The 144179-nt window shown below is 38.0% G+C and overlaps 1 protein-coding gene across 1 annotated transcript; it reads left to right on the forward strand.

Moving 5' to 3' along the window:
* Window positions 1-24599: 24599 nt before the first annotated feature.
* Window positions 24600-101694, forward strand: PIDD1 (p53-induced death domain protein 1). Its single transcript, XM_053720212.1, has 16 exons — window positions 24600-24806; window positions 29435-29758; window positions 30819-31232; window positions 37682-37882; window positions 57159-57213; window positions 58135-58336; window positions 68782-68916; window positions 75135-75311; window positions 75896-76043; window positions 76145-76280; window positions 77899-78049; window positions 86642-86765; window positions 91296-91414; window positions 91785-91892; window positions 92000-92205; window positions 98666-101694. Exons 2-16 carry the CDS (start codon window positions 29500-29502, stop codon window positions 98907-98909), a joined length of 2679 nt encoding a protein of 892 aa, XP_053576187.1. The 5' UTR covers window positions 24600-24806; window positions 29435-29499; the 3' UTR covers window positions 98910-101694.
* The last annotated feature ends 42485 nt before the right edge of the window (window positions 101695-144179 follow it).

Consider the following 144179-nt stretch of genomic DNA (forward strand, 5'->3'; position numbering starts at 1 on the left):
TGGAGGTAACACCAATTAACCAATTAACCAAATAAGTTAAATAGTCATGGATAAGCATTGTCTTTTGCATTTCATACAGTTTTAAATTTTATTTATTTTTTCCTTTTTTTTCTCATTTCCATTAACTGTATTATTATATGGATGAAAAAGTGTCAGATTTCTCTCCAGTAAAATAATCTGGAGGTAACAAAGGAAGAAGAGAGAGGAGTATGTTGAACATAGGAAGAAAAAAGGAGGGGGAGAAAAAAGAAAAAAAGGGGGTGTTTATTGACCTCAGATTGGGTGAGCAGGGGTACAGCAATCCGTTTCCTAGATCTTTTTGTTCCAGATTGCTAACATCATCTTGTGATGTTCTAATTGATGGGTTTTTAGGTAGTGGTATCTTTTTAATATCAGAAAGTCGTCTACTTGAGTTTTCCATTCCTGTTCAGAGGGGATTGTTTGGGTTTTCCAGTATTTTGGTATTAGTTTTTTGGCTGCTTTCAGCATTATCAAGAGAAGGGCTTTTTTGCCCATTCCCATGAGTTTGGGCAATGAGCAAAACAGTAAGGCTTTTGGGTCTTTAGGGATCTGAGTACTAACAGTGTCAGACATTGTTCTGAAAACAGCTGTCCAGTATTCTCTCAGTCTCGGGCAAGACCACCAGATATGGAGAAGAGATCCCTCCTCCCCACATTCTCTCCAACAAGTGCCATTTAGGGTGGGGAACATCTTGTGTAATCGCGCTGGGGTTAAGTACCAGCGGCATAGTAACTTTAAGTGGATTTCCTGCACTCCTGCGGATACCGATGACCGTCTAGTTATTTTAAACGCTCTCATCCAGGTGTCTATGTCTTGGCTTAGCTCTTTGTGCCATGATAGTGTGTCAGAGGGGAGGTTTGTGGGGTCATTATTGACTGTGATTTTATATAGTTTGGATATTAAGTGTGTCGGGGGAGCGAGTTGAATACAAATTTTCTCAAAAGTTGTAGTTTCTCTGCCCAAGTCTTTTTTATATTTGTGATGTGATATATAGTGTTTTAATTGATTGTAGTAAAACCTTAGAGGAGAAGATCTCCCTGTGGGTCTCTGCAAGAGTTGCTTGCGTTTTTATTTTGCCATTGTTCGAGATAAACTGAAGGGATCCAGTTCTTAAGCTATATGGAAATGGAGCACTTGTCCCCATCTGGTGATATGGGAGTTCTACATTTTCAATGAGTGGCGTGAGTAGGGCATGCCTGGATGAAATGTGCGTACTAGTGGCCATGAGTTTGTCCCATTCATAAAGTATATCTGCCGTGATAAGGTAATTGCGTATGTTTTGGGGTCTCTGCTGTGGGGTCGTCTATGCTAGTGTGGCTACATTGTTACGTTTGAAAATGCTTCTGTCCATCTGCACCCATGTCTTACTGTCCGTGTTATGTGCCCATTCTACTATGTGTCTAAGCATAATCCCTTGTCTATACGCCTTAAGGTTCGGTACTCCGAGGCCACCTCTATCTCTGGGCAAGTATAATGTTTTTTTTGGTGTTCTTGGTTTTGTGCCTGACCATATATATTGCTCCAGGATTTTTTGCAAGTGGATGATATAACTATCATGTAGTGGGATTGGTAGTGTCTGCATCAAGTACAGGATTCGCGGAAGAACATTCATTTTTCTAACCCCAATTCTGCATAGCCAGGACAGGGGTTTATTCTTCCACGTGGATAGGTTACATGTTATGTCATTTTTTAGGGTGATGTAGTTATGTTTGTATAAGTCTTGTGTTGAGGTGGTTAGGTGTATCCCTAAGTATTTCAGATTTTGTTGGGCTAACAGGATATTGTGTTTGTTTTTCAGGTATTGTAAGATTTGCGTGGGTGTGTTAATATTTAGTATTTCAGATTTGTTAATATTTAGTTTAAAAATAGATATGCTACCATAGTCTTTTAGTTCAGAGAGTAATTCTGGGATAGAATTTTCTACTTCTGTCAGTGAAAAAAGGATGTCATCGGCATATAATGCCTGTTTATGTTCCGTCTCCCCCACTTTAAGTCTCTTAATCTTGTTTTTTTTTCTAATTTTTTGAGCTAGGATTTCTATAGAGATGGCAAAAAGCAGGGGGGATAAAGGGCACCCCTGTCTAGTACCATTGCTGATACTGAAGGGGTCAGAGAGTGTGCTTTTTACTCTGATTTTGGCATTTGGGTTAGAGTATAAGGCTAGGGACATGTTACGGAAAGACTCTGGGATCCCCATTTCCATCATTGCCCTATGCAGAAAAGACCATCGAACCCTATCAAAGGCCTTCTCCGCGTCGGTCGAGAAAAGAACCATGGGTGTCTCTGTAATTCTAGCGTGATTTGTTAATTGGATAATTTTGATAGTATTGTCTCGGGCTTCTCGTCCTGGGATGAACCCAACTTGATCACATGATATTTAACTTGGAAGGTATTTGTTTAGTCTATTAGCCAAAACTTTGACAAATATTTTCATCAGTGTTGATCAAGGAGATTGGCCTAAAATTCTCAGGGCGCGTAGCTGATTTGCCTGGTTTTGGAATTACGGTTATATGTGCCTCAAGTAGGTTTCTGGACAGGAGGGGATTATCTCTTAGGCTATTAAACAGAATGAGCAAGTGAGGGGATAATATGTCTCTGAGTTTCTTATAATATCCCGCTGTATAACCGTCTGGTCCGGGGCTCTTACCCGACGGGGAGTCTTTGATGGCCTGTTGAATTTCTTCTAACGTGATAGGTAATTCTAAGTGTTCCTTCACTTCCATGGTTAGAGTTGGTAAATCCAAGCCTCGGAAGTATTCATCAAGGATTTCCTTGGTGTCAGGAATGGGATCTGCTGTTGGGGGGGAATCAATGTAGCTAGCAATATTGTATAATAAGTTATAATAACTTCTAAAGGATGATTCTATGAGTTTATTGCTTTTTATTAGTTGCCCATCTGGAGTTTGTAGAGAGTAGACGTGTGATGCTAATTGTTTCCTACTCAGGCTCCTGGCCAAAAACTTCCCTGGTTTATTACCTCCCTCGTAGTAGAATTGTCTTAAGTATAGGGCCTTGCGCTGGTGGACTTCTGTTAGGTGTCTCCTAAGGTCGTATCTGGTTTTAATTAAATAATTTTTAATACTGTCATTAGTCAAGTCCTGTTTATGAGCCCGCTCTAGCGTCTGAATTTGATCTAGGAGTTGGGAGTGTTTCATTTTAGCCTGTCTGTTAATCTTAGCTTTATGTTTTATAAGAATGCTGCGCATCACGGTTTTGTGTGCTTCTCACTCGCATTGTATCGACGCTGTGGAGTTTTTATTAATTGTAAAATATTCTGTCAGATCCTTTGCTATCTTATCCAGAATCAAAGGGTTGTCCAGAAGGGAGTCTTCTAATTTCCAAGTCTTAGTCGTGATGGGGAGATCAGGCCAAATTAGCAGGTAATTGGGGCATGGTCTGACCAGGTTATTTGTCCTATTTCTCATTGATTTGCTAACATCAGCCCATTAGCGTCAGTAAAAATATGGTCTATTCTTGTATAACTATTTTGTGGGGACGACGAGTATATAATCCTTAACACCCGGATGCAGTGTTCTCCAAATGTTGTGAAGGGAGAGATTTGTTAATGAGGTTTTGACTGCCTTCAGTACAGTTTTAGGGACAAAAGGAGTCATGTATGGGATCGAAAGTGAGGTTAAAGTCGCCAGCTAAAAATATTGTACCCTTTGCTTGGTCTAGTATTAAATTCGCCAGTTTAAAAAAAAAAAAAAACATTTTAGGATAAGTTAGGTGCATATACGTTCAACAGCGTAATTTGCTGTCCGTAAAGATGGCCCGTTAGTAGGATATAACGACCCTCTGGGTCCTTGTCAATATGTGTTATCTGGAAAGGGAGGGTTTTGTGGATCAAGACACCCACATCTTCATTTTTTTTTGGTCCAGAAGCAAAACAGGCTATAGGGAAGTGCGGGGTGGACCAATTAGGTTCTCTGCCTTTTTGAAAGTGTGTCTCTTGTATCATATAAATTTGTCTCTTAAGTCTGGTTAGTTCTCTAAGGCCTAGATTTGGAGTTTGGTGGTAGCCGTGAAAACCAGCGTTAGAGGCTCCTAACGCTGGTTTTAGGCTACCGCCGGTATTTGGAGTCATTAAAAAAAGGGTCTAACGCTCACTTTTCAGCCGCGACTTTTCCATACCGCAGATCCCCTTACGTCATTTGCGTATCCTATCTTTTCAATGGGATCTTTCTAACTCCGGTATTTAGAGTCGTGGCTGAAGTGAGCGTTAGAACTCTAACGACAAAACTCCAGCCGCAGAAAAAAAGTCAGTAGTTAAGAGCTTTCTGGGCTAACGCCGGTTCATAAAGCTCTTAACTACTGTGCTCTAAAGTACACTAACACCCATAAACTACCTATGTACCCCTAAACCGAGGTCCCCCAACATCGCCGCCACTCGATTAAATTTTTTTAACCCCTAATCTGCCGACCGCCACCTACATTATAGCTATGTACCCCTAATCTGCTGCCCCTAACACCGCCGACCCCTATATTATATTTATTAACCCCTAACCTGCCCCCCACAACGTCGCCGCCAGCTACCTACAATAATTAACCCCTAATCTGCCGACCGCAAAGCGCCGCCACCTACATTATAGCTATGTACCCCTAATCTGCTGCCCCTAACACCGCCGACCCCTATATTATATTTATTAACCCCTAATCTGCCCCCCACAACGTCGCCTCCACCTGCCTACACTTATTAACCCCTAATCTGCCGACTGGACCGCACCGCTATTATTATAAAGTTATTAACCCCTAATCCGCCTCACTAACCCTATAATAAATAGTATTAACCCCTAATCGGCCCTCCCTAACATCGCCGACACCTAACTTCAAACATTAACCCCTAATCTGCCGACCGGAGCTCACCGCTATTCTAATAAATGTATTAACCCCTAAAGCTAAGTCTAACCCTAACACCCCCCTAAATTAAATATAATTTTAATCTAACGAAATTAATTAACTCTTATTAAATAAATTATTCCTATTTAAAGCTAAATACTTACCTGTAAAATAAACCCTAATATAGCTACAATATAAATTATAATTATATTATAGCTATTTTAGGATTTATATTTATTTTACAGGTAACTTTGTATTTATTTTAACCAGGTACAATAGCTATTAAATAGTTAAGAACTATTTAATAGCTACCTAGTTAAAATAATTACAAAATTACCTGTAAAATAAATCCTAACCTAAGTTACAATTAAACCTAACACTACACTATCAATAAATTAATTAAATAAAATACCTACAATTACCTACAATTACACCTAACACTAAACTATCAATAAATTAATTAAATACAATTCCTACAAATAACTACAATGAAATAAACTAACTAAAGTACAAAAAATAAAAAAGAACTAAGTTACAAAAAATAAAAAAATATTTACAAACATAAGAAAAATATTACAACAATTTTAAACTAATTACACCTACTCTAAGCCCCCTAATAAAATAACAAAGACCCCCAAAATAAAAAAATGCCCTACCCTATTCTAAATTACTAAAGTTCAAAGCTCTTTTACCTTACCAGCCCTGAACAGGGCCCTTTGCGGGGCATGCCCCAAGAAGTTCAGCTCTTTTGCCTGTAAAAAAAAAACATACAATACCCCCCCCCAACATTACAACCCACCACCCACATACCCCTAATTTAACCCAAACCCCCCTTAAATAAACCTAACACTAAGCCCCTGAAGATCTTCCTACCTTATCTTCACCATACCAGGTTCACCGATCGATCCAGAAGAGCTCCTCCGATGTCCTGATCCAAGCCCAAGCGGGGGGCTGAAGAGGTCCATGATCCGGCTGAAGTCATCATCCAAGCGGGAGCTGAAGAGGTCCATGATCCGGCTGAAGTCTTCATCCAAGCGGGAGCTGAAGAGGTCCATGATCCGGATGAAGTCTTCTATCAACGGCATCTTCAATCTTCTTTCTTCGGGAGCCATCATCTTCCATCCGACGCGGAACATCCTCTTCTCCCGACGCCTACTAGCCGAATGACGGTTCCTTTAAATGACGTCATCCAAGATGGCGTCCCTCGAATTCCGATTAGCTGATAGGATTCTATCAGCCAATCGGAATTAAGGTAGGAATATTCTGATTGGCTGATGGAATCAGCCAATCAGAATCAAGTTCAATCCGATTGGCTGATCTGATCAGCCAATCAGATTGAGCTCGCATTCTATTGGCTGATCGGAACATTTAATAGCTATTGTACCTGGTTAAAATAAATAAAAAGTTACCTGTAAAATAAATATTAATCCTAAAATAGCTATAATATAAATATAATTTATATTGTAGCTATATTAGGATTTATTTTACAGGTAAGTATTTAGCTTTAAATAGGAATAATTAATTTAATAAGAGTTAATTAATTTCGTTAGATTTAAATTATATTTAATTTAGGGGGGTGTTAGTGTTAGGGTTAGACTTAGCTTTAGGGGTTAATACATTTATTAGAATAGCGGTGAGCTCCGGTCGGCAGATTAGGGGTTAATAATTGAAGTTAGGTGTCGGCGATGTTAGGGAGGGCAGATTAGGGGTTAATACTATTTATTATAGGGTTAGTGAGGCGGATTAGGGGTTAATAACTTTATAATAATAGCGGTGCGGTCCGCTCGGCAGATTAGGGGTTAATAAGTGTAGGCAGGTGGAGGCGACGTTGTGGGGGGCAGATTAGGGGTTAATAAATATAATATAGGGGTCGGCGGTGTTAGGGGCAGCAGATTAGGGGTACATAGGGATAATGTAGGTAGCGGCGGTTTACGGAGCGGCAGATTAGGGGTTAAAAATAATATACAGGGGTCAGCGATAGCGGGGGCGGCAGAATAGGGGTTAATAAGTGTAAGGTTAGGGGTGTTTAGACTCGGGGTACATGTTAGGGTGTTAGGTGCAGACGTAGGAAGTGTTTCCCCATAGCAAACAATGGGGCTGCGTTAGGAGCTGAACGCAGCTTTTTTGCAGGTGTTAGGTTTTTTTTCAGCTCAAACAGCCCCATTGTTTCCTATGGGGGAATCGTGCACGAGCACGTTTTTGAGGCTGGCCGCGTCTGTAAGCAACTCTGGTATCGAGAGTTGAAGTTGCGTTAAATATGCTCTACGCTCCTTTTTTGGAGCCTAACGCAGCCATTCTGTGGACTCTCAATACCAGAGTTATTTTAAAGGTGCGGCCAGAAAAAAGCCAGCGTTAGCTACGCGGGTCGTTACCGACAAAACTCTAAATCTAGCCGTAAGTGTTATTGATCCTTTACCTAGGCTATTTAAACCATTTACATTTATTGATGTTGCAAAAGGGATTAAAGATTGGTCGAGTTACCTATTCTTTAATAAAGACTACATTTACAGCACTCAAAGGGTTAACTGTTCATGTTTATTACTATTTCACCACACGCTTACTGGTAAATTTATTGGTATCTGAAAGGAATTGACAGCGAGGTGCAGTGTTGAGGAATTGTGTTGATTAAAACATAACTTTTATTACACACAATATACAAAAGTCAAATAGGAAAAGATAAATAAAATCACACTTAGATTCGATCCGTAGATGCATGTGATATAATAAACGTGGAGAGTAGTATTAATACTTGTATTGTGCTCTTGGGATATAGCAATTGTATATAGTAGTTACTTAGTAACAGTATTGCATCGTGCAGTCACCATAGAACTACCAACTGTATATTGAGCCTGATAATACTTGCTAAGTGATTATAGAATGCAAGATTGTAGCTACACCTGCTTTGTGAGAAGCTGAAATCATGCAGACATAAAGCTGTTAGTAACTATCAGCACTACCTCTTTGATAGACTTGTACAAATATTACAGAGGGTAATGAACACAGAGGTTGGTTCTATATAAAGGTTGCTCAATGAATAAGCTGGCACCCTAGTAGTTCTCTTCTAAATCTATTGGTACACCAAAGAGTTTTAGATTATAAAGATGCTATGAGCAAGCCGCTATATTTGAAAGGTTATTAGCTCTTGTATAATAATTGAGTAAATGAGATCATATAAGTTAAAGTAAATAAAGAGTCTCAGATAAGTTAACAAGTTTTTTTTTATTTTTATTATTTTTATTTTATATCCAACACAATGTAGATTTACACAGGTCAATTACCTTTTGCTCCACGCAGGGCCCCGAGACATTTAATGTGCTTAGTCATAGACACTTCAATCTTCATTATCAATATGTTGTACAAAATGCTGGAATTTTTCCAATTAATAAGCACAACTTCACACAAAAGAAGAGAAACACAAAATCAAACAAGAGAAAAAAAAAAAAAAAAGATTAACAAAAGAAATAAGAAAAATGTCTCGGCCAGGGGGGCGTGTCCGTGCAGCGTTCAGAACAGGACGCATTTTCTGTAGGCTCCAAAAGATCTCCCAATAATCCGCCGATTGTTGGTATCTAACAGCAAGAATAAAAACATATCACTTGACAACTCCGTAGATCAGGTATCTAGGAGCCAAAATCATCTTGTTCTGCTGTTTATATGACATTGGGGACTCAGATCGGAGAAAGGCCTTAGGCGGCGGCCTGCTGACAGGTATCCACCTCCCCCCCAGGAAGAGCAGGGATATCGGTGCTGCTAGAGAAATCTAGCTTACTGAACCTCTTCAACATTTATATCTTTTGGGACTTTAATTCTGTTACAACACCGTGATAAATACTGGGAGGGATTGTGTGGAGGCTTCACTTACTTCCCCTCATTAATAATGATTTGTGTGACCGAACCGGAGAAACAACATCCCCTTCCATCATCCGTGGAAAGATTAGAGAAAATCTTCGAATCGTTACTGGAAAATGCGCCATATGACTATTTGATGAGGAAAATGAGCTCTGATAGTGCACCGGAGGATCAAGGAGAGAGAACCTATGATTCTGGCAGCCAAAATGGAGCCAGTCTTGTGGAATCTACTACACCTAATACAATCCACCACAAAACATGTGCAGAACACCTACGCACAGTGCCTGACCACGGAACATTGCAGCCAAAAATGGATCTTAGACACAACCTGGGATGCATGTCCATCAAAGTAAAGGGCCGAGATCTTACCCAACACCCGACATTAGCCTTTCCTCATATGCAGACACCCGCTAGACGGGTGTAATGGCCTCAACAAAAGCTCTCATATAAAGGATGTGTCGTGCCTCTTGAGAAGTCAGACGGAGGCTCACAGCCGGATGGGTTCCCGGAGATACAGCATAGCAAAGCGATAAATACTTCTATACCGATGAATACCTTTTTCAAGGGCTTAATTTGCAAACATAGTGATGAGATGGACACTCCTTACATAAATATGGGACATGCGGTTTCACAAAAGGCTCTGAGGGAGCCAAAAAGACTCTCTGAACTGCTCTTAAACCGCTGGCACAACATCCCAGCTGAGACCGGATGGCGGAGATACTTAATTGACTCATACGGGGACAATGGCCACTTCCATATGAGCGATTGTTACCCGAAAACAGGAAAAGGGTAGACTGCAGATGCCCCTTTCGGACTTTACAACATTGACTCAACTGGTCCCATAGCGGTATAATACATGTTATTGTTCAGATCTCTAAATAGTTTATTCTGCACGTTTTTTTAAGTGCTAGGTTGGTGTTTATTGTATTTTAATGGTGGTTGGGGGGAAAGTACATCAGAACAGACTACATAGCCCTATTTATACTTTATAACAAGCGACTGTGTCAGGAGGTTCTGGAGTCCACTATATACTTTTTAGCGATTATCTAAGTCATAATGTGATGCATGGGTTTTAACATATACATGTCCCCTTGTTGACTAGTTGGAGCCTTCTTACTCATACCAAAAGGACACCACTACTGAGGTTATTTATGCTGATCGCTGGTTTACAACAAATAAATTAGCCTTGACAGAGTGATCATTGCGTGCCCCCCCCCCCCTCTGCGTGGCCTATGGCCGGTGCCCGAGGTGGGTGGAATGGGCTAAACACCTTAACAGGACAACTTTTGAAGGCACTAAACCCTTTTATCCACATGTTTGAATTTCTGCACTTATTGGTAGTCTAGACGGCAAAACCTCAGATAAGTTCATATTTTTAGGAAGGATAAATATTTAAAAACCGTCTGAAGATTATACTATTGTATTGTAGCCCTAGAGTTTAAATTATAGCGTTAGGTATACCTATTCGCTCAGTTTTTGTCTCCCACAGATATCCCCAACCTGAATTCACAAGGTGTTACACATAAATTGCTAAATCCCAGTTAAAATTCTAATCTTTATCAGTCCCCCTTTAAAACCCAAATCTTTTCCCTATATGCTATAATTATATATCACAGGTGAGAGTGCCAGGAGGCCTATTTAGATATAAATTAAGCCATCTCATCTCATTCACATTGTTATAGTTGTTTGATTCCCTTCCCTTAAGTCCCTTTTGGTGTCTGTATTTTGTTTTGTTTTGTTTATTTGTTTTTTGAATTCCCATTCCTACTTTTTCCAGTTTTATCAATAAGACCCAAGAGTGGTCTGCAATGCTAAAAATGGGAATAATAGAGAGATACACTGATTTAAGGAATGTGATTTCATATTTCAAACTTATGGTCAATATGTACATGTAAATGTCATGTTTTTTTCAGAATATGTACAATGTGCTGTTTCAGTGATATTTTGCTTTGCATTTCTGCTGAAGTATATCTTGTACATGCATTTTATGAAGTGTATCTGCATATAATTTAAATAAAGCTCTTTTGAAAATTTAAAAAAAAAAAAAGTCTCGGCCAGGGAAATGACTAGCTCTCTCCCCTACACCCCCCAACACTTCCAGAATACAATAGATTGTCAGCCCCCCTCCATGTCAGGATCAACTTTTTCCCCTATCCTCATTATCCTCTATCCAAGTAATTGGTAGATGACCTGCCAAGACTTGCAATTGAACATAAGCAGAATTTTTCAATGGCCTGACAAGAGTGCTTTGAGTTTCTTCTGGAAAGGAGGTAATAAACAGTTTCCAATGTTTAAAAAAGATAGCTACTTGGGCATCTGTTGGATTTTGCAAGCTATGTTGTTCAAATATATAATGAGAGGTCAGCGCACTCTTCAGTTCTTTTAAACTTGGCGCTGATTTGGCCTTCCATGCTCTTAGAATTAAGTTACGTCCAAGCAGTATAATCAGGTTAATCATTTTATAGTTTCTAGCAGGGGATTGTGATTTAACTAGAAAAAATATTTCTATAGGTAATATGTCATATTCTATTTTAAGAGTTCCTTTCATCCAATATATTACCTTCGCCCAAAATTGGGCTATTTTGGGACATGCCCAAAAACAATGCAACATGTCCGCCTCAACTGAACTACATCTGGAACATCTGATCGTTGACTTATACCACTTGGATAGCTTTGCCGGGGATAAATATACCATTAAGGCCACTTTGATCTGTGTTTCTCTCCAAGTGGTCAGCACCCAACTTTTCTGAGTCCTCCTAAACGCATTCTTTATCACCTCATTATCTATTTGTGGAAATACTTTGTTCCATATAGTCACTATGTACTCTACTTGAGCTGTAGAAGGCCCTTGAATGAGAAGGGAATAAAACGGCGCAATAGAATACACCCCCCTTTGAAAATTATTCATTCTATTTTGAAGCTCGCCAAATGACCAATCTACCCCATATTTTTTTTTTTAATTCATATAAATTAAAAAAATTAAATAGGCGTAGAACTCTTTATTCGATAATCCAAATTGATTACTAACTTCCCTAAAAGTTAATAGTTCTAGGTCCGCATTTAAGAATTGTGCAACATGGACTAGCCCTTTATCTAACCAAGATCTAAAAACCTCATCTGTAATTCCTGGAGTAAAGGTAGGATTCCCTGTAATGGGTAAGTATTTAGACACATGGGGTGAAAAACCCAGACTCACGCAAAACTTTTGCCAAGCTGTAATTATATTTTTAAAGGTTTCTAAAATAAAAATTTGCGTCGGTAGGGCTTTGATTGGACAGTGCAAAATAGCATCTAAGCGGTAAGGAGCTATTAATATTGTTTCCCAGCCTACTGGGGATACTTGTTCTTGTCCTGTCAACCAATCCACTGCCACTTTAACCCGTGCCGCTAGGCTGTAAAGATGTATATTTGGCAGTGCTAAACCGGCAGCTTCTACATTATTCATCATGCGAGAAACAGAAATCCGTGCTTTGGTGCCTTGCCATAGAAATTTAGAGCATGCCTTATTATAATTCATTATGTCCTTTTTATGAATATGTAATGGAATATTCTGAATAAGATAGAATATTTTTGGGAATAGAATAGTTTTTAAAAGCGTGACCCTAGCCGATAAAGAAATAGGAAGTTTTATCCAATCTTCCATTTTTTTCTTGCAATCCGAAAAACATTTGTTATAATTCAAATTATACCATTCTTCTGGGCTTGGGTTTAGAATGATCCCTAGATAGGTTATCTGTTCTGTTTCTCTAAAAGGATGATTTATAGTATGGTCTTTTTTGTTTATCCATAAGAGTTTGGATTTGGACAAATTAATTTTAAAACCAGAAACCCTACCAAAGATGTTAACCGTATCCAAGAATATCGGAAGGTTCTTACTAATATCACTTAAGCATAGAAGTATATTGTCTGCGTACATCAACAGTACCAGTTTTTGTGCCCCAATCCGAATCCCGTCTAATTGTTGGCGAAGCAAAATTGCTAATGGTTCCAATGAGATGTTAAACAGCAATGGGGATAAGGGGCATCTTTGACGGGTGCCCCTATGTAATACTACTGGCTGTGAAAGTTCTCCATTAATTGAATAAATGTACCAGTGTTGGGGCAATTTGTAGCTGGAGAATCTTATAAAATTCCAAAGGGAAGGCAATCAGGACCTGCTGCCTTATTAATCTTGGCTGCTGTAATTGCCTCTATAGTCTCCTCTATTGTAATTGGAGCATTAATCTCTGTTAAACTCTCGGTGGGTATTTTGGGGACCTTAAGTTTATCCCAAAAAATGTCTGTTGTTATGTCTTGCTCTTCTGCTCTATATAATCCCGAAAAAACTCATAAAATACTCTGGAAATATCCGTTCTACGAGTAAATCTCTCGGAATCCCTTCTAATAGCAGTTATCTTATTTCTACTATTGGTCTTAATCAATCTCGCCACAAATTTAGCGGATCTACCCGCATAACCACAATAAAGGGCTTTTTGTCTTTGTATTTCTGCTCTGGTCTTCTGTTTAATAAAGACATCTCGAATAGATTTAGCATCTATATATTTCCTCCAGTGATCACTCGAGCGATCCCCTAAATATGTTTTATATGCATTCTTTACTTGACAAGACAACTGGATTTCCTGTTGCCTGGATTTCCTTTCCATTTTACACAAATATGCCTTTACCTTGCCTCGCAATACAGCTTTTGCTGCTTCCCAGAACACTTCGGGCCTGTTTTCATACTCTCGGTTACAACCCACATATTCTTGCCATTGGTTAATCAGCCAGTTATTAAATTGGACACTATTCATCAAGTATTTTGGAAAAAAAATGGATTGATTCACAGTCCTATCTAACCGAGGTGAATTACATGTTAGCGTTATTAAAGCATGATCTGAGATCACTATATCCCCTATCTCGGCTTCCCATTCTAGGCCAATCAGGGACTCCGCAATTAAGAAAAAATCTATCCTGGAGAGTGCCTGCTGCCCTTTTGACATGCTCGTATAGGCTCTCAGATCCGGATTCTGTAGCCGCCAGATATCTATCAATCCCAATTGTGAACATAATTTTTTAAAAGTGCGGGTCTTCCTATCACGCATGGACCTACCTACTTTCTTAACTTTATCTAAGGAAGGGTCTGCTATTAGATTGAAGTCACCAGCAATAATAAGGTTCTGTCCTGTAAATTTGTGCAGATATAAAACCAAATTATCCCAGAACACTCTATGTTATTAGTTCCGTATATATTACATAACACATATCGCACCTTATTACAAATTATTTCTAAAATTACAAACCGACCTTCCGGGTCTATGACAGAAGATTAAATCTTATAGTCTAGTCTTTTGTTAAATAAAATTGCGACTCCCCTCTTACGAGCATTAAAGGGGGCCGCAATCACATCTCCTACCCAATTAGTCTGAAGTTTCGGAATTTCAGAAACCTTTAAATGTAACTCCTGTAGGAAAGCGATATCTGTTTTGATTTTAGCCAGATGTTTAATTATTGCTTTCCTTTTAATTGGGGAGGTTATGCCTCCTACATTCCAGGAGGTCAGCTTAAAGGGGGCTGACATGGCATATCAATAATAAAAACGGGATACCCTATGCTTCTAAATATAACATAATGAATAAAAGTGAAGCGGAGGGGGGCGCCGGAGAGAGAGCGAAAAGATAGGGAGACGAAAGAGGGAGAAGAGAAAAAAAAAAAAAAAGGGAAAATGATAAAACGGTGTTACCCACCATACAGCATTAAAACATCTACCTTTTAAACAGTGTCATGTATCTTTGAAACTCTGCAAAAATAGGATTCTAACCAGAAATCCAGAGCAAATCCAAAATAATTCATCCATAGACCAAACAAATATTTTGCCCATACTTTGCCTTTTTCTCTCTATCTTATACTCACTGTATCCCCAATTCTTTACAAAGAGCAGTTGCTTCCTTGCTATTATTTGCTGTATAGGAGATACCTGCCTTAGTAATTAGAAGTTTAGCCGGGTAGACATTTCTAACGCTACATTCAGCTTCTAGAAATTTTGAAAAAAAGGACATTACTTTTCTTTTAGCCATGGTATCTGCAGAAAAGTCTTGAAAAATCAGGATTTTGTTGTTGTCAATGTGCACAGAACTCATTTTCCTATAGTATTTCAAAAATAAAACCTTGTCCTGATAATTCACAAATTTGAAAATAATAGATCTAGCTTTAGATAAAGTGTTACTATCTTTAGGCGGGCCTATTCTGTGCGCTCTCTCAATCAGAAAAGGAGAGGGTGGAGGGGGGATCATAAGGGCCTGAGGAAGGGTGACAGAGACAAAATGTAATAAATCTTGATATTCCACTGTTTCTGGGAGGCCAATGATCCGTAAATTATTGCGCCTCGACCTATCTTCGAGGTCTTCTAAACGCACTTGCAATTGTGAAATAATTTTTCCCTGATCAGCGATATCTGAACCATGAACATTTACTCTGTCCTCCACATCTGAGACCCTAGTCTCCACTTCCGTTAGCCTCACTGTAAACTGTCTAATTTCATCTTTTAAACTATAAATCTCTGTTTTAATTTCAGATTTAATTAGATCTAAATGTGGTGTCATTAATTTCGCTACTTCAGCAGCAAATTCTGTCATGTCATTAGCACAAAAGTTAGTAGCTCCTCGTTCTTGTGAGGTATCAAGTGAGTTTTCTGTGATTTTAGTGGTGCTTCTCTTATCTTTTTGTTTGGGCGGCATTTTAGGTGAAGAACTTTTTGGATAAGTGATAAATCTGTCCATTCACCGTGATAATATGTGTATATCTAGTGTAGAAAGTTTTCTGTGTCTTGGTGGCCTCAATGCCACTTAATACTAAGTAAAAGAGTATGTGGTATAGACTCTAAAAGTGTGGGGAAAAAAAAGAACAAAAAGAAAAACAAAAAACCAATTAGGATAGCTATTAAATAACTTGTGAGTACATGTGAAACAACAAAACCAATAGGAGAGGTCAATTATTAGACCTTCTGTGCTTGGTGAAGAAAAAAAAAAATTGCACCTAGTGAACACTAAAGTTCTTGCCTAAATCTTTGCTAAGTCTTGTTTTGACTTCTATCTAATAAGCCAGCCTTCAGAGTACGTCTGCCCTCTTTATAACGAGAATTCCCCTATTAAAGCTTATCCCCACAGGTTCTAAAATTCTATCTTAAAAGCTCACAGGTTTCTAAACAGAGATTTAATGTTACAGTTTAATGTTATACTATTACCATACTGTATTGACTAGAGCCCATCTACTCTAAACTTGCGGCTCATCCAACCTTCTCAAAAGCTCACCCTCCAGTTTAATTGCTCACGTTTCACAATGGTCTTCAGTTAAGCTGAGGTTTAGGGGGGCTTCTTACTGTGTAGATATTTCTGTCTCTAACTTATAGAGATGGTTAATATTTAGTCGTTTGACTTTTTAAAGACCTCTGCGTACACTCTTACATATATTTTTTCCTTAAGATTGGCGTTCTCAGGTGCCCTACACTTTCACAGGCACTGGAGACCCCAATCTTAAGATCCCACGTTTTGCGTTAACTCAGCCACGCTAGAAGGTATCTGTACAGCATAAAAAAACAAATTCAGACTTAAACTAATTAGAATGCTTACAATTTCCCAGTAGATTTAAGTTACACTTTAGTTAAGCATGTACATTGTAACAAATAGTGTCCGCCTGAACACTAACTTAAATGCTCATAGTCACTCCCTGAAATCAGGTTAAACCATTCTTCAGATTTCTCCTGCCAGGTTACCCATGGCTATTTATGAATATAAACAAACAGGTCTTGAAAAAAAAAGCGTAAATATAGCTGCAAGCAGCGATAGAGGTGGCCATGCGCATCGACATTGCAATGACATACAAGCAGCTAAGTGACAATATAAAGCTTTATAGAAGTTTTTACAATTCTAACATTAGCAGTTGGAAAGAAAACACATTTTCGAAATGTTTGCGTTTTTCAAGATGGCTGCCCCACCATATGACCAATACTTTCATCACGATCAGATGTAACTCTAGGTGACAATATATGGTTATACAGCAAATTTCACAGCTTTAACATAAGCGGTTGGAAAGAAAACACATTTTCGAAATTTTCGCGTAAACCAATATGGCTGCCACAGCTTGGAACCAATTCCTTCAACATGAACAACTTTGACTCTAGGTCACAATATAAGGTTATACAGCAAGTTTCACAGTTCTAACATAAGCAGTTGCAGAGAAAATAGATTTTCGAAATATTCGCATAAAACAAAATGGCTGCCAGATCATATGATATACAGCCTCCATATTATGCACAATAATTGTCACCATAGATCTCAATAAACATGGCAAAAATAAAGCATTTTTGTTAAACGTTTTTTGTTTTATTATTAATTTAAAAATATCGTTAAGCGTTTTTGAACAATTCAAAATGGCTGCCAAACCACATGACCTATCAACTTCTCTTGAACAAATCTGAATGTTAGTCATAAGATAACTCTGTAAACAAAATTTCAAGTCTGTGCCATAAGCGGTTTCGGAGAAGAAGATTTTTGTAGTTTTTTAAAAACGCGCATACGAAACAAAATGGCCGCCAAGCTATGCATTGTATGGCTTTCAAATTGCACATACTAATGCTCACTATAGACCTCTACAATTTGCAGAAGTTTTATGAAAATTTGCAAATGTTTTTTTTTACGAAGGCGACTGCGCAGTGCGAATTTTTACTGCAATATTGCCTTTAGGGGTCATGATTATGTGTACTCATGTGTCTGCTACACTGTAATATAGTTAAATAGTGTAAACATAATGCATAAAGTGCAAATTTACGCAATTAAACAGCGATAAAAAGGCGAATGGCTCATAACAGCCATGTTGATTATGGAAAATTCGCAGTTTGAACAAACTTGGTAGAGGACCTTGCAAGAAGCACATGTGCAAAATTGCGCTTCATTGCACTTAGCGGTTGCAGAGAAGAAGATGTTTAAAGATTTTCGCACAATTCAAAATGGCAGCTAGGTCATGTGACTAAATCACTTCTCTTGAACAAACTTTATTCTAGGTCAGTACAGCAGTACACACAGCAAGTTTTACAGCTGTAACATAAGCGGTTCTGGAGAAGAAGATTTTCAAGCGGTTGTCGAAATTTGTAGCAAAAAGCAATATGGCTGCTAGATCACATGACCTATGAGATTTATTTTGCATAGGATTATGCACAGCATAGATCTTTAGCATAGTGCCAAGTTTCATGAGTTTTAGAGTTATGCTGTTGTTTTTATAAGCATTTGAATAAGTGGCGGAATAATAATAATAATAATAATAATAATAATAAAAAAAATAATAATAATAATAATCTTGACAATAACAATAGGTTGTCCTGCAACTTCGTTGCATGGCCACCTAATAATTAAATCACAGCATAAATTCAGGCTTTTCATATCGGCTTTGTGTGAGACAGTCCCGCTTCTCTTATGCCCAGGCACACGGCCCAAGTCCCTTCTTGCAAGCTCCAAAGTCCTAGGGACCTATATCAGATAAGCGGAGGGCTTGTACTCCCAGAATAACCAACAACAGTAAGAAAGAAAACAGTACCTGATATATCTTCCACAGCTTCCCGCTGCACAGGTTGAACTTTTGTTAGTGTGTTGCCCTGAAAAGCCACTCTCTCTTACCCAGGTCTCAGGGCTGTTGCGAAGATACGTGACTCTGGCAAATTTCTAGGAGGAGTATATCCGAAGCCCTTAGCCAGTTGATATTCTGCAGTAGCGGGGGTATTACTCACTTTTCTTGCGGCACCACCACCTATTAGCAGCTAATCCAGACTCCATCTGCCGGTATTCATCACAGACTTTCTGAAAAGCAGGGACCTTGTATTCCACCGAGCTATGCTTAATCCGCCTCCAGGTGCGGGAGCTCTTTTAGAAGCAATGACTTTGCTAGCTCGGGAGGAGTTGCCGCTTATCTTATGGGTTTGCATGGCACTTACCAGCCCAGATCCGTGTTGAGCTGCTTTCCGAGGCCCCAGCCCACTTAGGTAGCGCCGTAGGCAACAGCTGGTCTGTCCAACCAATCGAAGCCTCTCAGCCACTTGCGGGTTCCAAACCCCAAGTCACTCGGTAGTTCCGTTGACAAAATCAGAGATAGACAAGCTCTACTTGAATATAACCGTCCCCGATACACCTCACAACAATCAATTGACCAGGTAAGGATTTAATCTTTCCAGGGTGAATTCAGAGGTCTGAGAGAGTTACCCCTCCCCCTGATAGCTTTGCCTCTCACCAAGTCTGCCAGCCTACGATGCTTATGTGCTCATCGGGGTAATTTGAGTCGAACTCCGATGCTGCTAGGTCCAAAGTAATTACCGTTAGTGAGCGATGGGAATATAGGCTTGCTTCTGACTGCGATGATTTCGCTAGGTGTCAGTCTTACCAGACATCCATCTTCACCTTAACGCATACTCTTAGCACAGCGTGTTTTTTAGCAGGAGCGAAACAGCTTGTAAAGGTGCTCTTAGCGACAGAGCTGTTGTGCCTTTTGCGGACTTCCTCTCCGTGATCCGAGGATCATCAGCCGGTCCTAGTTCGTTCTCCTGGGACAAGGCTTACTATGGACGGCTGGTGAATCGTATCAATCCTTTTTACATAGGAAAACAGAGCTGTTGGTAGCCACCTGCATGCTACCTGCTTGCTCCACCCCCAGCCGGAAGTCAGTCTGGAGGATAAATTAACAAGTTAATTATCACTGGTGGCTAGGTCAAAATGTAACCCTCTGTGTGTACAGGTAAAGTTAGCATATATCGAGTGGTAAATACCGTCTCTATGTATGCAGGTAAAGTGAGCATATATGAAATAGTATACTTATACGAATATTATATATTTGTAGTGCCATTGGCCTTTTTTTCCTTCCTTTCACAAAAATTTATTGATGTTAGTTGGAAAGAGTGCTCCTGGAATCTACTAGATCTAGCGGTCTTTTTCAACAGCATTGAGGTGGGAAAAAAAAAGTGGTTGGGAAGAGAAAAAATTGGTATATAGATTAAGAAAAAGCGAGATGAAGAGAGAGAAGGATAGTATGGTTAGAATTCAGAATCAGTATATGAAATCTCTGAGATTCTGGGAAATAGTAAATGAAAATGTATTGATCTTCTTTAAGTTACAAAAAGAGTATATATCTCTTACAATTCAAGTAGTAAGGAAAAGTAGTAAGGGGAAATATCTCCATTTCCGTCTTGGAGAGGGATAGTTCAAATTTCTATTAGGCTAGGAGACATGTAGTGTAGGGTAATGGGGAAGAAAAAGTGGATGGAGTTGTTGCTTGGAGAGGGAAGTTACATGAGTGTTTTTGCAATTAGTTGTTTGTAGTGGTGCAGAGAGGTGGGAGAGTATCAATTAAGGGGTCCCTCTCCGTGAGGATGCTAAACTGTCCTGCAATCATTGAGCTATAATATCAAAACACAGACAATACAGTTCTAAACTTTAACACTATAACATCCAACATAGTCATTTGAGTAAGTAAGTCCCAAGTAATAAATGAACAGTCCTTGTCTGTCTTCACCACAGGTGCAATTTATTATTGTAGAGTAATTGAATATACCTGCAAAGAAGAGTTATTAGTGATTATACTATGGAAATAACATTATAACTTATTTTAACCGTAGTATTCTATATAGTTTAACAGTGAAGATAACATTCATTATCCTTTGTTGGGGTCAGAGAGACGAAGAAAAAGGATACTGAGCAGTGCTGTGTTTCTCCCTTTGTGTAGGGAATGTGTCCATTATATCTGAAAAGCACATATGTATCATTTTTCTGAGAGGATCTGAGAGGTCTCTGTAGAAGGAGTTAAGGTCATTTCCAGGTCTATATATAGCCGTTATGTTATTGTGGGAAGTTATCAAAGACACTGGAAATCCCCACCTGTATTGGACCTTGTTTTTCTTGAGGATGGCAGTGATGTGCGCTATTTATTTCCTCTTTTGAAGTATTGCCGGGGAAAGATCCATGAATAGCAGTATTTCCTCTCCGGCGTGGAGTTCTTCTTTATCTTTGTATCTCAAGAATTTTACAATAATGTCCCTAGGTGGGAGTTTCGGGGGGGAGGCTTTGGTCTTATGGCTCTGTGGGCCCTTTCTATTGGAATGTCCTCTGCCAATGGGCTTTCTTTTATCACTTTAAATAAAGCTTGCAGGTATCCCTCTATTGCAGGTGGAAACACTGTCTCCGAGACCCCTCTTATTCTCAAATTGTTGCGCCTACATCTGTTTTCTAAATCCTCTAACTTTTCAGCGAGGATATTAATCTTGTATTCTTGTTCTTGAGTGTTAGACAAGTTTGATTGGAGATCTTTTTTGATAGTGTCCTGTCCTACTATTAGCAATTTCATTCTTTGATCTAATACTCCTATGTCCTTACGGAGATCTCCAAATGCATTTCTCATTTCTTGCATAACCTCCCTGATGTCATCCTTTGATGATAGGTGTAAAATGTCATTTTTAGTGACAAACTGTCAGGGTTTTTTCTCTGTTTTGTTTGCCATGTGCTGCTGGCAGCCATTTTACTCACCTCTCTTCCTGACTATGGTGCATTGTGGGGGATGCTTCTCATTTCCTGCACTTCCTTTTATGGCCAGACTGGTATGCATCATCCGTGTGAGCAGGGCTGGCTCAAGACATTGTGCTGCCTGGGTCCCAGATCAAAATGCCGCCCCCCCGACCACACGCCACCCCCCCACGCCACGCCCCCCCACACTTCTACCTATCTAACTTCATCCATAGCATTACAGGTGGCATTTCAGAGAGAGAGGTGGCATTACAGAGAGAGAGGTGGCATCACAGAGAGAGGTGGCATTTCACAAACAGTGTGTGCCAGTGAGACATTGAGACAATAAGAGACAGACTATTATGTGTGATAACCTGAATTTGAACAGAGAATACACATGTATTAGAGTGGTGGCATCACAGAAAGAGCTGCATAACAACGAGATAGGTGGCAACTGAAATCTGTACTTCCTCCTGCAAGAACCATACCATCTATTCTAAATCTTATGTTGTTTAAAATTTCGACTATAACTCATTATTTATTAACAACCAAACTGTGTTGCATATGTAAGCACATTTTATTGACAGTATCGTTAAAGTAATTTTCAATAAAGCATTTGAAAAAAATAGAATAAAATAAATAAATAAAAAAATAATGAATATGGGCTTAAAGTGCAGTCTCTCAGCTTTAATTTGAGGGTATTCACCTCCAAATTGGGGAAAGGATTTAGGAATTACAGCTCTTTAATATGTAGTACCCTCTTTATCAAGGGACCAAAAGTAATTGTACAATTGACTCAAAAACTGTTTTATGGACTGGTGTGGGCTATTCCTTTGTTATTTCATCATCAATTAAGCAGGTAAAAGGTCTAGAGTTGATTCCAGGTGTGGCATTCGAATTTGGAAGCTGTTGCTGTGAACCCACAACAAGCGTACAAAGGAGCTCTCAATGCAAGTGAAACTGGCTATCTTTATGCTGCTGCTGCTGCAAAAAAAAAAAAGAAATCCATCAGAGAGATAGCAGGAACATTAGGAATGGCCAAATCAACAGCTTGGTACATTCCGAGAAAAAAAAATAACGCATTGGTGAGCTCTGCAACACAAAAAGGCCTGGACGTCCACGGAAGAACAACAGTGGTGGATGATCGTAGGATCCTTTCCATGGTAAAGAAAAACCCATTTACAACATTCAGCCAAGTGAAGATCACTCTCCAGGAGGTAGACATTTAATTATCCATTTATTACCATAAGAAGAAGACTTCACGAGAGCAAATACAGAGGGTTTACCACAAGGTACACACCATTTATAAGCCTCAAGAATAAAAAGACCAGATTAAACTTTGCCAACCTGAACCAGAATGATGGGAAGAAAAAAGTATTGAGAAGGCTTGGAACCACTCATGATCCAAAGCATACCACATCATCTATAAAACACAGTGGAGGTAGTGTGATGGCATGGGCATGCATGGCTTCCAATGGTACTGGGTCACTAGTGTTTATTAATGATGCCACAGAAGACAGAAGCACCCTGATTAATTTTAAGGTGTAAAGGTATATATTGTCTGCTCAGATTCAGCCAAATTCATCAAATTTGATTGGACAGTGCTTCACTTTACAGATGGACAATGACACAAAACACTGCAAAAGCAACCCAGGAGTTTTTTAAGGCAAAGAAGTGTAATATTCTGCAATGGCCGAGTCAATCACCTGATCTCAACCTGATTGAGCATGCATTTCCCTCGCTAAAGACAAAACTTAAGGCAGAAATACCCACAAACAAACAACTACTAAAGACAGCTGCAGTAAAGGTCTGGCAAAACATCTAAAATGAGGTGATGTCCATTCATTCCATACTTCAAGCAGTCATTGGATTCTCGATAAAGTATCAAAAATTAACAATTTATTTATGATTGTGTTAATTTGTCCAATTACCATTGAGCCCCTGAAATAAGGGGACTGTGTAGGAAAATGGTTGCAATTCATAAACGTTTCATACAATATGTTTGTTCAACCCCTTGAATTAAAGATAAAAGTCTGCACATCAATTGCATCTCTGTTGTTTCATTTCAAATCCATGGTGGTGGCGTACAGAGCCAGAATTATGAAAATTGTGTCACTGTCCAATTATTTACAGACTTACTGTAACTGTACTTTCCTGATTCCCTTGTGGATGTAAAAATTTAGATGAGAGTGTATATGCCCTCAAAAGTTAATTTCGATCTATCTATCTGTCTGTTTATCTATCTATCTATCTATCTATCCACAAACACTATATGTATATATACACAGTATATATATATATATATATATATATATATATATATATATACAAATATATATGAATATACATATAAATGATACACATATGAATAAATACTTGGAAAAAGGCTGATTTATAGAATCATTACACTATTATTTAAATGGACAGTAAAGTGAAAATTAAATTTGATTTAAATGCAATTGAAACTGATTCAGATAGAGCATGCAATTTTAAGCAACTTTCCAATTTACTTCTGTTATCAATTTTGCTTAGTTCTCTTGGTATCATTTGTTAAAGAGTAATCCTAGGTGACTTCAGGAGCGTGCACATGTCTTTAGCCACCTGGCAGCAGTGTTTTCAACATTGTTTATTGCAATGTTATACATAGTCATACACACTGCTACCATATACTGCTATAGACACGTACACACTCCTAAGCTCCTATCAGATTTAGTCTTCAACAAAGAATAACAAGAAGAAAAAAAAAAGCAAATTTGATAATAGAAGTAGAAGTAGAAGTAAATTGGAAAGTTGTTTAAAATTACATTCTCTGTTGGAATCATGAAAGTTTGATTTTGACTTTACTGTCCCTTTAAAGGGACACTAAACCCAAAATTTTTCTTTCATGATTCAGATAGAGAATACAATTTCAACAACATTCCAATTTACTTCTATTATATATTGTGCTTCATTTTTTAGATATCCTTTGTTGAAGGAATAGCAATGCACATGGGTGAGCCAATCACACGAGGCATCTATGTGCAGCAACCAATCAGCAGCTACTGAGCCTATCTAGATATGCTTTTCAGCAAAGCATATCAAGAAAATAAAGCAAATTAGATAATAGAAGTAAATTAGAAAGTTCTTTAAAATTGCATGCTCTTTTTAAACAATGAAAGAAAAAAATTGGGTTTCATGTCCCTTTAAGTACTTATTTTTAAGCTATTTTTTTGCCTCATTAATTCTCTTTTTCCCGCTCTGTTTTTCATTTTTTGTGGACAAAAAGCCGTCTGGGACAGACAAAAGCTGAAGTAGAGAAGGGGGAGGAAAGCCCTTTAACTGCTAGACTGTCTCTTTAAAGCAAGTCCTGCCCTCTCCTCGTCACTGCAGGCACATGAACAAGCAGGAAGAAGTTTCAAAACTCAGTACAACCCTGAACCAAACAAAATATATTCTTTTCATTTATAAGGTTGCTTTAATCTCAATGATCATAATAAACAAGATGCATTTATAAGGTTGCTTTTATTGTATAGATGCTGAAATCGGCAGACATTTCAGGACAAAGGATTGACTGATCACTGACTGCAGACCTTCTCTGTGTCCTTATTAGTAAGTATTACTGGGCAGCCTGTGTTTTGTATCAAGCAAATGTTTTAAAATACTTACAGTTAAATAATGAAAGATTAGAGCACTGTATCAATGGTCAAAATGGAAATAACATTCCATGGCTGTTTTAAATATGCAGTCATCAAACATGAAACTGTCAACAGACTGATTTAGCTTTACTTTCACATTTTTTTTTTACTGTACTGTAAATAAGTATACAGACTAAACTGTAACCAAGTACATTGTTACATCCAAAACAGGGCATTCTACAATGTATTCATGTTTTATTTATTTATTTATTTATTTTCTAAAACAAAACAACAAGAAGAAAAAAGTTTAATTTTTTTATATACATTGTAGATATTTTTGGTGTTTAATGTTTAACTATATATCTGCTCACCTCATTTATTTTACACCAGAAAGCACATTATTTCTGTGTGTGTTGTATTAACTACGTGGCATAATTATCTGGCACTTTTATTGTATAAAGATCAGCGATTAAACATTTTTGCAGCCTGTGGATTTTTACATACTTTTTGGATTTAATATCATTAGTGTACTATTTAATTGATCTGTTTTGATGAGTGTTGTGGGTCTATTTATAATGAATTCTAGTGATGTTACTGGCTGTATTCTCAACCGCTTAACGACAGATTACGTACAGGGTAAAATATTTGCATCCCTGTTTTGTTATGGTAAAGTAGTCTTACTGTAGATTATGTTTTATGTTGCTATGGTTGTAAAATGCTTTTCCGGAAATGTAACCTCTTAACTGTGGATGACACATGGTTGTCACCATCCACTTAATGGGGCTGATTTATCATTGTGCGGGCGGACATCGATAAATGCCGACAGCATACGCTGTCGGCATTTATCATTGCACAAGCATTTCTCATGAAATGCTTGTGCAATGCCGCCCCCTGCACATTCGCGGCCAATCAACCTCTAGCAGGGGGTGTCAATCACCCTCAGAGGTGGCGGACGAATTAAGGAGCAGCGGTCTTAAGACTGCTGCTTTTTAACTTCAGTTTCAGGAGAAACTTAAACTACGGGGGGTAGATTGCAGCATCCGCTGCTTGATAAATCTACCCCAATGTATTAACGGAGGATCTGATCCCCCGCCCCCAGCAGTTACAGACCCATACATGTTGATTGAGGGTTGGATGTGATGATGTTACCATCCAGAAACCATGAAGTGGTACAGGGAGCTGGATGGGGGGGGGAAGTATTCAAACAGTTCTTTAATCCATAGAAACCCCCAAGACCCTCTGTTAGAAAGGCAATAAAAAAAAAATATTGAAAAAAAAAATACACACTTTTTAAAATTAAGGGGTCTCTAGGCACTTATAAAAGCCCATCAAAAATGCATAGGAACCCTCAAGATCTTATGATTAAAAGCCTAAAGGCCCCTTTTTAATATAAAGCCCCATATTTAGGTTTTAGTAGCTAGGTGATCACAGTGGTAATAGTGATCAGCTGGCATGAATAAATGTACATTTATTTGAGAATAGAGTTTAGAATAAAACATCACACACACACTGGGTTAGATTACAAGTGGTGTGCTTTTGTTAGCATGAGTCACTATAAGCAATATAGCAACAAGACTAACTTGTGCGCATATTGTTGAAAGCAAACGCAAACTAAATTAGCGAGCAGCGTGTTTTTGCGCGACTGAAGACCTAGTATAAAGATTTAAAAAAAACGTTACCAAATACAACATAAATACATTGAAATAAAATGTTACACTTATATATACACTATGTGATCACAATGAACCATAAATATTTAAAAAAAATGTTTTATAAGGATTAAAAGGTATATAGTATATGACAAGGTATTGGAATGGGAAGGACTATAATATCTATCTATTTATCTATCTGGTATAAATATGTATATGTGTGTATATATATATATATATATATATATATATATGTCTATATACAGTATCTCACAAAAGTGAGTACACCTCTCACATTTTTTTAAATATTTTATTATATCTTTTCATGTGACAACTCTGAAGAAATGACACTTTGCTACAATGTAAAGTAGTGAGTGTACAGCCTGTATAACATTGTAAATTTGCTGTTCCCTCAAAATAATTCAACTCACAGCCATTAATGTCTAAACTGTTGGCAACAAAAGTGAGTACACCCCTAGGTGGAAATGTCCAAATTGGGCCCAATTAGCAATTTTCCCTCCCCGGTGTCATGTGACTCATTAGTGTTACAAGGTCTCAGGTGTGAATGGGGAGTAGGCGTGTTAAAATTGATGTTATCGCTCTCGCACTCTCTTATACTGGTCACTGGAAGTTCAACATGGCACCTCATGGCAAATAACTCTCTGAGGATCTGAATAAAAGAATTGTTGCTCTACATAAAGATGGCCTAGGCTATAAGAAGATTGCCAAGACCCTGAAACTGAGCTGCAGCACGGTGGGCAAGACCATACAGGGGTTTCACAGGACAGGTTCCACTCAGAACAGGCCTCGCCATGGTCGACCAAAGAAGTTGAGTGCATGTGCTCAGCGTCATATCCAGAGGTTGTCTTTGGGAAATAGACATATGATTGCTGCTAGCATTGCTGCAGAGGTTAAAGGGGTGGGGGGTCAGCCTGTCAGTGCTCAGACCATACACCACACACTGCATAAAATTGGTATGCATGGCTGTCGTGGCCAAGAAGGAAGCCTCTTCTAAAGATGATGCACAAGAAAGCCCGCAAACAGTTTGCTGAAGACAAGCAGACTAAGGACATGGATTACTGGAACCATGTCTTGTGGTCCGATGAGACCAAGATAAACGTATTTGGTTCAGATGGTGTCAAACATGGGTGGCGGCAACCAGGTGAGGAGTACAAAGACAAGTGTGTCTTTCCTACAGTCAAGCATGGTGGTGGGAGTGTCATGGTCTGGGCCTGCATGAGTGCTGCGGGAGCTACAGTTCATTGAGGGAACCATGAATGCCAACATGTACTGTGACATACTGAAGCAGAGCATGATCCCCTCCAACATGGCAGTATTCCAACATGATAACGACCCCAAACACACCTCCAAGACGACCACTGCTTGCTAAAGAAGCTGAGGTTAAAGGTGATAGACTGGCCAAGCATGTCTCCATACCTAAACCCTATTGAGCACCTGTGGGGCATCCTCAAATGGAAGGTGGGGGAGTGCAAGGTCTCTAACATCCACCAGCTCTGTGATGTTGTCATGGAGGAGTGGAAGAGGACTCACGTGGCAACTTGTGAATCTCTGGTGAACTCAATGCCCAAGAGGGTTAAGGCAGTTCTGGAAAATAATGGTGGCCACACAAAATATTGACACTTTGGGCCCAATTTGGATATTTCCACTTAGAGGTGTACTCACTTTTGTTGCCAATGGTTTAGACATTAATGGCTGTGTGTTGAGTTATTTTGAGGGGGCAACAAATTTACACTGTTATACGGGCTGTATACTCACTACTTTACATTGTAGCAAAGTGTAATTTCTTCAGTGTTGTCACATGAAAATTTATAATAAAATATTTACAAAATTGTGAGAGGTGTACTCACTTTTGCGAGATACTGTATATATATATATACATGTGTATTTATATATTTATATATGTATTTATGTATATACATACATGTATACACATATAAACACATATAAACACATGCTCGTTGGACGGGGGAGGTTGGGGGACCACTACACTACAAAAAATGTTAAAAAAATAAAAATATATGTTTTATAAGTACTGTCAGACAGCTGCCAGTACTAAAGATGTCTGCAAGTTGTGGGAGGGTTAGAGAGCTACACTGCAGAAAAAAAATATATAAAAAAAAATAATAATAATTTATAACAACCTAAACTGCATTCTGGCAAACTGTCTGCCAGTATCTAAGATGGTGGTGAGGGAGGGGAGAAAGTTGTTTGGAATAGATCAGGTAGGGATCAGCGGTGAGAGATGTCAGGTGGAAGGGTAATCTAAACACGAAAGCTACTTGATTAACCCCTTCCCTGCCGGGAATAAAATAAATGTGGTGCACAGCTGCAATTAATGGCATTCTAATTACCAAAAAGCAATGGCAAAGCCATATATGTCTCCTATTGCTGACCAAAGGGGACACAGAGAAGCATTTACAATCAATTTACGGTATGTAAATAATTTCAATGAGAAACTCAAAGTTTGTGAAAAAGTGAACAATTTTTTTTTTTTATATGAATGCTTTTGGGGGTAAAATGGTAGAATGAAATATGCCAAAATGGGTCTAGATCAATACCTTGGGTTGTCTATTTTTGAAAAATATATATAGTTTTGACGGGTAAATAAAAAAACAAGGTTCTATTTCTGTTTAAATGGAGTAATAGAAAACATGCTAAAAATTATCCAGTATTTTGGGCAAGTTCTACGCTGAAATTCCCGGTAGCAAAGGGGTTAAGCAGAAATAATTATAAGCTACTTTGACTAAATTTGTATAACATACAGTTTTCAAGTTTAATGCAATACCACAGTTAAAATTACTGGATTTAGTGTCTTAAAATGTTTGTGATCCATCCATACAGGACAATCATTGTTTTTATGCATTTATTTTCCTCATGAATTTGTTCTCTTAGTGTGAGATTATCATGCTTTCTCTGTTATGCCCCAATATAGCTGGCATCTCTTCTGTGCTGGGCGAGCTGTGACATGTCTGTGTCTTCGTGCTCAGACAATGCAATATGGAGCCTCTTTTGGATCCCCCATGGGAGGGAACCAATACCAAGGAAACAGCATCCTCAGAACTATATCTTGCGGGTAAGAAGCTCAACCTGTATGTCTATCCGGATGGATGTAAACGGTTCCTCCAGCTGACAGATGAGCAAAGCCCCCAACTTCTGCAGGTGGAATTAATCCGATTATGTAGCAATGACATACTGATTACTCAGGCGGTGTCTACTCTACCCATCTTCCGTGGGCTTCAGTACCTGCTTCTGAGAGGTGAGAATAATCTAAACAGGCTCTTATAATGTTGTGTAAATTATACAGAAGACATTAAATTAAGGAAAGTGTGAAATGTATTATTAATTAGAGAGTTTGGGTTATCGACTCCAAATAAAAGTATGTTTTCTTTTTTTTCTAAAAAAACCTTATTTTTATTAAGTTTTAAGGAATAGAATTAATTTACACTAAACTATTTATTGGTTTCTGAAGTATTCTAGTTTGTTACACCGCATCATTCATAATGATTTTAGGATGCAAATATTAGTTTATTTTTTTCCCAAATCTGTAAAATACAACCCTATTTCAAAAGCGTGTGATTTTTTTTTTTTAAATCATGTGATTAGTAAGGTATTTAAGTGAGTACATAATAATTAAAAACAGAAATGTCTTTATTGAATCTTATATTTATAGTGGCATTATTTTTTATGATATTATTCTATCTTGGGGATTTGCTCAGTGGTTGAGATGTATGACAGGACTATGGATGGACGACTGAAGTTTTTTTTGTATCGTTTGTTACTGTTTTAAATATAAGGATTGGAAATGTATAATATATTTTTTAATTCAATTTGTAATTGATCGTTTTGAATGTTATAGGTAAATTATATCTATATAATTATATTAGAAAAATTATCTAGCCTTGTCTAAACTGTTCACCTTGTTATACTTACCTGTGGTTGTACATTTTATTTTTGGATTTCTATTTTTTATTTCTTTTTTTTTATTATTATTTTTGATATACTATTTATTTTCCAATATAATAGCACCATAAAGTGGAAATATAAATGGCTAACTTCTTTGTCAGTAGTGACATTTCTTACTTACCAAGGCTCCTAGTAACTTAGTTTTTTTTTAAACTTGCATATTCATATTTACATCTTCTATTAAAAATTGTTATCCTTTACTAAAAATTGCTTGCCGATTTTCATGTAATTTCGGACTTACTTCAGACTTTGGTATGATGTTAATGTAGGGATAAAAACTATTTAAACCTTCACATACTTATGTTGTTTCTCCAAAAAAGTCTTCTATAATATGACCTATATTTATCCCACAGGTGAACAGAGACAGAATGAGACAGGTGAAATCTGCCATGGTCTTCTAACCACTCTTCCATCTGAACTAGGGAATCTCTCAAACCTTTTACACTTGGATCTCAGTTATAACAATTTCACAGAGCTTCCACCTTGTGTGACTTCCCTTTCTCGTCTGTCAGAACTCATCATCAGCTTCAATCAACTAAATACACTCCCAGATGCCATCACTGAGCTTGAGAACTTGAAGGTGCTCTCTGTCATGTCCAATCAGTTGACCCAACTCCCCTTAGCAATTGGGCAATTGAAAAACCTGGAGAGGCTGTATTTGTCTGAGAACAAATTGGAGTCTTTGCCACAAGATATTGGGGAACTGCAAAGATGCATTGAACTAGACATATCTGGAAATAACCTTAGAAGATTGCCAGAAACAATATGTGAGTATAACTTACAGACACAATTTGTTTCTTACACCTCCTTATAAACCTTTTCAGTGCACAAGATGGCTTCTCCACCATACCACCTCTGCATAGAGCATATCTACAAAAAACTTCCTCAGGACACCTAGGCTTCCTCGTTATCTTTTAGCATACTGACAAGATACATAATCAACTGCATCACAAAGCACTAGACACCAGGAATAAGTTTATGCCAGGGGAACGGGTATATATGAGGGGCCTTACGTTCATCACCCTTTGTACTATCTTAAGGGAACATAATTTCACTCATGTGAAAGAGAGGAACCCTCACTTTTAAAAAAGGGTCATATGTCCGTCTAGGATGCAGGTGATCATTGTGGGGACTTTAATCACCTCTAACACTAGGTACAAGGAAAGGTACAGAACAGATCTGGATTCTGCTTTTTGTATCTTGTTATTGGAAGATTAGCTATTCCTTGTTATGCCTGCACTGGAAGATTAACATTGGCTAGTAAAGTCAAAATGTAACTTTAATGGAACATGAAATCCATAATTTTTCTTTTATGATTTAGAAAGAGCACGCAATTTTAAACAACTTTCTAATTTACTTCTATTATCTAATATGCTTCATTATCTATATATCCTTTGCTGAAAAGCATATATAGATAGGCTCAGTATCTGCTGATTGGTGGCTGCACATAGATGCCTCATGTGATTGGCTTACCCATTGCTATTTCTTCATCAAAGGATATCTAAAGAATGAAGCAAATTAGATAACATAAGTAAATTGGAAAGTTGTTTTAAATTGTATCGTCTATCTGAATCATGAAATAATTTTTTGGGGTTTAATGTCCCTTTAATGATATAGATGGAGCATGCACTTTTAAAAAAACTCCCAAATTTACTTCTGGTATCAATTTTGTTTAATTCTCTTGATATCCTTTAGGTGTGTGTCTTTTGCACACTATGGGCCCGGAGTGTCTGCAACAATGTTTGTAGTAATGTACAGTGTTGCAAACAACTGCCATTGAGTGCTAAAGACACATGCACACTCCTGAGCGCCTATGAGTCTATCTAGGTTTACTCTTCGACAAAGAGAACAAAGTAAAATTGATCATAGAAGAACTTTTGGAAGTTGTTTTAAACTAAATGTTCCATCTGTATAATGACAGTTAAATGTTGACTGTCACTTTAATAGATTCAATTTAATTAATTGAAGGGACAATTAAGGTTATCAAGGATGGTTAATAAGTGTGTTTTTCCTATGCTATATTTATATAAAACTGACAAAAATGCATAATCTTCAGTATAACACAAAGGGTTCGATTTAATATTGGTCAGGCGGACATGATTCACTGACCGCATTTAACATTGCAAAAGCATTGCACCAGCAATGCTTGTACAATGCTGTCCCTTGCTCCCTGTTAGCCAATTGGCCGCTAGCAGGGGCTGTCAATAATCCTGATCGTATTGGATTGCCACTTTTTAAGTGGTGGACAGATTGGTAAATGGAGCCCAAATTGGTTGAAGTTAAGCTTTAGTTTGTAAGTACTGTTAATGGAGTCACAATTTCCTTATGGACATACTGAGATCTAGTGTGTCAGTTGATCTGTGTTTACCTTAGCTGAGGCCATCACAGAAGTTGTGCCAGTTTGTGAAGCTGTTAAAAGAAGCAAAAATGGCACAAACCTTAACTTATGCTGTCTGGAAAGGAATGATCCTTGGGTTGATGACCAACCAGGCCAGGAGAGCTTGCTTGATTTTGCTTCTAAAGCTTTGTAATGGGACTAGGTGGACTGACTATCATTAAATGGCGGCTTATTCAAGCTTCTATGGAGATCGCTTTAAGTGTAGGTAAAACTGGAGTGGGAAATGTATTTACCATTCAAGTGTATCCTTTACATGGATATATGTTTAGTTACCTTCTTTAACTGGCACTGAAACAGATTTATGGCATTACCTATGATAAGAATTGTTGTGCAGTTTCCTCTTTCAAGCAACAGTACTCTTTGCATTGTATTTAAGTAATGGTATTATGTATTTATTACAAGCTATACACTTTGGAAAATTAACTTTCTGCATAATTTAATTACAACTGCATTGGATCCGTCTTATTTTTTTTAATGATGAACCTTCTGCTTATAATGACTTTTAATTGAGAAATGTGACGCATCTCCCTCTGCTCTATTTTATTTTTACTGTTGAATGGACATTATTTCTATTTCTATTAGATTTCAATGCTATGGGGCCTATTTATTAATGTGCGAGCAGACATGATCCGATATTGCGTATCATGTCCGCTGCACCGACAGCATATACTCTCGGCATTTATCATTGCACCAGCAGTTCTGGTGAACTGCTAGTGCAATGCCGTTCCCTGCAGATTCGTGGCCTAGCAGGGGTGTTAATCTCCCCGATCGAATCGTATTTGATCGGGTTGATTTCTGTCCACCGCCTCAGAGCAGGCGGACAAGTTATGGAGCAGCGATCTTTAGACACAGGGCATCAAGCTCGGAGCTTGATAAATATGCCCCTATATCTGCATGATAAGCTTTCACCTTTCCTTATTTTCTATATGTTTGAGAGTAAAAAAGTATAGTTTTATTTAATAAAAAACATTTAGGGCCAGATTATGATTTGGGGGGGAGGGGGCAAATATTTAGTGCACGAGCCATAAGGGGTTTATTGGGGGTGTTTGCGTATGTCCGGTTTACCGCTGGTATTATGATTTGAAAGTAAACAAGATCGCCAGAGTGCAATTGAGATTTACGCTAGAATGATTACTGTGTCATAAGTGCTCTGGTTAACTGTTTTGCAAAACAAAAAATGTCACAAAACATAAAAAAAACATAACAAAGTACACTTACATTCATAACACCATCTAATAAAAAATATATAAAAAAAATATTGCACACAAAAGTTATAAAGGCTCAACGATATGAAATCTCAGGTGTTAGAAAAAAAGCCAGCCAAGCCGATTGGCTATAACATAGAGATACATACATATACATCTCTAAAGTTGGATTTGTATGTATTTATATATTTAAGTATGTGTAAATATGTATTTATGTATTTATATGTGTATATATGTATTTACAGACAATAACACATATAAATACATATGTACACATATATAGAAGTGCATTGGAGCCCTTTGCTGTCAATTAGATGAAAACGTGTTAAAACATAATTTATGTAAGAACTTAACTGATAAATTCATTTCTTTCATATTAGCAAGAGTCCATGAGCTAGTGACGTATGGGATATACATTCCTACCAGGAAGGTCAAAGTTTCCCAAACCTCAAAATGCCTACAAATACACCCCTCACCACACCCACAAATCAGTTTAAAGAATAGCCAAGAAGTGGGGTGATAAGAAAAAAGTGCGAAAGCATAAAAAATAAGGAATTGGAATAATTGTGCTTTATACAAAAAAATCATAACCACCACAAAAAGGGTGGGCCTCATGGACTCTTGCTAATATGAAAGAATTGAATTTATCAGGTAAGTTCTTACATAAATTATGTTTTCTTTCATGTAATTAGCAAGAGTCCATGAGCTAGTGACGTATGGGATAATGACTACCCAAGATGTGGATCTTTCCACGCAAGAGTCACTAGAGAGGGAGGGATAAAATAAAGACAGCCAATTCCGCTGAAAAATAATCCACACCCAAAATAAAGTTTAAATTTTATAATGAAAAAAACTGAAAATATAAGCAGAAGATTCAAACTGAAACAGCTGCCTGAAGTACTTTTCTACCAAAAACAGCTTCAGAAGAAGAAAACACATCAAAATGGTAGAATTTAGTAAAAGTATGCAAAGAAGACCAAGTTGCTGCTTTGCAAATCTGATCAACCGAAGCTTCATTCCTAAACGCCCAGGAAGTAGAAACTGACCTAGTAGAATGAGCTGTAATCCTTTGAGGCGGAGTTTTACCCGACTCGACATAAGCATGATGAATTAAAGATTTCAACCAAGATGCCAAAGAAATGGCAGAGGCCTTCTGACCTTTCCTAGAACCGGAAAAGATAACAAATAGACTAGAAGTCTTTCAGAAATTCTTAGTAGCTTCAACATAATATTTCAAAGATCTAACTACATCCAAAGAATGCAATGATTTCTCCTTAGAATTCTTAGGATTAGGACATAATGAAGGAACCACAATTTCTCTACTAATGTTGTTGGAATTCACAACCTTAGGTAAAAATTCAAAAGAAGTTCGCAACACCGCCTTATCCTGATGAAAAATCAGAAAAGGAGACTCACAAGAAAGAGCAGATAATTCAGAAACTCTTCTGGCAGAAGAGATGGCCAAAAGGAACAAAACTTTCCAAGAAAGTAATTTAATGTCCAACGAATGCATAGGTTCAAACGGAGGAGCTTGAAGAGCCCCCAGAACCAAATTCAAACTCCAAGGAGGAGAAATTGACTTAATGACAGGTTTTATACGAACCAAAGCTTGTACAAAACAATGAATATCAGGAAGATTAGCAATCTTTCTGTGAAAAAGAACAGAAAGAGCAGAGATTTGTCCTTTCAAGGAACTTGCAGACAAACCTTTCTCCAAACCATCCTGAAGAAACTGTAAAATTCTCGGAATTCTAAAAGAATGCCAGGAAAAATGATGAGAAAGACACCAAGAAATATAAGTCTTCCAGACTCTATAATATATCTCCCTAGATACAGATTTACGAGCCTGTAACATAGTATTAATCACAGAGTCAGAGAAACCTCTTTGACTAAGAATCAAGCGTTCAATCTCCATACCTTTAAATTTAAGGATTTGAGATCCTGATGGAAAAAAGGACCTTGCGACAGAAGGTCTGGTCTTAACGGAAGAGTCCACGGTTGGCAAGAGGCCATCCGGACAAGATCCGCATACCAAAACCTGTGAGGCCATGCTGGAGCTACCAGCAGAACAAACGAGCATTCCTTCAGAATCTTGGAGATCACTCTTGGAAGAAGAACTAGAGGCGGAAAGATATAAGCAGGATGATACTTCCAAGGAAGTGACAATGCATCCACTGCTTCCGCTTGAGGATCCCTGGATCTGGACAGATACCTGGGAAGTTTCTTGTTTAGATGAGAAGCCATCAGATCTATTTCTGGAAGTCCCCATATTTGGACAATCTGAAGAAATACCTCTGGGTGAAGAGACCATTCGCCCGGATGCAGCGTTTTGGCGACTGAGATAATCCGCTTCCCAATTGTCTATACTTGGGATATGAACCGCAGAAACTAGTAAGGAGCTGGATTCCGCCCAAACCAGAATTCGAGATACTTCTTTCATAGCCAGAGGGCTGTGAGTCCCTCCTTGATGATTGATGTATGCCACAGTTGTGACATTGTCTGTCTGAAAACAAAGGAACGATTCTCTCTTTAGAAGAGGCCAAGACTGAAGAGCTCTGAAAATTGCACGGAGTTCCAAAATATTGATCAGTAATCTCACCTCCTGAGATTCCCAAACCCCTTGTGCCGTCAGAGACCCCCACACAGCTCCCCAACCTGTAAGACTTGCATCTGTTGAGATTACAGTCCAGGTCGGAAGAACAAAAGAAGCCCCCTGAACTAAACGATGGTGAAACTGATTTGTGGGTGTGGTGAGGGGTGTATTTGTAGGCATTTTGAGGTTTGGGAAACTTTGCCCCTCCTGGTAGGAATGTATATCCCATACGTCACTAGCTCATGGACTCTTGCTAATTACATGAAAGAAAGCATATTTATGCAATATTCATATTTAATAAAGTGTTATACTGTGTATTTACTGTAAATATTTCACATTCCAATGTTCTGTGCATATGGGAATATGTTCTATGTATTTATAAATAGAGATTCCTATAATATATCTGTATATATCTATACTTATATATAATCATGTACGTGTATAAATATAAATATATATTGTACCAAAATACCATCACATATATATTGAATGGTGCTCTGACAAAATGCCGACGGACATTTGGCCGACAGCTTTCTGGCCGACGAACATTTGGCCGACAGACAGAATGCCGAAGCATGTTCCGAGTACGGCCGAGAGCAGATACGCTCCAGAGTTCTCTGTTTTTAATCAGAGCCTTGGGCACCACAACCGCCTCTGGGAACCTAACCATGGCTCCCAGCCCGCACGTCTTGTAATTCTCTGTCTGGGAATTATCTATCTATCGAATGTATTTATCTATCTATCTATTGAAGCTATCTATCTATCAAATTTATCTATCTATCAAATCTATTTATCTAATCTATCTATCAAATCTGTCGGACTATTATCTGTCGGCCAAATGTCCATCCGGCCACAATATTGAATACATAATGAGTACCTTATTAGCTTAGTAGTATATGTTTAGCACCATTAAAAGCAGTACAAGTATAACCAGTAACCCACAAAAAAGGGGGGAGTATATTTTCTTGTGTGCAGATTTGCTCATTATCAAATGTTTTGTTTATTTTTCATACTCTTCAGGTCATTTGCTAGCCATAAAGAAGCTTTATCTATGTAGCAATTCACTTGTTGCTGTACCAGAGAGTCTGGGCCGACTACCTCATCTGTTGTTACTAGACCTAAGGAACAATCATTTGCGTTGTGTGACTGATGAAATCAGAAAGTTTGGACGCCTGGAAGGAAACCCTATAGGGTTACCAGAACCCTCTTCTTCAGATGAAGGTAAATTGTGTTTCTAAGTTTAGTGTTCTGAATAGATTGGGTAACAGTATTTTGGAAACAAAATGTTTTTACTTAAAGGGACAGTCTAGTCAAAATTAAACTTTCATGATTCAGATAGGGCTTGCAATTTTAAACAATTTTCCTATTTACTTTTATCATCATATTTGCTTTGTTCTCTTGGTATTCTTTGTTGAAAGCTAAACCTAGTTAGGCTCATATGCTAATTTCTAAGCTCTTGGATGCCGCCTCTTATCTCAGTGCATTTTTACAATTTTTTACAGCTAGACAGTGCTAGTTTATGTGTGCCATATAGATAACATTGTGCTCACTTCTGTAGGATTATTTATGAGTCAGCACTGATTGGCTAAAATTAAAATCTGTCTAAAGAACTGAAAAAGGGGGCAGTCTGCAGATGCTTAGATACAAGGTAATCACAGAGGTTAATTTTTTTTTAATATAACTGTGTTAGTTATGCAAAACTGGGGAATTGGTTACAAATGGATTATCTATCTTTTTAAACTATACAAAATTCTGGAGTAGACTGTTCCTTTAATAAAAATATACTTTTTTTAAAATAACCCATTGATTGAACATACTACATATGAAGCATTCAAAAATAGTGTTTGGAGTTGGTAATACAATGTAGGGTTATTCTAATAGGTGAGGTCAGAGGCTGGTGAGGCACTTGCTATGATATGCCCGACAAACCCATATATGAACCCAATAGATGTAGCTTAAATATACAATTAATTTAGCAGGTTGCACAAGGGCAATTAGCATTATTTACAACACACACATACAGGTAAGAAACTAATTAAATTCTGATTATATTATAGGCAAATGCAGTTATACTATTTATACTCATTGAAGACAAATGTAAAAATAGGATGCATGGTCTTACCTTCCCAGAAGCAGATCTTCTTTATTCATTTTATGTGATGATATTTAATTTTTTCTGCAGGCCCCTTTAAATTGAAATATAAAAATTAGACAGTTACACTAAAACATTTTCTCAACTGCGGTCCTCAAGTACCCCCAACAGGGCAGGTTTTCATTACAGGTGTTCCAGTGCACAGTTGAAATAATCAGTTTATGGGTGAAACCATGTTAGTAACCATGGTGTTACTGCTCAGCTGAATAATTCACCTTTGCACTGGTTCAGCTATAATAAAAACCTAGCCTGTTTGTGGTACTTGAGGACCACGGTTGAGAAACACTGCACTAAAGCACCAGCTCATCTGCAATATGTTGATTACCTGCAGAATAAAGCATTTTTTTTTAAAGTTGGCTAATATTGCATCAGCTGAAAATTGTACTTCAAAATAGATTCTGATAAAAAAACAGACTTTTTTATTTTTAAAGATAAATGTATTTATAACACTTTTTTAAATAAAGCTCTTTAATCAATAACATGAATTTAACAAATTCTAACAGGTGGGGTGTATTAAACTGGGAAAGGCAAACTTGATATTTTTGCACTGCACACAGATACAGGCCCATTTATCAAGCTCCGTATGGAGCTTGAAGGGCCGTGTTTCTGGCGAGTCTTCAGACTCGCCAGAAACACAAGTTATGAAGCAGCGGTCTAAAGACCGCTGCTCCATAACCCTGTCCGCCTGCTCTGAGCAGGCGGACAAAAATCGACGGAAATCAACCCGATCGAATACGATCGGGTTGATTGACACCTCCCTGCTGGCGGCCGATTGGCCGCGAGTCAGCAGGGGGCGGCGTTGCACCAGCAGCTCTTGTGAGCTGCTGGTGCAATGTTAAATGCGGAGAGCGTATTGCTCTCCGCATTTAGCGAGGTCTTGCGGACCTGATCCGCAGTGTCGGATCAGGTCCGCAAGCCCTTTGATAAATGGGCCCCATAGAGAGGCATGCTGTAGTTTTACTTGAGTTGGACCTACAGTCTCATTTATAAATTAAGTTCATTCTGCTGTCTTTCACAACAAAGTTGTCAATGACTTTGTTGTAAAACTGCTCTGGATTTGTTTCTCTAAAAGGGCCATAATACCCAAATGTTTAAACACTTGAAAGTGATGCAGTATAGCTGTAAAAAGCTGACAAGAAAATATCACCTGAACATCTCTATGTAAAAAAGAAAGATATATTACCTCAAAAGTATCTCAGTAGCCACATCCCATTGTAAAGTACTTCTAAGCAACAAGTTAGTATGTCTGTCCCAGGACAGCGGAAGCAGTGAGCTTACGTGCAGTCTCATCTTATTTCCCTATTCAGTGTAAGGAAGTTTACAATGAAATCTCATTAGAGTTAAATTAAATCTCATGAGATCACAGTAAAAGAGTTCATGACCTCAGCACTGCTGATGCTGATTAGCTGCTATTCATTTATTTTTATTTTTTATTTTTTTTACCTGCAGCTGAGCAGTAGTTGAGTAAAACTTTTTACACAGAACTTACTCTGCTGAGCTGAGGAGATTGTGAGGTAAAATATCTTCCTCAGATGCTCAGGTGATATTTTCCTGTCAGCTTTTCACAGTTATGCTGCATCAGTTTCAAGTGATTTAGCATATGAGTATTATGTCCCTTTAATTTTAAAAGTCTTGGCGTCTCTATGGACAAGAGTGCCAGTGATGACAGTCTGCCTTGGTCCGTACTGTTCCTGCTGTGTGTTTTAATCCGCTTTAATAAAGAATTTTGGATTTGTAAGAAGCGCCAAAGGCAGGTGCAGTGCTTGGAATAAACTCTAATTTATGTCTTCATGTGGTTGTCATGCATTCATGTGATTTAATATAGAGATAAGAGGTAAAATATACATATAGGAATAAAAAAGGTACAAATAAAACAATGCACAGGTGGATCCACCTAGCTAACAGTAAAATCTAACAGTAAAATCTAACAATAAAAATCTGCCTCTATTAATAAGAAACTGGTACACCTAGTGGCTGAAGTGGCTGATCCAACAGTCTAAGAGATGTAACCTTATCTCAAGTGGAAGCTGAAGCACCCGTAGTGCAGTGTAAAATATGCAAATGTGTAAAAGTGTATATTGAGCGAAAGATACAAGATCAGCAAAAATAATATATAAACATTGTGATAAATATAAAAATGTAAAAAATATGTAAAAAATACATATGTACGCATTCCTGCCTTTGGCGCTTCTTACAAATCCAAAATTCTTTTTTAATATCACGGCCGGCTAGGCGACCTTTGTTTGAAGCTAGTGGTGCTCAGTTCAGGCGCTTTAACCATCACTATATTAATCCGCTTTAATGCAGATAACGATCGTTCAACAGAGGCTGTTGTAGCTGTAATTGTGAGCACCAGCGTAAATAATTTTACAGCCCCTGGAAGACCCCTCATCAGATCATTTGTGGCCACAAAGTTGAGGAGTTCTAATGGGGATTTGCATTCATTCCTCACTCTTTCTGTGCTGTATAAACCCAACAGATCACACTTGAGTCTAAGAAAGTCAAATTGCTTTCCATATTTTGAAAGGGTTAGCAGTTTGGTGTCATCAAAATTTTCCGACATGTCTTTCATTTTTGTGCAGTCCACCAAACTAAGTAATGCAAGCTCATCAAAGTGATCAAACCGAGCTTTCATCTGAACACTGACATTGTCCAGAATATTAAAAAATAACCTCTTTTAATAGGATCTTTGCTTCTCTGGTTTTCTTTGAGGTCAAGTCTGACACGTTTTTCCTCAAATTATTCATAGAACGCATTAAAGTCTTCTCTCTTGCGCTGCAGAAATGACATTGTGTCACAAATTTGATCACAGCAGAATGCAATATCCATGACTCTATTCTGCAGTATACGAAAGAGTATATCAGTTTTTAAAAAAAATCCTCATATGCCTTTAGTAGGAAGCAGGTTGATGCTTTACTCAGCCTTGTATCAAATCCATCAGCCAACACTGTGGTGTCAGCATCCCATTCTCTTTCCTTTTCGCTTATAATATCGAACATAGCACGCAGATCTGTTTGGTACATGTTGACCGTCTGTACTAGTTTTGAATTTGTACTCCATCTGGTGGGTGCTGCTCTTGGCAAACATTTCTTTATAACGTCGTCCAGTAGGTGGGCGCGCTTGCTAGATTGATTGAAAAAAGAGGTACGTTTTTCAAGATTATGGAATTAAAGGAATATGAAACCCAACTTTTCTTTTATGATTCAGATAGGGCAGCAGTTTTTTTTTTTTTTTTTTTAAGCTTTATTGATGTGAAATATCAATATACAAACAGAGGGTGAAAAGACAATAAAACATATGTCATATTTTCCATCAAATTTTGCAAACAAGTCTTCCACCATCAAAATCAATTATGCAAATCACATTTTCATTAGGAATACCCATCCTTCGGTAAAAACCAAGGCTGGGAATCAAGTGTCCATTTTTCATTTTAAAATTTTTTCTACATTTTTCAAATTGTGAGCACAAGATTTTAAGTAAACAGACTGAGTGTAGTGTGAATATAGTAGTTATAAAGATGTGTCAAAAGAAGAGGGAGGGGGAGGGGAGAGAAGGATCAGTAATGTGAAGGAGGAAAAAAAAAAAAAAAAAGTGGAAGGAGGGTGACAAAATTAAATAGTGCCCATCCACAGGGCAGTAATCATTTCAAAGGTTGCCAGTTTGTGTGTTTTAAGATAGTGAAACCTCTCTAAGAGAAGAGTCTCATCTACCTGAGCGCGCCATTCCTCTATTGTAGGAATAGCTTGTGATTTCCATTTTCTGGGAATTAACTTCTTGGCTCCGGAAATCATTATCAACAATAGGGCCAAATGCGCGTCACTCTGTGTTTTAGGCAGGGATAGGAATAGGATAATCTCTGGGGTATTTGGAATTTGAATGTGAAGAATTGTGGACATTTGTCTTATAACTGCGGACCAGAAACTCTCCAATCTCGGGCAGTGCCACCAAATATGAAGAAGGGACCCCTCTTCTCCACAGCCCCTCCAGCACGTGGAGCTCAGAGCAGGAAATATTTTGTGCAACCTCAACGGAGTGAGGTACCATCTACTGAAAAGTTTTATGTGGGACTCTTGTGCTTGTGCAGATATAGAGGATTTCCTGATCAGGCTGAAGGCTTTCAACCATATTTTACAGTCGTATTGGGAGTTAAGTTCTCTGTGCCATTGAACAGTATATGAAGGAAGCGTCTCCGCCTCGGGGACGAGCAATATTTTATAAATCAAAGATATCAGGTGCCTTGGGGTGTGCGTTCTAATGCATAAATCCTCAAAAGGTGTTAGTTTCCTCCCTAAGTCTTGCTTGTTTTTATGGGTTGATATGAAGTGGATTAACTGGTTATAGTATATCCAAGATTTAAAAATGTCTGTATGCATTTCCTTCAACCTTTCGTGGGGCATAATGTTTCCGTTTTCAGTAATACCTCGTACCGATCCCTCCCTGAGGCTATATGGGTTAGATTTTCGATAACTTAATTGATAATAAGGGAGTTCTGGGTTCTCAATGATCGGGAGGAGAGGGGAACATTTTGTGGAAACATTTGTAGAGGTAGCTATAGTTCTATCCCAGACCCTGAGAGTCTCCTCTATCATGTGGTACTGCAAGATGCTTTTTGGCCTTCTCTGGGGGGCTATCCAGGCAAGGGTACCTATGTTGTTTAGTTTAAGAATTTTTCTATCTAGCTGTACCCAGGCCTTATGATCTGTATTGTGTGACCATTCGACAATTCTTTGTAGAATGACAGCAGTCCTGTATGATTTTAAATCAGGAAGGCCCAAGCCTCCCCTGTCTCGTGGTAGATACATGGTGCGTTTGGGTAGTCGCGGTCTGACTCTGCCCCACACATACTGTTCGATTAAGTTTTGAAGCTGGTCAATATAACCAGCAGGTAGTGCAATGGGGACTGTTTGAAAAATATATAAAATCCGTGGAAGGACATTCATTTTGATGACGCCTATCCTACCCAACCACGAAAGGGGCCTGTTACTCCATGAGGAAAGGTCTGCTGCTATGTTGTTTTTAAGGAGCCCATAGTTCTGTTTAAGAAGTTCCGAAGGGTCAGAGGTTAGATAGATCCCCAAGTATTTAAGTTTATAAGTAGCGATTTTGATATTATGATCTTTCTGCAAGGTTTGTATTATCTTAGGGCATGTATTTATATTTAAAAGCTCCGACTTATTTAAATTAAGAAGGAAATTGGATACTGATCCGAATGATTTCAGCTCGGATAGAAGTGCCGGGAATGAGGTGCTAGCATTTGTTATGGTATAGAGGACATCGTCCGCGTACAAAGCCTGCTTGTATTCAGTGCCGTCGATACATAAGCCTGTAATATTCTGATTTTTCCTAACTCTATGAGCTAAGGCCTCAATCGACAGCGCGAACAGGAGTGGGGACAGTGGGCACCCCTGCCTAGTGCCGTTACTTATGGAAAAAGATTTGGATAATGTACCGTTCACTCTAATTCTGGCGTTGGGGTTCGAATATAACGCAAACACTGTGTTTAGGAAAATGTTGTTAAAACCCATCGTCTCCATAACCTTACGCAGAAAAAGCCAATCGACTCTGTCGAAGGCCTTCTCCGCGTCGGTCGAGAACAGGACCAAAGGAGTTTTTAGTGCTCTTGCATGGGAAATTAGTTGGAGTACTTTATTAGTGTTGTCCTTGGCCTCCCTCCCCGGGACAAAACCCACCTGGTCATTTGATATTAACTCTGGGAGATATTTATTTAAACGGGCCGCTAAGATTTTTGCTAGTAGCTTCATATCCGTGTTAATTAGGGATATGGGCCTGAAATTTTGTGGGGAATCTGGGGTCTTGCCGGGTTTGGGGATTACAGTTATATGAGCCTCCAGGAGAACCCCAGATAGCTGAGAGTCCTCCCCTAGGTTGTTAAATAAGTGGAGAAGGGGGGCAGAAACCTCATCCACAAATTTTTTGTAATAGGGCATAGTAAAGCCGTCTGGGCCCGGGCTTTTTCCTGTGGGGGAGTCTTTGATAGCCTGAGCTAATTCTTCTTTAGTAATGGGAGAGTCTAAGTAGTCCGCGGCTTCTTTAGTTAAGGTTGGTAAGCCAATATTGTGGAGATAAGAGTCAATTTTGTTCAAGCTTAGACTATGAGTAGCATCTCTCCTTTCCTGGTCAGGCTCTTCTCTGATGTTATATAGTGAGTGATAGTAGCTGCGGAATGCGGTTGCAATCTGTGAGCTACTGTTCAGGCGCTGACCATCTTTAGTTTTGATCGTGTGAATGTAAGAATGAAGTTGTTTTTGTTTGAGGGATCTGGCCAAAATTTTCCCGGGTTTATTCCCTCCTTCGTAATAAAATTGTTTTAAATATAGAGCTTTTTTTTGCTGGGATTCCTCCAGATATTTATTCAGTTCTGATTTCGTGGAGGTTAATTTATTTTTAACTTCTGTATTTAAAGGGTCTAGTTTATGAGTTTCTTCAAGTGTGTTTAGTGTGGTCAGTAAGTAACTATATTTTTCTCGGTAACGCTTGTTGAGTATGGCTTTATGCTTGATAAAGGCCCCACGTACTACGCTCTTATGGGCTTCCCAGATTGTCTGGGTCGTTGAGGTTGGATAAGTGTTTAATTCAAAGTATTCTTTTAGTGTCTTGCGAATATCCTCCAAAATTAAGGGGTCATCTAACATTGTGGCGTCTAGTGTCCATGAGTGATGTGTGATAGGGATGTCTGGCCAAAGGACCGAGCTAGTGACTGGTGCGTGGTCCGACCAAGTGATGTGACCTATATCACACTTTTGCGTGATGGAAAGGCCGCAGGAGTCTGTGTAGATGTAATCTATTCTCGAGTAACTGTTATGGGGTATTGAATAGAAGGAGTAATCTCTTGAATCCGGGTGTAGAGTTCGCCATGTGTCGTGTAGTGCTATATCTTTAAGGGTGGAGTTGACCTGTCGGATTGTGGAGGAAGGGGTGCAGGTGATGCCTTTTGAGGAATCTACTGAAGGGTTAGCTACCAAGTTAAAGTCCCCGGCCAGAAATGTGGTCCCTTTTGAGTGCTCTAGTAAAATGTTTGCTACTTTTTTGACAAAGCTATCTTGAGAGACGCTAGGTGAGTATATTGAGGCCAATGTGATGTAATGTCCATATAGTGTACCTGTGACCATTATATACCTGCCCTCTGGGTCTTTTTCAGCATGAGTTAAGTGAAAGGGGATAGACTTGTGAAAAATTATTCCCACTCCCCCTTTTTTGCTCGCCCCCGATGCAAAGAACGCGTTAGAGTAAGCTGGGTGATGCCATTTTGGCTCTTTGCCTTTCTGGAAGTGCGTCTCTTGCACCAACACAATATGGCTTTGGAGTTTAGAGAGTTCTCTAAGAGCAATAGATCGCTTACCAGGGCTGTTAAGACCCTTTGCGTTTATGGAGGTGAGGTTAATGCAGTGGTCTTTAAACTTACTGGACTTATTCTGCATGATAATAAAAAAAAAAAAAAAAAAAAAAAAAAAAAGGGAGGGAATATAGAAGGGAGAGAAATGAGAGAGAGATAGGGGGAGATACTAATTCAACACTTCAGTCTGAATTTGTGCTAAACAATAAAGGTATAGTTCTATACACAATTAGTACCAACGATTACAAATGCTCAGTGAATACATATATCAAAAACAATCCTGTAACTCAACAACTTCAAAGTTTTGTAAACCAATTAACAGGGGAAAAGCCCTGTAACTGACGTTAATTATACCTGTCAATAACGCCCCAATTACTTCATTAAGGCGTGTTATACATTTGGCAAATAGAAAGTTTAAATTATTTGTGGGTCGTGCATGAGAGCCAACGGAGTAAAAAAAAAAAAAAAAAGAAAAAAACAAAAGACATAAACAAAATCAGATGTGAAGTATCAGATTAGCATAGCTGTATTGCTTGAGTCTCTGTCTTTAGTGACCCATCTTACCCATGGGCCAAAGTGAGATATGCTCTACAATATAAAGTAAATAATTGCGGTCTAACTAGAAATATGTGTAGTAAGGTTCTAAATCTATATGCTGCCGCGACCACTCTTTTCACAATAAGGACCAGGTCTTAAGGGCATATAAAAAAAAAAAGGGTAAGACAGTAGCGGTAATGCTGCTGCGGTATTTTACAAGAGGCGCTGTGAAAGCAGGAGGCAGATGGGTCAGTAAGAAAAAATCTGCTCTCAGCCCCCCTATTACAAAATTCTATCAGGACAGCAAGGAGGCAAGGTATTCCGAAGAGTTATTTAATACGGGCGCGGCTATTGCGCCGTATTGTAGTATATATATGTGTGGGGTAGTTTAAATGGCCCGTGCAGCTGAGCTGAATTATGTTGAAAATTGGTTATAGGTCCTCTAGTACTATATAAAACATATTAGGACTGATCCTGCGTAAACAAAAAGATTTAAAAAAAAAACCACAACATGCAAGGATACGCTTAATAGTTCTTTTAGTCCATATCAGGGCCTAATGCGCCAGTTCAGGCAGAAAAGTTCTATGTTTTAGCTATTAACAGTAATGCTGCACAGTACATTACCCAAGGGTCGAACTCTCGAAAGGATCAGCCATTGGAGGGCTGGGAAGAGGGTGTTTCTCTTTCAGCTCTTGTGCCCCTTGAAGAGGGTGCCTGTAGGGAAAGGTTGTCATAAAATGATTTTTCATCCATACCAGGTCTAAAGATAGCCGTCTTGTTGTTGTTGTTGGCTATAATGGAGACGGGGAAGCCCCAGCGGTATTGGATCTTTTGTGACCTCAGAAATGTTGTTATATGACTCAGGTCTCTTCTCTTCTGTAATGTCAGTGGTGACAGATCCGTGAAGATCTGTATTTCTTCTCCTGCGTGAGATATAGGATGTTTGCGTCTCGCCTCTTGCATGATCTCCTCTTTGTCCTTATAACTAAGGAATCTGACGATAATGTCTCTTGGAGGAGCTTTGCCAGGGGGTCTGGGTCTGAGGGCTCTGTGCGCCCTTTCCAATGGGACGTCTGCGGCTGAGGGGTTTCCTTTTATTATTCTGAACAGAGCTTGAAGATATCCCTCTATCCCCTGTTGGGATACCGTTTCCGAGACGCCACGGACCCGCAGATTATTCCTGCGGCCCCTGTTGTCCAAGTCCTCGATTTTATCGTTGAGAAATTGCAAATTGTCTGCGTGATGTTGCAACTCCGTAGTGTTTTGTTTTATTGAGGAAGCTGCAGAGTCAATGTTCGTTTCCACCTTTTGAATTCTTTTGTCTAAAGCCGCCATGTCATTTCTTAGATCTCCAAACAGACTTTTCATTTCTTGTAGGACTCCCTTGATATCCTCTTTAGAGGACAGGTGTGAAATATCATTTTTTGTGAGATAAGGGGACTGTAGGACATCCTCACTATGGGAGGAGGTCTGCATCGTGTCTAATTCTTCTCTGTGAGCTCCTTTACTTGTGTCTATAGGCTTTAAGTATTGAGACATGGGTTTTGTGTTTACCACCTTATCAGCTCTGCTTTGCCTCTTGTTAGGCATTACCCAATAGGTAGGTGGAATATTTGTTAATTTTTTATTTTTCTTTGTTTTTCCTTCTTATCCTTTTCTTTTGTTATCCTCTTTCCCCTCTTCCTTTATATTTTTCCCCTCTTTCTACCCTGTCTCCTTATTACTGTCTTATGCCTATACTTCTTCTTTAAAAAGTGAAGATCTATGGGACAGTGCTAGTGTGCGTTAAGCTGGTTTTAGAAAGAAAACCCCGGGAGGGACAGTAAGGGCTTTTGAAGTGACCCTGTGTCTTAAGATCTCCAGAGCCTGTATCGCCAGCTGTGAGGGATTATCTGAGCAGGCTCCCCTCTGCAGTAAGATTTAACAGGGTGCGCGGTGTAAAGGGGCTTCTGTATGCACACCGGACCTTTCTCCAGCGCTCTCCTCCAATGCGGCTCACCTAAAAGTCGGCTCCCGGTTCCGGTGATTGCCTTTGTCAGCCTCCGCTGCCTTCGTGTCACATGAGCGACCTCGCAGCCGATGACCGCTCCAAGAGTTAGTGCCGGGATCAAGAGGCAAGATGTGCAGCAGGGGTGAGTGTGCTCTTCTAGCTGCGACTAATGTCCCACTGAAGTTAGAGCTATCAGGCCGTTTTCTTAGGCTCCCCAGGACCAGCTAGGGCAGCAGTGTGTGTCAGTCGACAGCAAGCTCCATCCGGTCTGCAGCTTAAGATGAAGGCTTCCGTTTTGCTATAGGCCCATGACGATCTCACTTCTCAAACTGCTGGGATCTTCTAAATATGGCCCAGAGAAAAATGGCAAAAGTGTGATGATCGCCAACAGAGTTAGTTTAACTGCCCACTTACATGTAATAAAGGTGATTAATTGCCATACTAAGCTAATTTGTCAGTTTGGAAAGCTGGAGCCCTTCTAGTGTGTGGCCATCTTCCAGTGCGGCCAGACTCCGCCTCAGGGCAGCAGTTTTAATCAACTTTCTAATGTACTCCTATCATCATTTTTTTTTACATTAGAAAGTTGCTTAAAATTGCTGCTGTATCTGAATCATGAAATAAAAAAAATTGGGTTTCATATATCTATATATTTAAAGTTAATCTATATATTTAAAGTTTTCAAGACACACCTGCTGCTGAGCATATCTAGATATAATTTTTCATGTAAATTACTAATTTTCCACAAAGAATAACAAGTTATCAATACTACAAACAATGCTGCTGCTATGTGGTGTTCAAGACACGCACATGCACTATCCCACTAGGTATGCTGGTTAACAAAGGATACCAAAAGAATAAATTACATAATAATAAAAGTAAATTTGAAAGTTTATTTGTTGTTGTTTTTTATTGCAATTTCTATCTGACTCTTGGAAGCTTAATTATGACTTTCATGTACCTTAAACATATTAATTTGATTTGATGACAAAATAAATCAATATTTTAATTAAAGTGAAGGTAAAGTTAGCCTAATCTCTATAAACTATAGCATTATGTGTGCAAATTAAATATAAGTTTCATTCATCATTTTTTATATTTTTGATTAAAAATACAGTTATTACCTTTCTAAACTTCGTTACACGCATTCCCTAAATTCAGCCCAAAAAAAAAATAAAACATCACAGTAGGTCACGTTTTTTTTTTGGCCAATTGATATTCTGGCCGTTAGGCGGCCGTCAGCCGACGTCATCCGCACATTGAGAACAATGCACGCTCCTGTTTCACACTTGAAGCAGGCTCGCCAATTATCGCATGCGCAGTGGAAAGAACAAACACGCTCCCGTTTCACACTTGAAGCAGGCTCACCGATTATCGCATGCGCAGTGTAAAGAACAAACTCGAGGAGCGCATAACCCACTAGAGTAACGCATGCGCAACTAAATTTCTTAATCGTGAACGCACATATGAGAGACGTGGAGAGCAGTCCTACCCGCTCTCCACGTCTCTCATATGCGCGCTCACAACTTTAACACGGAAGAAGGGCTTGGGAGGAGTTAGGTACCAAAACGGTAGGGAATTTCTATCTATCTATTGGGTTCTTGTAAAGCGCGGCTATTCACCCGTAAGGGTCTCAAGGTGCTGAGGGTTGCAGTTCAGTCGAAGAGCCAGGTCTTGAGGTCCTTTCTGAACTTAGTTAGGGCGGTAGCTTGTCTAAGGTGAATTTAAAATTAAAAAAATTGATAAAATATGGGATTAATTGATAAAATAACCTAGCGACTAGATTAAGGTTAATAGGATATACACTCGGTTGCCTTCTATAGGAAATAACTTTACCTTCACTTTAAACAAAAAAACAGACACTTAAAGGGACATAAAACCCACATTTTTTCTTTTGTGATTTAGAAAAAAACATGCAATTTTAAACAGCTTTCTAATTTACTTCCATTATCTAATTTGCTTCATTCTCTTGATATACATGGCTGAAAAGCTCAGTAGCTGCTGATTGGTTGCTGCACATAGATGCCTCGTATGATTGGCTCACCCATGTGCATTGCTATTTATTCAACAAAGGATATCTAAAGAATGAAGCAAATTAGATAATAGAAGTAAATTGGAATGTTGTTTAAAATTGTATTCTCTACCTGAATCATGAAAGAAATGTTTTTTTGTTTAGTGTCCTTTTAAGTCTGTTTTATTTTGTGCAGTTACTGCAGTGGCATTATTTCACAAAACAGTTGCAATAATTACAATACATATATTTTTTTAAATTACTCAAATGAGAATGCATTATCTCCTTTTATTAATATAAACTTGTATAAAAGATTAAAGCACATATTAAAAGCACAATGCAAAAGCTTTATATTGATTTTTTAATTACAAGTGCAGATAAAAATAAAAAGAGATACTGCATCTTCTGAGTTAACAGACATAAAATATATGTAATTGTAGACTACTGTACTGTCCTAATGAAATCAAATAACCATGATAAAGGGAGGCTTAAAAACAATGGTGAGTGTACAGTGCACACTGCTGTCTCAAACAATAACTGCTTAATCAAAAGATCTTATATCATGTGTAATATCATCAATATTATTGTGTCACTGTCAATTTTTAATGAGCATAATAATGAAATCATATTTTTTAATTATTCAAAGGTTGCCCTTGAAAAGTGTGAAAAATATTTCATCTCACTAGTAAACTAACCAGTGAAATGGGATAGTTTTCACATCTTTCAAAGGCAACCTTAGAATAATTAAAACATGATTTCATTATTATGCTCATTAAAAATTTATAGTGACAGTGACTCATATTGATGATATAACATCTTGTTTTGACTAAGCAGTTATTGTTTGCCATCCCCAATGAGACATATATATAAAGAGGACTTTTATACAATGTTTTGGTATTTGACCTTCTACACTGCACCCCAAAAAGTGGCTGTTTTCAGAGTTAAAAAAGTAATGTTCCAATCCAAAATGATTGCTCAGTCAAACAAGATTTTTCTAAAATAAATGTCAGGAGTTGATACATAATACAGTGAAGAGTACTGGCTTAGTTATATAAGACATTGAAGTGTTTTAACCTCCCTGGCAGTCACATATTATGGTGTTACTAACCAGTCTTACTCCAGAGTCTAGTGATTATTAATATATAACCTCCCTGGCAGTCACATATTATGGTGTTACTAACCAGTCTTACTCCAGAGTCTAGTGATTATTAATATATAACTTTCCTGGCAGTCACATATTATGGTGCTACTAACCAGTCTTACTCCAGAGTCTAGTGATTATTAATATATAACCTCCCTGGCAGTCACATATTATGGTATTACTAACCAGTCTTACTCCAGAGTCTAGTGATTATTAATATATAACTTTCCTGGCAGTCACATATTATGGTGTTACTAACCAGTCTTACTCCAGAGTCTAGTGATTATTAATATATAACCTCCCTGGCAGTCACATATTATGGTATTACTAACCAGTCTTACTCCAGAGTCTAGTGATTATTAATATATAACCTCCCTGGCAGTCACATATTATGGTGTTACTAACCAGTCTTACTCCAGAGTCTAGTGATTATTAATATATAACTTTCCTGGCAGTCACATATTATGGTGTTACTAACCAGTCTTACTCCAGAGTCTAGTGATTATTAATATATAACCTCCCTGGCAGATATGGGGTTAATAATTATCAGACATTGCAGTGTTTTTAACCTCCCTGGCATATATGGTCCCATTGGTCCTCACTGGCATATATATGGGGTTAATCATCAGACACTGCAGTGTTATAACCTCCTCCCTGGCATATATGGTGTTAGTATTAGTTACTATTACTAATCAGTCTTTATCCAGTGATATAACCTCCCTGGCAGGACAGAAAGGTGTCACCTATTGCTTGCAGTATTTCGTTTTGGGTTTATTTTAAGATCAGATGCATCACCCTGTAGACCCCTATATGAAGCTATACGCCCTGGGGAGACCTAAGTACAGAATCTGGCTTTATTTTGTTTTTCTTTATTTTTGATAAATGGCTGCAAGTCTCATTTAGGCATACATCTCTGTCATAAAATAGATTTCCCACTCCATGTCTCTGTACTACAGATACATGGAGTGGGAAATCTATTTTAGACTGATGTATGCCTAAATGAGACCTGCACCAGCTGCCCTTAACCCCGCCTCCCTCAGTAATAATACAAATAAAATTAAAAACGGTTTTAAAATGCCTTCAGATTAGAAAATTAGGCGCCCTCTGCGGTGTTAAAGGCCACCCCTGCTATGACTTTTTACCGTAGCCGGCTTCTTCCTTCCACAATCATGATGAGTCTGACTCTGACCAACACTAAGTCACTCCACCGCATAAACGCACCGCCCCACACATCTTCCAGTCCAGAAGCCGGCTATATATTATATTTAATTTTAATCTAAAAATTAAAAAACAAAATTGTGCTAAACTGCATCATGATGCATGATATCTCTGTCATCTTGTCAGTCCCTGCAACTGAGATACTAGTTAACATGTCGCCCACATGATAATTGCCATGGCCACTGACTTGACAAACAAATAACGTTATTTATAATCTTGCTACATAAATTAGCATTCTGTAAAATTTACAGAATGCTAATTTATGTAGCCATATTATAAATAACGTTAATAACAGAACGTTGGTTAGGTATCTTCCTGAATAGTGCACAATAGGAGGTGGAGGATATTCAATATAAGACACCTGCGTCAACTAGATTTTAGTTTTAAGAAAATATCCTGTTAGGGGTGTGTGTGTGTGTATTTTGTGCTTACCGGTAGGGCAGCAGGGGCCAGGCAGCAGCTGATTGAAGAGTCGTGTCGATGTTCAATCGATGAAGATTGCAGCAAGTGAAGACAACTGAACTACGGATGACAGGTCACTCACAGGAGGTAGCAGTCTTTTCTTCCAACCAGTGCTGCGCTGTCAATGCTGCTCCCTTTTGCATGCGCAGGAAGCCAATCAACGCCGGTCATGTTCTCCTTGTGCTGTCAATCACCAGGAGAACATGACCATCTCTGATTGGCTCCCTTGCTAGGAGGCATCAAGAGGGCTGCCTCCTATTGGTCCCAATTTTTGCTGCTAAAATATTGACAGAACACAGGTAGCGCTTCAGCACCACCTTTCCTTTGACCCATGCACTGCAATGGAGAGAAGCGTTCCTGTACCTGCCTCTCCATAGCATTACATGGGGGGGGGGATGGTGAATTTTTTATTTATTTTTTATTAAAATGTAATTAAACTTTGGCCCCATATGGCAGGATAGGCACTGCCTCCCCTGCCCCCTATGAGTGCACGTCCCTCTAAATGATTACTGTTTGAGATTTTTACTTTTTAGACGGTAAGTTTGATTTTTTTTCCAAGTGGCACTCAATAAACTTCCAACAATATTGATCCTTCTCTTTCTCAACATTTTTTTTTTCAGATTTAGCCTGCCACAGGGAAGGTTTCTCAGTCCTGTCTACAAAAACTTGGTATAGAAATAAAACATAAGTGACAATTAGTGTCAGGGCTCTGTTGGATGTCACTAAATAATAGTGGCTATTTATGGCTGGTGATGACCAAGGATGGTGAAATATCAATATACTGTAGGATACCAGTAAGGGAAAAAATAAGTCCAGATAAAAATAGAAAAGACTTTATTAATTGTCCATTACAATTTTTTAATAGTTTAGGACTAGTAGAGTTTTAGGGATCTGGTGATGACCAAATATCAAGGAGATATTTGATTTTCAGGTCTTCTGCTGTGCTTATTAACTTTAAAACTGTCATCCCTTACTACATTAAAATGCTCACAAGTCATGGCACTCTAGGGTGTTTTTGTTGCTCATAAAAAACATAGCCCTTCCCCAGATGATTAAGTCCCAATGGACCCCTAGCAATAAAAAGTGCCCTTAGTATTAATAGTTCAAGGCCATTTAACCGTAACAAATTATTATGCCCAACCTAAAAAATCCTAACAGACACTAAAGACCCATGCTTTTTAGTGGAGATGATGTTTTTATGGTGGAAGTTGGAGCCTTGCCCTTGAGGTCTTTGGGTGCTAAGGGGATCCATCATGGAGGATGTAGTTCTATAAGTGGGGTTTCATGATGGGTAGGTGGGTCTCTTATGAGCTGGAGGGGGTTCTTCAGGAATACTGAAAGGAGAAAGATGCCTTTTGTGGGTGCCTGGGTGGAAGAATAACAGGAGGTTAATATGGTTTGGAGAGAATGCAGTTAAGATTAATTAGGTATGGAGAAGATGGGGTGGGGGTAGGGTTGCCACCTAGCCTGTGCTTTTAAAGGGACATGAAACACAAAATTTTTATGTCATGATTAAGAGCATGCAATGTTAAACAACTTTCTAATTTACTTCTATTATCAAATTTTCATTTTTCTCTAGGTATCCTTTGTTGAAAAAAGTTCACGAGAGTGCACATGTCTGGATAACTATATGGCAGCATTTTTGGAAGAGCACTAGATGTTAGCACTAATCCCTGCCCTGTAGTGCTCCAAGCACCTACCTAGGTATCTATTCAACAAAGAATACCATAGGAACAAAGTAAATTTGATAATAGAAGTAAATTGGAAACTTTTTTTTTAATGGTATGCTCTTAAATCTTTTGGGTTTCATATCCCTTTAAGGTTAGTGACAATGTATATATTAAAGAATAAATACAGGAATATAGGTTTTTGTATAATGATAGCTCTTCTAAGTTTGTTGGAATCTAGTTTGAAATAATAAAAAAAAATTTAAACCAACTCCAAGATTCCACTAAAGTTAGCTCACTGAAGTGGGTCATTTTTATCATTTATATTTAATTCATAAACATTGAGTTTACCTCTTCCATGCTGCTTTTCTAATGACTTAAAGTGATGGTAAACTTTCCACTTTTTATAATCAGATCCTGAATGTTAGTGATATTTTAGATGGACTTTAATCATTTCTAATGAAGATGCACTTTAACTAACTTTTTAATCTAGCTTTGCCACTCTAATACCCCCCTCTTCCGCCACCCTCTTCAAAAGTAATATTTTTTGTGAGCTAACAGTTTGAACACTCTAGATACAATAAAAGTGCCATAGGGATAGAGTGCTGATTGGAGAACAGCTTAAACTGTTAGCTTACAAAAAATATTACTTTTGAAGTGGGCAGCTGGAGCAGCGGTATTAGAATTGCACAGCTAGATTAAAAAGTAAGTTAAAGCCCATCTTCATTAGAAGCTATCAATTAAACTACATCTAAAATATCACTAACATTCAGGATCTGATTATAAAAAGTGGAAAGTTCACCATTACTTTAACAGCAAGTCAAGGCAAATATGATCAAAACTGTATTGTGTAACCTTATTCATCATTTCTCTGTGTCACATTTTAATAGGACAGAGATCTTGCCCATATCAGTTTCTACCAGTGTTAAGTTTTTGGAATATTAATGAAAAGACATAGGGGCCGATTTATCAAGGGCTGAATAGCCCCTGATTCCCCTGTTTCCGTGCTCACCAGAAACAGCAGTTATGAAGCAGCGGTCTTAAGACCACTGCTCCTTAACTGGTCCGCTATCTCTGAGGCTGCGGACATCAAAAAGCCTGATCCTATACGATCGGGTTGATTGACAACCCCTGCTAGCAGCCGATAAGCTGCGAATCTGCAGGGGGAGGTATTGCACAAGCATTTCACCAGGACTGCTTGTGCAATGTTAAATACCGACAGCTTAAGCTGTCGGCATTCAGCGATGTCTGTCGGACATGATACGCTACAGCGTATCATGTTGGACAGACATTGATAAATCGGCCCCATAGAAGTAACTAACCAACTTATACTTTAAAAAAAAGCATATTTATCCGTGGATAAAATACATAAAACATTTGCACAGATTCTTATGTTTCATTTACATGCTGAAAGAGAAGCAGTCTACCGGGAATGGACAACAGCTTAGTAGCTTGTGCTATGGCGAGTTACCACCTGAGAGCAGCCTGTTTTAGCCTAGTAGTGCTTTTCACAAAGGAGAACTTTCCTAAAGTATATCAGTAGAACAAGGTCAGTCAAGCCCCAGCATACCAGGCAAAAGGAACGTGGCAACCCTAGACAATCATTTAAACATTATTTGGGTCTTGTAAGTGAGGTGCAGCCATATTCCTCTAAGTGTATGGTTTTCCCCTATTACCTGCAAATATATACAGAAAGAGAGGCGTTCTACCAGAAACGAACAACAGCTCAGTAGCTTTCGTTACCTCACAATAGAAATACAGTATATTACAACATAAAATGTGTTGCCTCTCTTTAACAAAATTAATATTGGATACTGTGAATTAACAGCTCTGTAAACTTATGCTTTTTGTTTTTTTTTATTTTCATAGACTTCTTCATACCAGTATCATTCTTTTTGTGCCATGGGTTTGCCACTGTTGTTTTTGTGTGTTTTTGTAATGATTTTTTGTATATTATCTATTCTACAGATGATGTATCTAAGCTGGAATTAACAGAACTCCGTCTAAATGCTGGCCAGAGCAGGTAAGTCCTTTATAAAGACTTCTTCTTTCTTGGTAAATGCTTTAAAGGGATAGAAAGGTCAAAGTTGAAATGTAGTGAGAGGGAAACAAATGAATTCTCCTATTCAATTATCTCCTTAATTATTGCCACATTGGGCACCATTTTGTAACCAGAGGGTGAACAAGGAAACCTGTCTGCCGTCCCTCAGGACAAGTAAGGCAGCTTTACCCCTTGTTCTCATGCAACCAATCATGCAAGAGCAGGGGATGTCAATCAACCTGGAGGGATGACTCCAGGGTGACTTAAGTCCACCACCACCATTATCATCCACTTCTCTCCATATCCATTGTTTGTTGGATAATGCTAATAAAGAGGCAGTGTGTGTGTAGGGTTCATTGTTCAGTGCTTTGTAATAAGGCGTTCAGATATTAGTCACTTGGAGACTACATATTTTACAATATACCAGTGTTATGTCCTTAGAAGGGTAATCAGAAGCAAATGTCCTTGTGCCAAATTAGGACTTATTCCTGTGAAACCCATGTTTTCTGTATCAGTCTATAATTGTAATTAAGAGTAAACTTTTGCAGATATTTTTTTAAATCTGTAAACACTCCTAGCTGCAGGCAAACAGACCTTAGTTATAATCACACAGGATGTGCACTCGGATTTGGGTAAATGTAAAACAACTATACATTTTAATAAACAAATTCTAAACTACTCCTTAACAAATATCGAATTAAACTATTTGTTTTCTGTGACAATTTCTCTGAAATAATTTTTTGTCTGTGTATGTCTGACCATCACACACCAATCTTGCAAACTACTGGTCAGCATGCAAAATTCTTATGGAAGTACATTCTCTATTGGGTTCAGCTGTAGTAAGGTATTAATTGTTAGTTTGTATATATTCTATCTAACCCTTTTCTTCTCACTTGCTTCCAGTTTTTCAGTCACCCCTGCTGGTTGCAGAGTTTTCATTCCCAGAGGCCCTAACCTCTACTTTCCTCCTGGAGCCGTCTCTTTTACAGTCACCATTCACTTCCAAATATTGCCCCCTGATTCTCAGCAGGTGAGATTGGGGCACCATGATGTAGTGCTTAGCAATATTCTGGAGCTGCAGCCTCATGGGATGCTGTTTCATCAGGTGAGCTACATTAGAACTTTCAGGAATATAACAGAAAGAATACACCTAATCTGTACGGTACTCAAAATCGAAATGCGCATCGGTGCATTTTACTTTTGAGTTGAAACAATATTTGCAATACACTTATATTAGTAATTCTTTTTCTAGCAAAATCTATCACCCATTAAGTGTTAGCTATTACTCAAGGGTGCATGCAAACATATGTAAATATCCTGAATCTTCAACCCTAGAGAGTAAAAGGTAACATTGAAACAGTTATATCTTTCACTATTACATTTTTGGTAATACATGGTTATTGCAAAAATACTTCTGTTCAAAATAAAATGCATTTAAATTTTAACCACCATGTTTCTTTAAAGGGACATTCAAGTCAAAATTAAACTTTCATGATTCAGATAGATAGAGCATGTAATTTTAAACAACATTCCAATTTACTTCCATTAACAAAATGTGCAGTCTTTATATTTACACTTTTTGAGTCACCAGCTCTTACTGATCATGTGCAAGAATTAACAGAATATACTTATATGCATTTGTAATTGGCTGATGGCTGTCACATGATACAGGAGGAATGGAAATAGACATAACTTTAAAATTTGTCAGAAAAAATTTTACTACCCATTTGAAGTTCAGACTAAGTGCTATTGCATTGTCTTTTTATCATGCATTTGTTGAATATGCAAATTAAATAGCTGCGTTTTTTGCATATGCAGTACAGTTATGATTTTAACTGTATACCTTTCTCCTGCACAGTTTCAATACAAATTTAAATTTTTCCATTAAAAACTATTTTTGCAAGCCAATTTTGTTAATTTTTTTTTTTAAATACATTGGGCCAGATTACGAATGGAGCGCAAACATTTGCGCGCAAGTGATATGGGGTTTATTACGGGGGTTTGTGCTCGTCGGACTTACTGCTTGTATTACGAATTGAAAATAAACGGGATCATTTGAGCGCAATTGTGATTTATGCTAGAATGATTACCGTGACTTCAGAGTTCTGGTTTACTGTTTCGCAAAACTAAAAAGTGTCACAAAACACCAAAAATACATTACACAGTATAGTTACATTCATAATAACACTATCTAATAAAAATTATTACAAAAAATATTGCACACAAATTTATAAGAACTTAAAGACATGAGATCTCAGGTTTTGAAAAAAAGGCAAGCAAAGGGCTTTAACATTGAGATACATACATATACATGTCTAAAAATGTATATGTATGTGTATATATGGTGAGAGTTGAGGATCCCATAGAATGGAGGAAACATAAACAAAAAACAAATGATGGTGCAGTATGACTATACTAGTACACAATATAGTACAACAAGTAAGAATGATGCTCACCTTTTTGGACCTCAAACATGTGAGGTATGTGAGGAGCATTGGGGGGAATAAATCCCTGTCTGTGTTAAAGGTGTTTGTCCCTTGGTGACCTGTTGGAGTATGGTACTTTTTTAGAGTACAGTATTTCTTTCTTTTGTAGCCATTGGGATATTCTTCTCTTCTGTGGAGTATGGTGTCTTTAACTTTCAGTGAGGAATTTCATCTGTGTGCTGTAGAATAAATCTGTTCTATTTTGGAGTGTACTGTGGTTTCTTAAAGAAACACTTGTGTGCTTCTCCTCTCTGGAGTATGGTAGTTTCCTTATATAATTGATAAAAACTCAGATGCGAGTGTATGATAAAAACGGTTTTCTTTATTTGAAACACAAACCGTTGTTTGTTCTCATAAGTAAAAAGTCTTAAAACAATATTGAATAATTCTCATGAAGAGACTTAGAATAACTTCTTGTAACAAGGAAGGATGAGTGAAATGAATGCCTCTTGAAGCAAACAGTGAAAGTCACAATATGTGCCAATGGTTTGGCTGTTAATTCCGTTTGCACAAGGATGATGAAAAAAATGAAAATAACGATGGTGGAAAATACCTGTGGGTGTTCTATGAACAGCTGGGTGGTTTGTATCCCATTCAGGTGTTCCACTTTGAAGGATGGCGCCGGATTCTCAGACCTGTATCTGTCAGGCTTGCAGAGAAGCGCTCTGGAACGTTGTGGTCTCGCCGGACCGGAAGTGACGTCACAAGTGGGCGTGCCCTTACGTGTTTCGTGTTTCTGTGTTAACTTTGTCAGAGGGTATGTGTATATATACACATATAAATATATATATATATATATATAAATATACATATGTGTACAGATATATTTATCTGTTAATATATGTACATACTGTATGTACATATCTAATTACAGACATATATACACATATAAACACATAAATACATTTGTACACATATATAGACATATGTATAAGTGCATTGAAGCCCTTTGCAGTTAAGTAGATGAAACATGAAAAAAACATATTTACGCATTATTCAAATTTAATAATGGTTTTTAACTATATATTTATTGTAAATATTTCACATTCCAATGTTTTGCACATAGCAAAATATGTTCTATGTATTTCTAAATAGATATTCATATATATATATATATATATATATATATAGGTATAGATATATATTGTACTAAAATACCACCAGATATATGTAGAAATATGTATTTATGAATAAATAGAACATATTCTTCTATGTGAAGAACATTGGAATGTGAAATATTAATATCTTCTTGTCGGGTTAACGCACTTGAGAATATGCGATCGGAGTAGGGTATTAGGTTTTTCCACTTTTTTTGCTCCATTGACTTCTAGGGGGGAATATGTAATCGGGCATGCACAATATTATAAATTTGGCTTTTTATGCTTATCGGGTTACTTTCAACATGTATTATGAGGGCAACCCAGCGAAGTTAATGCTTGAGCGGGAGCATTAAATAACGCTCCATTAGTAATTTGGCCCTTTATTTTTTGGTTTTAATAAAAAGTATATCTTTATCTAGACTCGTAATTTATAAATTAAAATAGGAGTATATAGTTTTATTTATTATTCAGTGCTTTGTTTATTTGATCTATTGCTTATTAATTGAAATTGTACACGAACATAGGAACCAACATAAGTTAACCTATACATATAAAGACTAAAACTGCTAACAGCACATTGCCTAAAATATGCAAAATAAACATTCCTCTATTTGTACTATTGGCAAAACTTATGACAAACTATTCCAGTATGTGAGTAGGACACATAAAGTGTTAACTCAGAGTACAATTCCATTAATGAGATACCTTATTCTTTTTGCTGCTGTTTAAAAGGTGGTGGGAGTGGAAATCCCCCTACATGACTTATAGCACATACACACACAGCACAGAGGAGGGGGCGTGACTTCATGCAAAACTTTCTGCCTTCCAGGAAGCTCACTCTCCACCACTGTACAATGCATGCTGGGAATTAAGAATTCAGAAATGCAGTGGCACAATGCTAAGAGGGAACTACAAATTCCAGAATGCTATGTAATTCTCAGAATACTGTGCTTCTTTTTCTAAAACAGAGCTATATTCAGGGGAATTAAAAGATAAAACAAATCCAGAGATTAAATTGTCTTTTTTTCCTGCAGTTTGGGGGGGGGGAATTCCCCCCTTGCCCTCCCTGTGGATGCCCTTGAGCTCTGCATATTTGGATGGAACAATATAACAAAGCATCCTCACCTCGATTACAAGTGGAGAGCTATTTTGCACCAAATTTCTAGACCAAATTGTGTAAAACTGATACCTTGAGTATACTGTGATCATCTATTCGCTTGTATTAGAAGTTGAAAGTTATTTGTTCAAAAATATCGTTAAGCCGCAAGTAACCAGAGAAGTACGTAAACTGTTTCCCATTGAGAAGTTATCAGAAACCCACCATTTTCACTTTAAACGTCAGGTCTGTCTTTAATAATACAGGTGTTTGCATTTATACCATTGTATAGTGTGAAGTGACAGTAACATTTTAATGTGTGAAATTAACCTTTTCACTTCCAAACAAATAGCGAAATGTGTAAATTAATTATTTATACATTTGAGCTGGGGCATTATGGGTATATAGTGCATGTGTGTAGGACATGTTGTTTATATGCATAATACTGTAAAATTGTTCATTATATATTTTTTCTAACTTTGCTCCCAAAGTGGAGCATTGGATGATTAGAAGTGGCACATTGCACCTTATGAAGTTAGCAATTTTTTTAGTGATTTTATTATTTTGTGCACATCTTTTAGCGAATGTCATCTTCTTTCACATTAATCTGCTTTCAGTTAAAAAATATTCAGTGAGTAAGACAAGGAACAAATTGCAGTGAATTGATGATAATTTTAACATCTTTGAAGTACTTATCGGTTTTAAGATACTTTTTTGAAAAACAAGAAGATCAGGCATATTTGCCAAAGTAAAGTCATGCCTAGAAAATCTGCAACAACATTCTAGTAAACTCATCAGTGTTTGTACTGACGGAGAACCAATAATGATAGGTAAAGCAGCGGGGACTGCAACTATGCTTGAAATCTTTTTAGGTTGTCCACTACTAAAATATCACTGAATTATAAACCAAGAGTCACAGTGTGGACATTTTTTACATTTGCAGTGTGTTACGCTGCAGGTTGTGAAATGTGTGATTAAAATTAGAAAAATAAAAAGTCAAAGGTCCAGCACCCTTAAATGCCCAATGCTCGCTGCCAGGGTTCCTGCAAACCCCCAAACAGATACAGGCAAGGATTGCAGCAGCATAAATTTATAACCAATTTATTATGGCACAAGAAAAAAGTCCACAACGTTTCGGGTTGTTACCCCTTAATTATGTGAATACATAATGGCACTCAAACCTGTCCTTATATACCTATACACAGGTGTAATCAAATAACAAGTAGCAACCTTCTAGTAAATTACAGCTCTTCAGTAATATTACACCCTCTAGTGGTTATTTCATATCATTGCATCATTAAATTTAAAAAATTTCACCATCCTTCAACAAATGATACAAAAGGGAACAAAGTGCACAAAAATCACTTAAAAACAGAAATAAAATCATGGAAAGCAGTCATTATCAGGAATCACACCAAATTTAGAAGAGTACTATCAATTTAACAGAATCTAGAGAATTTTTTAGAGAATTTTTTAAAAAAAAGGGACCAATCCAGGTCTCTATTCATACCTTTTGGTTGCAGAGTTCCTAACTTAAAGATCCAAAAAGCTTCTCTTTTCTTTAATATATTTTCCCTATTACCTCCTTTCCTGGGTCTATGCACCTGTTCTATGATCTGAAACCTGAGTTGAGAAATGTTATGTTTAGCCTTGATAAAATGATGGGCAACAGGGGCTTCTAAATCCCCCCTCCTGATACTGGATTTATGTTCATTCATTCTCTCACGTGCTTTACGTGTCGTCTCACCAACATAAAGGAGCCCACATGGGCATTTGATCAGATAGATTATATATTCGCTATTACAAGTGCAAAAGCAATTTATATCAATTTTTTTTCCGGTATGTGGGTGAAAAAACACTGCACCTTTAATCATGCTGCTACAACTAAAGCAACCCAGACAGGGGTAACAACCTCTATTAGCCCTAGTAATATATCTGGTGCCCCCTAACTTAGCTGTACCAACATCACTGCTAATAAGCTTGTCTCTAAGAGAAGGCGCACGTCTGAATGCAGGCATAAAATATTCTTTAAAGGCCTTGATGTCAGGATTGCACTCAAATAAAATATGCCAATGTTTCCTAAGGATACTAACAACTTTATTACTATGTTTATTGTATTCGGTGACAAAAGTGATTCTGTCACCCTTATTCTTATCCTTATTGGCCCTTTTATGGTGAAGTATGTCATGTCTCATACTATCATCTACCTTATCCAAATTAGTTTTAATCACTGTATCAGGATAACACCGTTCTCTAAATAACTGACCCATTACTTTGAGTCTTTGGCTAGACAATTCAGGATCAGATACAATTTTTTTGACTCGCAAAAATTGGCTATAGGGGAGAGAATTCAAGAGTGCCGGTGGATGGGTGCTCTCATATCGCAGTAAATTATTGCGATCAATCGTTTTTTATATATGTCAGCCTTCAAATAATTCTTTTCCCTATAGATTGAAGTATCAAGGAACTCTATATGCTCTTCACTCCAAGTCAGTGTAAACTGTATATGCCTAGAGCAGCTATTAAGGTAATTTACAAAATTGAGCAGGGTTCCAATATCGCCCCTCTACACCCCAAAGATGTCATCAATATAGCGCCACCAGGTGGCGCCATATTGCTGAAAAGCTAAATTCTCATAAACAAAACGTTCCTCATACATATTCATATCTATGTTGGCGTAGTTAGGGGCGACATTGGAACCCATGGCAGTGCCCTGTTTTTGAATGAAAAATTGATCTTGAAACAAGAAATAGTGATTAAAATTAGAGCAAGGAGATTAAACAAAAGAGAATTCAGAGAATATTGTGTATTGATAGATTTAGAAGATTGTGATCTCAACTGTCATTGTGAGGTGTGCTGGCTTTCTAGAGCCTGGTTTCTCAACAACCGGGCCTCGGCCCAGTACCGCCCCCCCCCACCGCTGCCACTCCACACATAAAGAATACCTGGCAGGCCTGGCAGAGCGCCATTGCACATGTGCGCTGTGTACATGTAGCAGCAGTAACGTGGTAGGACAAGGAGCGCGGGACAAGGAGCAGATGGGACTGGACATGGACACACTTGGGTTGAGAAACATTGTTCTAGAGTATAGGTTCTCAGTAGGTTTTGAAAACTGAAAAATAAATGTTCATAATTTTTAATGAGCTCTCTGAGGAATGATCCCTTTTATGTGATAACAAATGGCTATTTGATTTAGCATTTTTTGTTGATGTTACCAGTCATCTCAATGAGCTAAATTTGAAACTGTAGAGCAAGAACAAATTGTTTCCTAGCTTAGTAAATATCTGTGCATTCAAGATGAAGATAAAACTGTTTATCTCTGTTACAAAATGAGCATTTGAGCCAGTTTCTACATTTAAAAGAACAGAGCGAATGTACTGAAGATGATGGCAATTTTATAGAATATATTGAAAAATCAGATTATTGCAAGAGTCCTTTAAACTTCATTTCGCTAAAGAAGACTGCATACTCGCATTTATAAACCTATTTTCACTTAGTGAACAAAAAATCCTGAAGATGCCTAGTAGCATACAAATGGAACTTATTGATCTGAAAACAAATTAATTATTGAAAATTAAATGTGATGAACGTCACTCTGTCCCAAATGCTTAATTAATATTTTTTTTGGCAATCATTGCCTTGTGAACATTTACCAGAAAATTTGCCCAGAGTTATATCTGTTGTTTTGGAACAACGTACAAAGGCAAACAAGCATTTTCATCCATGAAATTGATTAAAAACAAACTGACTGATTCAAATTAGAAGAATTCTCTGCTGCTCCCAGCAACTAATTAAACGCCAAACATTACAAGCTTGGCAAAATCAAAGCAGACTCAAAAGTCTCATTAAAGTGAGTAATGTTTATCTTGTCTTTCTATTAAGTAATTTTATGTTAAAATGCGAAATATATTCACATATTTTTAAAGTGAATGGGGGTACAATTGTCGTATGGCGCATATGAACTAGAGAATGAAAAAATTGGCACGTTTGCCAATTGGCTCCCCATTCATAGCAGAATTAAATTCAAAATTCTCACCCTGACCTACAAAGCGTTTATCAATGCCACTCCCCAGTCCCTATCATCACTAATAACAAGTATACTCCAGCCCGCCCACTAAGATCCAACAATGACCTGCTTCTTATATCTTCGATTATCACCTCTTCCCATGCAAGGCTGCAGGACTTCTCTCGTGCAGCACCTATGCTCTGGAACGCTCTACATCACGCTGTCAGATGTTTTCCGAATCTGTTTTCTTTTAAACGCTCCCTGAAGACATTTTTGTTTAGGGAAGCCTACCACCCAGTAACAAATATATTCCACTTACCTAATAATTGCCCTCATATAACTTTGTATTAACATCATTCTCACCCTTGCAGTCCTTGCCTCCTGTTTCTCACCCTCCTACTCTTCTAGATTGTAATTTCCCACAGGAATAGGGCCCTCAATTCCTCCTGTATGTATTTTTCAGATTTTGTCTTTTCCTTTTTAACATTGTTTTATTTAAATGAATTGTACCTATGGACAGCTCTGCGGAATATGTTTGGGCTTTATAAATACAATATAATAACAATAATAATAATATCAATAAAATGTGTTGAACCCTAGCAGAGTTTACTGTAGCACGTCCTGTTCAGCAGCCTTTATATTAACTTTTTTTTTTAAATTTTATAAACTGTCCTTGAGATTTACTTGTTAGTATTTTTCTTGCATTTGTGTTTAATCCATAAAAAGTGCTGCATCTTTGTGGCTGGACATGTAAACAGGAGTTGAGAGTGTATATACTTTTGATAACTCTTGCCACTCTACAAGGCTGGATTGGTCTACCAGGACACCAGGAGACTACCAGGGCGCCAATAGATTTCCCAGTGGGCTGCAGGAGCTGAGGCTGGCCAGCTACAATTTAACGGGGTGCTGCTGCTGAGGAGATGCCGCTGTATAACCTTTCTTTTTTCTTCTGAGCTATACGTATTGACGTCATAAAGTATTTATTTGTAAGTTTGATATCCTAAACCATGTACCATTTAGTAGTCCTCTTTTGAATGGTTTCTAGTGTCTAATCAACTCACACTGTGAGGCAGACACACACTGTTTTAAGTTTCCAGATCACACTATGGATAATAATTTTCACATTGTGAAAGGGAGTCATGGATTACATTTTTTTGTCTATATAGCAACAATTTAATTCTGAAAAATGTTTGGAGTATAGGATATCCTAGGAATCCCCTTGTGAATAATGGAGCATGTGTATTCTGCGTAATCTTCTAATGTTTCCAGGACTGCTTTTTATTCCCAGTCCAGACCTTTGACTCTAGGTAGCAGGTGGTCCCAGCATAACCTGTTTAGAACCCCCTCTTTTAAAAAAGACAAGGCATCTCTTTTATATTTTGTGTTCCATACTCAGATGGCAATCACATGACAGACCCATAACCATATAGAAAAAAATAAGTAGATCACAATCTTCTCTACCTGTGTCTTTGGTTTGTGTATTCTAAAATGCAAAAGCTAGTCTATCATTATTTAAAACGACAATGATTACCTTTCTGTACTATCTTTTTGATGGCACTATGGACCACATGTATTAAACTGCATGCGGACAAGGTTCTCCCCCGTCCCTTGCGCGAGTCAAGGGCCAGTCAGTCACCCTGAGCACGCGAGTTCAGGGTAATTTCTCTCTGCCAACTGAGAGGTGGCAGAAATTGTAAGAAGCAACGGTCTGTTGATTTCTGCTTCTTACATAGCGGGAAACAGGCTCGCATGTGTGAACCTACCCCGCAAGGACTCTGAAGCACCTTACACTGCTTAGTGCATGGAGCTCTATACCTACAAAAGTACTATAAATTATATAAAGCTACTTTTTGGTCACATGTATAAGCTGTATTGTGACACGTACATATTGCCTAAATAACATAAGCTAGTGTTGTTTACTCTTGGTCATATCCCCTGTCCCATTTTACAGATGCAAATATACAAATATTTCGAAATCCAAACTATTCCAAAATCCAACCATTTCTGGATTAAGAATTTTCTACCTGTAATAAAAACTATAACATGGTAGTAAGTTAGCAACCACAAGTCTTTCTTTCTTGATTTGTTGCTATCGGGGCTCTTAGGCATACAAATGAATGGAAAAGCTTGGTGAGCTTAAATGTTGTGAAATTCTTTATAGGATCATTTTTTATGTTAGTATTTTATGTTTTTTTTGTTTTTTTTTTAATGATTTCTAATCACACTGAGTGAATTTGGACAGGGGCAATATCATGCATACATTGTCAAAATGTCATCTCACTGTGATATCAGCATATTGTGTAGTTTTAAAAATGTATCTAATATTTTATTGGTTAGATATTTTGTGCAATTTTCTTTTTTTTTTGCATAAATGTCTAGATGGTAAAAAGTGACAAATAAAAAACTTATTTTCCTATAATTTTTAATTGGTCTTTATGACTGAGTAACGTAGGTATACAATCCTAAATTTTGGTGTTTTGGGAAGCTAAATTGATGCAAAATATGGAACATGAAATGTGCATTTGAAATATTTAAGAAATATTGACTGCCATGCTGTTGTTTGTCATACATGTTCTAGAAAATAAAACAAATATATACTTTTCCTCTTTTTCTGCATTTCATGGCAACAGCATTTTCCAACATCCGTGTATTTTCTAAAAGTCTTCTGTAAAAACAAGGTATACATTGTGTGGGTACTTCACAGACTGACATTGCTGTTTAAATGTGATTATAGTACAAAAGACTATGCAAAATGCTTTAGAACTGGGCTAAAAATGGCTAAGAAGTGAATCAAGATTGTTACTTTGTACGTTATGTTTTTTGAGAGGCATGGAACAAACTTCTTTCCCGTTTGTGTAACAGGATGTTGAAATCTGCATTCCCTACATAACTCCAAGGGCAAGACAAAGGGAAGAACGGGAGGTGGTGATAAGAACTTTTGATGGCCAAACTTGGACTGACCTGTTTAATAAAACACCTGCGACAGGCGGCAACGAGGTAGGATAGGATGATAATGCATATTATGTGATGTTGCTTGTTGACCAGATGTAATAACACTTATCTGACAGACTACTAATTCAAGACTAGTGAGGTCCCTTGAGAATTAAAAAATAAAAAAAACAAAATTACACTTAAAATCAGCAACTCTCTGAGGCACCGATGATCGAAAGTGCTACGAGGTGGCAAAATATTCCAAGGGATCTGCCACTATGTCGAGCAAACCTGACAAAATATTCCAAGCTCCCAACATAGCGGCATCACTGAGAGGCGTTTACTATACATGCCATTGGTCGGTGATGCTGGCTATAGATAACACCCAGCACCGCTGCCCATATTGGCAATGTATAGTAAAGGATCCCTTGAAAGAGAACTTCTCTGTGCCTAAACATTAATACCCTTAAACCAAAGTACCCCACAATTGCAAACTAACACTACACTAATAAATATCTAAATTGCCACATACCCACCACAAGTATCTATCCTATTTACCCCTATACCGCCACATACCCACTGTAAATACTATCATATTAGCCCCTATACCGCCACATACTAACCACAAGTATCTATCCTATTAAACCCTATACCGCCACATACCCACTGTAAGTGCTATCCTATTAACCCCTATACCGCCACATACCAACCACAAATACTATCCTATTAACCCCTATGCCGCCACATACCCACTGTAAGTACTATCAGAATAACTTCTATACCACCACATACCAACCACAAGTATCTATCCTATTAACCCCTATACTGCCACATACCCACTGTAAGTACTATCCTATTAACCCCTATACCGCCACATACCAACCACAAGTACTATCCTATTAACCCCTATACCGCCACATACCCACTGTAAGTACTATTATATTAACCCCTATACGCCACATACCAACCACAAGTATCTATCCTATTAAACCCTATACCACCACATACCCACTGTAAGTACTATCCTATTAACCCCTATACCAACACATACCAACCACAATTACTATTCATTAAACCCTATACCGCCACATACCCACCACAAGTACTATCCTATTACCTCTATGGAGGTTGATTAGGTTATGATTGATGTTTAGCATTTAGTAAGCCTTAATCTCCTACCCCCCCATACCTGTATGGGGGTTGATTAGGTGATTATTGATATTTAGAATTTAGTAGGTCTTAAAGGGACAGTATACACCAATTTCCATATAACTGCATGTAATAGACACTACTATAAAGAATATTATCCACAGATACTGATCTAAAAATTCAGTATAAAACCTTTTCAAAACTTACTTAGAAGCTCCCAGTTTAGCACTGTTGAAAAAGTTAGGCTGGGACACTCACTGAAATTGGCTGGAAAGCAAAAAGAGCTGACACTCCTCTCCTCCCCTTCATATGAAAATACACAAACCGGCGCAAGCTGGAGTAAGTAGACAATAGTCTTCTTGGTTAGGAGTCAGTATAATGTTATTTAAAAATGAGCAAAACTATACATTTTTAAAAAAACAACCTGTGGGCAAGATTACAAGTCGCGCGGCAAACAGTTGCGAAAATTCCGTGCACGGTATGGCTTTTTCGCAACACGTTAAGCCGCCTAATCCAAACAGCAAAATCACGTGTGCGTTCATGTATTCCCTATAGAAGTCAATGGAGAAGACAAATAGAAAAAAAAATCACTAATCTGTTGCGCACTCGAAAAGTGTACATGAAAATGCGAATACTTCATATTGCGAAAATGTTTTCATAACGGAATATGTTCTATTTATTTGCAAATAAATATTTCTCTTTATATGTGATGATTTTTGGACTGATATATCTATTTATAGCGAGATATCTATATGAATATATATATATATATATATATATATATAGATAGATAGATAGATAGATAGATATCAAATACAAGAATATAGATAGTGCTGGTTACTATAGTTGGTTTAGTACATATTGCTATACACATTAAAAAAAACATATATATATATATATATAGAGAGAGAGAGAGAGAGAGAAATTCACAAAACTCTCATCATAATTATAAATATATGTTCAGTTTAAAAGAAAACCCAGATGAATTACAACAGTTTTCCTTCAGGTCAATATGTGCAGGACCTCTTGTTTAATCCCCCTTTGGGTGTCCACTTACTTTATATTACCTCAATCACTATGAGGTAAGTGTTAGACGTATCTGGTGTATCCGCCTTGTATTGGCCTTTCAAAGGGACTTGTTTGGGATGGTAATGCCTCTTGTCAGTGGTAGAATCCTCCAGGCTGTATGCTTTTCCCAGATTGGTCACTGCATGTTCTTGTAGTTTTTATATTACTTCAATCACTTACAGAACACGGATAGTAGCCCTGCCCTCAAAAGACCGCGAAACAGAGCAGTTGAGACGCCAGGAGTGTCGAATCAAACAGATAGAGTAGGAAAAGTGATTCTTTATATCCATAAATACATAAGAACTACAAGAACATGCAGTGACCAATCTGGGAAAAGCATACAGCCTGGAGGTTTCTACCACTGACAAGAGGCATTACTATCCCAAACAGGTCAATTTGAAAGGCCAATACAAGGGGGATACACCAGATATGTCTAACACTTACCTCATAGTGATTGAGGTAATATAAAGTAAGTGGACACCCAAAGGGGGATTAAACAAGAGGTCCTGCACATATTGAGAACTGTTGTAATTCATCTGGGTTTTCTTTTAAACTGAACATATATTTATAATTATGATGAGAGTTTTGTGAGTTTATCTCTCTCTATATATGTTTTTTTTAACGTGTATAGCAATATGTACTAAACCAACTATAGTAACCAGCGCTTTCTATATTCTTGTATTTGATATCAGTGTTAAAAGAGATCTTGAGGAAAATCTCTTTGATTTTAGAAATTACCAGCAGGTGATATAAGTGGTTGAGTGCCATCCTTCGTAATTGAATTAGTCACATACTGTGATTAATCCTATATCACTCATATTAGGAGCGCATATATATATATATATATATATATATATATATATACAGCTCTTTGAGCGCGGAAAGGATTGTTGAGTAAAAGGCGAATGCGCAAGCGCAATCACGATTTTTCAAGACTTGTAATAGTTACTAGTACATTTATTTACAATGTTTAAAATATGCATTCTTATGTATAAAGCATATTCTTTTAACTAGTGTATATAAATAAATATGTATTTATTTTTTCTTGTGTTTTTTAACTTTATATTTATGTTACAAAAGTCATTAGCATTACAATTGTATTATTACATAACAGGCATGCAGTTATGTAATACTATAATTATAATGCAACTATCTTATAACAGAAATATTTATTTTAAAACTATATTTATTTTTAAAATAATAAACACTTTAAGCAAGAACATCTACATTTTAATTTATATCCAATACGTAAATTAATATGCATTATACATGACCATGCATTTTAATTCAAACAATGTAGATTTAATGTAGTCTGGCCTTGCATTGATATTCAATATTTAAAATGTTATGCATGTATATTGCATATTGTTTTAAGTATTGCACATACATTAAAATGTATTTATGTTAGCTTGTTGTGTTTATTAGTGATAACATAGATAAATATCTGAATGAGTAAATAATAAACACAACAAGCAACATTAATTACATATTCATTTATATGCAAATATTTAAATAATATGCATTCTATATAACAATGCATCATTATGCATAGTCATGTACAATGCATATTGTTTAAAGTATTGTATATACCTATAGAGTAAAAGTTATTTAATAATGCTTTTCATTATTTTAAACATAAACATTTTCAAATATATATTTATGTTTAAAAATAATAGCAAGCAACAATTCAATACCTTTAAGGATATCTACAATACTTTAAATAATCTACATTGTACATAACAATACATATTTTTTCAAGAAGATGTGGTAAATGCTGGAGGGCCAGCAAAACCTCTCAGGCCTAGCCTGGCTCCTGGAACTGAGCACCGGACCTGTGCTTCTTAGAAGGGATGCAGACAACATACTAAAGGGCGACGTGATCCCCTGCACCCTGCTCGATCGGCACCCCTTTTTAGATGCGCTGGACCTGGGATAAATTCCATTCCGGCGCTGGGTTCCAGGAGCCCAGCTATGTTTTGCTGGCCCTCTGGCGGTCGGCCGCTAGTGTTTTAGCGCATCTCTGTGACATCATTTAAACATTAATTATAATTTTAGCGACATAGCTCGTATAGTTATAATGGGGAGGTTTACTATTTAGTTTAGTTTATTATAGTGAGGTATTTTTCTGACTGTAGGCAGTATGTGGGAGTTAGCTGGGGCATTCCAGGGGAGTGTAGGTTAGACATTAAGTAGGTGTAGGCAGTATTAGGGACTTAGCTGGGCGTTCTAGGGGTGTATAGGTTAGGCGTGATGAAGTAGGTGTAGGTGGTCAGGGGGAGTTAGCTGAGGGTGAAGGGGGGAGTGTAGGTTAACTCTGACGTAGGTGTAGGCGATCTGTGGGAGGTAGCGAGGCATGCTAGTGGGAGTAGGCTGCACTTTGATTCAGACACATCAACACCAGTTTCATATGTTCGAATCAGCGAAGTGCAGGTTGCGAGGAGGGTAGAGGCCATGTTTCATCGCCTGAGGTAGTTAGAGTAGGTGTATTAAAACTTTCAGTGAGCGCACTGTCTTGTAGGCCCACTTCAAATAGGCCCCCCAGCCGCAGAAAAATACAGATGAGCGTCAATATGGGTGGTGACGTCACACTCCCATTGACTTATGTGGGAGAGATATTGCCGCTTGCCGGCACTGTTCGGCCACACCCCTTAAAAAATAAAATCTCGACAGACTGCAAGGCCGACGAGGACATTAAGGCAGTTTCTCGTCAGTCTGTTGATGTCTTAAATATCTGGGCCTTATTGTTGATCAGTAGCAAAAAGTGAGAATGATTACCTGCTGCTTTATCTGCACTAAGTTTCCAGCTGCTCATTAACTTGTTCGCCACCTTTTAGGTTGACCGGGAATGTGCAGGGGGCGCCATTCAATTGCTTGTTCAATGTTTAATGACAACAGCGTATGCTGTCGGCATTTAGCGATGTCGGACGGACATGATTCGCTGTGCCCGACATAAGATAAATTGACCCCTTAGACTTAATGTTATAAGAATTTAAGAAGGACCTATATTTGACTTGCTTATGAGGGTCATTCATTTTTAGGGTCACTAGTTTTGTTATTTTCGTGTCATGTATAACAAGCGTAGAGGATGTGAACCCCTTGAACCAACATCTTGTGAACATAGCTGACCCTTTATTTCACATTATTAATTTGTATAAATCTCAAAGAACACAGCCACACAAATTATGTAATTGATTTTACAGCCTATTTAGGGTTCCATTTATGAAGTTGTGCGCTCATGCAAATAAGCTGCTAAAACATCCTATACTGATTCATCCAAGTTGATTGGTAGGCCTTGTGCTCACCTAATTGGTTGCATGAGAGCAGGAGGCAGGGCTGCACAAACTATTACTTGTACAAATTTTAAATTCTGGCAATAGATGCTGCCTCGCTGCCTTTGAACAAGGGTGGACAGAACCGTGTCCACCTTCACAGTGAATACTTTGTAGAGATTGTTATGGCAAATGACTCTTGAGAGAAAGACAAACATTTTGCATGCTGTGTGTGGTAAGGTATCGATGGGGTTATACTAGTTTTGATACAATGGCCCATGTGATGCACTGAAAAGAGGCGTGTCCTGTAGACATTGGTGAGAGTTGGAACTATCTCTATTAAGTATTCACTGCGATTCTCTTTAACTCTTTTAAAATGTTTGTATATTTTAGAGTGAACTGTTTTATAGAAGGAGTTTTATTTTGTTTTAATTTGTTTTGTAAGGTTTTGAAGGCATTTTTGTGCATTGAGAGGTAAACAGTTAGGAAATGTATGGGGCTACCTTGATTGTAATGGAGCTGAACTCGCAACTCACATTAGGAGCGTGTACAAATCTTTATAAATTTTGTGATTTTTCCAGTTGTGATGTTGAAGTGTTTTTCTCTGCAATATAGGTCTTATCTTGCTGAATGGTCAAGGCCTGTTGCTTACTGAAGAATATTTTCCTCTAGATTTTCCTTTATAGTTAGTTCAGTGCAGTTTATACGGTAGTTCCGATCTTTCTGTATATGCTTGCTTATTAATAGTTTTTAGTAATATTTGACAAATTCTAATAAACTCTTATTTGTCTCTTAAAGAGGCAGGCCAGCTGCAAAGTTTCTCACTTTTCCTGGTTTCTGGTGGTGTCACGTCTGGTAGAAGATCGTTGTCAGGTGCCTAAGGAAGGAATGCGCCTCTTTTCCAGTGTGAACAATAGTATTCGAGTTGATTTTCCTGAAGGTTCTACAGTGGAGACTCGAACAGTTAGCATGCAAGTGAGTAATCTAAAAAAACAAACAAAAAAAACAAAACGCGTTGGTACCTTTCTGATACAGCCACTAGAACTGCTCCCCACATGGATCTTAAAAGCATTCCTTTTATCTGCATATCAACTTTAAAGGGACACTGAACCCAATTTTTTTCTTTCATGATTCTGATAGAGTATGAAACTTTAAGCAACTTTTTAATTTACTCCTATTATCAATTTTTCCTTGTTCTCTTGCTATCTTTATTTTAAAAGCAGGAATGTAAATTTTAGCAGCCAGCCCATTTTAGGTTCAGCACCATGGATAGCACTTGCTTATTGGAGGCTTACATTTACCCACCAATAAGCAAGCATAACCCAGGTTCTCAACCAAAAATGGGCCGGCTCCTATGCATCACATTCCTGCTTTTTAAATAAAGATAGCAAGAGAACAAAGACAAATTGATAATAGGAGTAAATTAGAAAGTTGCTTAAAATTGCATGCTCTATCTGAATCATGAAAGAAAAAAATTGGGTTTAGTGTCCCTTTAATAAGATTTTTTCTTTTTAACAAATACAAAAGTCAGTATTTAAGGTACATTGTTTGACTCTTAGGTTTTGCCTGTGAGCGATAGTGAGTTACATGAAATTATAGGAGACTCTGAGCCCATCGTCAGTCCTCTCCTGTGTCTCTCTCAGAGCTCAGCAGCCAATTTCCTGAGCCCGGTTAAAATTCAGCTTCCTCTTCCATCAGGGATCACAGGTTAGTAATGCTTTAGTGCGTGGCATCATATAAATTACATGTACAGTAACACACTGTTAGACTGACGAGGACTGTGGCCACGCTTTAAACTATCTTTGCAGGTGACACTCTAAAACACTCCCACTTGCATCTCCTCCACGGGGACCCACAAGCTCAGATCTGGACTGACATCACAAATCAAGTGTTTTTAGAGACAACCCATATTTATGCGCGTTTCCAAGTGAATCATTTTTCTTGGTGAGTTTCTCAAATGAGATTTTTTTTCCATCAGCAGCTTCTGAGACATTTTTTTATAAATCCCTCAAATGTCACTAAAAGGGATATCAAACTTAAAAACATTGCGTAGTTTATATCAGCATTTTAACTTATCATTTTGTTAGAAAAATCTGTGTTGCTTTAATAGAGCACTCAATTTTAAACAACTTTACAGTTCACTTATATTATCAAAAATGTGCACAATCTTTTTATTGGCACACTTTCTGGTATACCAGCTCCTACTGAGCATGTGCAAGAATTCTCAAAATATATGTATATGCATTTTGTGATTGGCTGATGGCTGTCACATGATGCAGGGGGGAAGGAAAATGGAGCAAACTTTGACCTTTGTTAGAAAAAATCTACTAATTTGAAATTCAGAATATGTGCTTTTGCATTGTCTTTATAATATGGGGTAGATTTACCAATGTCTGTCCAACATGATACGCTGTCGGCATTTATCATTACACAAGCAGTTCAACAGAACTGCTTGTGCAATGCCGCCCCCTGCAGCTTCGTGGCTAATCAGTCGCTAGCAGGGGGTGTCAATCATCCCGATCCTATAGGATCATGTGGATTGAAGACCGCAGCGGACAAGTTATTGAGTAGCGGTCTTTAGACCGCTGCTTCATAACTGCGGAAACAAGGGGAACAAGGGCCATTCGGCCCTTGTTAAATCTACCCCTATAAATGTGTTTATCACGCAGTTATGGTCCTTTAAATCAAAGGACATACCCCTTGAAAAGACTCTCTAGTATGTTTGGCTTATCTCTTTTTCTCTGGCCTGTAAGAGGCAGATATTAAAGGGACACTGAACCCATTTTTTTCTTTCTTTCATGATTCAGATAGAGCATGCAATTTTAAGCAAGTTTCTAATTTACTCCTATTATCATTTTTTCTTCGTTCTCTTGCTATCTTTATTTGAAAAAGAAGGCATCTAAGCTTTTTTTGGGTTCAGAACTCTGGACAGCACTTTTTTATTGGTGGATGAATTTATCCACCAATCAGCAAGAACAACCCAGGTTGTTCACCAAAATGGGCCGGCATCTAAACTTACATTCTTGCATTTCAAATAAAGATACCAAGAGAATGAAGAAAATTTGATAATAGGAGAAAATTAGAAAGTTGCTTAAAATGTCATGCTCTATCTGAATCCCAAAAGAAAACATTTGGGTTCAGTGTCCCTTTAATGAACTTGTGCACTTGTCAAACAATCACTATGTAGACTGTGGTAGTTAGAATTTTTAAGGCTATGCACTTTGACCTCTTGCAGAAATTGTGAAAAAAAAACTTTTTTAGAGTTAAATTACTGGGAAATCACACAACAATGTAATTTCATTACTTATTTTTAAGTCTTTTTACTACATTTAAATATTTAATATTTAAATAAATATTTAATGAGGACTTTCATTTGCGTTTTATGTCCCTCTCTACTTCTTGAGATAATTATTTTCTTTTTTACTTTTTGTATCTTTCATATCTTATCAGAGTTGCATTTTATAATTGTCTTCATCTGCCTCATTTTCCAGTAAGCTTGTCCTTACTTTACTCCTGTTTTTCCATTAGTAAGCTCCTTTCCTGACTTGAGTTTTATACCTAGGTACTGGCTTTGGTACACCACGAAAACATATGTGGAAGATGTTGCAAAGAAAGTTTACAAGCGCCTGCGCATGTACCAAGTCAACTTTGTGGCTCTGCAGAGGAAGAGGGATCCAGAACAGGTGTTACTGCAGTGTGTGCCAAAGCACAAGGTGTGTGTCACAGGCAATCAGCATAGTGGGAAAAGTAAACACATGTACAGTTTTCTAAAAGTGTATAGTCTTTTCTCATAGAAGATCAAATGCCCTATGATGTAAAATATATCTATCCATTTATCTCTCCATTCAGTTATCTATCTGTCTATCTATCTAACTCTTCTGTCTATCTATCTATCTTCTCTCTATCTATCCATCTATCTCTCCATTCATCTATCTATCTATCTATCTATCTATCTATCTATCTTCTATCTATCTATCTATCTATCTATCTATCTATCTATCTATCTATCTATCTATCTATCTATCTATCTATCTATCTATCTGTCTATCTAACTCTTCTAGCTATCTATCTATCTTCTCTCTATCTATCCATCTATCTCTCCATTCATCTATCTCTCCATTCATCTATCTATCCATTCATCTATCTATCCATTCATCTATCTATCTCTCTTCTATCTATCTTCTATCTCTCCATTCATCTATCTATCTCTCTTCCATCTATCTTCTCTCTATCTATCTATCTATCCATCTATCTCTCCACTCATCTATTTATCTCTCTTCTATCTATCTATCTATCTTTTGTCTATCTATCCATCTCTCATCTATCTATCTCTCTATTTATACATCTATCTATCCATCCATCTATCTCTCCATTCATCTATCTCTCTTCTATCTATCTATCTTCTCTCTATCTATCCATCCATCCATCTATCGTATATACAGTAAATGTATGTCTTGTGTTTGTTAGTGATTTACAAATATGGGACCTATGTTGTTTTAAAAAGAACCTCTATGCTTTTTGCATGTACAAAAATCTGATCACTAGATTACAAGTGGAGAGCTATTGATAGCACAGGGTGTGCTATCAATATGACTTGAGACCTAAAGTAAAGTGTTAGGGCTAAAATAAAAGTATAATAAAACATGTAAAACATATTAAAATAAAGTTTTACACACACACACACACACACACACACATTTACACACATAAATATTTACTATACACACAAATATATATATATATATATATATATACATACACACAATCTAAAATATGTTTATTACTATTATTATTATTATTATTATTATTATTAAAACAAATGTATAAAAAGGGTTTTAAAGGGATATGGTATATGAGAAGGTGCTTGACAAGTGTGGTGGTGGTGAGAGTGTCATGGTCTGGGCCTGCATGAGTGCTGCCGGCACTGGGGAGCTACAGTTCATTGAGGGAACCATGAATGCCAACATGTACTGTGACATACTGAAGTAGAGCATGGTCCCCTCCTTTCGGAAACTGGGCCGCAGGGCAGTATTCCAACATGATAAATACCCCAAACACACCTCCAAGATGACCACTGCCTTGCTAAAGAAGCTGAGGGTAAAGGTGATGAACTGGCCAAGCATATCTCCAGACCTAAACCATATTGAGCATCTGTGGGGTCTCTAACAATCCCCTAGCTCTGTGATGTCGTCATGGAGGAGTTGAAGAGGACTCCAGTGGCAACCTATGAAGCTCTGGTGAACTCCATGCCCAAGAGGGTTAAGGCAGTGCTGGAAAATAGGGCTAAAATAAAAGTATAATAAAACATGTAAAACATATTAAAATAAAGTTTTACACACACACACACACACACACATTTACACACATAAATATTTACTATACACACACACACACATTTACACACATAAATATTTACTATACACATATATATATATATATATATATATATATATACATACACACAATCTAAAATATGTTTATTACTATTATTATTATTATTATTATTATTATTATTAAAACAAATGTATAAAAAAGGTTTTAAAGGGATATGGTATATGAGAAGGTGCTTGACTGTGAAAGGGTCAAATATATATATATATATATATATATATATATATATATATATATATATATATATATATATATATATATATATAAATATATATATATATATATATATATACACACACACACACACACACAGTATCTCACAAAAGTGAGTACACCCCTCACATTTTTGTAAATATTTTATTATATCTTTTCATGTGACAACACTGAAGAAATGACACTTTGCTACAATGTAAAGTAGTGAGTGTACAGCCTGTATAACAGTGTAAATTTGCTGTCTCCTCAAAATAACTCAACACACAGCCATTAATGTCTAAACCGTTGACAACAAAATTGGGCCCAATTAGCCATTTACCCTCCCCGGTGTCATGTGACTCATTAGTGTTACAAGGTCTCAGGTGTGAATGGGGAGCAGGTGTGTTAAATTTGGTGTTATCGCTCTCACACTGGTTACTGGAAGTTCAACATGGCACCTCATGGCAAAGAACTCTCTAAGGATCTGAAAAAATGAATTGTTGCTCTACATAAACATGGCCTAGGCTATAAGAAGATTGCCAAGATCCTGAAACTGAGCTGCAACACAGTGGGCAAGAACATACAGCGGTTTCACAGGGCAGGTTCCACTCAGAACAGGCCTCGCCATGGTCGACCAAAGAAGTTGAGTGCACATGCTCAGCATCATATCTAGAGATTGTCTTTGGGAAATAGACGTACGAGTGCTGCCAGCATTGCTACAGAGGTTGAAGGGGTGGGGGGTCAGCCTGTCAGTGCTCAGACCATACGCCGCACACTGCATCAAATTGGTCTGCATGGCTGTCGTCCCAGAAGGAAGCCCCTTCTAAAGATGATGCACAAGAAAGCCTGCAAACAGTTTGCTGAAGACAAGCAGACTAAGGACATGGATTACTGAGACCAAGATAAACGTATTTGGTTCAGATGGTGTCAAGCGTGTGTGGCAGCAACCAGGTGAGGAGTACAAAGACAAGTGTGTCTTGCCTACAGTCAAGCATGGTGGTGAGAGTGTCATGGTCTGGGCCTGCATGAGTGCTGCCGGCACTGGGGAGCTACAGTTCATTGAGGGAACCATGAATGCCAACATGTACTGTGACATACTGAAGTAGAGCATGGTCCCCTCCTTTCGGAAACTGGGCCGCAGGGCAGTATTCCAACATGATAAATACCCCAAACACACCTCCAAGACGACCACTGCCTTGCTAAAGAAGCTGAGGGTAAAGGTGATGAACTGGCCAAGCATGTCTCCAGACCTAAACCATATTGAGCATCTGTGGGGTCTCTAACATCCCCCAGCTCTGTGATGTCGTCATGGAGGAGTTGAAGAGGACTCCAGTGGCAACCTATGAAGCTCTGGTGAACTCCATGCCGAAGAGGGTTAAGGCAGTGCTGGAAAATAATGGTGGCCACACAAAATATTGACACTTTGGCCCAATTTGGACATTTCTACTTAGGGGTATACTCACTTTTGTTGCCAACGGTTTAGACATTAATGGCTGTGTGTTAAGTTATTTTGAGGGGGCAGCAAATTTACACTGTTATACAGGCTGTACACTCACTACTTTACATTGTAGCAAAGTGTCATTTCTTCAGTGTTGTCACATGAAAAGATATAATAAAATATTTACAAAAATGTGAGGGGTGTACTCACTTTTGTGAGATACTGTATATCCATGTATATTTATGTATATGTATGTATGTATCCTAGCATGTATGGCTAGCATGACTAAGGGATGTATCCCGAAACGTTGCTGCCTGTAACCCTGTGGTTTTAAACAATTAAAGTGCTTTATGCTGTCACACTTTCTGCTGTTTGGAATATTCGTTTTTTGTGGGTTTAGAAAAGTTGCCCACTGTGACGTATAAGCATACCTGTGTGCTGGACTTATCGCTTGTTGGTGTATGTATCTACACCTTTTTAGTCTTTCCCATTCACACACTTTCTCATATACCATATCCCTTTAAAACAATGTTATAGATATATAGCTATAGGAATATATATATATATATATATATATATATATATATAACGTGTGTATAACATTGTTAAGAACAATGCTATTTCAAGAATCTCTTAACGCACCTTTGGCTTTAGTGCTCTTGGCGTAGTGCACCTTTGGATTATTGCACAAGTGAAAGCCAGATCAGGTTTTTTTGCGTGCCCCTTAGAAGTCTATGGGGAGAGGGACTTAGGCTATCTGACCTCCAAATGTTAGTGTGCTTGACGCTTTTGCTCAAGCGAAACAGTTTTACTTTCAACTAATAATATGTGCGCAAGAATAGGAGCGCTATTGATTTAACTTGAATGGTTTAAACTAATATTTTTGCTCTCTTCTAGTAATCTAGGCCTACTGTATATTGGTTTAAAATAGGTCAATTATAACTTTTGCAAACGTGCAACATTTATAGTAATCTGCCTTTGTTTTATATTATTATTATTATTATGTTTAACATGATGTTTCTTTATCTTTTTGATCAGTATAACATTACTACTCAGTTAAAATAGACAATTTTTTTAAAGAACCAATATGGATGCATTTATAGGGTTCTATTTTTCCAATAAATTGAACAAAACATATTACAGAATTCTAATGAAGTATTTTCCATGTCCTTTCCTTTCATATTTCTCTATAGAACGTAATATTTTCAAGTATTTGGGGTCTATAATTGAAATAGCAAAAATATTTATATTAGCAATTTTACACATCAGCCCTAGATGACAGTCATGCAATGAATTTGAAAATATAATCAATTTTGGTCAATAAGTGTCAAAAGAATTTAATCTTTTGATGCTAATTGATTATGACACAAAGGGTAAGATAATTAAATAATGTTATGTATTTTTCTCTGCTTAAAAAGAACTTGAAAAATCATTTCTCTTTTTGTTGAAATGTTCATAGATTTCTTTTTTTTTACAATGTCTCTTAATGTTTTAGGAGAATTCACATGGAAGTCTTAAATTTCTTCTAGCCAAGTACAGTAGCAGCATGCAAGAGTGTTCGCATGTCTTTCCTGTGTGGTACTGGTTATGTTTTTTTTATTCTGCTTGTTCTGAGTTTCCTGTACTGGGTGTGAAACAAGCCTATTGTGTGTCTATAATTTGGCTCCCTATGTATTTTCATTTCTATATGTCTCTAATGTTTAGTGATCCATTTGATCCTTTATAAAGGGACATAGCATGTTTCTATCGAGAAAAATAAGATAGTATCGATTAAACATTATTTTTTTCAAATGACAAGGTTAAGTAAAAGCTAGTCAAATTTAGTGAAACTAACAGGAATTGCAAGTAATACCCAGGTATCTACTGTTTACTGGCTGACAAGGACATCTCCCACAGAAAAAGTTTATTTTGCACAAGTACTAATAAATTTGGATACATTGAATACATTGAAATACTCTCGTTTAGGTGGAACAGGGTAATTTCTTGAGTTTCTTTCCCTTTAACTGTAGATTATGAAATAGATGTTTCTCAAAAAAAAAAAGAAAGAAAGAAAGAAAAAGTAAAGCCATCAATTTAAAATAATTTAAAGATTGCCCATATAATGACAGAAATTAATTACTTTTTTTATTAAGCAGTGGAGGCGTCTTTGGAGCCATTACAGCGTAGAACTCATTGCAAGTTAGGAGTCAAGCTTCTTAAAATCTCTGCCTCCTGAGGGGTGGGTATTGCGTTTTCTTATGCAATGATAACTTCTCCGTCCCATGAAAACGGTCGGACAGGTTCTCTAGCTGGGAACATTGACTGTCAGATATTAAATGGAGGTCTACAATGGAAGTGTGATTTAAAATGAATGAACAATGTAGGATTATATTATTCCTTGTCCTTTCCAAATTTCATTTATTTGTTAGAAGGTAAAAATGAGAACAGCAGTCTTATTTTATTTATTTTTAGCATGTTGCGTTGCTATAACATAAGCATGATTTGTGTTAACTAATTCTAGATTCAATACTTTATTTTAACAGTGTTTAAACTAGATAAAGACTCATCAACAGCCACAAAAAGGTTATGAGAGAAGGGCACAAAAAATAAAAATAAAATACCCTCAACAGCCAGCCCATTTTCGTAAAGGAACAGTAAACACATTTGAATTACAAGATATTTCTACAGTAAATTAAAATAATAGGTGTGTCTGACATTTTATGGAATGCAATAACACCTTGTTTATCAGTAGTCAATCTCCAGCTACCACTTGTCATATTTGGAGGAGCCAATCAGAACTTGTTAATTATAGACAAGGCTTCCCATTACTATTTAGTTAGCAAAATGTCAATTTTATGCAGTTCATTATCAGACCCTAACCCAACATGGAATATTAATATTTCACATTCCAATGTTCTTCTTCACATAGAACATGTTCTATTTATTCATAAATACATATTTCTACATATACAGTGCCCTCCACTAATATTGACACCCTTGGTAAATATGAGCAAAGAAAGCTGTGAAAATGTGTCTTCATTGTTTAAACTGTTGATCTTTTGTTAAAAAAATACACAAAACTACTCTGCTCTCATGGATATCAAACAATTGCAAATGCAACACATGTTTATCACCCCCCAAAACAAATCTTTGATAAATATACGTGTGTCACAATTATTGAGACCTCTATGAATTCATATGAGAAAAATATATTTGAAGTATATTCCCATTAATATGTTACATTTTTTAGTACACATCACCACAAGTTATTTGAAAGGGTTTCAAGAAAAAATCCTCTACTCTCATCCAAAAACAAACGCAAGCATCTTCAGTTTGCCAGACACTACTGGAACTTCAAATGGGATCGTTTTCTATAGTCAGATTAAACCAGAATAGAGCTTTTAGGCAATAAACACCAGAGGTGGGGTTGGCACACACAGAGAGGAAGCCATATGGAAAAGTACCTCAGTTAAATATGGTGGTGACTCTTTGATATTTTAGGGCTGTTTTTCTGCCAGAGGGACCGGGACAGTTATGATACATGGCCTCATGGACTCTATCAAATATCAACAGATATTAAATGAACACCTGAGTACCTCTGTCAGAAAAGCTTAAAATGGGCTGTGGTTGGATCTTCAAGCAGGACAATGATCCAAAACATACATCAAAATCAACACAAAATTGGTTTACTGACCACAAAATCAAGATCCTGCCATGGCCACCCCAGTCCCCTGACTTGAACCCCATAAAAACAGTGTAGTCAACTGAAGAGGAGATTCCACTAGTGTTAACCTCGAAATTTGAAGGATTTGGAGAGATTCTGTAAGGAGGAATGGTATCAGATCCCTTGCCATGTATTCTCCAACCTCATCATGTATTAATATAGACGTGTGCAAAAAGACGTGATAAAACCCTTTTCGCTAATGCTCTACTCGTAATTTTTGAATTTAGAGAGTATATTGTAGTTCCATAAACATGGGTCTATTCTCTGTCACATTATGGGCCTCATGGATGTATGAAATTATTATTTTTTTGAGAGAGACAGGCTGAACATCCTTATTATATAGTGTATAATGTGTTAAGAAATGAAACTACTTACATTAGCCATATAGAGAGTCAACTTACCCACCATTTGAAAGAGGAGATTCTCTTCTTTTAAGTAAGTGGTGTAATGCTTGCATTATGGATTTATTTAGTTACAGAATTCTTGTATGTTATTACTCTAAACCAGGTTTAGAAAACGGCTATTTTTTGCCCCTCCCAGTTGCATAGTGGCTGTATTAAGGGATATTTTATGGTCCCAAAGATCAGATTCTAGGTATGTGCACAAGCTAGGGGGTATTTGCCCCATCTTGCTAACCTCCCTATGGACGCCCTAAGCCCGTACTAAATGTATTCATAAACCTTACTCCATACATTTTGTACTCACATTCCCTATTTTGTGGCTTTATCTTTTATTGCCTACTCAAGCATAATTTTTTCCTCTGAGTTTTGTGAGCTCCTACTCCATTGTATGATATAAAAATAATTATTTGACTTTTCACAGCACATTAAGGTTAAATGATAAAGTCAAAACCATGTTATAGAGTGCACTGTTTATTTAAAGGGACAGTCAACACTAAAATGGTTATTGTTTAAAAAGATAGATAACGCCTTTACTATCCATTCCCCAGCTTTGTACAATCATCATTGTTATATTAATACACTTTATAACCTTTAAACCTTTAAATTTCTGCCTGTTTCTAAGTCACTACAGACATCCTCTTATCACATGTTTTTTTATACTTTTCACAACAGGAGACTTAGATAACATTGTGCTCACGCCCATGGAGTTATTTAAGAGTCAGCATAACACAGGACTAATGGGCTAAAATGCAAGTCAATAGATAATAAATACAAGGTCATGTGATCAGGGGGCTGTCAGAAGATGCTTAGATACAAGGTAATCACAGAGGTAAAAAGTATATTAATATAACTGTGTTGGTTATGCAAAACTGGGGAATGAGTAATAAAGGGATTAGCTATCGTTTTAAACAATACAAACTCTGGAGTGTACTGTCCCTTTAAGCATGAAACAATGAGTTTCACTGGATTCTTGTAGTCACATTATGTTATGTGTCATGTGACATATGCAAAACAAAACCTTGCAATCTGCCTGGTAATTATCAACATTTGTTATTATTATTATTTGCAAATGTTTCAAGTTTGGTAATGCCTTCTTTAATTGACTGAGAATTTATAGAAAAATGCAGTAAACTTTTCCCATTACTTTTTATTCTCTAATGATATTTGCCTTTGTCTCTAGGTGGACGCCACAGTAAAGAGGCTGCAAGAGAGATATAAAGGTCCAGAGCCCTCTGATTTGATAGAACTTGTTGAAGGAGAAAATTTCTTTGCAGCATTTGAACAAGGTCTCCAGCTGCACTCAGGTACAGCGCTTGCCTTGGCATACTTCAGCTACCTTTGCAACATACTACACAGTGATTGTTTAATGACACAGGAGTTAAGTTAGATCCGGTGGTAACTGACCATAGCAGAGAAGATAAGATAAATCTAAAACTAAATAAGCTTTTCAAAGGACTTTCCAATGGATGGATCCCAGATAGTAGAACTCTGCAAATTTTGCTAAAAACATAAGTCTATAAAATGTGCAAAATAAAATGAATAAACACTCCCCTCTATCCAAGACCACTGCCCTCTTAGGTTTTCTCCTTGTCAAACCATAACTAAAAATGTATTCCACGAAGTTAAAACTGGAAACATGCAAAAGAGAAAGGACACTCCAATGGTGTTGTAATAAACTGTCAGGGTGCCAGGAATCAGACTGAGACGAGAAGTGCAAAAATAATCACACCTTTATTAATAGCAAAAAATAATAAAATGTCCACAAGTCAAATAACAAGCCAGGAGTCAAAACCAGAGCTGGTAGTCAGACGAGCCGAGTCAGGAGCCAAAGCGAATAGGCAGACGAGCCGGAATCAGGAACAAGGAAAACAGCAGAGTCAGGAACAAGCCAGGGATCAGGAACCAGGAAGGACGTCAGGCAGCCAGGTAATACACAGGAACTCTCACAAAGAAGTCTGAGACAACGCAAAGGCAAAGCATACTGAACAGAGGCCCTTTAAATAATAAGTGATGACATCACAATTCTGAGACTGCATCCTGTCTCACATGGATGATGCACACCAGTCTGGCCATAAAAAGAAGTGTAGGAAATGAGCAGCATCCCCCACAATGCACCATAGTCAGGAAGAGAGGTGAGTAAAATGGCTGCCAGCAGCACATGGCAAACAACAGGGGAAAAACCCTGACATAAACAACGTAAACACAATCACAAGTGTAAAGCAAATACACTCACAATGTAAGTGCACTTAAACAGTGCTAATCTTGCAGTCTGGGAATGTTGTCAGCCTCCCAGCTAGCTGTTCTCTATGTTAATCAAGTTAAGCCAGTTGTGACAACAAAAGGGAGTTTCAATATTGAAAGCCAGAATACAGTTCTTAGGGTCTTTTACCAAGAAATCAGTCCATTCGTTGAGGTACAGGCAAGGGTTAAACAGGAGACAGAAGCCAAAGGACTTGGTATGTTCAAAACCAGTAGGGCAGGCCAGAAACAAGGTTGCTAGGATTTTCATTGAATTAACCAAGCACTTAACAGGATTTCCTTTTATTACAAACAGAAAAAAACAATAATATATTGAGCTAGATTACAAATGGAGAGGATTGCGCTCCCGCTCACGCGTTACCTCCACAAGAAGTGAGCTTTTTGCGCAGAGTGTAGCATAGTGTAGTGCGCATATTACAAGTTGAAAGTAAAAATTTCTTGCACGAGTGCTTGTCCGACTCACACAAAAAGCCAAAATACTGCGACTGTGTTAATGGATTCCCCCATATACTTCAATGAAGCAAGAAAAGTGGGGGGGAAAAACGTAACACCCTTACTGGTGTGCAAACCCAACATGAAAATATGAATATTTCACATTTCAGTGTTCTTCACATAGAATAATATGTTCTATTTATTCATAAATACATATTTCTATATATATATATATATGATTTTTTTGTACAATATATAGCTATACATATATATATAAACACACACAGGAATACACAGAACAAATTCCCCTATTTGAAGAACATTGGAATGTGAAATATTTACAGTACATACACAGTTATTAAACATTTTATAAATATGAATATTGCAAAAAAAAAAAAAAAAGATTCCACAGTGTGCAAGAATCATTCAGAGACTACATAAAGAAATCTCATAAAAAAAAAGGAACACTCACAAACATGAGCACTCTAATGTACTGTAGGATGCTGCTTTTGCAATGGCTTATCTTACTCATTGCACTGGAACACAATTATGTAGATAAGTGTAACCTAGAGATAGCAGTTCTCTATACGGTGCAAACTTCCAACTGACGCACACCTCATTACCTAATATGATCTTGACATCTGGAAAATCTAGAAATATGGTATAGTTTTTTTTTTAATTATTATTATTCATCTTTATTTATTTTTATGCAAGGTTGAGTCAAAATTAAAACAAAAAAAATCTGCTCTGGTTCATCTTAAATAAAAGATATCCACAAGTCCTCTGACTCTTTCTTTGGTAGTAATGGTAGAGAAATCTTGCTTTTCTTCTCGTGACCATCTTGCTAAACAGAGGTCAATTAATCTCAACATTCGGCATCAAGGAGTAAACTATAAAGGGAGCAAAGACTATTCAGATATAAAGAATTGGTGTAAAGGGAAAGACATGTAAGAGAGAAATGGAGTCTGTCCACCATGCTGAGCTATGCCCTGGTTGGGTATTATTATTAGTTATGGTGTTTATATATGCCCCATTTATGAAGCTGTGAAAGCAGCTTTGGGGGCACCAGCGTTTCGTTTTTTTTAATACTGATGCTGCTTAAACTCTCCACCACCTTAAATGGCAGAGTGAAATTATCCCAATGTGATAACTTACAGCCCATGCTCACACCCAATGGGCCGCCTGCAAGCAGGGGGGCAGCATTGCACAAGCAGCAGCTTTTTTTCTTTGTAATCCCACCTTTATCACATGACTATCTAATAAGATATCCGGCCTGTAGATGGCGCACAAGCAATTACGGTTACTGAGACCCTAGATACATCATGGTGCCATTATGGCTGATAGGAGACAGCGGGACTCTGTGTGGGACTAATTTGAATTCAGCTTTGACACAGGAAAGAGCAAGTGCACTGTTACGGTAAACCATGCCCTTTACGGCACAACAATAATGGGGAAGAATCCAGTGAATCACAAATTACATTTGCAAAGCTTTCATCTATATTATTCATAGCTAATGATGAGAAAAGAAAGAGAACTATTAATGTCAGCAATAGTAACACTGTACTTGTCAATCAGCAAACTCTAGCATCACATTTACAAAGATCTACAGACTATGTGCAGGGGTTAATCACAATACTTAGGGGTTAATCACAATGTTTTGGAAAAGCGTATCAAACGATTTAGCTACAAAAATCCCCATATAATTTAATGGTGAATAACGTAGAAAAATAATTAGATAAACTTCTCTCAATGATCGTGATCTTCCTCATGTTTAGATCATTTTATTATTGCACGCTCCTTGCATATTACTATTTTATAATCATTTATTTGTAGCGTGCCAACAGATTCCGCATATCACCCTAATCTTTTAGTAATTATAATTAATGGGATGGGACATAAAAACTGAAACTAAAATATATATATAAAAAATAAATAAATATATTCATAAAATAAAAACTAAACTATAACTAAGAAAACCATCACTCAGACTAACTAAAACAAAACAAAACTTTAAAGGACAGTCAACACAATTTTTTTATTGTTTAAAAACATAGATAACGCCTTTACTACCCATTCCCCAGCTTTGCACAACCAACATTGTTATATTAATATAATTTTCACAACAGGTGAATGCTAGTTCACGTGAGCCATATAGATAACATTGTGCTCACGCCCATGGGCTCATGCCCATACAACACAGCTTATATACAAGGTAATCACAGATGTAAAAAGTGTATTAATATAACCATGTTTTCTGTGCAAAACTGGGTAATGGGTAATAAAGGGATTATCTATCTTTTTAAACAATAAAACAATTTGAGTTGACTGTCCCTTTAAGTTAAATGTTGAAATACTAACAAAATAAAAACACATTCTAAAATCCAAATCTTTTGCAACCATGTTTGCAGCAAATCACACAGACCTAACTGGAACTTTGATTTCTGATGACTTAACTCAGATATTACACCAATCCATCGGTTACTAAAGTTTGGATGTGAATAAGCCTGCTCACACAGCTGTTTGTACCTGTGTTGTGATGTTTAAAGGGACAGTTTACTCAAAATTTTTCTCCCCTTTAATTTGTTCACAATGATCCACTTTACCTGCTGGAGTGTATTAAATTGTTTACAAGTAGCTCCTTTACCCTTATATTGGCATTTGAAATTGTTAATTTAGCATGTGGTATACCCACCTATTCTGAAAGTTTGTGGCCGCGCGTACCAGCTATAGATAAGCTTTGTAAATACAGCCAGCAGAATAAATTACACTCCCAGTGTGATAAAGCAGAGATAAGGTAATAAAATGTTGATTTTCCATTGTTCTCTCAAAGTACTGGTGATTGTTTTAAGGACAGATATAAGATAAAGAAGCAGGTATATTTGCACAATGTGATACAGTAATGAGATCTGATTATACCTACAAGTTCAAACTATTTTATTAGGCTGTGGCTTCAAAACACAAAATCAGAGCTTTAATATACAGAAATAAACCTTAAAAAGCTAATTTTCATAAATTTTTTACTCTGCAGTTGGTAAAAAAAGCAATTGTAAACACATTAAGGGAAAAACTATTTTACAGTATACTGTCCCTTTAACTGCACAATCAAATATGGAAATGACACATATGACCTCCTCTCTCCTCAGACCGACCTGATTGTGTAGAAGGCAGATTATCCTTTATTTTCTACTCACGCATGAAAAATATCAAGGAAGTTTATGTGACATCCTCTGCCGATAGGAAGGAAAGAGACGTCAAAGGGCAGGTATGTTTTAACTATTCTTCTCCAAAGATATTTGTTGACAATTAACTCTGTTCCACTTGATACACAAACTTATTAGACCTTTCTATCAAATTCCACCATATAATCACTGATACCTATGACATTTAGGGGTTTTAACCTTGTTTCTTAACATACATGCAAATGCCATTGTTTTCCATACTGTGTTTTGCCTACCAAGTCAACAAAATATTACAGATATCAGAAAGTAGTTTGATACAGATATCAGAAGGTAACACACATTTGCATTTCAAGGAATGATGGAGGTGTTATGGCTTAGTAGCCCATGGTGTGTTTCGAAAACAATGACTGATAATTGTGCTGTTCGCTAATATCCACTACCTATCATTCCTAGGTGTCTTTTTATCGTGGGCCGGTACCTGAAGGCTTGCCTGAAGAAGTCAGAACTCACAGAAGGGGTCCAGATTCTGATTGGATGGCCACACTGCCAATCAAACTACCTGTGAGTGGCATTTATCTCTTTTGGCAGTCTATACAAATAAGATATTACTTGTCCCTGCTTCCTAGCAATTGATATATTAAATATACTTTTGTTTCCAATCCATATAGAAACTGAAGGGAAAGAATGGAGTGTATGAGCCAGGAAGCAATGGTCGATCATTACCCCCTCTTAATCTAGGCAATGCTGAGACTGGTTACCTTACAGAAACAAATCTGCTAAGTATTGCTAGAAGGATTGGAGCAGATTGGAGGACAATTGGCATGAACCTGGGCCTAAGCTACAATGACCTAGAGCGAATTGGTTATAACAACAGGTGAGATAAGCCCATACTATCCCATAACTACATTCACCCTGTCATATCCTGAGGCCGGTGTCTTGATTTATATTAAATATATATATGCTAGATCGAATAATGCATTCAAACAAAAGATTAGTCTGACAATAACATGTAGATGTATTTTTTAAAGTTTCATGAGCTGTTTAACCCCAATCAAGCGCAGGCAGGAGCTGTCAATCTCCCGGTTGGACGAGACAGGGATGATTGAAAATTCTCCACCTAAGAGGTGGAAAACAGGGACAGAGAAGCAGATGAGAATTTTTTAATTAAGGTATATCTTGAGGCATACAGACAATATGTAAAACAAAGAAATCATTGCAATGTTATACATACATCAAAGAGGATACACCAGCATTGATAAATGTCCACATTACTCAATATAGCCATAAACAAGAAAAAAATAAAAATGTTCAATATTTCAAGGATATAGGTACAATTCAAAGAAAAATGGTGTTTAGATAGTATGCCAACAAAATTCTAAACCCTCCAAACTTCTCAAAAAGCGGTGGGTGTGCTGAAATAAAGGCGGCTACTCTTAAGCCTCGTGTAAGAAACCTCATTTTAGTTTTAATATGTTATACAAATAACAGGATAATAATATAAAGCATTAAAATTAGAGTATGAAAAGTCCCCCAGAAATGAAGGAGGCCTATATTAGATCTCTTTGAGCTAGAGATAGACAACCTTAAGGGGGTAGCAAACTATGGATATATAAAGTTGACCAACATAAAGAGCGCCAGTATACTAGGGGGTAGATTTATCAAGCAGTGGATGCAGCAAACTACCCCCAAAGTTTCCAGCTTGCTGGGAAATTAAGTTAAGAAGCAGCGGTCGTAAGACCGCTGCTCCTTAATTCATCCGCCACCTCTGAGGTGACGGACTGCAATCTACCCGATCAGATACGATCGGGATGATTGATACCCCCTGCTAGCGGCTGATGGGCCGCAAATGTGTAGGGGGCGGCATTGCGCAAGCATTTCACCAGAAAAGCTTGCGTAATGCGAAATGCCAACAGTGTATGATGTCGCCATTTATCGATGTCGGGCGGACATGATCCGCTACAGCATTTGATAAATCTACCCCTAAATGTGAGGGGAGCTTAATAATAATAAAAAAAAAATAACTATTGTGCAACTCTAGGATATTGGACAGTTATTTAATACGTGAGTAAGGAGGATTCTTAGGATCATTTTGCACCAGGTAACTTATAAATTAACCTAAGTGACCCGTGGATGACGCTAAGCCTAGTAAAATAGTGTTGCTTATTTATCCTCAGTAGAAACATAAGTCATAGCTTAATTATATAGGGTCAAAAGGGAGTTAGTGTGAGTAAGTATTAAGCTACACATGAACTATAATAATTGTAAAATCAGTTCTGCTGACATGTCTTGATTAGAATCTACGGGTATGAAAAGAACAGGGCACTCTAATGGGTCAATATAAATACGAAGTATATACCATAGAAGGTTGGGTTTACAGAATAAAGCTAATAATACTAAACATTGTTTTAACTCTTAGTTTTCAACAGGTCAGGAAATATTAATTTATACACCAAGACCATTGTCCCACTGCCCTGGCTGCAAAACCTAGAAATAGTTACCTTGGTTATCACCTTTCCTAAAGTATGACATTTACAATACTGTAACTTAAGTTTATGAACTTTATAGACAAAATATAGAGAAGCAAACTGGTGCCTGATAAAAACTAAAATATAACAAGTCACACAATTAACCTATTCTGATCCTTCTAGTGATATGGGTAAACAATACTCTTGACATATTTCAGGTCCAGAGATCATCACTGAGAAAAAACAAAAACTTATGGATAAAATAAAGTAACAAACATGTAATTCTGTTATCTATAGAAATATATTAGTCCTCACTGTGAGAGTGAGACAGAAGCAGTCTAAAATGACATTAGATTGTGTCTCTCCCTCTGTCACAATTAAATATGACAACCACCAAATGCTTAGGTTAATCCACTCCTCTGCGCCAAAATAAAGGTACCCTTTTTTCACTGAGACATTCAAGTAATCATTCATACAGCCAGGACTGCTGAGGAACAGGAGGCTGACTGAACATCAGCGTGCGCCTGATACAAGTGTGTTCAAACAGGTTCAATTTAGATATAGTCTCCCAACTGTTCAATATAACTGCATCTCTCAAAGGTACAAACTGTAGTGTAATTCTGGTCTCAATCAAAGTATTTCTCATTGAAACGTATTAACATTATGCCACACAGTCAATAATGTGAGCTCTGTAAAACTGCTGTTCTGTATAGTAGTCCCAGATATCTCCCCACAGCTAGTCACTTTGTAAGGAAGTTCATCTGAGCCTTCTGAGTTTCCCTTCATCTACTGTGCGCTCACATGCTGAGGAAACTTATTTAAAGCTAGTATTGGTTTTGTTAAGTCCGAGCTGATCACTTCTGAGATATGATTAGCAGGATTCACAGCAGATGCCAAATGCTGGGGCCCTACGGTATCACCTCTTGCTTCCTGCACAACTATAGTGCCATTCAGGGAGCTCTTCATTGGCTTATTAGTAGAGGAGGTGCCGAACAAAAAGAAAAGCCATTTGGTAATTTACAAGCAGGGCACTTATTGCGTCTAGTCAAGTAGTGCTCTCTACACAAGGAAGCTTGAATCTTGAAATCGTGCACTCTGTAACAATAGGAACCAGGTGGTATCTCCTACTGGGGGTATAGTGCGAGGCAGTCACCTCAAATAGTGCTCTGGAGCATCACAACAGGCAGCAATCCAATAAATAATGGCTTCACTTAAACCAGCGTAATCTCTAGATATTAGGGCATATTTATCAAGCTGCATATGGAGCTTGAAGCCCCGTGTTTCTGGAGAGCCTTCAGGCTCGCCAGAAACACAAGTTATGAAGCAGCGGTCTAAAGACCGTTGCTCCATAACCTGTCCACCTGCTCTGAGGTGGCGGACCAAGATCGCTGGAAATCAACCTGATCCAATACGATCAGGTTGATTGACACCCCCTACTAGCGGCCGCGAATCTGCAGAACTGCTGGTACAATGATAAATGCTGAGAGCGTATGCTGTCGGCATTTATCGGTATGCGGTGGACATGATCCACAATATCGGATCATGTCCGCTCGCACCTTATTAAATAGACCCCCATATATCTACAGGTTTTTGGATCCGATGGGCACTAAGTAAGGAGATATTTTTAAAGTAAGTTCTGAAGAAGTTCTCCTTTGCACAGCATCTAGATCTAGAAAAGTAAGCTTTAGATGTACACTATATAATTGTGGGCTGTTAAGCACTGTAAATATATTATTATATCTATACTAGTACATTACATGAATCATAATATACATTAAATATTATCTGCAGGTTATTTTATTAATAAGTATTTTACAATAAAAAGCTATACTTATCACCACTTTTTAATATTTAACACATTTATATATAATCTCTTCCTTTTTAGTTTGAAATCCCTATGACTATCATTCTTGCCAGCATTTAATACAAACTTCTAAAACACAAAACAAAGCTTGGGCCTTACCTTTCAGTTTTTCCAAATAATTTAAGCTCTGAGTAAAATATAGTGGTCAGACCACTCCATGGGGTAGATTTATTAAAAGTCAAAAGGACGTGATTTGCTGTACTCATATGCTAAATCACTTGAAACTGATGCAGTATAACTGTAAAAAGCTGACAGGAAAATATCACCTGAGCATCTCTATGTACAAAAGGTAGATATTTTACCTCACAATTTCCTCAGCTCAGCAGAGTAAGTTCTGTGTAAAAAGTTATACTTCAGTTGCTGCCCAGCTGCAGGTAAAAAAAAAAATGAAGACATGAACAGCAGACCACCAGCATCAACAGTGCTGAGGTCATGAACTCTTTTTTACTGTGATCTCACAAGATTTCACTTAACTCTCATGAGATTTCATAGTAAACTTCCTTAAACTGAATAGGGAAATAACATGAGTGTGGGGAAATAACATGAGTGTGCACGAGGCTCACTCCCTTGCCTGTCCCAGGACAGGCATACTGATTTGCTGCTTAAAGTCCTTTGCAATAGGTTTTGAGTACTTAGGACATTTTGAGGTAAAATAACTTTCTTTTTTACATAGAGATATTCAGGTGATATTTTCTAGTCATCTTTTTACAGCTATGCTGCATCACTTTCAAGTGTTTCAACATTTGGGTGTCATGGTCCTTTAACATTGCACAAACATTTCTGGTGATATCCTTGTGCAATGCTGCCCACTGCTCACTGTTGGCCAATCAGCTGCTAGCAGGAGCTGTCAATCATCCTGATCGTACCGGGATGATCGCTGCTTCTTAACTTCCGTTTCAGGCAAGTCTGAAACATTGCGGCTCAGAAGCAGCATCCTACACTTAATTAATGCAGCCCTATGTCTTCCCGCAAAGTTGAAATAAGTCTCTTAGACCATTGAAATTCTGCACAAACTGCTTTTTGGCATTATAACATACAAATGTTGATATCCTATATGTATTATGTTCCTCCTCCTCTATACAACATGCCCTTTAAACAACGGTTTTCATCAGCTTCATGTTTTCCACAATAATAACAATAGTTATAGTGCTTGTTTTGTATTTGCACTTGGTATAAACTGATCAATGCTAAAAGCCTGTGAAAAACAAAATTAATCTTTCATGATTTAGAGTAGGATTAAAAAACAATTAACTTATATTATGAAATGTTATAATTTGTTGAAAAGTAGCCCCTTTCCTGAAGAGCATATGTGGTAGGCATGTGTCGTAAGATCTCATGGAATTAAAAACTAAATTTAAACAAGTGATACCAAGAGATAAAATGACATGTCATAATTAAATTGGAAAGAGTGTGTTTTTTTATTGTACACTCACCTGAAACGTAAGTTAAGAAGCCGCTCCATGGGGTCAATTTATTAATGTGCGAGCGGACATGATACGATGTAGCGTATCATGTCCACTGCACATCGATAAATGCCGACAGCATACGCTGTCAGCATTTATCATTGCACCAGCTGTTCTTGTGAACTGCTGGTGCAATGCCGCCCCCTGCAGATTCGCAGCCAATCGGCCGCTAGCAGGGGGTGCCAATCAACCCGGTCATATTCGATCGGGTTGATTTCTGTCCGCCGCCTCAGAGCAGGTAGACAGGTCATGAAGGCTCGCCGGAAACACTGTGCATCAACCTCCGTACGGAGTTTGATAAATTGACTCCCATAACTTAAAAGGTGGCAGACTGCAATCATACCGATACGATGCGATCGGGATGATTGACACCCTCTGCTAGCAGCTAGTGATTTTGTGCAGGGGGCGGCATTGCACAAGTATTTCACAAGAAATGCTTGTGCAATGTTAAATACCGACAGCATATGCTCATATCGGGCAGACATGATTTTCTACAGTGAATCATGTCCACCCAGCACTTGTTAAATTGACCCCTTTGAATCGTGAAAGTTGAATTTAGACTTCTATTACCATTTAAAGGGACAGGAAGCACCTTGTAATTACTAGACATTTCTGTTGTGATGCTATAGATTGAATCTTTTTTACTGCAATTGTTTTCCAATAACTAAGCTCTGTCCACCATTTGCATTATTTGGAGGAGCCAATCCAGGCTTCAAGGAACAGTGTACACTGTACTATAAAAATGTATCCCCTCTTAATGTGTTGTCAGCTATCTATGTTACCTGCTGGGGTGTATTAAGTTGATTACAAATAGCTTCTTTAGCTTTATTTGGTCATTTGCAAACGTTGTATCCCTGCCTATACTAAAATATTCAATACTTATGTATTGGGTTTGGAAAAAAATGACACTCCCAATGGGGAGTAGGAGAGGTAAGTACTAGAACTTTCATCTTCAATTGTTCTCTCTAAGTATATAGGCAGAGATAAGATAAAAAGAGTGATAAGCTAAGGAGAATTGATCTCTCTGCAAACCCAGACCATTTTAATGGGTTGTGGTTTCAAAGAGCAAAACCAGCTAGTTCATATAAAAAATAATCCTAAAGGAACAATTCCTCATACATTTTATACTCTGGTATAACAAGTCATTGGAAACGCATTAAGGGGAATCCAAATTTACAGTACACCGTTCCTTTCATTCTGCAGAGAACAAGGCTAACCACGGTCATAATGTTAGTATAAAGTGCATTGTTTTGCAGTTGCAGAAAGAAATGTCGCAGTCTTAGCCTTGGGAAGCCAGCAGAGTGCATTTTCAGTTATGAGAATTATAAAAAACACAATTTTCAGAGCTAAATTACAACAAAAGGGGGAAAATAAATAACTCACGTACACTGGAACGTTGTTTCATTAAACATAACTAAACATTTTATAACATTCTCAAGGTGTTTGACTTAATAAGAAAACATTTTTTTAAGGGAAAGTAGAGTTAAAAATGTCCTTCCATCCTAATTAGGAATAATTCTTGTTTCTCTCCTACCTTCTCAGGGAAGATTTAGACAAACAAATCTTGGACATGCTGTTTTCATGGGCCAGAGTAAATTGTGATCAGCAGGATTGCATAGAAAGACTTGTGCATGCGATGCAGGAGAGTAACCGCCAGGACATCGCAGAGGAGATCCAAGCAGTGGTGACCTTGGGAAAACAGAAATACTCAAAGTCCATCCGTAGGTTGGGCTTGGACCAAGGGAATAGCAGTGAAGATTCTGCCATAGCTATGAGCCAATCATGAGCTGGGAAAATCTCAGCTGCACTTACAACATCCGGTCTGAAACCACATGACATGGACCATTTTGGAAATATATTTAAATATTTAAATAGCAATATATTTTCTACCAATATGTAGAAGCTGTATTATATTTTCCCTTGATTATTATGTGACAGAATATTTGTTTTTTGACCAACATGTCAATGAGGGTTGTGTCTTTTAGAACATGAGGCCGAATTATCAAATGTCTGTCGGACCTGATCCAACAGTGCGGATCAGGTCCGACAGACATCGCTGAATGCGGAGAGCAATACGCTCTCCGTATTCAGCAGGGGGGTGTCAGTCACCAGAAACACGGTCCCTCAAGCTCGTACGGAGCTTGATAAATGGGCCTTCTTGTCTAAGAATTTGCACTTTGACTGTGACTTTAATGTAGTGACTTTTTTATTTAACACAGAAACATGGAACATTTTTACCACCTATTTTTGTGTTATTATATATTCCCCAATGGACCAATAAGTATTGGGAACCTGTGCATGTGATATTTCTATATAGAGAGTATATTGTTAAAAATGTGTGATACACTATGGAGAGCACTTGTGCACTGGAACAACTCTATAAGTGTTTATATATATTATGATTTTTATAATGCAGAAGTGTACTGGATTTTATGTATAATATTTACAGTTATTATTTCTTCATGATCCATAAGTAGCTGGCTACTTCTCATCACCTTAGATCTACTGAAATTGCAGTTTTCCAATATAAAAACTGACACTGGTATCTCTATTCTGTTACAAACAAGGTGCAAATGATAGGTAATGCAGAAGTGCTTAACGCTATCTGATAATATAAACTTGACATATAATTGTACTCAAATATGCTGTAATATAAATGTTTGATTATGTGAAGTAAAAACGTATACATTATTATTGATTTAGTTTCCTTGTCCTATAATTTCACCCCTTGCGCTAATGCGAGGTAGATCTACGTCATGTGGTACATAGCCCATCATACCACATAATGTAGATCTACGTCATGCGGTACATAGCTCATCATACTGTGTAATGTAGATTTGTGCCATGTGGAACATAAACCATTGTACCGTGTAATGTAGATCTACGTCATGCGGTACATAACCCATGGTACCGCGTAATGTAGATCTACGTCATGCAGTACATAACCCATGGTACCGAGTAATGTAGATCTACGTCATGCGGTACATAACCCATGGTACTGCGTAATGTAGATCTAAGTCATGCGGTACATAACCCATAATACCCCGTATTGTAGATCTACATCATGCGGCACATAACCCATTATACCCCATAATGAAGATCTACGTCATGCGGTACATAACCCATTGTACCGCGCAATGTAGCTCTATGTCATGCGGTACATAACCCATTGTACCGTGTAATGTAGCTCTATGTCATGCGGTACATAACCCATCATACCGTGTAATGTAGATCTATGTCATGCGGTACATAACCCATCGTACCGTGTAATGTAGATCTATGTCATGCAGTACATAACCCATCGTACCGTCTAATTTAGATCTTTGTAATGCGGTACATAACCCATTATACCCCATAATGAAGATCTACGTCATGCAGTACATAACCCATTGTACAGTGTAATGTAGATCTATGTCATGCGGTACATAACCCATCATACCGTGTAATGTAGATCTATGTCATACGGTACATAGTCCATTGTACCGTGTAATGTAGATCTACGTCATGCAGTTCATACTCAATCATACTGCGTAATGTAGATCTACGTCATGCAGTACATAGCCCATCACACTGCGTAATGTAGATCTATGTCTTGCTGTAGATAGCCCATTGTACCGCATAATGTAGATCTACGTCGGACCTGATGATGATGTGTTCAACATTGTTTTTTTTAATTTCACATGATTCAATCATCATTAAAAAAGACCCATTGATTTTGTTGGCATGTGCAAAGCTATTTTTTTTTTCCGGTCCTAGCATGTGCAGATCAGTGGTTGATATCATTCATACTGGTATATCTGGTGGGTGCTGAGCAAATATATTCTGTCTGTCTATTTTGCTGTTAATATTTAGTCTATAACTTGTGGTCTGGTGAATTGTGATAGTTCAGATGTTGAAAAAGGCATATCAGGAGCTGAAAAACATGATGATCAAGTTTGAAATTAAGTAGTATGATATATCCAAAGAATTGGATAAACGATAGGGGGCGTGTAAAAAAATTACCAAAATTTTGAAATCAACCCCATAATGACTGTGGCTATCCTTGTCTACTCCGGTAACAGGTCTGGATTGGCTCTTCCAAATAAGGCATGTGTTGAGTAGAATTTGGCTACTGAAAAACAATTGCAGCTTACAAATATTTTTAAACTCCCCAGTATGTTAGTTTATTGCAAGCCTACAGAAAAAGTCCTGTAATTACAAAGGGCTAGATTACGAGTGGAGCGCAAATTTGTACTCCCGCGAGTACTTTATCTGCACTCAACTTTTTTTTACCATTGCGCACGTATTACAGGTCAAAAATAAATCATTTGGGCTCTAGTGGTCACATTCTCACGCAGAGAAAAAGACTTTACAAAGTTGCGGCACAATATCATATTTAAAATATGCATAACTAACTTTGTTTAAAAAATGCTTACTTATTTTTATGGTGGTGTTTACACTCCGGCTGGAGTGCTAAATACCGCTCCAATTGTAATCTAGCCCTTTGTGTTTTAGGAGCTAGAATACTGGTTCATTAGACAAAATTTATTAAAACTGTTTTATCCACTAATAAAAAATGAATTTTATTGAAAGTTTTTGTACATTTATTTTGTTATAGGGATTTTACTTTAATCTGTTCCAATTATAAAGCTCTTTTACTGGCCTTTAAAGGGCAATCAGCTCTTTTTAAGCCCATTCCCTAATCTTAAAAAAATCAAAAAATCCTAACACTAAGCCCCAAATAGGTACTTACCGTTCCTGAAGTCCGGCGGAGAAGGTCTTCTTCCAGGCGGCTCCATCATCTTCTATCTTCATCCGGAGCGAAGGCAGAGCGGAGGTGCGGAGCTGGCTTCCCTGATGCTTGGATCCTCAGCGGCGGTCCTCGGCGGCGGCAGCGAACCTCAGCAGCGTGGAGGCTCCTCTTCATGCGATAGTCTGAAGATTGAATGCAAGGTACCCCATATTTATTGGGTTACCTTGCTTTCCTATTGGCTGAAATTTTGGATAATCCTATAGGCTGATTTCAAAATTTCAGCCAATAGGAAAGTAAGGTGCCCCAAATTGATTGCGGTACCTTGCATTTAATCTTCAGTGTACGACGGACATTTGATGAAAAGGAGCCTTCATGCCGCTGCCGAGGACCGCCGCCACTGAGGACTGCCGCTTAGGATCCACGCATCGTGGAAGACATCTCCTCTCCGCGCCGCATTCGTTCCGGATGAAGATAGAAGATGATGGAGCTGCCTGGAAGAAGACCTCCGCCGGACTTCAGGAAAAGAGCTGATTGCCCTTTTAAGGGAAGTAAAAGAGCTGAATGCCCTTTTAAGGGCAATGCCCATACAAATGCCCCTTTAGGGGCAATGGATAGTTTATTTTTTAGTTATTTTTTTTATTTTGGGGGGTTTGGTGGGCGAGGGTTTTTACTGTTAGGGTTAATTGGTCATTTTTGTAAGTAAAAGAGCTGCTTAACTTAAGTCAATGCCCTACAAAAGGCCCTTTTAAGGGCTATTGGTAGTCTAATAAAAATAAATAATTTGGGCTCTAGTGGTCACATCCTCACGCAGAGAAAAAGACTTTACGAAGTTACGAACACAATATCATATTTAAAATATGCATAACTAACTTAGTTAAAAAAAAAGCTTACTTATTTTTATGGTGATGTTTACACTCCGGCTTGAGCGCTAAATACCGCTCCAATTGTAATCTAGCCCTTTGTGTTTTAGGAGGTAGAATACTGGTTCATTAGACAAAATTTATTAAAACTGTTTTATCCACTAATAAAAAATGCATTTTATTGAAAGTTTTTGTACATTTATTTTGTTATAGGGATTTTACTTTAATCTGTTTCAATTATAATGCTCATATACTGAGCATCAACTGAGCATACTAACTAAACACAGGTGACAGATACTCAGTGGTACAGATACTAGCGGCTATAGTCTGGAGCCTGGCATGTTCACTGTTATTTCTTTATCATGATGGATTATTATTTTTCTAAAGATCACTGTCATATCTATACTATAATCGCGTTTGTAATGTGTCTGTCGGTGTCGCTAGTTGCGCACGCATCCTCAAAGGAAAGTTGGCTGCGCACGCAGCCAAAAGAATCCACCTGGACGCAGCAAAGCTGCATCCTGGTGGTGTCAGTATATTTATAAAAATCTTAGCAGTATTCTCCAAACAATGTGTGAGTATATGGCAGGGAATATATTTAACAATCTTTCTTTAGACTGAACCCACAATCAATATACTTCTACTAAGACAACAAAATTAATATAAATATCTGAATTCTTTATTATTAGTAAATAACTATGAACATGTTGATACATAAATATTTGTGAGAATTAGAATATGAGTCGACACTATATGCGTTTAAAACCGTTCAAATAGGCTATGCAACATTCATAAAAATCTATCTTATTCACAGTAAAAGTTCACCCTGTTAGTACAATGAGTTTCTAAGATCTTTAACAGCTAAATACCCAAGCAATACAATTCTAACAGCACTAATTTAAACAATAGGACAGTCTATATTTTTTTACCAAGCTCATAAAAGTTTACCTTTAAAGCTAGCCTGATTTGCAATATCCTTTCATTCAAAATTGACTAAAATATCACAGCTACTAATATCCAGCAATACAATTCTAATTAGGGTACTAAAGTACATATATTCTTACAGTGGACAAATGCTTTAAATGAATTCCTTAGCATACAAAAATAAACTTTTAATACTACACAGGCTTATGAAATACTAACTTGAAATACAAACTGCTTCTTTAAATCTGCTTAACTACAATTTGACTATGATATTATCAATAACCTTTGTTTAAAATATTAAAGTTAGAAATCATACATCACCAGTCTGAATCAAATTGTAATTCAATATTTTCCAAATATCTTAGATCTCCTCATTTGAAGGAAAAGTTATTTTGCATAGATCAGGGTTAGTATTTCAGCTCCTTGCTTGAATTACTGTGTCCCAAGTATGCTCGCCAGTTATCAGTCACCAGGGTAAGCAATCACCAAAAAACTCTCCCTCTCTTACATTTAACCTTCCTGTTTTATAATCATTAGAGATCTGGTTTGGTTACGCCCACACAGAAACCTTGTCTCGGATTGGCCCTTTGAGATTTCATTTTTAAAACAGCCAAAAAGCCTTCTTGCTGTAGTTCTCACATTGCAACACCGGGGGGCAGCGTGATAATACATACAGATTCATTTGAACATTTCTAACAGAAAATATTTCTTTAAAATGGGTAATAACTGTCATAATTTCCTTACATTATTAAGTTATATGTTTATATGTATTGTATTATATCACATTTTTTTATTCTGATCAATTTGACATGAAACACAGTCTTTTATATTAAAACAATTTATATTGCTAACTATTCAAGATTAATGGCATTTAAACTCCTGATATATTGCATTTGTGCAAATACAGCATGTTACATTTCTGTGTATTTCTTCCTGAATATATGAATCTTGTCTATGTAGATCTGAAATAAAATATAAATGTTAATAATCACTTCTCTTCAGGTCCATAAACATCTATTCACATTCTTAAAAACACAGAGGTTAAGATATTTTATGCTTTCAAAATATATATATATATATATATATATATATATATATATATATATATATACATTCACTTCTATGCAGTATCTTGTATTTATCATCTTTTTAGCTCCATCTGGAAAATAGGAAAGCATGTTATATATCATCCAAACATGGGACTATCACAATTGCTATTCAATCTATACAGATTTCAATCTATCTCCCAGATATATATTCAATATAAACAGGCAAAGAGAGAGGTACGCTTGCTCACAGTGGAATTGCTGGAAATCATGAATTTATTTGAAGACCAAATAAGTACAGGTACAGGTATACAGGGTCACAGTTAGGAACGCCTGACGCATTTCGCGCATGCGTACATGCGCTTCATCGGAGGCTATATATTCAATATAGTCTGGGGCATTATTTGATATGTTTATCTGCAAAATTATCAATGTAGTTATTATTTCTTTTTCAAAATGTATTTATCTTTATTTATGCTGTCTTTTAGCAATGGTTCCGAAGAGTATAATTTAAAGCATGTGTTTTCACTGTGTGTTATCCTCCCCAGACGCAATGTCTAACATTTTGTATATTCAAGTGTCATCGTTGCACAGCAGGGCTCATTTGCAGCTGAGATAGCTGTTAAAGTTAAATAAGCCAAATGTTTATTTCCCTCACTGGGGTGTTGAGAATAATTTTTGCATACTAAATGGGGGAAGAGCTGAACATGAGTTTGCACTTCCAATTAAGAGCAAATGCTTCCCTTTTGTTTCTTGGGACATCCTGTCTGCAATTTTAGTCTTGAGATATGCTCAGTGGGGGAGAATTAACCATGATTGAAGTCAGTTTGTCTGAAAGAAATGAATTATTTTCTACTGACCAGTCAGATCTGAATAAATATATATATTTATTAACCTTAAAATATAAGATTAAAATATATATTTAATAACCTTACATATACCTTGATAGTGGATTCTGAAAATGGCAGGGTGGTGAAACTATCGGTGGATTCTTTCACCACCCTGCCATTTTCAGAATCCACCTGAATACAGCGTAGGCAAACCTGAAGCCTTAAAAAAAAAAAAAAAAACACGCAACCGTCCGCACGAAATAACAAAAAATCACGTAACCTCCCACAAGAAATAAATAAAAAACACGTAAACGTAAAGAAGTATAACAAAAAACCTAACCTCCTGCACAAAATATTAACCAACACCGAAACCGCCAACCACCACATCGCAAAATAATACAGTAATTAACCCCTAATCCACAAATAACATAATTAAAATATTAACCCCTTAACTGCCAACCCCTAACATCCCAATAAACCTAATTAACCTATTAACCCCTAAACCAACAAACCCCCACATCGCAATAAACCTAATTAACCTGTTAACCCCTAAACCCTCACCCCCACATCGCAAAAAAACTAATTTATCTATTAACCCCTAAACCGCCAACCCCCCACAACGCAAATAACTACTCTAATTACTAAGCTCCCTAACCTAACACCTCCTAAATTAACCCCAATACTAAGTTACACTTAAATTAAACCTAACATTAAATTAAAAAAATAATCTCAAATTACAGAAAATAAAAAACTCTAAAATTACAGAAAAAAATAAACAAAATTATCAAAAATTAAAAAATTAAACCTAAATGAAAATAAAAAAGCCCCCCCCAAATAAAAACACCCCCTAAACTAAACAACCAATAGCCCTTAAAAGGGCCTTTTGTATGGTATTGCCCTAGGTTAAACAGCTCTTTTACATTTAAAAATTACTAAAACCACCCCACCCACCAAACCCCCCAAAATAAAAATAAAAAAATTGTATGGGCATTGCTCTTAAAATTGCATTCAACTCTTTTACTGGCCTTAAAAGGGCAATCGGCTCTTTTTAAGCCCATTCCTTAATCTTAAAAAAAAAAAAAAAAATCACTTACCGTTCCTGAAGTCCAGCGGAGAAGGTCTTCTTCCAGGAGGCTCCATCATCTTCTATCTTCATCCAGAGTGAAGGCGCAGAGCTGGCTTCGCCGATGCGTGGATCCTCAGCGGCGGTCCTCAGCTGTGGTCCTCAGCGGCGTGGAGGCTCCTCTTCATTGAATGGAAGGTTCCCCATATTTATTGGGGTACCTTGCATTCCTATTGGCTGAAATTTTGAAATCAGTCAATAGGATGAGAGCTACTGAAATCTTATTGGCTGATTTGAACAGCCAATAGGATTTCAGTAGCTCTAATCCTATAGGCTGATTTCAAAATTTCAAAATTTCAGCCAATAGGAAAGCAAGGTGCTCCAAATTGATTGCGGTACCTTGCAATCAATCTTCAGTGTACGACGGACATTGGATGAAGAGGAGCCTTCATGCCGAGGACCGCCGCCATTGAGGACCGCCGCTGAGGATCCACGCATCGGGGAAGACCGATCCGCACCTCTGCTCCGTGCCGCCTTCGTTCCGGATAAAGATAGAAGATGATGGAGCCGCCTGAAAGAAGACCTTCTCCGCCGGACTTCAGGAAAAGAGCTTATTGCCCTTTTAAAGGAAGTTAAAGAGCTGAATGCCCTTTTAAGGGCAATGCCCATACAAATAGCCCTTTAGGGGCAATGGGTAGTTTATTTTTTAGTGTTAGGTTTTTTTATTTTGGGGGGTTTGGTGGGTGGGGGTTTTACTGTTAGGAGGTAATTGGTCATTTTTGTAAGTAAAAGAGCTGTTTAACTTAGGGCAATGCCCTACAAAAGGCCCTTTTAAGGGCTATTGGTAGTCTAGTATTAGATTAGGGGGTGTTTTTATTTTTGGGAGATATTTTATTTTTATACGTGTATTAGTTTAGGTTTAAATTTTTTTATTTTGGATAGCTTTATTTATTTTTTTCTGTAATTTTGGGGGTTTGTATTAAACATAGACTGCCCTCTTGGCAGGCTTATCGTCTAGTTTGTAAAATAATACTTACCTTGTACCTGCGTATACTAACCTTGTTCTAGAGACCAAGCATACTTACCTTGTTCCTGCATATACTCACCTTGCTCCAGAGACCAAGCATACTTACTTTGTACCTTGTACCTGTGAATGCTCACCTTGCTCCAGAAACCAAGCATACTTACCTTGTACCTGCGTATACTCACCTTGCACCAGAGACCAAGCATACTTACCTTGTACCTGCGTATACTCACCTTGCTCCAGAGACCAAGCATACTTACCTTGTACCTGCGTATACTCACCTTGCTCCAGAGACCAAGCATAGTTACCTTGACCCAGGGGTCAACTAATAAGGTTGAGGAGGAATACTCAAGATCTGGACGTTTATTTGGAACAATCACTGGAATTGTGTAAAAGGCTGGAAAATAGAGGTTATGACCCAGAGTCACTTAATGCAGCAAGAATTGAAATAGGACAGTCACAAGAACTTACAAGTCATGCAAAATTCAAGAATAAAGGCATTCAGCAAGGTGAAATATTGTTTACAACAGAATACACCAAACAATTTCCACAAATAGTTCAAATACTTAAGAATAATTTACCATTATTGCCTACTGATGACATACTGAAAGAAACATTAGGATCCTGTAAGTTTGTCTCCAAAAAAACAGTAACCCTAGCTACAACACTAGCACCTAGCATGCTACTGAGATCAAGAAGGAAGAGGACCTGGTTAAACACACTAGGTAACCATAAATGTGGTGGTAGGGTTTGTCTTACTTGAAGTATGATAGATGTGAGTAGAGAAATTAGAACATGATTCATCAGTAGACAATTGCACATATAGTATTGATTTTTATGCCAATTGCAAATCCACATTCGTGGTGTATCTTTTGGAGTGTTCAATTTGCCACAGTCAGTATGTTGGCAAAACGACGCAACAATTGGGCACGAGAGCACTGAACACTTTAATGATGTAAAAAATTTCGATAGGCAATTTTCTGATCAAAGCGATAGATATAGCTCAGACGCCGACCAGAGGGGGCAACAAATATGATACTTGATAAAAAAGGAACTTTATTGGATTTTTAAATTAAAAACAAGGGTTCCACTAGGTTTAAACAAGGAGTGGGACATTAGTTATTTTATTTAAATTGAGGAAGTATAAGATTGTCTCATCTGGGAAACATATTTAAGTATGCTTCATTTAATATAGATTTATATTTAGGGGTATAAATTTTGATTCATAATACAGGGTTTCTAAGGAGTATGTGTTTTCACACAAACTTTTTTCTGAATAGTATAATTTAATACATTATTATTCCCCTTTTTGCTCAGATATTGGATACATAGGTGCTATTTGGATAGGATATAATTACAGTCACAATATGCAATTTCTATTGGTTACTCATTGCAGTTAACAGATGCATAGGATACGATCACCAGGTGTGGGACAGTGTCATGTACACGTATATGTATATACACTGTATTGCCACTATGGGGAAATAATGTTATAGAACGTTACTTGCAGTGCTAACAGTGACTCTTGGTCATAATTTCTTTAGACAAAAGTTATGTACTTGGCAAAATAGTTCTAACAATCTGTTCCACAGCATTTGTAGAATGTAGATATCTGGTAAGATAACACTGTTGATTATGTGTATTATTTTCTGTTTTTACCAGTTGTCTGTATGTATCTTTATATTTGTTATGTATGGGCAAGTGTAAGGGCAATTGGTGCCCTATTTAATGATGGATGTTGTACACAACAATTGAGTCTCTGATGAAGCGCCACTAGGGGGTGTGAAACGCTTCAGACTACCCACTTGTCTATGTCTGTCTAAGTTTAAACTTACCAATAAACCTGAGTTATACAGTTGAACCCTTTGTGCAGCCTTACATTTGTCTATGTTGCTTTGGGCGGATGGTTCCCGCACCCCTTTGGCTTTGCACCTTGCTTGGATGAAGTTCTGAAGGCTGGGGCGCACTGCGCTTGGTGGCGGATGACGTCATCGACTTTTGACACCGAATTTTCTGGGAGACCGTGAGCTGTAGCGGCTGTAATTTCACTTTACTCTGCTTGAACCTTCAACAGCCTGTCACGCTACTTGGCCTTAACACGGATGACACAGCGATTGCAAGGACGACAAGTGCATGGTAATCGTTCCAGATAAAACAGGTCTGTAAATGACTCTTTATTTGCTTATTTTCCATTTGAGGAAGTTTTTGTGTAAATGTTTGGCGGACATTAAGGATCCTTTAAGTTGGAAATAAAAGTCTGCAAATACGATTTGAAAGCTCTAAAGAGTAACGGACCATTGTGTTTTAAAGGGGACGTAGAGTTAACTCAATCGGAGTTGTCCTTTGCTTATATATGTGTGACAGTGTCTTGCGGATTTGCACGTTGCTTTTTCAGCCAGCCAGTTTTAAACAGTGTGACTAATGACATTGTTACTTTTAACCATTTTGCAAGTTTAACGGATTTGCTACCCATTGGGACTGACAGACATAGACATGGATAATGCAGTGTTATCCAGAACATTCTATGATTCTGAGGCCAGAAAAGAGTTATTTAAACGGGTATTTTCTACTGGGAGAAATTAGGGTTTTATTCCCAAAATGGTACCACTGTTTAAGTCACTAGAGAAGTTATTAACTTCGGATTTAAGGTTAACATGGGATAGTGAAGCTTTTGAGCATTATATTGACCTCAACAGAATACCCAGAGGCCTTAGGCTAAATAAATACCCCACTTTTGAAGTTGATGACCAAGAAATTATTACTGAGTGGAATGAGGCTTTAACTGAATGCTCCATAAAATTAATGGGCATTCTGGTTAAGTGCAAACATAAACAGAGAGTTAATCTAAAAGACTGTATCAATGAAATTGAAATTGAGCTGAAAAAATTTGCAGAACATGATGATAAATTGGACAACATCCTAGCAGAAAGAAAAAGTGTACAATTCAGCCAAGATAGGATGGACTATGAGTCTAACAGAGTATATAACTGGCCACATTTTCAACAAGGGAATAAAGGACACAGCTTTAACAGAAGAAACAAGTTCAACCAAAAGAAATAAGGGGATAAAATGGATAAAAAGGCATAGACAGCTCCTAAACCTATCCTGAAGAATTATAATAATAAAAAGAACAAAAAAAGTGGTATTTCATCCACAGAAGGAGAAACAACTGATCAGGAGTCTTTGAAATCATCAGAAGCCTCTTCTCTCTCTCCCACTTCTTCTGTTTCCTCTGTCTCTTCTGTTTGTTCCCATTCTCTGCAGGTCACCTCGGCTGAGGACACAGATGGTGAAGAGCCAATGGTACGCCCAAAGGTCACAAAAAAGGAACAGAAGGTTCCTTTAGGACAGAGCTTTCCAAACTTTTCATGTTGGTGACACACTTTTTAGACCTACTGTACATCATTTTGCGACACAGTAATTCAGTTGTACTAGCAAACAGGAGGTTAAACTAACTTGTTTTAAGAGATACGGACACATACATAAATGATATAATAACGAAATGTATTTACAAGTAATAGGATGTATGTGCAAGAATTAAAAAAAATGTTTAACACCAATAGCTTCTTACTAGTTTAATGGAATGTATGAGGTTGATGGTTTCTAAATACAGTATATGGTAGAATATAAGATAAAGACACTCGCATTTCATCATCAAGCAGCTATCCGACTCACTGACTACACATGCAGTCATGAGACGATTGAGGAGACTACACATGCAGTCAGGAGCCAATGTGCCATCAAAGCCGCCAATGGGAATAGTTTCAGTTCCCGCTATGCTGCGCCAATAGGTTAAGATGATCTGTGACCCACCAGGTATCAATCATGTGATATGCGTAGAAGGCAGGCGGAAAGTCACAAACCCCCCCAAAAAAATCTAAAAAATTTAAATTAAAAAAAAATTGTGCTGAAGCAGGGACACACCTACACACTGCTGCCGACACACTAATGTGTCACGACACACAGTTTGGAAAGCACTGCTTTAGGAGAATCAGGAGATCCAAAAGGAAAAACACCAAGAAAAAAGAAGGCCTAAAAGCAAATGGGACTTTAGATTGAAGTATGATCAATATTTCTTCATGTAGTTTGAGTGTCGATCAGATCAGTGTACTGAGTAAGGGATTGGGATTTGCCCCCTCTCGGAATTTCTCACCATTTACTACCTTGCTTGATGTAAATAGGTTTGTTAGAAAATTAACCCTGAAGAAATTTTTTAGTCTGAATCCTGATGCACACTCAGACAGCATGAACAATGATCCAGTTCCTAATGGAAGCAATGAATGTATTTCCTTTAAAGATGCCTGTGCGTTAAATACACTGGTAGCATTAAATGTTGACAGTGATACCTTTTTGCAAAACACTAGGCCATATAAACCTAAGAAGAGCAAATCAGATTTTTATCCTATCCAGTATAGAGGGCAAGCCCTGAATCTCTTTCAGCTAGCTGATAGGGTCAGTGAGAATAACATTAAGGGACATACCTCGAATTTAACTCCTTCAGAGAAAAAAGCCTTGTGCCTTCTGCAAAATAATAATGATATTGTAATCAGAAATTCTGATAAGGGAGGTAACATCGTGGTGATGAATAAAGTAGATTATTTTGCAGAGGTACAACGCCAGCTACAAGACACAAACATGTATAAGCAACTAAAAGGAAACCCTACTAATATGTTCAGAATGGAGTTGTCTGGTCTGTTAGATGATGGGGTAGAATTAGGACATACAACATCTTGTCCCTGACCACCCAGTTGTGCCCCTCTATGTTCAGCATTAGAGTTTCATCTTACACATAATTTCTTTTTATTTGATAATTCATTTTACCTACAGTGTTGTGGAACTGCAATGGGGGTGAAATATGCACCCTCTTTTTCAAATCTTTATTTTGGTTTTTAACTTAACTACATATATGACACACATAACCCCTTTATGGCTGACATGCTGCTATACAAGAGGTTCATCAATGACGTCATTTTGATTCTCGATGAACCCCTTGGGGAGGAGGGTTTTGAGGAATTAATAACATTCTTAAACTCAAATGATATGAGACTTAAATTTGTAGGGATATACAGTAACCTGGGTGTTGACTTTTTGGATGTGGCGCTGAGGGGTGACGTGGAGAATAAAGTGATTGTATCATGGACATTTTGAAAATCCAGTGCAGGTAACACCATTTTACATGCAAAACCATGTCATCCACATCACCTTATCCGTACCATACCCAGGGGTCAACTAATAAGGTTGAGGAGGAATACTCAAGATCTGGACGTTTATTTGGAACAATCACTGGAATTGTGTAAAAGGCTGGAAAATAGAGGTTATGACCCAGAGTCACTTAATGCAGCAAAAATTGAAATAGGACAGTCACAAGAACTTACAAGTCATGCAAAATTCAAGAATAAAGGCATTCAGCAAGGTGATATATTGTTTACAACAGAATACGCCAAAAAATTTCCACAAATAGTTCAAATACTTAAAGGGACAGTATACACTCATTTTCATATAACTGCCTGTAATAGACACTAGTATAAAGCATAAGATGCACAGATACTGATATAAAAATTCTGTATAAAACTGTTTAAAAACTTACTTAGAAGCTGTCAGTTTAGCTCTATTGAAAAGGTAGCTGGAAAGCCCACTGCAAGTGGGAAATAAGACACTCCCCCCTCCCCCTTCTTTTGCATATGAAAAGACCATTTACACAAACAGGAGCAAGCTGGAGTAGGTATACATCAGTATTCTCATAAAACTTTGGGGCTTGGTTAGGAGTCTGAAAATCAGAGCAATGTTATTTAAAAATAAGCAAAACTATACATTTTAAAAAAAAAACAACTTTATGGGCTATATAAATAGATCATCTACAAAACATTTCTGCAAAGAAAAAATGAGTGTATAATGTCCCTTTAAGAATAATTTAACATTATTGTCTACTGATGACATACTGAAAGAAACATTAGGATCCTGTAAGTTTGTCTCCAAAAAAACAGTAACCCTAGCTACAACACTAGCACCTAGCATGGCACTGAGATCAAGAAGGAAGAGGACCTGGTTAAACACACTAGGTAACCATAAATGTGGTGGTAGAGTTTGTCTTACTTGCAGTATGATAGATGTGAGTAGAGAATTTAGATCATCAGTAGACAATTGCACATATAGTATCGATTTTTATGCCAATTACAAATCCACATTCGTGGTGTACCTTTTGGAGTGTTCAATTTGCCACAGTCAGTATGTTGGTAAAACGACGAGACAATTGGGCACGAGAGCACTGAACACTTTAATGATGTCAAAAATTTCAATAAGGACTCGGGTGTTGCTCAACATTTCAATGGTGCGCACCTAACAAATGTTGGCAATTTTCTGATCAAAGCGATAGATATAGCTCAGACGCCGACCAGAGGGGGCAACAAATATGATACTTGATAAAAAAAGGAACTTTATTGGATTTCTAAATTAAAAACAAGGGTTCCACTAGGTTTGAACAAGGAGTGGAATATTAGTTATTTTGTTTAAATTGAGGAAGTATAAGATTGTCTCATCTGGGAAACATATAGTAAGTATGCTTCATTTAATATAGATCTATATTTAGGGGTATACATTTTGATTCATAATACAGGGTTTATAAGGAGTATGTGTTTTCACACTAACTTTTTTTCTGAATAGTATAATTGAATACATTATTATTCCCCTTTTTGCTCAGAAATTGGATACATAGGTGCTATTTGGATAGGATGTCATTCCAGTCACAATATGCAATTTCTATTGGTTACTCATTGCAGTTAACAGATGCATAGGATACGATCACCAGGTGTGGGACAGTGTCATGTACATGTATGTGTATATGCACTGTATTGCCACTATGGGGAAATAATGTTATAGAACGTTACTTGCAGTGCTAACAGTGACTCTTGGTCATAATTTCTTTAGACAAAAGTTATGTACTTGGCAAAAACATAATTTATGCTTACCTGATAAATTTATTTCTCTTGAGGTGTATCCAGTCCACGGATCATCCATTACTTGTGGGATATTCTCCTTCCCAACAGGAAGTTGCAAGAGGATCACCCACAGCAGAGCTGCTATAAAGCTCCTCCCCTAACTGCCATATCCAGTCATTCGACCGAAACAAGCCGAGAAAAGAGAAACCATAGGGTGCAGTGGTGACTGTAGTTTAAATTAAAATTTAGACCTGCGGGCCGTGGACTGGATACACCACAAGAGAAATAAATTTATCAGGTAAGCATAAATTATGTTTTCTCTTGTAAGGTGTATCCAGTCCACGGATCATCCATTACTTGTGGGATACCAATACCAAAGCTAAAGTACATGGATGAAGGGAGGGACAAGGCAGGAACTTAAATGGAAGGAACCACTGCCTGTAGAACCTTTCTCCCAAAAATAGCCTCCGAAGAATCAAAAGTATCAAATTTGTAACATTTTGAAAAGGTATGAAGCGAAGACCAAGTCGCCGCCTTGCAAATCTGTTCAACAGAAGCCTCATTTTTAAAGGCCCAGGTGGAAGCCACAGCTCTAATAAAATGAGCTGTAATCCTTTCAGGGGGCTGCTGTCCAGCAGTCTCGTAGGCTAAGCGCATTATGCTCCGAAGCCAAAAAGAAAGGTTGCCGAAGCCTTTTGACCTCTCCTCTGTCCAGAGTAAACAACAAACAGGGTAGATGTTTGACGAAAATCTTTAGTAGCTTGTAAGTAAAACTTCAAAGCACGGACCACGTCCAAATTATGTAAAAGACGTTCCTTCTTTGAAGAAGGATTAGGACACAATGATGGAACAACAATCTCTTGATTGATATTCTTGTTAGAAACTACCTTAGGTAAAAACCCAGGTTTTGTACGCAGAACTACTTTATCTGAATGGAAAATCAGATAAGGAGAATCACATTGTAAAGCAGATAACTCAGAGACTCTACGAGCCGAGGAAATAGCCATCAAAAACAGAACTATCCAAGATAAAAGTTTGATATCAATGGAATGAAGGGGTTCAAATGGAACCCCTTGAAGAACCTTAAGAACCAAGTTTAAGCTCCATGGGGGAGCAACAGGTTTAAACACAGGCTTAATTCTAACCAAAGCCTGACAAAAAGCCTGAACGTCTGGAACTTCTGCCAGACGCTTGTGCAAAAGAATAGACAGAGCAGAAATCTGTCCCTTTAAAGAACTAGCTGATAATCCTTTTTCCAAACCCTCTTGGAGAAAGGACAATATCTTAGGAATCCTAACCTTACTCCATGAGTAATTCTTGGATTCACACCAATAAAGGTATTTACGCCATATCTTATGGTAGATTTTCCTGGTGACAGGCTTTCGTGCCTGTATTAGGGTATCAATGACTGACTCGGAGAAGCCAAGCTTTCATAAAATCAAGCGTTCAATCTCCATGCAGTCAGTCTCAGAGAAATTAGATTCGGATGATTGAAAGGACCTTGTAGTAGAAGGTCTTGTCTCAGAGGCAGGGTCCATGGTGGAAAGGATGACATGTCCACTAGGTCTGCATACCAGGTCCTGCGCGGCCACGCAGGCGCTATCAAGATCACCGATGCTCTCTCCTGTTTGATTTTGGCAATCAGTCGAGGGAGCAGAGGAAACGGTAGAAACACATAAGCCAGGTTGAAGAACCAAGGCGCTGCTAGAGCATCTATCAGCGCCGCTTCTGGGTCCCTGGACCTGGATCCGTAACAAGGAAGCTTGGCATTCTGGCGAGACGCCATGAGATCCAGTTCTGGTTTGCCCCAATGATGAACCAATTGAGCAAACACATCCGGATGGAGTTCCCACTCCCCCGGATGAAAAGTCTGACGACTTAGAAAATCCGCCTCCCAGTTCTCTACACCTGGGATATGGATTGCTGATAGGTGGCAAGAGTGAGTCTGCCCAGCAAATTATCTTGGAGACTTCTAACATCGCTAGGGAACTCCTGGTTCCCCCTTGATGGTTGATGTAAGCCACAGTCGTGATGTTGTCCGACTGAAATCTGATGAACCTCAGGGTTGCTAACTGAGGCCAAGCTAGAAGAGCATTGAATATTGCTCTTAACTCCAGAATATTTATTGGGAGGAGTTTCTCCTCCTGAGTCCACGATCCCTGAGCCTTCAGGGAATTCCAGACTGCACCCCAACCTAGAAGGCTGGCATCTGTTGTTACAATTGTCCAATCTGGCCTGCGAAAGGTCATACCCTTGGACAGATGGACCCGAGATAGTCACCAGAGAAGAGAATCTCTGGTCTCTTGATCCAGATTTAGCAGAGGGGACAAATCTGTGTAATCCCCATTCCACTGACTGAGCATGCATAGTTGCAGCGGTCTGAGATGTAGGCGCGCAAATGGCACTATGTCCATCGTCGCTACCATCAAGCCGATTACTTCCATACACTGAGCCACCGAAGGGCACGGAATAGAATGAAGAACTCGGCAAGATTTTAGAAGCTTTGAGATTTTAGAAGCTTTGATAACCTGGATTCTGTCAGGTAAATCTTCATTTCTACAGAATCTATCAGAGTCCCTAGGAAGGAGACTCTTGTGAGTGGGGATAGAGAACTCTTTTCCTCATTCACCTTCCACCCATGTGACCTGAGAAATGCCAGAATTATGTCCGTACGTGACTTGGCAATCTGAAAGCTTGACGCCTGTATCAGGATGTCGTCCAGATAAGGGGCCACTGCTATACCTCGCGGTCTTAGGACCGCCAGAAGCGATCCCAGAACCTTTGTAAAGATTCTTGGAGTTGTAGCTAACCCGAAGGGAAGAGCCACAAATTGGTAATGCCTGTCTAGAAAGGCAAACCTTAGAAACCGATGATGATCTTTGTGAATCGGTATGTGAAGGTAAGCATCCTTCAAATCCACTATGGTCATGTACTGACCCTCCTGGATCATAGGTAGGATGGTCCGAATAGTTTCCATTTTGAACGATGGAACTCTGAGGAATTTGTTTAAGATCTTTAGATCCAAAATGGGTCTGAAGGTTCCCTCTTTTTTGGGAACCACAAACAGATTTGAATAAAATCCCTGTCCCTGTTCCGTCTGTGGAACTGGACAGATCACTCCCATAACTAGGAGGTCTTGCACACAGCGTAAGAATGCCTCTTTCTTTATCTGGTTTACAGATAATCTCGAAAGGTGAAATCTCCCTTGTGGGGGGGGGGGGGGGAAGCTTTGAAGTCCAGAAGATATCCCTGAGATATGATCTCCAACGCCCAGGGATCCTGAACATCTCTTGGCCACGCCTGGGCGAAGAGAGAAAGTCTGGCCCCTACTATATCCGTTACCGGATAGGGGGCCGTTCCTTCATGCTGTCTTAGAGGCAGTAGCAGGCTTTCTGGCCTGCTTGCCTTTGTTCCAGGACTGGTTAGGTTTCAAGCCCGGCTTGGATTGAGCAAAAGTTCCCTCTTGTTTTGTAGCAGAGGAAGTTGATGCTGCACCTGCCTTGAAGTTTCGAAAGGCACGAGAATTAGACTGTTTGGCCCTTGATTTGGCCCTGTCCTGAGGAAGGGCATGACCCTTACCTCCAGTAATGTCAGCAATAATTTCCTTCAAACCAGGCCTGAATAAGGTCTGCCCCTTGAAGGGGATGTTAAGTAATTTAGACTTTGAACTCACGTCAGCTGACCAAGATTTAAGCCATAGCGCCCTACGCGCCTGAATGGCGAATCCAGAATTCTTAGCCGTTAGTTTAGTCAAATGAACAATGGCATCAGAAACAAAAGAATTAGCTAGCTTAAGTGTTCTAAGCTTGTCAAGTATTTCAGTCAATGGAGTAGCTGTCTGAAAGGCCTCTTCCAGAGACTCAAACCAGAACACCGCAGCAGCAGTGACAGGCGCAATGCATGCAAGGGGCTGCAGGATAAAACCTTGTTGAATAAACATTTTCTTAAGGTAACCTTCTAATTTTTTATCCATTGGATCTGAAAAAGCACAACTGTCCTCGACAGGGATAGTGGTACGCTTTGCTAAAGTAGAAACTGCTCCCTCCACCTTAGGGACCGTCTGCCATAAGTTCCGTGTGGTGGCGTCTATTGGAAAAATTTTTCTAAAAATAGGAGGGGGGGAAAACGGCACACCGGGTCTATCCCACTCCTTAGTAATAATTTCTGTAAACCTTTTAGGTATTGGAAAAACATCAGTACACACCGGCACTGCATAGTATTTATCCAGTCTACACAATTTCTCTGGCACTGCAATTGTGTCACAGTCATTCAGAGCAGCTAACACATCCCCAAGCAATACACGGAGGTTCTCAAGCTTAAATTTAAAAGTAGAAATATCTGAATCAGGTTTCCCCGAATCAGAAATGTCACCCACAGACTGAAGCTCTCCTTCCTCAGCTTCTGCATATTGTGACGCAGTATCAGACATGGGCCTTAAAGCATCTGCGCGCTCTGTATTACGTCTAACCCCAGAGCTATCGCACTTTCCTCTGAATTCAGGCAGTCTGGCTAATACCGCTGACAGGGTATTATCCATGATCGCCGCCATGTCCTGCAAAGTAATCGCTATGGGCGTCTTTGATGTACTTGGCGCCATTTTAGCGTGAGTCCCTTGAGCGAGAGTCAAAGGGTCTGAAACGTGGGGAGAGTTAGTCGGCATAACTTCCCCCTCGTCAGAATCCTCTGGTGATTATTCTTTTAAAGATAACAGCTGATCTTTATTGTTTAAAGTGAAATCAATACATTTAGTACACATTCTCCTATGGGATTCCACAATGGCTTTTAAACATAATGAACAAGGAGTTTCCTCTATGTCAGACATGTTTGTACAGACTAGCAATGAGACTAGCAAGCTTGGAAAACACTTTAAATCAAGTTAACAAGCAATATAAAAAACGTTACTGTGCCTTTAAGAGAAATAAATTTTGCCAAAATTTGAAATAACAGTGAAAAAAGGCAGTTAAACTAACGAAATTTTTACAGTGTATGTAACAAGTTAGCAGAGCATTGCACCCACTTGCAAATGGATGATTAACCCCTTAATACAAAAAACGGATTGACAATACGAAAAATACGTTTTTAAACAGTCACAACAACTGCGACAGCTCCACTGTGGCTTTACCTTCCTCAATACACGACTTTTGAAGCCTTTTGAGCCCTTCAGAGATGTCCTATAGCATGCAGGGGACTGCTGAGGGAAGCTGAATGTCTCTGTCTGTAATTTTAACTGCGCAAAAAAGCGCTAAAATAGGCCCCTCCCACTCATATTACAACAGTGGAAAGCCTCAGGAAACTGTTTCTAGGCAAAAATCAAGCCAGCCATGTGGAAAAAACTAAGCCCCAATAAGTTTTATCACCAAAGCATATATAAAAACGATTAAACATGCCAGCAAACGTTTTATATTGCGTTTTATACCTTTTTATATACGTTTTATACCTCTGATAGCAAGCCTGATACTAGTCGCTATTAAATCACTGTATTTAGGCTTAACTTACATTAATCCGGTATCAGCAGTATTTTCTAGCAATTCCATCCCTAGAAAAACTTAAAACTGCACATACCTTATTGCAGGATAACCTGCACGCCATTCTCCCTCTGAAGTTACCTCACTCCTCAGATATATGTGAGAACAGCAGTGGATCTTAGTTACTTCTGCTAAGATCATAGAAAAACGCAGGCAGATTCTTCTTCTAAATGCTGCCTGAGATAAAATAGTACAACTCCGGTACCATTTGAAAACAATAAACTTTTGATTGAAGAAAAAACTAACTATATTACACCACTTTCCTCTTACTACCTCCAGCTATGTTGAGAGTTGCAAGAGAATGACTGGATATGGCAGTTAGGGGAGGAGCTATATAGCAGCTCTGCTGTGGGTGATCCTCTTGCAATTTCCTGTTGGGAAGGAGAATATCCCACAAGTAATGGATGATCCGTGGACTGGATACACCTTACAAGAGAAATAGTTCTAACAATCTGTTCCACAGCATTTGTAGAATGTAGATATCTGGTAAGATAACACTGTTGATGATGTGTATTATTTTCTGTTTTTACCAGTTGTCTGTATGTATCTTTATATTTGTTATAAGGGCAATTGGTGCCCTATTTAATGATGGATGTTGTAAACAATAATTGAGTCTCTGATAAACTCAGGTTTATTGGTAAGTTTAAACCTAGACAGACATAGGCAGGTGGGTAGTCAGACTACCCACCTGTCTATGTCTGTCTAGGTTTAAACTTACCAATAAACCTGAGTTATACATTTGAACCCGTTGTGCAGCCTTACGTTTGTCTACATACTTACCTTGTACCTGCGTATACTCACCTTGCTCCAGAGACCAAGCATACTTACCTTGTACCTGCGTATGCTCTCCTTGCTCCTGAGACCAAGCATACTTACCTTGTACCTGCGTATGCTCTTTTTGCTTCTGAGACCAAGCATACTTACCTGATACCTGCGTTTGCTCTCCTTGCTCCAGAGACCAAGCATACTTACCTTGTACCTGCATATGCTCACCTTGCCCCAGAGACCAAGCATACTTGCCTTGTACCTGCGTATGCTCACCTTGCTCCAGAGACCAAGCATACTTACCTTGTACCTGTGTATGCTCACCTTGCTCCAGAGACCAAGCATACGTACCTTGTACCTGCGTATGCTCACCTTGCTCCAGAGACCAAGCATACTTACCTTTTACTTGCGTATGCTCACCTTGTTCCAGAGACCAAGCATACTTACCTTATACCTGCGTATGCTCACCTTGTTCCAGAGACCAAGCATACTTATCAGATAAAAACAAAAACAAAAGAAAGGGCACCTTCAATCACACACCCAATGCCAAACGAGTCACATTTTCAAGTATTGACACAGACAACACAGAGGGATCACTGACTACAGAGGACACACAAGCACACACCTCCAATGAAGAAACAACTAGTCATGACATCCCAGAAGGTAGACCAAAGCTATCAACACTAGTACAAATACCTATCACTAGTAGCACACCAAAAAAGGATCTACCACTACGCTATCCAAGCAGAATAAAAAAGACAACACAAAAGAAATAGGATCAGTAATCAATTTGTCTAGCATCACTCTCACTAGTTCTCAAATCAGTTTGTTAAATAAAGGGTTATCCTTCGCACCTTCCACCAATTTTGATCTATTTTCCACTATACTGGACATTAATGCTTTGGTTAGAAAAATCACTTTATATAAACACTTTTCACTAATAAGTAACACCATTGACTCACAAGAGAATCACACACTATTAGAAGATACACCAAACAGAGAAGCACACTCTATAGGCCTAAAATTCACTGATCTATGTGATCTTAATACACTAACCTCATTACAAGCAATTACACTTAGAGAAGCTAGTACCTATGATTCTATCCCTAAATTCAAAACCTCTACATATACTAAATCACATTTTTACCCAGTACACAGTAGGAGTGAAGCAATAGAAATGTTTCAGAACCTAGTAGAATTAGAACTCACCAGCTTGCACTCCACCATAGAGACTGCATCCACAACAACCACTAATTTTATGAGTAAACAAAATTTATCTATTAGCGAACAACAAGCATTAAAGTCACTCAGCAATAACAATGATATAGTGGTCACCCCAGCAGACAAAGGTGGTGCAGTAGTGATCCTCAATACTCATGACTATAGAAGAGAAGTATACAGACAATTTAATGACAGAGAGACATACCATAAGCTTACTTATAACCCTACCAATAAGTACAAACAAGAACTCTACAACTTATTAGACTCTGCAGTAGAAGAGGGATTTTTAAATCAAGAAACAGCAGACCATTGCCTAGTGGAGTATCCCACCATTCCTACCTTTCGCATAGTACCGAAGATACATAAATCCCTAGTGGACACACCAGGTAGGCCCATTGTGGCCAGCAGAGGTTCACTATGCGAAAGGATAGGAAACTGGCTAGACAACATACTACAACCAATAGTCAAGTCCTTACCTGGATACATAAGAGACAGCACACATCTTATACAACAAATTCAGACCATCACATGGCAGCAAGACTACACCTGGCTATCAGTAGATGTATCAGCCCTGTACTCTAGCATCCCCCATGAGGAAGGTCTAAAAGCCCTCACACATATGCTAAAGAGACACACCAGTTATCCTGAAGAATTCATCACATTTCTTGAAGAACTCACAAGATTCCTTCTTACACACAACTACTTTGTCTTCGAGGGCCAGTACTACCTCCAAAAATGCGGCACAGCCATGGGAGCCAAATTCGCCCCCTCTTATGCAAACCTATATATGGGGTATTTTGAACATTTATACCTTTTTGGGGGTGGGCTGGCCCTCGAGAACAAAGTAGTAGTATATGGTAGATTTATAGACGATCTAATATTCATCTACAAGAAAAACACTGAACTTACTATTCAAGAAATCCTCGATTTCTTCAATAACAATACACTTAACCTGTCATTTACGCATCTAAATGATGATAAGATCATCAACTTTTTAGATCTCACACTAGAGCACAATGATGAAGGAAACATCATCACTAGCACATTTAGAAAACCCCTATCAAGAAACACTATACTTAGAGCTGACTCTTGTCATGCCCCACACATGCAAAAAGGCATTCCCAAGGGCCAATATTTAAGATTACGGAGAAACTGCAGTACCCTCCAATTATATTTCAAACAAGCAGATGAACTCACTAATAGACTCACATCTAGAGGCTACAGAAAAAGTGTGTTACTTAAAATTAAATCCCAAGTAGCAAGGACAGATAGGGTCACACTACTCAACAACAATAACAAAAAAACTATAACAGGTACAATTAGTAGAAGCAACAATGAAAATTTCACAACCAAAGAAAATATCTGTTTTGTAACTAAATACAGCAATCAATTTTACATTATCAAAAATATCATTAAGAAATATCTACCAGTGCTCAATAGTGACATCACTTTGAGAAACAAATTACAGCAACATATAAGATTTGTAGCCAAAAAAGCACCAACCATACGTGATAAGATCACACACAAATTTCATGACAAAATTTCACCAACCACTAATTGGCTAAGTCCCTCCAAAGGCAATTACAGATGTGGCCATGTACCATGCAAAAGTTGCAAATATACTGAAAAATGCCTAACGTTCAGTTCCTCAGAGACACACAAAACATATCCAATAACTAATAGAATGGACTGTACGTCCACCCATGTAATATACCTAATCACATGTACACACTGCCAACAACAATACATAGGGATCACGACACGTCCATTGAAGGACCGCATAAGAGAACACCTCTTATCAATAGAAGAGGAACTCCCTAGGACACCAGTGGCCAAACATTTTCACACACATGATAACAGACTTAGCCATTTCACATTTAAAGCCATAGAACATATATCAAATAATCCACTAGGGGGTGACAGAAACAAGATGCTGTCCAAAAGAGAAGTATATTGGATATTCATGTTACAAACTAGAACACCACAAGGCATGAATAAAAGATATGATGTCAATCTATATATAGAGTAAACAAGATATATTTCAGTAACATAGCATACAAAATTTATAGACAAGATCAATATTAACACACCATATATATACCACATCAGTCCTTAGGTTCTCCAATAACATGGATACAAATATTACTAAATCCTTCAACATCCATATTTACTATAGGGTTTAACCTGTTAGCTCCTATAGCATATATATAGGCCTTAAGGTTATTTCAATATAGTACACTACTCTCCCTCTCTCTTCCTCATTCCCACCAAAGGTTTGCTAAAATTGTCTATGCTTTACAAATTTAAGCATAACCCATCCCTCCCAAATTAAAAAAGGAAAAAAATGACTCAAAGAAAGAATTAAAAAATAATTTTTCATAAACTATGTCATGAGAAAATGTTTTTAACATAACCCATCCATTTGCCTTATATTTTTTTATCTCAGCACTGTTAAAACCATCTAGTTATGAACCAATGCCTTAACATAACCCAGTATTCTATCTTTAGGGTTAGATCCAAAAACACATTAGTAAATTAGGACTATTAGTTAGTCCTTTTTACAGTTTCATAACTAATTATGTGAAATATATTATATATAATATCACATCAGCCAGGGGCTCACACAGAACCCCCTAGCTAATAGAGTGCTAATTTTTAGATACTACCATAACGTCCTAAAAATGTTATTAATCATTTTAATGTATCATCATGATTTTTAATTGCTGCTGCTTTATAGAGAGTAAAATAAAATAATAGTTGTTATATATAACTATGGCTTTGCAGACAGCCACATAATGCTTTCTCTTTGTTAGTGACCATGTAAGGTCCACTTTAACACAAATTGATAAAGTTTACTATGCCTTTGTGTAACTGCCTTAAAAAATACACACTTTAAAAAGAATGAAACACATGGCGGGACCTTATAGAGAGCAATACAATATATTCATTCTGTATGTGGTCATCTTGGCTTACCTTAATACAAGCAGTCAAAGTCTAAACATGTTTTTATACAACTGCCTTATTTCATAATTAAAAAAAAAAAAAAAAAAAGGGAAAGTATTTGTACACAAATACACATATTTTCACTTACAGCTCTCTTTTAAATGCACTAAACTATCATCTCCACTAATCTTTATAACATCATAAAAGCATTGCAACAGCATCAAAGTTAACTATTGATAAATCAATTATTGGAAAATTGTTTGTTCAAGCATAATGCATTCATATTTCTGTATAGCATATTATCTGTTCAAGAATGTAATCTGCTGCTCGGGACCTCTAGGCCAGGTGTACACCATGTCATTAGAAAACCAAATTGTGTAGGTTTTCACACACCTTAAGGGTTAACATGACACCCTTTCTGATTGGTTACCTACACCTTTATAGAGACCCTGACCAGCAGAGACCATTATCTCTGATGAAGCGCATGTGCTCATGCGCGAAACGCGTAAGATAGGAGCTTACCTGTGTCTGAAGATAAGCCTGCTCCTAATAAATACTTCATTTCATCTACCTTGAAGACTCTGCATTCCTTTTTCCTCTTTCATATACTTATCAGATAATTATGTTTGGCTTTCATGAACCAGATGACAAGATATCTGTGTATGCTCACCCTGTTCCTGGAGCTGTACCTGCTATACCTACCTGGTATCCTGTGACAGTCTCACAAACAGTACCTGCTGGGTATCCTGTGCCTGCTGAGTATCCTGTGTCTGCTATACCAGTGACAGCTTTCCTCAAACCAGCAATACCTGCGGTACCTACCTGGTTTCCCATGACCGTTTCACTCTCTATACCATTGGGTGTATTGCACATTTCATGCATCAGTGTCCACTGGACCTTGTTACTGCAACCTACTAAAGTATTCAGAAATTGGAATAGGACTTTAGTGTTCTGCATTGGGCCTATGTTCAAACTTGCTGTTTCTGTGATCTTCAATTTAAACTACCAACTGTTCTCTTGCTTATCGTATGCTGTCTGCATTTATCGATGTGCAGCGGGCATGGTATGCTACATCATATCATGTCCGCTTGCACTTTGATAAATTGACCCCTTAAGGTATTAATGTAAAGACTAGCTCTCCTCTTGCTAGCTGTGGTCTCTAGAAGCAAATAAAATTACATCAATTTCCAGCCAGGACTGCTTACGGCTGTTGCACTGGATAAAGGACTAGAGGCAAGGTCTTCTCAAGTAATCTAACTTTTTTTAATTGTAACGAATGTAACACAGGAACAAAAAATCTTGGGCGAGATTACATATACGGCGCACGCTTCGGCGCAAGTGCTGAAACCCGCTCCGCCCGTAATTTCACCTTGCACATCGGGCTATTACATATAGGGCGCCGGCAGTTCATAAAGTGTCGTAAGTCGGATAAACTAGCGATGTCCAGAAATGAGCGTAAATACAAATTTCTGGAGTCACTAGTGACTTACAGCACTTTAGAAACTTCCGGCGCCTAAGAAAAATATCAAATCTCCTGTAAAAGTCTAACACGCCTCCCAAAAATAAACCCCACACGTAAAACCCCTATATCCGCCATCAAACCCACATCAGAACTAATAAAAGTATTAACCCCTAAACCGACAACCCCCCACAACGCAATTTGCCTAATTAAACTATTAACCCCTATATCCGCCATCAAACTCACACCGCAATAAACCTATTAAAATATTAACCCCTAAATCCGTCAACCCCAACATTGCAAACTACCTAAAAAAAAACTATAAACCCCTAATCCGCCATTAACCCACAACGCAAACTACCTATTAAAGTATTAACCCCTAAACCGCCAAAGCCCACAATGAAACAAACCTATTAAAGTATTAACCCCTAAACCGCCAAAGCCCACAACACAAACTACCTATTAAAGTATTAACCCCTAAACCGCCAAAGCCCACAACACAAACTACCTATTAAAGTATTAACCCCTAAACCGCCAAAGCCCACAACGCAAATAAATAATTGATACAAATTTTTAACTGTTATATGTATCTTTATTAAATGTTATTAATTAGTATCAATTTTTAATTTTCATTTATTTTCCTTGTGTTTAACAACGTTATCTATTTAAACCTCTCTTTATAGCAGCTTGTACTAGCGCTCCCTGATTTCACTTTGTTTGCATTTTTCATAGAGGTATATAGGAACTGGCCTCTTATTCCAGGGTAGCCACTTTGTGCTATATCCATAGGCATTTGTTTGTTGCAAATAAATAATTAAATTACTAAGCCCCCTAACCTAACACCCCCTAACCTAACACCCCCTAAATGAGCCCAAATTACCTAAATTACAAAATACTAAAGTTACTAACTATAAAAATAAAAAAACTAAGTATAAATTAAAGGGACAGTCTAGTCAAAATTAAAATTCTGGGGCCCGATTACATATACGGCGCAGGCTTCAGTGCAAGCGCTGCAACCCGCGTCGCCCATAATTTCACCTTGCACATCGGGGTATTACATATACCCAGCCGGCAGCTCATAAAGTGCTGTAAATCTGATAAACTAGCAATGTCCAGAAATTGCGTTGTGGGCTTTGGCGGATTAGGGGTTAATAGGTTTATTGCGTTGCGAGCTTTGGTGATTTAGGGGTTAATAGTTTTAATGGGTTTATTGCGTTGTAGGTTAATGGCGGATTAGGGGTTAATCGTTTTAATAGGTAGATTGCGATGTTGGGGTTGGCGGATATAGGGGTTAATAATTTAGTTATTACTTGCGGTGTTTAATGGCGGATATAGGGGTTAAAAGTTTAATTAGGCTTATTGCGTTGTGGGGGGTTGTCAGTCTAGGGGTTAATACATTTATTATTAGTAGTGAGAGGGGGGGATTGAGGATATAGGGGGTTTTACGTGTCGTCTTATTTTTGGGAGGCCTGTTAGACTTTTATGGGAGATTTGTTATTTTCTTTACTTTTCTTAGGTGCCAGCAGTTTCTAGAGTGCCGTAAGTCACTGGCGACTCCAGAAATTTGTATTTACACTCATTTCTGGACATCGCTAGTTTATCAGATTTACGGCACATTATGAGCTGCCGGCGATGTGCGAGGTGAAATTAAGGGCGGCCCCAGAATTTTAATTTTGACTAGACTGTCCCTTTAATTTATACATAGTTTTTTTATTTTTAAAGTAATGTTAGTTTTTTTTATATTTTAATAGTTAGTAACTTTAGTGTTTTGTAATTTAAGTAATTTGGGTTCATTTAGGGGGTGTTAGGTTAGGGGGTGTTAGGTTATGGGGTGTTAGGTTAGGGAGCTTAATAATTTAATTATTTATTTGCATTGTGGGCTTTGGCGGTTTAGGGGTTAATACTTTAATAGGTAATTTGTGTTGTGGGTTTTGGCGGTTTAGGGGTTAATACTTTAATTGGTTTATTGCTTGTGGGCTTTGACGGTTTAGGGGTTAATACTTTAATAGGTTTATTGCGGTGTGGGTTTGATGGCGGATATAGGGGTTAATAGTTAATTAGGCATATTGCGTTGTGGAGGGGTTGTCGGTTTAGGGGTTAATACTTTTATTAGTTCCGATGTGGGTTTGATGGGGGATATAGGGGTTATAACACTTTATTAGTTATTGCAGTGGGGGATTGCGGTTGACAGGTAGATAGATATTGCGCATGCATTAGGTGTTAGTTTATTTTTGAAGGCAGTTACAGGAGTTACACTGCTCCCATACTCAGCACAAGGCTTGCTGCGGCTGCCTTTGTGTGTGCAAGGTGAAAATGGAGTAAGATTTCTCCATTTTCGCCACGTAAGTCCTTGCGCTGAATATTGGATATCGATTTGCGACGTGGTCCCATGTTAGCTTATGGGAGTAAAGATTCCAGGCGAAGGGTGAAATATACGTGCCGCATTTATATGCAGCGCTGTATATTGGATACCAAAACCACGTAAAAACCGGCGTTGCCAGCTTTTGCGGGCGACGCCGCATTTGTAATGGGGACTTCACTTTAGACGATTTTACCTCTGGTGCATATCACTTAAAGGGACATTAAACTCATAAATGAATTCCCCTAAAAATGTTTATGTATTATTAAAAAAAAAATTGCAATGCATGTTCATTATTTATTTTGGATATTTTTCCTGTAATTTACTCACCCCATAGAGGCTGGAGCATACAGAACCCTAATATCCCTAAATGCTACAAAGTGATTGGCTTATATATGCAGTATCTTATTTATATCTGTGTACTACAAAGGAAGCAAGATCAACAACATTCACAAAACAACACATATTTTACTAACAAAATTACAGTTTTAAATGCATTTAACTCCTTAAGGACCACATTTTTTTTCTAGTTTCCATGCTTAAATAACAAGTAATTTTGGCATTTTTGCTCACTATTGGTTTCACCTTAACTGTCTTCTCTCTTGTTAAGTGCACCCACACATATTATACACAGTTTTTTAACAGACACACAGGCCTTTCTAGTGATACCCTATACATGAGTATAAAAAATAACAATAAATAGGTGTGTGTGTATACATTTGTATTTATGTGTTTATATGTGTAAATATGTATGTGCACAAATACATACATGCTGTGACCCCGCCCACAGTAGGACATTACAGCCAGCTAATCCTCTGATAAAGAAGTTTTACAACTTTGAAGCGCGTAAGGACCTAGGTGGGGTCTTATGACCTGGACACAGTTCTTTCTCTCATCTTCTAAATCCTAGACTCAGCAAATTATATTATACTTCTAGGCAGGATTACCACCATTTGCATTAATCATACCTCATAATTCTGTCAGGCTCAGTTTAGCAGGTTCGGGGGTATGGTCCTGGAGCTTATGCGAGGTGGTTGCAGGCTTAGGACTGTCTAGAGTACTGAAAGGAGCCAAAAGTATGTGCTTCATCATGGAATTACCCATTTAAGGCATAGTTTATTGTACTGGAATTGGAGACTTGGAGAATGGAAACAGGGATTGCACCCCACAGTCTGCAAACCTTATCTGGGTTGGACAAAAGGCCCAGGTTGGTTTGGAGGATGGCCCATGCCTGGGTTAAACTGTGAACCCATGCCGGGGGTTGGAAGAGGTGCACACTCTAGGGCTGAGACAGGAGATGCCAACTATAAGGCCGAAACAGAAGATACCCACTCTAAGGCCAAGACAGGAGATGCCCACTCTAAGGCCGAGACAGGAACAGAACACAGATGCTTGGCAGGGACCACTGCAAGGCTTGGGCTATGGAGCTTGACACAAGAACTTGACAGAGATACTGGCACTTGGCAGATATCCTTTGTAAAGCTTGGTTGTAGTAGCAGGAGACTGGCACTTGGCAGATATCCTTTGCGGAGCCGGTACAGGTACTGGATACAGGAACATGGCAGAGACTCTCTGCAGAGCTTGGCACAGGTGCAGGATTCTGGACCATAACAGAGTTTGGATACAGAAGCGGGTGACTTATACTTGCAGATATCCTTTGCAGCGCTTGGGTACATGCGCTGGTTAGAAGAACTTGGCAAACGTCCTCTGTAGGGCTAGACACTGAAACAGGATACCAGCACTTGACATGCGTCCTATGCAGAACTAGGATACAGGAACATGATGCCAGAGAAGCAGGATGATGCCACAGGAAGCATAGACAGGCTGGTACTGAGAGAATAGCCAGAAGACAAGCGGAGGGTCAGATACCTGAGAGCAGTCATAAGAGTCACAAGCAGTACAATATTACATCAAATCCAAGGGACATCCAGATGTTTAGTCAGAGAACAAGCCGGATTCAGGAACCAAACAGGAAATTCAAGCAAGGTCAGCTAGAGAGATATCCAGTGCAGATTAACAGGTCTCCAAAAATGTCAAGAGAATACAAAGCCCTCTGGTGGTGCAGGAACCATGAATCAGGAGTCCCAGGTTCAAATCTGGGCACGGCCATGACAAATTTGTTGAGGTCTGCTATGTGAGTATAATTGTCTGTAATTTTTAACTGCCTTTATTAAAAACATATTACACTATTATGTTCTGAGCATACCTACAAAACCTTAACCGGTTTCCTACTACATGCTGGAAAGTTCCTACTACTAATAGAGGCACAGAAGGAAATCGTCTGGGGGACAGTTCTCCCTCTCCCCAGGCTGCCATTTCTTACCTCATATGACAGTCCTGTGAGTATGCATTTTGCCTCTTTCTATTGGATTATTTGCTATAATTGACAGCACTTACATTTCTACCAAAATCTGTGCCAATTTCACTCAGAAAGACCAGCTTGAAAATATATAATATTAGACTTACCTTGCCCTTTCTTGCATTTGTATTTTATGCCTTGTTTGAATCTATATATATATATATATATATATATATATAAAACATGTATGTATATGAGGGATTGTAATGGTGCTGTAGCTTTAAACAACTTCCCACCCCCTTTTCATGTCATAGCCTATTTAACATCCTTCTAGCCCGCATAGCCTTTCTAGATTTGACTCTCTTTCAAAGCTCCTAGCTAAAGTTTCACAAATCCTCAATTAGGATTCAAACCTACGTTATAGGAATCCTTAATAGAACCGTTTATTAATCTTGCAACCTGCTTGTTGTCCTGTGAACTCTACAGCAGCTTCCTCTCCTATTCAGCCTGTCAGCCTCATCAACGTCTCAGCTGAATTCACCTGTGAACCAACACAGAGTGCAGACAACTGGCTTCTGTCTAAACAAATCAGCACGCAACCATCAAATAATCAAAGGCAGTTGTAACCGCAAGTATATTATTGTAACCGAAGTGTTGATACATTGTTTATTCTGTTGTTGTGCAGACTTCCTTTTAGTTGTCACGGACTGGTGTAAGACGTCTCTAAGTTTTTCTCTCTGACATTTCTTTTCCTATAACGGACTACTTTCATACCTCTGTTATCGTGGGTTTTCTGAGAGACTGGGATAAACACTTAGTTGTTCACACACGAGTTATCTGCATGTGACCTTACTTACCTACAAAAGCGTTAACCAGCCACTAGATATTAGATCTTTAACTCTAACTCTCAGCACTTATATGAATCCACGCAAGTTACTATTACCACTTTTAATAGTACTACCAACTACGTGATAAACTTGCTGATACTAGTATTTCTCTAAGTTTGTTACAGCTTCCAATCTTAGCTACAATATCAGCTACAAACCAAGCATATACATATATACCAATACCTATCTATAAGATATTTGAGTATTACTCCCATTATTACATAATATTCAAACCGTAAAAAATATGGACCCTGCAGAAGTCAAAGCCCAATTCGACTCCCTTAATCATAAAATTGATTACCTTGCAAGGGGGCTAACTGAACTTCAGGCAGAGAACACAGCCTTAAAAGCTATCATAAAAGACATAGTGGGTACAAAACTGGTAGATCCACCTGAATCACTTATTAACCCTCCTTCATTATTTGAAAGTGTGTACAACTATTTCTTTTCTATCCGGCGAACCAAGGGCCTGGGCAAATCGTCTTTTTGAATCTAATAATACTGTACTGGACTCTCTAGATCAGTTTTTTGCAGCAATGGCGTCTCTATATGAGGATACTAACAAACAGCTGAATGCCGAGACAAAGCTACGTTCCCTTAAACAAGGAAAAAGACCGGTCACAAAAATTCATAACGGAATTCCAAATGTGGGCAGCAGACTCAATGTGGAATGAAATAAGCCTAAAAAACCAGTTCAGGCTCGGGTTAAACGAACTACTAAAAGATGAACTCTCCAGGTTAGATATGCCTGAAACACAATAGTTTAATAAAGCTATCAACCACCTTGGACCGCAGAATAAGACAACGCCGAGCTGAAAAACTGTTGAGCGAATTGCCTATCAGAAGACAGAGCAGTTATGCAGCAGAAAGAACCTTCAATCCAACAACACCAATGGAGATTGGCACCCTCAAGGGACCTTTGACTCATGAGGAAAAGACAAGACGAAGATTGTCAAACCTCTGCCTTTACTGCGCCAACAAAGAGCACACTGTCGCCACTTGCCCTATACTAATTTGCCAAAAGAAGGGTAAGAATTGTGATATTAATACCATCACCCCACATAAAACAGACACACAACTTACAGTTTCCTTATCTTTACAGTGGGATCTTCAGCAAGTCCAGACTAAAGCTATTGTTGATTCTGGGGCATTTGGATGTTTCATTGACGCAGGTTTTGTAAATAGTAATAAAATTCCATTAATTTCAAAGCATATACTGATGCTTGTGAAAGTCATTGATGGGACCTTAATCCATAAAGGGCCTATAACCCATAACACCATCCCTTTACTAGTTTCAACCCCTAATGGACACAAAGAATGTATAACCTTTGATGTAATACCCACAGCAAAACACAATGTAATTTTAGGTTACCCATGGCTTACAAAGCATAACCCCTCTATCAACTGGTCAAAAAATGACATAAAGTTTAAGTCAAACTATTGTTGCAGTACTTGTTACCCGCACCAAATTCTAATGAAACAACAGACTGATATCTCAAACCAGATCCCAGCTGTCTATCTAGATTTAAAAGACATTTTCGACATTAAAGAAGCAGACACACTTCCCCCTCATAGAATTTATTACTGTCCTATTAACATAAAACCTGACTCAGAAATACCCCATGGCAAGATATACCCATTATCACAAAAAGAACACCAATATTTAAGAGAGTACTTAGACGATAATTTAAGGAAAGGTTTCATTGTACCATCCACTTCCCCTGCAGCTGCAGGATTATTTTTTTTGTCAGAAACAAAGATGATTCTTTAAGAGCCATAATAGACTACCGAGCCCTTAACTCGGTAACTATTAAAAACCGCTACCCTTTACCACTCATCCCCGAGCTTTTTGAACGCCTCAACGGAGCTACCATCTATACCAAGTTGGATTTGAAAGGGGCATATAATCTAATTAGAATCAAGCAGGGGGATGAGTGGAAAACGGCTTTTAGGACCAGATATGGCCTGTATGAATACAAAGTAATGCCTTTCGGGCTCTGTAACGCCCCTGGAACTTTTCAGCATTTCATAAATGACATTTTTAAAGACCTAACTGACATATGTGTAATCATTTACTTAGATGACATTTTAATCTATTCTAAGTCACTACATGATCATGTTAAGCATGTCAGATGGGTATTAACCAGGTTACGTGAGCGCAAACTATTTGCCAAAATAGAAAAATGTCAGTTCCATGTACATAAAATAAAATTCTTAGGCTATGTAATCACACCCGATAAAGTACAAATGGATCCTGATAAACTGATGGCTATACCAAACTGGTCAAGACCAACCACTGTTAAATCACTCCAAAGGTTTTTAGGGTTCACTAATTTTTATAGAAAATTTATCCTTAACTTCTCAATGATTACCAAACCCTTAACTAACCTTACAAAGAAAACACAAAGATTTGAATGGTCCCCTCAAGCTGAAAACGCTTTTAACTTATTAAAAATAAAGTTTGTAACAGCACCCATTTTGAATCTTCCTGACCATACCTGTCAATTTATAGTAGAGGTTGACGCATCTGATACTGGTATTGGCGCAATCTTATCCCAATGAAAAGATGAAAGATCCAGTCAACACCCCATAGCATATTATTCAAGGACTTTATCTCCCGCAGAGTCAAACTACTCCATCGGCGATAAAGAATTGCTAGCAGTCAAGTCTGCCCTTGAGACTTGGAGACATATACTTGAAGGTGCTTCTAAGCCTTTCATAATTTACACTGACCATAAAAATCTGCAGTACTTGAAGAGTAACAAAACACTTTCCTCCAGACAGATCAGATGGGCATTATTCCTTGACAGGTTTGACTTTATAATAACCTATAGACCTGGGACTCAAAACATAAAGGCAGATGCACTCTCACGAATACATGACAAGATTAAAAAACCAGAACAAGATTTACCTTTCATACCCCCCATAAAATAATAGGCAGCCTAAGATCTCTAAAAGCACAAAAAACAGTAGACCCTCCAGTTATGTCTCAATTAATAAAACAGGATTCTGGATTGTATTATCTCCAGAATAAGTTATACATTCCATTATCTCTTCGGTATAACATCCTAAAACACTTTCATGATGCACCTATGCAGGCCATCCTGGTGTTAACAAGACAAAGGAACTACCCAAAAGGTATTTTTGGTGGCCAAAGATGGATCAAGCCATTCATGAGTACGTCACCACTTGTGACACATGTGCAAGGAATAAAACTGAAAATAGAAAACCAGTAGGTTATCTACACCCCTTGCCTATACCAGAATTACCATGGGCATCGATTTTGATGGATTTCATTGTTGAACTCCCCACCTCAAAAGGTTACAACACTATACTAGTGGTAGTGGACCACTTAAAGTGTCAGTAGACCTAAAAAATAATGTTATATAATTCTGCACATCAGACAGAGCAGGAGCGAGCTGCACTTAATGTTATGGCGCTGTCGGGCCGGGCAGAGAGCAGGTCTGTAAAACGGGCATATTTTTAAAAAATTCAAATGGAAAAAAAGGTTTTATAACGATAGCACTAAAATAATGTTATATAATTCTGCACTATGTGCAGAATTATATAACATTATTTTTTAGGTTTACTGTCCCTTTAACTAGGTTGGCACATTTTATACCACTCAAATCCTTACCCAATGCTACTGAAACCACTAACCCGTTCATATCACATATTGTACAATTACATGGTTTACCCCTTTCTATCCTCTGTGATCGTGGGTCCCAATTCACATCCCACTTCTGGAAAGCATTATGTAAAATTTTCGACATCTTATCACCCCCAGACCAACGGTCTTACCGAAAGGATGAATAGGATACTGGAACAGAATTTACGTTGTTTCATCACCCATTTACAGGATGATTGGATGGAATATCTGCCCATGGCAGAGTTTTCCTATAACAATTCCTTGGCTAATTCTATAAAAACAACACCGTTCCATGCTACTTATGGTTACCACCCAAGGACTATAACCACAATTCATACCAACATCAATTCTCCCGCAGCTATGCAATATTCAGAACAACTGAAAGAGGGATTAGAGATACTTAAAACTCATCTACGAAATGCTAAAACAGATCAAAAATACTACTACGACCTCAGGCATAGACTGAGCCCAAACTATAAGATTGGAGACCTAGTATGGCTCTCAACAAAACATCTGAACTTAATATAACCATCTAAAAAATTAGGAAACCGGTTCATTGGCCCCTTTCCCATCAAATGCATCCTAAATGCATCCACTCTTGAACTAGACCTCTTTAAACAATATACCATAGATCCCACTTTTCATGTATCGCTCTTAAAACCTCACCATCCCAACATGTACTCTGGTCGTGTAATTAAACCACCTCCTCCCATTCGCATTGATGATAATGAGGAGTTTGAGCTGGAGTCCGTTCTTGATTCAAGTATACGTAGAAGTAGAGTGGAATACCTTGTTAGATGGAAGGGTTATGGTCAAGAAGAGGACTCCTGGATTCGCAAAACTCAGATCCGTGCACCGGACCTACTCAAAGCTTTCCATCTTCGTTACCCACACAAACCGACTGGATGATCCTCGGAGAGGATCCCTTGAGAAGGGGGATCTGTAACGGTGCTGTAGCTTTAAACAACTTCCCACCCCCTTTTCATGTCATAGCCTATTTATCATCCTTCTAGCCCGCATAGCCTTTCTAGATTTGACTCTCTTTCCAAGCACCTAGCTAAAGTTTCACGAATCCTCAATTAGGATTCAAACCTACGTTATAGGAATCCTTAATAGAACCGTTTATTAATCTTGCAACCTGCTTGTTGTCCTGTGAACTCTACAGCAGCTTCCTCTCCTATTCAGCCTGTCAGCCTCATTAACGTCCCAGATGAATTCACCTGTGAACCAACAAGGAGTGCAGACAACGGCTTCTGTCTAACCAAATCAGCACGCAACCATTAAATATTCAAAGGCAGTTGTAACCGCAAGTATATCATTGTAACCAAAGAGTTGATACATTGTTTATTCTGTTGTTGTGCAGACTTACTTTTAGTTGTCACGGACTGTTTGTAAGACGCCTCTAAGTTTTTCTCTCTGAGATTTCTTTTCCTATAACGGACTACTTTCATACCTCTGTTATCGTGGGTTTTCTGAGAAACTGGGAAAAACACTTAGTTGTTCACACGAGTTATCTGCATGTGACCTTACTTACCTACAAAAACGTTAACCAGCCACTAGATATAAGATCTTTAACTCTAACTCTCAGCACTTATATGAATCCACGCAAGTTACTATTACCACTTTTAATAGTACTACCAACTACGTGATAAACTTGCTGATACTAGTATTTCTCTAAGTTTGTTACAGCTTCCAATCTTAGCTACAATATCAGCTAGAAACCAAGGCCTAGATTTAGAGTTTGGCGTTAGCCGTGAAAACCAGCGTTAGAGGCTCCTAACGCTGGTTTTAGGCTACCTCCGGTATTTGGAGTCACTCAAAATAGGGTCTAACGCTCACTTTTCAGCCGCGACTTTTCCATACCGCAGATCCCCTTACGTAAATTGCGTATCCTATTTTTTCAATGGGATTTTTCTAACTCCGGTATTTAGAGTCGTGTCTGAAGTGAGCGTTAGACATCTAACGACAAAACTCCAGCCGCGGGAAAAAAGTTAGTAGTTAAGAGCTTTCTGGGCTAACGCCGGTTTATAAAGCTCTTAACTACTGTACTCTAAAGTACACTAACACCCATAAACTACCTATGTACCCCTAAACCGAGGTCCCCCCACATCGTCGCAACTCGATTTAATTTTTTTAACCCCTAATCTGCTGACCGCCACCTACGTTATCCTTATGTACCCCTAATCTGCTGCCCCTAACACCGCCGACCCCTATATTATATTTATTAACCCCTAACCTGCCCCCCACAACGTCGCCGCCAGCTACCTACAATAATTAACCCCTAATCTGCCGACCGCAAAGCGCCGCCACCTACGTTATACTTATGTACCCCTAATCTGCTGCCCCTAACACCGCCGACCCCTATATTATATTTATTAACCCCTAATCTGCCCCCCACAACATCGCCGACACCTAACTTCAATTATTAACCCCTAATCTGCCGACCGAATCTCGCCGCTATTCTAATAAATGTATTAACCCCTAAAGCTAAGTCTAACCCTAACACTAACACCCCCCTAAGTTAAATATAATTTTAATCTAACGAAATTAATTAACTCTTATTAAATAAATTATTCCTATTTAAAGCTAAATACTTACCTGTAAAATAAATCCTAATATAGCTACAATATAAATTATAATTATATTATAGCTATTTTAGGATTAATATTTATTTTACAGGTAACTTTGTATTTATTTTAACCAGGTACAATAGCTATTAAATAGTTAAGAACTATTTAATAGCTAAAATAGTTAAAATAATTACAAATTTACCTGTAAAATAAATCCTAACCTAAGTTACAATTAAACCTAACACTACACTATCAATAAATTAATTAAATAAAATACCTACAATTACCTACAATTAAACCTAACACTACACTATCAATAAATAAATTAAATACAATACCTACAAATAACTACAATGAAATAAACTAACTAAAGTACAAAAAATAAAAAAGAACTAAGTTACAAAAAATAAAAAAATATTTACAAACATAAGAAAAATATTACAACAATTTTAAACTAATTACACCTACTCTAAGCCCCCTAATAAAATAACAAAGCCCCCCAAAATAAAAAAATGCCCTACCCTAATCTAAATTACTAAAGTTCAAAGCTCTTTTACCTTACCAGCCCTGAACAGGGCCCTTTGCGGGGCATGCCCCAAGAAGTTCAGCTCTTTTGCCTGTAAAAAAAAACATACAATACCCCCCCCAACATTACAACCCACCACCCACATACCCCTAATCTAACCCAAACCCCCTTAAATAAACCTAACACTAAGCCCCTGAAGATCTCCCTACCTTGTCTTCACCTCACCGGGTTCAGCGATCAGTCCAGAAGAGGGTCCGAAGTCTTGATCCAAGCGGAGCAAGAAGAGGTCCTCCATCCGTTAGAAGTCTTCATCCAAGCGGGGCAGAAGAGGTCTTCCATCCGATTGAAGTCTTCATCCAAGCGGGATCTTCTATGGTCATCCATCTGGAGCGGAGCGGCAGGATCCTGAAGACCTCTGACGCGGAACATCCATCCTGGCCGACGACTGAACGACGAATGACGGTTCCTTTAAATGACGTCATCCAAGATGGCGTCCCTCGAATTCCATTTGGCTGATATGATTCTATCAGCCAATCGGAATTAAGGTAGGAATATTCTGATTGGCTGATTCCATCAGCCAATCAGAATATTCCTACCTTAATTCCGGTTGGCTGATAGAATCCTATCAGCCAATCGGAATTCGAGGGACGCCATTTGGATGACGTCATTTAAAGGAACCGTCATTCGTCGTTCAGTCGTCGGCCAGGATGGATGTTCCGCGTCGGAGGTCTTCAGGATCCTGCCGCTCCGCTCCGGATGGATGACCATAGAAGATCCCGCTTGGATGAAGACTTCAATCGGATGGAAGACCTCTTCTGCCCCGCTTGGATGAAGACTTCTACCGGATGGAGGACCTCTTCTTGCTCCGCTTGGATCAAGACTTCGGACCCTCTTCTGGACTGATCGCTGAACCCGGTGAGGTGAAGACAAGGTAGGGAGATCTTCAGGGGCTTAGTGTTAGGTTTATTTAAGGGGGGTTTGGGTTAGATTAGGGGTATGTGGGTGGTGGGTTGTAATGTTGGGGGGGTATTGTATGTTTTTTTTTACAGGCAAAAGAGCTGAACTTCTTGGGGCATGCCCCGCAAAGGGCCCTGTTCAGGGCTGGTAAGGTAAAAGAGCTTTGAACTTTAGTAATTTAGATTAGGGTAGGGCATTTTTTTATTTTGGGGGGCTTTGTTATTTTATTAGGGGGCTTAGAGTAGGTGTAATTAGTTTAAAATTGTTGTAATATTTTTCTTATGTTTGTAAATATTTTTTTATTTTTTGTAACTTAGTTCTTTTTTATTTTTTGTACTTTAGTTAGTTTATTTCATTGTAGTTATTTGTAGGTATTGTATTTAATTTATTTATTGATAGTGTAGTGTTAGGTTTAATTGTAGGTAATTGTAGGTATTTTATTTAATTTATTGATAGTGTAGTGTTAGGTTTAATTGTAACTTAGGTTAGGATTTATTTTACAGGTAAATTTGTAATTATTTTAACTATTTTAGCTATTAAATAGTTCTTAACTATTTAATAGCTATTGTACCTGGTTAAAATAAATACAAAGTTACCTGTAAAATAAATATTAATCCTAAAATAGCTATAATATAATTATAATTTATATTGTAGCTATATTAGGATTTATTTTACAGGTAAGTATTTAGCTTTAAATAGGAATAATTTATTTAATAAGAGTTAATTAATTTTGTTAGATTAAAATTATATTTAATTTAGGGGGGGTGTTAGTGTTAGGGTTAGAGTTAGCTTTAGGGGTTAATACATTTATTAGAATAGCGGTGAGTTCCAGTCGGCAGATTAGGGGTTAATAATTGAAGTTAGGTGTCGGCGATGTTAGGGAGGGCAGATTAGGGGTTAATACTATTTATTATAGGGTTAGTGAGGCGGATTAGGGGTTAATAACTTTATTATAGTAGCGCTCAGGTCCGGTCGGCAGATTAGGGGTTAATAAGTGTAGGCAGGTGGAGGCGACGTTGTGGGGGGCAGATTAGGGGGTTAATAAATATAATATAGGGGTCGGCGATGTTAGGGCAGCAGATTAGGGGTACATAGGGATAATGTAAGTAGCGGCGGTTTACGGAGCGGCAGATTAGGGGTTAATAATAATATGCAGGGGTCAGCGATAGCGGGGGCGGCAGATTAGGGGTTAATAAGTGTAAGGTTAGGGGTGTTTAGACTCGGGGTACATGTTAGAGTGTTAGGTGCAGACGTAGGAAGTGTTTCCGCATAGCAAACAATGGGGCTGCGTTAGGAGCTGAACGCGGCTTTTTTGCAGGTGTTAGGTTTTTTTCAGCTCAAACAGCCCCATTGTTTTCTATGGGAAAATCGTGCACGAGCACGTTTTTGAGGCTGGCCGCTTGCGTAAGCAACTCTGGTATCGAGAGTTGAAGCTGCGTTAAATATGCTCTACGCTCCTTTTTTGGAGCCTAACGCAGCCTTTATGTGGACTCTCAATACCAGAGTTATTTTTATGGTGCGGCCAGAAAAAAGCCGGCGTTAGCTACGCGGGTCGTTACCGACAAAACTCTAAATCTAGCCGCAAGCATATACATATATACCAATACCTATCTATAAGATATTTGAGTATTACTCCAATTATTACAGGGATATAGATTCTTATGCATCCTTTCATTAAAGCAGCAGCAGTATAATCTTTCCTCATACTTTCATTCAACCCTATCCTCATTAGAGCCTCCCTGGGCAATATTAGAGCTGGTCTCTCTATTGCTCGACTTTTCTTGCTTGTCTTACATATACAGTCATGGCCAAAAATATTGGCCCCCCTGCATTTCTGTCAGATAATGCACCACTTCGCCCAGAAAATTGTTGCAACTACAAATGTTTAGGCATTCTCATGTTTATTTATTTGTTTGCATTGGTATGACACAAAATAGTGGAGAAAAAAAAGTCAAATCTGACACATATCCACTTAAAACTCCATAAATGGACTGGACAAAATTATTGACACCTTCTCAAAATTGTGAGAAGTAATTGCATTCCAAGTTTGTGATGCTCCTGTAATTTGCAATTAAAATTTACCTGTATCAATTAACAGGTGCTGACAATATAGAAATCAGACTTTCTGTTGTGTGTCTGTGTGTGCCAGACTTTCTGTTGTGTGTCTGTGTGTGCCACACTGAGCATGGAGAAGAGAAAGAGCAGCAAAGGATTTGAGAACAAAAATTTTGGAAAAGCATGGACAATCTCAAGGTTACAAGTCCATCTCCAGAGATCTTAATGTTCCTGTGTCAAATGTGTGCAACATTGTCAAGACGTTTACAGCCCATGGCACTGTAGCCAATCTCCCTGGACGTGGACGAAAGAGAAAAATTGATCAAAGATTGCAACAAAGGATTGTTTGACTGGTGGATAAAGAACCTTGATCAACTTCCAGACAAATTCAAGCTGACCTTCAGGCACAGGATACAAATGTGTCAGCTCACACTATACATCGCCATCTGAATGAAAAGGAGCACTATGGTAGGAGACCCAGGAGAACCCCACTGCTGACACAGAAACATAAAAAAGCTGGATTGAAGTTTGCCAAAACGTACCTGAGGAAGCCAAACTTTTTGTGAGAATGTGCTGTGGACAGATTAAACAAAATTACAGTTTTTTGGTAAAGCCCATCATTCCACTGATTTCAACAAAAGAAATGAGGCTTTTAAATAAAAGAATACAGTCCATACAGTCAAACATGGTGGAGGTTCACTGATGTTTTGGGGTTGCTTTTCTGCTTCAGGCACTGGATGTCTTGATTGTGTGCATGGCATTGTGAAAGAATTCTGTAGTGCAATGTAGGGCCCAGTGTCAGAAAGTTGGGTCTCCGTCAGAGGTCATGGGTCTTACAGCAGGACAATGACCCAAAGCATACATCAAAAAGCACCCAGAAATGGTTTAAGACAAAGTGCTGGAGAGTACTGAACTGGCCCGCAATGAGTCCAGATCTCAATCTTGTGAGCTCTTGTGAGCTGCTGGTGCAATGCTGAATACGGAGAGCGTATTGCTCTCCGTATTCAGCGAGGTCTGGCGGACCTGATCCGCACTGTCGGATCAGGTCCGCCAGACCTTGATAAATATGGGCCATTTGGCTAGATTACAAATTGAGTGCTAATTTATTGTGTGCCCATAAACGGGCAAATTTGCCCGTTTGTGGGCGGCAATAAATAACCACCCATTACAAGTCAGATCTCTGGTTAATTTTCTAAATTGCCCCCAAAATTAAGTGGTCTGTTTTTGTTAATTACAAACTAAAGCGTTTTTAAAAATAAATTAAAAATAACTGCTAAAAGCAGTTATAAGGGGTTAAAAGTGGCGGGCTGCAAGGTGTTAGAAAAAAACGACATTGAAAAGTGCCTTTTGCATTGTGGTCTATGGGGACTGTGTTAGTTCTGTAAATATATATGTATATGCTTACATACATATATATATATCTATATCTATGTGTTAATATGTGTATATACACTATAAACACATACATATATATGTATATAATCATATACATATATATTTGCTGCCCACTGCACTAATGACAGAGACAGCTCATGTATATCATGTATATTCTTCATACTGAATGTATTCTGTCCATATGTCAGTCTGGAGAGGAATCGAGTGCTTAGCTGGAGGAACCTTTTAAAACAGGGCCCTTATCCTTATTTATAAGTGTTATGCTTCTTAATCAAAGTACACTGCCTGGCACCAACTCCTCCAGCCCCATTTAACTTGTTGAACTTGCCACAAGATCAAGAAAATACCTGGGCTTAGCAGTGTCCTAAAATTACTATGAGCTGGGGACATAAATGATTGTAGGGGTCACACACACTGAAGGAAGGTAGGAAAGGTACAAAAAGGACCCAGTGCCTGAATAAAAAGGGAGGTAGGGTCAACATAGTTTGTGCTACAGGAGAAAAAAAAGAGAAATGGGGAAGCAACAGAGACAAAAGCATGAACAGTAGGAAACAGTGGGTCAGATAGGTAGACAAAAATGGAAGAGATTAGAAGGAAACAGAACACCAGAAGAAGTGAAAGCAAAAATTATGTTGACTCTATCCATACTGGATCTTGCAAGCAATCTGACACCAACTAATCAGATACAACTTACTACATGTATAGGAAGCTAACATAAGCTAGCAGGGTAGATAGGGTTAGAGTATGTTTTAGGTATAGTATGCCCCTACCAGTATCTTATTGTCTAGTTGTGGATGTTGGAGGACTGTGGATAAATTTGATCGTAGATGCAAGGGGGTATAGGCCTAATAGGCCAGAGTACAAAAAGTATTATTCTTACAATTTCTATACAAACATGTATGGCTTATTTCAAAATATTTCAGCCAATAGCTATCGCCTAGATTTAGAGTTTTGCGGCCAAAGGGGTGCGTTAGCTACGCGTGCTTTTTTCTGGCCGCACCTTTTAAATACCGCTGGTATTTAGAGTTCACA

Source organism: Bombina bombina, chromosome 7, assembly GCF_027579735.1.
Source record: "Bombina bombina isolate aBomBom1 chromosome 7, aBomBom1.pri, whole genome shotgun sequence".
Taxonomy (NCBI): domain Eukaryota; kingdom Metazoa; phylum Chordata; class Amphibia; order Anura; family Bombinatoridae; genus Bombina; species Bombina bombina.

Bases quoted from the DNA above. Each gene is read 5' to 3' on its own strand.
- PIDD1 (XM_053720212.1), top strand. From the start codon at position 29,500: ATGGAGCCTCTTTTGGATCCCCCATGGGAGGGAACCAATACCAAGGAA. The intron at 37,883-57,158 runs GTAAATTGTGTT...TCTATTCTACAG, and splicing joins ACCCTCTTCTTCAGATGAAG to ATGATGTATCTAAGCTGGAA. The intron at 86,766-91,295 runs GTACAGCGCTTG...CTCTCTCCTCAG, and splicing joins AGGTCTCCAGCTGCACTCAG to ACCGACCTGATTGTGTAGAA.